This window comes from Tachypleus tridentatus, chromosome 6 (assembly GCF_004210375.1).
Source record: "Tachypleus tridentatus isolate NWPU-2018 chromosome 6, ASM421037v1, whole genome shotgun sequence".
In the NCBI taxonomy this organism is placed as follows: Eukaryota; Metazoa; Arthropoda; class Merostomata; order Xiphosura; family Limulidae; genus Tachypleus; species Tachypleus tridentatus.
The window spans coordinates 165,948,629-166,092,807 of NC_134830.1; the positions used below are offsets into that span (position 1 = coordinate 165,948,629).

Below are 144,179 nucleotides of genomic sequence, written 5' to 3' on the forward strand. Positions count from 1 at the left end.
TCCCACGGACAAGCGTAGCGCGTGTGCGCAGTTGCTGCATGCTGTGAAAATAGATTTTTCTCTGCACCAGATGAAGCAGACATTGTGCGGAGTTCGTGGAATAAAAGTAAGCAGTTAAACAACAGCCAAGGAAAAAAAGTAGAAGTCCAGTGTGTATCTGATCCTCCCAAGACTTCTGGTCAAACAACGATCAGAGAGAAATATTGTGTAGAACTTATTTTATTAACAAAAATCCGTTTAGTTCAATGTCCGACGTGGTCAAGTGGTTAAGACGCTCGATTACTACTCTGAAGGGTGCAGGTTCAAATTCCTGTTCTACCAAACATGCTCGCCCTTTCAGCCACACGGGCGTTATAATGTGACTGTCAATCCCACTATTCGTTGGTAAAAGAGTAACCCAAGAGTTGTCGGTGGGTGGTGATGACTAGCTGCCTTCCCTTTAGTCTTACACTGCTAAATTAGGGACGGCTAGCACAGATAGCCCTCGAGTAGCTTTGTGCGAAGTTACAAAAAAACAAAACAAAACAAAAATAATCTTTAACAATAACTTACGAACTGTTCTGAAGAGAGATATGTTAAGAAATCTCAGAGTTATCGTAAGCATTCTTTTACTGTTTATCACCCATTTACCATAAGTTACCATAAGGTTAACAACTCTAATATCACAGAACTAATTTTTAAGTCACATTTTGTTTCTTTAATTTTCTTATTTTCTGTGAAATAACGAGTTTACACCAGAGAACATAAATAGGCAACGGCATAGAATACAAAATTCACAGAATCATCGATAATTCTATTTAATGAAACAAAGGACCTTCAGATAATTGACGTCTATTAAATCCTATGCTTATGTACTTCATAGTGTATATACATATATATCTGACAGGCTTTAGTGCCATTTTTTATTATTCATTGAAAAACAGTGGATGGTACTTCCAGTTACACCTTATTAACGTAAGAACAATATTTTCCCAATACACTACATGGCTGACCCCGAAAGAAATTTATAAACATATGTAAGCATTATATAACCAACCTACATTCTTAATTCTACAGTCTTGACCAAATTGTTTCCGTAGTGTTCTATATTGATGCTATTGTCTACATGCATGAAATAGTTATTGACTAAATGTCCGAATAATAACAGAGAAGGCAGCGTACGAGAAACATGTACAAGTTTTTATTCTGGTCTGTATTAGTTGTTTTGAGCATTTCTTGTCAAAACACACACATGTTTTTGTTATAATATTTTAAGAAACAGATCAAAGCTTTGTTCAGACAACTTGTCTGTACTGTATGTAGAATAATGCTTCGTGAAGTATCAGAGGTTATTGGATGTCAAAATTTTTGACTGTTTAGAAATGGTATGAAGCAAACGGATATTGCCAGTATACCAAATTTAGAATTCTTAAGCGTTATCTTACTGCAGAAAACGTTGTTTTAGGAAAGTATACTAAAAAATTCTGTTTGAGATTATTGTCTTTTGATCAGATTAACACTTCAAGGTCAAAAGACGCCTTGAAACATCTTATGATGGGAGAGACATGAACAAATTCTTTCCAGAAAAATAGTAGATTGGATACTTACCAAACAAAGTTACTTTGAAATAAGGGCTATCTGACAACACATATGACAGTTAGAACAGCGGTGATATGTCAGATTTTCAGATGAGTCCTGTTTATTTGGAAAACAGATTGGAAAGACTGTCTTTCTTACGGTATGTGATGCAATGCATGTTTGGGCAGCCATTCATGATGTCGGAAAAACTGCTCTCAATGGCATTTCCTACAAGCATTACACGGTAGCTATATTTCTGTCATATGGTACGGCAAAGTTGGGCAATAACTTAGTGTTTCAGGGTGACAACTCCATTTTCCACAGTGTGCCTATTGTAAGGATTATCTCGATCAAGGGGACGTTACAAGATTATTACGGCAGCGAAGTTTTCATATTGTAATTCCATTCAGGACTGTTCGGAACAATTATTAACCACAAAACTAAAACAGCCACTGTAAGTGATCGTAGTTTGAGATGCAATGACGTAGCTAGTTGATTGTTCAATTTAGCTTATAGTTTACAAATTAGGACTGATTATTTTTCTTAACGTCCATTTTCTTTCAGTGAAGTATATTATTCTGAAGTGTTCATTTTTCAGTTTTTCACTACAGTCTTTACTGTGGTGGGCGCTGAGAAAAAAAAAAAAAGCACTCCTAATTATAATCTACAACTTAAGCTCAACAATAAATCAGCTACGTTACTGTGATCTACTTAGGGTGCTGGAGATGGCCAAAATGCAAAAACTCAATCCAAGAAACAAATGTTAATATCTACCAAAATGAAAAAACAAACAAACAAAACTTGAACATGATTCAATGTAACTTATTCGCACCGCCATCTAGTGACAATCTGGGATAAAATCACATGGATTACCTCAGTAATCTCATCCACAGCATGCCACGCCTCCTTGTGGAAGTTATTGGAGTACGAGACGAACCAACCCATTACTGATTGTTTAATATGAACTGATATAAGATCACAGACACTATTTGTAATAATCTGATATTAAACATATCATTATAAATTTTGTTGTGATAGGAATAAGGCCAAATTACACACCTTTTTACAGGTATGTGATAAAATTATTTGCTGTTTTAATAAATCGTTCATGATGTCCATAAAACTTATCTCAGTATACAAATTGCATATGTAGATGTTTAATACAACAATCATTTCTCAGTTTGATAACACAAGATGTATTTGTATTCTATCTTAATACAAATAATCTCATTTGCTATAAAATACGCAAACGTTTTGGCTAAAACTGTACAAATGTCTATGAATCACCTATTTAATGATTTTTTTTTGTTTGACGTTTAATTTGACAAGTTCATAACTCTAGAATACTTTACGATAATTTGATCTCAAATGCACTTAAATTGTAAAAACAACAGATTGTAACGATGTTGGAGTACAGTGTTTTATCTTTAGAGCAAAAACACATTTCTCCAAATTTTTCTCATGTCTGTTATGGCAAGAAATTTGTAAAACTAATACAGTAATTTTTAAAGAAAAACTCCAGTAGACCATTTTTTTTAGCTACGCTATATCTATCAATTCGCCTTCAATTATGCACAACAGTTATTGCTGTAGACAATGACAGTGAAAAACTTAATAACATTAGTTCCGTAGCACGTTTATTCACAACTATTCATAACAGTACTGAATTATTAATAATGTTGCTACATCTCGTGATTATAAAATATACTTTAGATTAGTAGCCTTAAAACTAACAATCACATTTTAGCATGTCCTAGAAAGTGAAGTGTTCGTATTAAAATTAACAAAACGAAAGTCAAATATTTGTTTGTTTTGAATTTCGCGTGAAGCTACTCAAGGGCTATCTGCACTGGCCGTCCCTAGTTTAGCAGTGTAAGGCCAGAGGGAAGGCAACTAGTCATCACCACTTACCGCCAACTCTTAGGCTACTTTTTTACCAACGAATAGTGAGATTGACCGTCACATTATAACGCCCCATGGCTGAAAGGGCGAGCATGTTTGGTGTGACGGAGATACGAACCCCCGACCTTCAGATTACGAGTCGAACGCCTAACCCACCTGGTCATGCCTGGCTGCACAAGTCAAATTATGCGAGAAGTTTCTTGATAAAGCCGAGTAAAGATAACCTTAAAACTCCAACAGAGTAATAATTGACATTTAAAGTAGATGTTGGCGCTAGGTTCCTTGCTAGAATATGCTTCGCAGTAATAATGTTCAGAGCTAGACATGGTCTAGAGCAGTGGTTCCAAACCAGGGGTGCGAGATAGCGTTCCAGGGGGTGCGAGATAACTTTTTAGTTTTTTTTTTGTTTATATTAAGGGTACTGTCCTATATATTCAAAAATTACGTTCGATTTTTTTCTTATTTTTCTTGTTACAGACGTAGCGTTTTACCTTGTTACGATAAACTATCGTTTCTACCGTCACCGGCGCAGACCGAAATCTTAATATACAACTGAAAACAAACAACACACGAAACGTAAACGTGACCTAAATACTCGGCACAACTAATTAGGTTACGTTCGTGAACGCCGTCTTAAAGTGTCTATTATTTATTTATGTCATGTATTCCCCTGATCGTGACTCGAGAAACTTCCATAAGTATCCAAAATTAATCAATAACGTCATGTGACGTATATTCGAGAATGTTCTAGAAAGTTTCGCTGGTATATAAACCCATGCGTGATGCTATGGTACTCAGTGCATTGTTGATTCTGTGTTCGTAAAAAAACTTCATTATGTCAAAGAAAAGGAAATGGAATGATGATTATGTGAAGTTTGGTTTTACTTGCATCGGAACATCTGAAAATCGACAAAAATCCCAGTGCATGCTTTGTGACGCTGTTCTTTCAAACGCAAATTTGAAGCCATCTAAACTGCAGGAACACTTCAACAACCGGCATGGGGGAGCAGCTGTTGCAGGCCATAATGTTGAATCGTTGAAAGGTAGAAGGGCCCGCTTTGATTCTCGAGCAATCCTTCCAACCCTTCTTCAAGTCGCTTTGTGAAGACTTTGGAAGTGAGAATTCAGTTTTGCTTTTCCACAAAGCTGTCAAGTGAGAGAGCTTTAAGGCGCTTTTTTGAACTGCGAGAAGAAGTCAAAACTTTTCTGAAAGAACGTGACTATGATCTGCTTGGAGAAAAAGAATCACAATAATTCAACCAAATGCTAGCCTATCTGAGTGATATTTTCACTCGTATGAATGACCTGAGTGTATATCTTCAAGGTAAAAACATAAACATATTGAAATGCTGCGAAAAGTTAAATGGTTTCAAAGAAAAGTTACATCTTTGGTGTCGACGAGTTAAAAGAGGGAATCTTTCAAATTTTCCATCACTCGAAGAAATGGTAGGTAAGGATGAGTCCCTAAAGGATGAATCCCTAATTCCATGTGTGTGTGAAGAAATTGTGGTTCATTTGGAAATACTATCAAAGTCATTTGATGGATATTTTGGAGGAGAACTGGAAACGTCTGAAGAATGGATTATTAATCCATATTCCTTTAATTTGGATAATATGTCGGATGATGAAGAACTGAAGGAAGATCTTATTGAACTGCGCACAAACTGAGTTCTTGAAATGCAGTTTAAAAGCAAAACTTTGGAACAATATTGGTATTCTGCAATGGATATGTTTCCAAGACTTTGCGAAAAAGCACTAAATGTGCTCATCCCATTCAGGATGACATACTTATGCGAGTTTAGATTTAGTGTCCTTTTGTCAATCAAGACAAAATCTAGAAATCGCTTTGATGCACAGGCAGACTTGTGGATTGCTCACAGCAACAAAGCGCCACGCTTTGAAAAACTCGTAAGAAATAAACAGGAACAAAAGAGTCATTAAGTTTAAATTGGCTTATGAACATTTGAACATTTCAAATTCAAAGAAATTTCGTTTCATGCGTGGAAGAAATTTTATTTTTTGTTAGCCATGTAGAGTTTATGCAACGTTTAGTTTGTTGTAATATTTTTTTCTTTTCCATAGGGCCTGGCATGGCCAAGCGCGTAAGGCGTGCGACTCGTAATCCGAGGGTCGCGGGTTCGCGCCCGCGTCGCGCTAAACATGCTCGCCCTCCCAGCCGTAGGGGCATTATAATGTGACGGTCAATCCCACTATTCGTTGGTAAAAGAGTAGCCCAAGAGTTGGCGGTGGGTGGTGATGACTAGCTGCCTTCACTCTAGTCTTACACTGCTAAATTAGGGACGGCTAGCACAGATAGCCCTCGAGTAGCTTTGTGCGAAATTCCAAAAAACAAACAAACAAAACAAATCTTTTCCAAATGTTTCGTTTTTGTTTATATATCATTAAAAACTAACTTTAAAAATTTGTTTTGTTCACCTTCACCTTTATTTTTAAATAAATACTTATTGTGAGGGGTGCGAGAACATATTAACAATTTTTAGGGGTGCGGGGCATAAAAAAGGTTGGGAACCACTGATCTAGAGTTTAGCGTGCCGGGTTGTGGATCGAAAGAATCAAGGTTTGTGTAACAATGCGCTGAATACATTTTGTATTTTTAGTTGGGAAGTGACAGTTAATCTTGTTAATGGATTTAAAAAATGAACAGATTTTTAGTAGCCGCAACTCTGAGTAATTTGCTTGCTTTCTCTGGGAAAAGTAATTGAAAATTATAGAAGGCTATATCTTCTATACCTACAGATTTCTTATCTGACCGCTTGACCAACGTAAGCTAAAGGTGCTATTTAGGTCTAAAATATAAATGCTTGTAATATTCAATGCTTCGTATATTATAGCATGGCTAGTTTTCTTAAAAATAATTAATAATTTCAGTTCTTTCAGAATATCTTCGTCAGGATTGCTATAAATTATTCGCGTGATTATTGTTAACAATTTATCATGTAAATTAAGATTAATTAGCTATGTGCTTTTGAGAAGCTTTGTGTTATTAAATATAGCAAATGTAATTAATCCAATCCTTAAATTACAATAAAGCGAGCAGAACAAATATGTTTCACCTTGTTGTTGATACCGGGTTGTAATTAGTCTATTGCTAACATTCTCGTGTTCGGAGAAAGTTGATACAGATTTGGAAACTTGCCATTTGGTTATAACGTAATTTCTTCCAAGAAATGTTCTCTCTGGAACATAAAACCCATCAGGCCTTATATATATATAGAAAATAATAACTCTTCTACAAAATAGGTTAATGTAGTCTTGGTTACACAAATCATCTCTGAGTAATTAAATATAAAGTTTCAGTGAAGAGGTGTGATAACTACATGTTAACAGACATCTGACTAACTTACTAATAGAATAGTTTGAAAACAATGTGTATTTAAGTCTGTTGGAAATGGTTAAAAAGGCGTTAACGTTTCAGCGTGAAATACTATTTAAAAGTAGACTAAACAGTAGATTTAACTACAGGAATATTTTCTGTTTACTAGCACGTAAAATCTATATATACATATCAGTTTGCACCTCTTCAAGTAGCTTCAGACTCGAACAAAAACGAGACTTTTAAACTAACTTTTTTGGAAGGGTAGTAACTTGAAGAACAAATTAATGGTTGTTTGTTTCCAATGGAACAGGGATAAGTCTAGGGGCATAAAACGATGAAAAACAAGGATTCAGTTCCTGGAGGTGAACATAGAAGATAGCCTGCTGTGACTTTGAGTTAAAAGTAAAACTTATACACGGCTCATTATAGATCAGATCTTTCTCTGTTTTTACTTTAAAGTAAAATGTAATATGCGTTACCATTTTCTCGCTAATTTATCTTGAATACACAAATATACATGCTTTATCAGATAATAGTAGAGTGTTACTTGATTACACAATCATAATTGCTTTGTCAGATAATACAGACTGTTAACCGATTACACAATAATACATGGTTTATCAGATAATTCAGATTGTATCTTGATTACACAATAATACATACTTTATCAGATAATAGTAGACTGTTACTTGATTTACAATTATATATGCTTTATAAGATAATATAGATTGTTACTTGATTTACAATAATACATGCTTTATAGTAGACTGTTACTTGATTTACAATACTACATGCTTTATCATGTAATAGTAGACAGTAACTTGATTACATGTAATAAGATCGATAATATGTCTACGACTAATAAACCACTGTTTTTTTTTTTAATTTATAAGTTTTCTTAACTGCTGTGAGATTCCATACATTAAATAACAATTAAGTAGACTGTTAATATATTCAGATAATATGTGGAGCACCCACCCCCTAGACGGAAAGTGTGTAAATTAATGGTTAGGGAAAGGTTAACGTGAAAAATGTTGTTTCCTTTATATGTAATGGTAAAAAATGGCCATAGAACCTGCAAAATGGAAAACTGAATTTTTTATACACCCAAGCATAAACATAATGAACCGTCACACCTATTTTGAGAAAGCTACATCTACACCCTGGGAAGTAGTTACAATGAACATAAAACAAACAGAACTGTTATATATATATATTAAATAAACATTACAAGAGTCTAGTATTATAATATTAGATTCACAGAAATAAATATTTAATTTGAACATTTATGTAAAATATTAAATTCGTGATGACGAGAAACTCATTTGAAGTAAAAATTATCTCTGGACGGCTGGTATGGGTATTAACTCTTTTACCAAAATAAAGCAAAGAACGACGTGTCGACTTTATTAGATCATAACGAATTGTGTATCAGTTCTAATGATCTTGAGGTTCAGAGATGCTACTTGGTTATTTTTTTCCATGTTCACAGGTGAACTTAATGTTGGGGTGTTTCGAGTTAACGTGGTTGAAAAAAACTAAGTGTGTGTTCTCTAGATGTGAATCCAGCGATTGTATCATCAACGTACATGCACCAGTATAATGATAGATGTAAGGCTGAATAGATCGCTTGAGATTCATTGTGTCATAAAAATGTTGGCTAGAACTGGTGACACGACATTCCTTATACTTACACCCTTTATTTGTAAGTAGCTTTGGTCATTAAACACAAAGAACATACGATACATTTAAAATGTTAAATGTTTAGTCTTATATAGTTTAGCCCGTAATTTTAATTACTGAAACACTGCTTATTAATTGCTACATAGTTCATCTGTTTAAGTATATGTACATCAGTAGTTGAAATTTGTAATACTTAGCACATTATTCTGTCTTCTTAATTAGAATAACAGACCATTTATTATAAATAAATCTGTGTTTGTACATATAGTACTTTTATTATACTGACACATATTACACTGTTAGTTAGAACAATAGACCATTTATTGTAAATGAGTCTATGTTTGTACATACAGTACTTTTATTACACTGACCCATATTATCATTTTATTCAGAATTGTTTGTTTGTTTGTTTTGAATTTCGCGCCAAGCTACACGAGGGCTATCTGCGCTAGCCGTCCCTAATTCAGCAGTGTTAGACTAGAGGGAAGGCAGCTAGTTTTACTCAGAATAAGAGACCATTTATTATAAATAAATCTGTATATGCACAAAGCGAATTTTATTATACTGACCCATATTACCCTGTTAATCAGAATAAGAAACCATTTATTATAAATAAATCTATATTTGTACATACATAATTTTATTATACTGACCCATATTACTCTGTTAATTAAAGTAACAGACCATTTATTATAAATAAATCCATATTTATACGTACACTACTGTTTTTATAATGATCCATATTACTCCCTTAATTAGAGTAACAGACCATTTATTATAAATAAATCAATACTTGTACATACATAATTTTATTATACTAACCCATATTACTCTGTTAATTAAAGTAACAGACCATTTATTATAAATAAATCTATATTTGTACGTACAGTACTGTTTTTATAATGATCCATATTACTCCCTTAATTAGAATAACAGACCATTTATTATAAATAAATCAATATTTGTACATACATAATTTTATTATACTAACCCATATTACTCTGTTAATTAAAGTAACAGACCATTTATTATAAATAAATCTATATTTGTACGTACAGTACTGTTTTTATACTGACCCATATTACTCCCTTAATTAGAATAACAGACCATTTATTATAAATAAATCTATATTTGTACATACATAATTTTATTATACTGACCCATATTACTCTGTTAATTAGAGTAACAGACCATTTATTATAAATAAATCTATATTTGTACGTACAGTACTGTTTTTATACTGACCCACATTACCCTGTTCTTACTGTTAACTTGTATTTTCTTTGCATCAGGATATGATTAACTTTCAAGACGTGGTATAATTGTTGATATGAAGAAGGAAACCGACACTGTTACGTTAACTTGTTTTTCTTCACTTTGCTTATGTGTTACTTAATGATAATACGTTTCTTTATGTAATCTGTGAATAGACGTGACCTTCAAATATTATGTTTTAATGTTATATAAATATATGTAAAAATAGAAAAAAACAAAAAAACATTGCAGAACAAATATGGGAAAGATTAGACCGTGACAGGAAACCTAAGCTACGAGTTCAAGGATAAAACAAAAGTCTGCCTGTTTAGCATGGTCTGTAAAATACATTGTTATATTTATATAACAATGAACAACGGGGTTATCTGAAAAACAATACTATGGAGCACGAGTTGAAACGTTTCGTTACTTTTCAATTTTCTTCGTGACAAAAGAAAATGTAAAAAAAATTTTAAGAGCTAAACGAACTTCGGCAGGGTCCCCGCAAGTGTTCTGTTTTAAGACTAAATAAAACCAAAATCAAGAAGAACAAACATTTCGATGTCTTGCTTCTTGAGCTTATATCTCATGTTGTGTTGTAGCCTGCAGAGAACATATTTCTTTCTGTGATTTATGACATTCGTACGTTTCACCGACGTCACGACAGTACAAATTGCGTCTCTAATGTGAGGTCATTTTAGTGTCTACTGACTGACTTTCAGAAAACTCAGAACTGTATACCGACAAGACTGGGTAAAACAGATGACATAGCTCAAAAGTTGCTCTACGAAGAAATGAATTGAACTTCATAATGCAAGTTTTTACATCTGTTAAAAATTATGCTGTTAGAAAGAGTTTAAGAAACTTTAACATTCTTGGTATCTTTTGCAAGCGATGAAACTTGTTGGATCATTCATAAACAGGTGTGAAACTGTTCACACTCAACTACTAAACAGCTAATAATAAGTTTCCATAGTTTCCACGTTTAGTGTATTAAATTATTTGGCAAAACCTAAGTTAATAAATTCAGTTAGTTAACTATACGAAGGCAGAAAATTTCTAACATTCGTATTACATTTGATAACATGATGTACAACACCATTGTTAAGTAGCGGATGTTCACTTAACTAGACATCAAGTGTTTAGTTTTCAATATCAGCTTATATATAACCCACTGTTCATAAACATCAAGTACTGAATTATCATTACACGATAGGCGTTACGTTATAACACAAAATACCAGCAAATATCTGGAAAATATTATTCTCCAGATAATATGTATTTCCTTATGAATCTTGTTCATGTTTGCTACATCCATGTTTTGCTTTTATGTTGGTTGTATATTACTGCAAATGTATTGACATTTAAAAGTATTTTCAAGTTTTTGAGTATTGATAAACTGTGTGGATGAATGTTACAACAAATGACCGGTTTATTTATGGTTTTGTAAGGAATACTTTTTCCATTTTTCTCTACGGTTAGTGTTATTATTATTTGTAATGTTTCAAGTTAACTGTTCTAACTAAAACTCTGCTTATGAAGTTTATTTTTTTACTGTTTTCTTTAGGTGTAGACTATTCAAATTGCCTAAAGTAGTTCAACCAGTTGAGATACACAAGGTTAAATATTCTATATTAAAATGAACAAATCAGCAAGCTACGAAGCATAAAGTCCCTATAGAATGGAAAGTCTCAGAACTACATTTTGACACTATTTGGCATCCGTAAGTGTGATATGACCTAATCTTAAACATCATTTAGAAGAACATGTAAAAGGTATCTCTGATGTAAATTATTTGTAAACAGATCACAAATATGTGTTCGGATCAGAAATTTAGAATTTCCAAAACAAGAAAATGTATACCCTTTCTACTTAGTGATATTGAAAAACAAAATATGAATCAAGTTGGGGTAACACGAATGTCCAGAAAGAGACTTGCAAAAGTCCTTGATAAGCAAAGTGCAATTTCTTGTAATTTTCTTTTAATGTACTCGATATAATCACACTGACAGCAAAGACAATTAAATTTGTAAGTAACATTTGATCCTTTTATCGCCCCCCCCGCTAGTACAGCGGTACGTCTACGGATTTACAACGCTAAAATCAGAGGTTCGATTTCCAAAGGTAGACTCGGTGTAAAAAGAGATATCACTCAAAGAGGTATATTGGCCAGACATTAACCATTTGAGTTCAATGTTTAAATTTGTCTTCTTATTATAATAACACAGTCAGTTAAACGTCGTAATTTAGGCATTTATATTATTTCTTATGAATACATATCAATGAAGTTGTCCAAGGATTTCTATGTCATTCACACTAAACTGTTGAAATTGGTACTGAAAAACTGTCTTTCTTGTACTCTTGATAAATTATGTAAAAATAACAACAACAATGAGGAGCGGTGTGCTTTGGACATTACTTCTTTGCGACCAAGTCTTTTGCAACGAAAATATGCTGAAAGGTTATTTGTAGATGCACGGTCGTCAGATGGAATACGACTAGTCGTGACTGTAATTACGTGGTGACACCTCCAAATCATTTTAATCTAATGTTTTAAGCCTTTGTATTATTGGAATTACATCTAAAAATACAACTGACAGTGAGAGTTTCAACTAATATTTTAAAACAATCTGATCATTATAGTATAGTTTCCATTTTTATAACATCGTCAGCTTAACATACAAGTTTGTCAGTTAACTCATTTTTTACAAGACGTTATTAACAAGCAGGGCATTCATTGTTAAAATAATTGATACTTCATTGTTGATGAACAGTTAAAACTACAAAATAATTGGTAATCCGTTGTTAATGAACAGTTTGGCCCCTAATGGCTTAGCGATATGTCTGCGGACTTACAACACTAAAATCTGAATTTTGACACCCGTGGTGGGTAGAGCACAGATAACTCATTGTGTACCTTTTCTGCTTAATTCAGAAACATACAAACAATGAACAGTTTATACTACGAAACAATTGATACTCCATTGTGGATGAACAGTTAATACGACATCACAGATAAATTGTTGGTGGGCCACTGTTTCTGAATACCTGGTACTACCGTACAATATCAGTAAACAGCTGTTGCTCCATTTTTTAACAAGCAGTTTGTATTTCATTATGAGACGAAGATCGATCTGGATTATTACATATATATATATATACTTAATATTGTTAACAAGCTTAGAGCGGATTAGTTTTTTAAATCATTAAAACCCCCATAGGAACGGGACATCTTCATCCCATCTATGAATTAACAAATAATGCAATCAGATGTAGTGTAAATATGCTATGAAATGTTGTGATTTTGATTATTTGAACGAAATACCACTGTAAGTATTCTCTTTTGCTATGAGAAGCCCCTCCCAATGACACAACGGTATGCCTACGGACCTACAACATCAGTTTCAATACTCCTGGTGGGCAGAGCACAGATAGCCCATTGTGAAGTTTTTTGTTTAACTTGAAACAACAACAGTATTATAGTTGTGATAAATAATATATGTTACTCCTTCTATTTGGTTTCCGCTCTAAATATCTATATCTGATTTTTCTCAAAACTACAATTAATAAACAAATAAACAACTGATGTCCGTGTTTATTCAGGTGATTATTTTCCACATGTAATAACATGTTTTTCGTTACCAATACAATGCTATTGCTACTTCTTTAATAAACATCTGTTATTCTACCTTTAAAAGCAGCTACTGTCGTAATTTTCATAAACAGATGATGCTGTAGTTATAATTAAAAGTTGCTCTTTTATAAATTATTCCTATTTTTGTCTTTATTACTTCTATTATTCTGGCCCGACATGACCAGATGGGTTAAGGTGTTCGACTCGTAATACGAGGGTCTTGTGTTTGAATCCCCGTCGCACCAAACATGCTCGCCCTTTCAGCTGAGAGGGCGTTATAATGTGACAGTCAATTCCACTATTCGTTGGTAAAAGAATAGCCCAAGAGTTGGTGGTGGGTGGTGATGACTAGCTGCCTTCCCTCTAGTCTTTCACTGCTAAACTATGGACGACTATTGTAGATAGCCATCGTGTATATTGCGTAAAATTCAAACATACACGAAGAGAAAGGGTAGAATACATTAAAATTACTTCCTATACTAATAGTAACTTCGTTCTTTGCTTTATGTTTTTTTCTGGAATTAAAATTAAAGGAGTTTAAACAACTTTTCATTGAGTTTTTTGGTTGTGAGGACAACTGGCCGAGTTTTTGTTACGTGTTGGAGCTTAATAAGCAATGATTATTTCTGTTTAAATCTAGCATTTTATTTTTAAGGTGAAACCACAGAATTTATTTATTTTAAATAAAACCGCTAAAATAAAAAAATATAAAATTAAAATATATACTTCGTACTTTCCATCCTAAGCGTTACGTTATGCAACATGCGAGTTAAACGGTCAGGTTATAAGTCTCTAAGTACGGGTATCTGAAGTAACAAATGTGGATTTGTTCAAAATCAAACCACGACTTGAACCTTGAACCTTCTGATCTTTCACATCAAGCCATTTCAAATATGCATCAAGATTAAAAAAGAAAAAAAATCAAAACATACATCTCAGAGAAACAGATCAGGGTAAATAGTTCCCAAAACATGTTAGAGATGTTTCAGTTCGAAAAAAAAATGTTTGTTTGTTGTTGGAATTTTGCGCAGCTACACGAGGACTATCAGCGCTAGCCGTTTCTGATTTAGCAGTGTAAGATTAGAGGGAAGGCAGATAATTATCATTATACACCGCCAACTCTTGGGCTACTCTTTTACCAACGAATAGTGAGATTGACCATCACATTATAACGCCCTCACGACTGAAAGGGCGAGCATGTTTGGTGTGACGGGGATTCAAACACGCAACTATCAGATTACGAGTCGAACGCCTTAACCCACCTGGCCATGCCGAATCTGAATGAGAAATAAGAATAATAATGGATGTGGTTAATTTACAACCGAAATTTCTATTTAAATAAAGTCTGGAACTTTAAATATCAGGAATAATAATCATATACAACCCTAGTTGTCCCCCGCTAGTACAGCGGTATATTTCCGGATTTACAACGCTAAAATTAGGGGTTCGATCCCCTTCGGTAGGCTCAGCAGATAGCCCGATGTGGCTTTGCTATAAGAAAACACACACACACAACCCTAGTTATAATAAAGTATGACATTAAATAATCCACTCTAATTCATTTATTAACGAGCGTAGCGTTAGTTTTTTCTTTCTCATGAATCATACAGTTACATCATTGTTTTCAATTTCTGTTTCGAATTTTAATATGAAAGGCAGGGCAGGGGAAGACAGCTATTGCTTCCTACAGCTCCTATCTTATTCTAAATGTTCACAGCTGTGAAGTATGTGTGTGAAGGTTTACTCGCTGGTGGTGAACCATGGTGAAGTTTAAACAGGCAAGGTTTACTCACTGGTGATGAACCATGGTGAAGTTTAAACAGGCAAGGTTTACTCACTGATGATGAACCATGCTGAAGTTCAAACAGACAAGGTTTACTCACTGGTGATGAACCATGCTGAAGTTTAAACAGGCAAGGTTTACTCACACGTGATGAACCATGATGAAGTTTAAACAGGCAAGGTTTACTCACTGGTGATGAATCATGATGAAGTTTAAACAGGCAAGGTTTACTCACTCGTGATGAACCATGATGAAGTTTAAACAGACAAGGTTTACTCACTGGTGATGAATCATACTGAAGTTTAAACAGGCAAGGCTCACTCGTTGCTGGTGAACCATGGTGCAGTTTAAATGTGCAAGATTCACTCACTGTTTGAAACTAGTATTTTACCGAACAAGGAAATATTAAAAAAAGGTAACTGTTGATTAAATTAGAAGAGAAAACTTACCTTCCTGGATATACAATATTTATACTTGGAGCTATTGTAGTTATATCAGGCCGATTATACGTAGGCAGATTGGCCTGTTGTTCAATATCTTCTACTATTCAATTAAAATACCTTTTGTTTGCCTTTGTTTTCTTACCTCTATGTTTGTTATTCAAAATCGCATTTCATATATTTTTGAATCAAAGTAATATTCAATAGAATGTTTAGTCATTCGAAGAGGGATTATTTGTATGGCATTAGCTGCTATAGGAATTCTCTCCAGCTGCATCTACACTATATATATAATATGCTCAGTTACATATTCTCTGTTCTACTATTATATTTGGCTGTATCCATGGTTACAATGTGTTTCGTTTTCCGTCAGAGAAAATATTGAAGGGATTCACTTTAAAAACTAAGATTTGAAAGAAGATAAAAATCATAAAAAAATCAGTTATTACCAGTAAACCAATAACTTTTTCTTTATCTCCACATCAAAACGAGAAAAAAAAATTAAATAACAAAATTCAGTTTTATAAATGGACTTTTATGCTATAAAATCTCAGATATCGATAAAGATAGAATAAAAACCAGCAACATGTATATATATATTGGCCTTTTTTTCTTTGATTTGTCCAATATTTCCATTATATCCCAGCTAGTCTTTACAGCTAACAAAACACCCCAAAGATTTTACACCATTCGTTTCAGATTTGAAAAAGTAAAATAACTGTAAGCAACACATCAGTATATCTTTGGCTAGCGAATAAAACATATTTTATGTAAGTTTTAAACGCTTTCATATAATCAGATAGATTAATTCAACTTTTGTTAGCATTGCTTGTGCTTCATAGTAAGAATGTATAGATTTTTTGTCGTGTATTGTTTTTTTCTTTTTCTATTGATTCCTTTTAATATAAATAGAAAACCATCAAATATATTGTAACTTCTACTGTAAAAGTTACTTGAATAAGGTAGTATGAAAAGGCTGTAGGAACAGTGATAAAGTAATAACGTGAGAATATGTGAAAATTTCAAAAGATATTATTCATCAGTCACGTGGTGAATACCTCGAAATTCTAACTCAAAATATTAGTGTCATACGAAGTAAGTGTGTATTGGAGAAATGAAGGATAACACATAATGAGATTGATAAATGTCATATACGAGTGAAAAGTTCATACTGTGTTCAAAGAAACGGTCAAAAAGCACGAAATAACTTGTGTTTCAACGAAACGCTTTGCGGTAGCATTTGTTAATTTTCACTGGCATGTTACATTCATGTGGAACATGATAAGTGTGAAATTTTTTTTTTTTAGCTATACGTGTCACGTGATATAATTTATTTCTACATGTCAACGATTTGTTGAGCTCTGTTATAAGTTGTTAACGTTGGTGATGTGAATCTTATGATTCTTGGGCTATAAGTTGATAGTGTTGATTATGTGAACGTCTTGTTTATTAAACTGAGTTTTAGTGTTGGTGATGTGAATCCTTTCATTCTTGAACTAGAAGTTGACAGCGTTAATTCTGTGAACCTTACGATACTTGAATTATAAAGTGTTCGTGTATAAGATGGAAACCTTATGTTGTTTTTTGAAGTTAACGCAAAGTTACACAATGGGCTATCTGTGCTCTGCCAACTACGGGTATCGAAACAGGATTCTAGCGTTGTAAGTCCACAGACATATCAATGTGCCATTGGAGAGGGGTAGAAAACCTTATGATTCTTCAGCTATAAGCCTTTAGCGTTGATGGTGTGAACATTATGATTATTGAACCATGTTATAAGTTGTTAATGGTGTAAAACTTATAATTCGTGAACTAATATCTTTGTTTTGAATTTCGCGCAAAGCTACACGAGGGCTATCTACGCTAGTCATCCTTAATTTAGCAGTGTAAGACTATAAGGAAGGCATCCAACTAGTCATCATCACCATCCACTCTCAGCTCTTGGTCTACTCTTTTACCAACAAATAGTGGGATTAACCGTCACGTTATAACTCCTCATAACTGAAAGAGGGAGCACGTTTGATGTGATGGGGATTCGAACCCGCGACCCTCAGATTAAGAGTCGAGTGCCTTAACCATCTGGCCATGCCAAAACGTTTAGTTTTAATGTAACTCTATTATACCCATCGATACCAATTGAAGAAGCAACAATAGTTATCATCAAATTCTTAAAAGAAAATTCTAATAACTTAGACATTATAAGATTATCGACTGATTCAATGGAAGCAGCCTTTTGTTATATTCTACGCCAACATTTTCTTGTTTTAGAATTGATGTTTACCACAAATACAAAATAGTTCAATGAGTAATAACATTCCAGAAGTTGTTTTTGTAACCGATCCAGTACAAAAAAAAAAACGAGGCCCGGTGATGACTAGCTGCATTCACCCTCGTCTTACACTGCTGAATTAGGGATGGTTCGCGCAGATAGCCCTCATGTCGCTTTTCACGAAATTAAAAAAACAAACAAACTTATATATATCAGTAAATTATTTATCTCCTCGAAATCCAAAATGTGTGTGCCATTGACTAGAAAATAAAGTTGAAAAATCAAAACTAAAATAAATCAACTTCAAAGTTCACTTAAGTTCTGTAGAAATCTTAACTTCGAAGTCTAACAGAGTTGAATGTGATACAGCTGAAGTAAACATGTTAGCCACTTTTGTAACTACAATTCTCAGTCTCCAAAGGCTTTCACAATTCATGTGCAATTCTAAAGAAATGTGTTAAATGTCTTCTTTCCTTGTGGTTTTTCCTGAATGTTTTCGTACATTCGATACCTATTTTTTATTTAAATCACACAATACACAAGGATCGCAGAAAGGTACAATTACAAAAGGCACAGCTGATAGAAAAAGTCAGATATTGATAAAGATGTGGTGATTTTATCCCTCTTTAGAAGATGCAGCAAGCCCTTTCATGTCAGATCATCATTTTTATTTAATATTTCACGAACTGATCAGAATGTTTGTTAAAGTCTATTACTGGTGTGTCACAGATAACAAACTATGAGTCCATAGTTGAAAACGAAGATTTAGATAACACAACACTTACTGGCGACACCAATAATCAAGATCCACATGAAGATCTGGATGAAGATGCTGGTTTTAACAATGTTGCCCGCAACAATGTTTTAACAATTTATTGTTGTCTTACTTGAAATCACAATCAATTATATTGCTACTTGTTTCAATATACAAAATACTATGGAGTAATTTAAGTGAGTTCAAAATATTGGACAGACGCATTTGTTTTCAAAACTTAAGAAAAGATGGTACAGTTCATTACTGATGATGGTTTAATAAGTTAATTAATATTAGAGGCCTATTCCATCTACAATAATATTTGATTATTCAAGAAAGTTATTTGTCAAAGAGAAATTTAAATATATTGTTGAACCAGAATTGATAATAACATCACAAGTAATGAGCGATTCTATCAGTACATACCAGTAAAGAAGACTCTGAAGGCTTTTCTGAGACAAAAATCTGTAATGAGCTGTAAATAGAATGTAACCTCATCAAGATATGTTCAATGAAATCTTCACAGAGGATGTCAATTGTTTGGATTATACATTTACCAATATAACTGTATGTGATACTGTCGCCTAGAAAGGTACTGTTACCAATATAACTGTATGTGATACTGTCGCCTAGAAAGGTACTGTTACCAATATAATTGTATGTGATACTGTCGCCTAGAAAGGTACTGTACGCTGAAAGGTTATGCTTGTCCTTATTACAATTATTGATGATGTTTTTGGAAAGAATGACTTTCCACTAGCGTTTTTCAGATTCATGTGTTTAATTTATTTTGAGGAATTTACAGTCGGTGTGTTCGTTAGACCTGGGCCTATGTCATGTGAAACACCAATTAAAAAAATTCAGCGTATAAATGTGGACTGTTTGACTACTTGCTAAATTACTGTCCGCTGTCAGATTATCAAACAAACAGCATATAACTGTTTTCACCTCACAGTTATGCCTGTTTGGAAACATCTGACGTGACCAGCGAAACGATGTGGCAAGCTATGCGTGTAGTCTTGCAGAGTCTTTATAAGAATGTATTTGAGCAGTTGTGTCAGAAACTGGAGGAGACAGGACTAGGAGTGAGTTACAATATGTATGAGAAAGTGACCTCCTATTAATCCTAAAGCCCATCCAAACAATAAAATTGATGACAGCTTGGAAGTAAGGTAGAAAGTTCATTGTTAAGCTTAAAATTGTAATATATATTTAGCTAGACACGTTTTTCTGAAACAGTTTTGCAAATTCTGCAAACTACAAAATTTGTTTTCCACACATAGGACAAACAAATAATTATCTGTCCTGTTGAACCAACAGATGAAGGATTTGTAATCCTCCTATGTCTGCTGCGTAGTCTGACCACATAAAGGTGTAGAACTTTTATGACGAACTGTTACACGTACATCGATGTACTGGTTTGTATTGTTTGAGTTCTTTCTAACATCAAGCCAAGCTTTCAGAAAAAAAACTTTGACACATGGGCCAAGATGATCGCTACAATGTCTGCACCATCACAACGAACAACAACACTCCAAGTTTTTTGAGAGACTGAAATGAATTTCAAGTGTCACATAAGCCGTATGTCAGCTCCAAAGTGGTCACACACTAGATGAGTTATTTGTGTTCCTACTACTGCTATATTATAGACAGCTTGATAAAGCCAGGCCTTGTCCTCAAAACCAACACAAATATGGCGACCAATGAAAGCAGCACTGTATAAGAACCTCTACCATTCTTATAATAATAATAATAATAAAACCAAAAATGTCGTGGCAGAAATTTAGTTTTTAAAGGAAGGTCTACTTTCCTTCGCTGGTGTGGTCAGGGGTTTTAATATACCCTTTGTCCCCTCGCAGTAGAATTTTAATTTTCATAGTCGTGGTTTTTTAAAAATTATATTGGGGACTAGTTTTCCATTAATCTGTTGGTATTTCAATTGTAAATGTTTGTTTATTTTTGAATTTCGCGCAAAGCTACTCAAGGGCTATCTGCGCTAGCCGTCCTTAATTTAGCAGTGTAAGACTAGAAGGAAGACAACTAGTCATAATTACCCATCGCCAAACCTTGGGATGTTCTTTTACCAACGAATAGTGGGATTGACGGTCACATTATAACGCCCACACGGCTGAAAGAATGAGCATGTTTGGTGTGACGGGGATTCAAACCTGCAACCCTCGGACTAGGGGTACAGTGCCTTAACGAACTGGCCCTGTCGGGCCTGGAAACAAAGGGAAAAAAAACGATATTATATTGTATCTTGAAATACAGGTAGCATAAATTTTAGTCTTACAACTGTTGCCAAAAATATAAGTAACATTGTAACCAGATATCATACAATAATGAAATTCTTGTTTATTTGTATAATACTGGAAAATCTTTTTTATTACGCAATATGCAACCTCCAATTTCACGAAATGTTTATCCTGAGCGCATGTAAATTTTCAATAGGGATCACGATCTTTCCGTTTCGCCTCGGCTTCCCGTCACGGAGAATTTTATTTTTCTCCATTCGAATGTACAGAAAAAAAAAATAAGAAACTGAATTTGCGGCATGTAGTGGAGCAAAACAAAGGTGAAAAGTTCTCACACAGCTTCGACATTTACGGAGTATTTGACATGTTTTTGTCTTTTGGAAAAAAAAATCAACAGATATTACTATACTAGGCTGCTTATCGCTCATGGCCACCATAAATTGTCATCCTTATCAATTTCTGGCGCACCAAGTGAAAACAAATGCCACGAATGATTGGCTGGTATAGGTAATATAAAAACACAGTTCTACAACGCCCTCTCCCCCAGTCTAGTGGCACAGTGGTATGTCTGAGAACTTACAACGCTAGATAAACGGGGTTCGATACCCGTGGCGAGCAGAGCGCAAATAGCCCATAGTGTAGCTTTGTGCTTAATTCAAAAGATACAAGCAAACAGTTCTACAATGTATATAGAAATATAGTTAACACGAAAGTATGGTCCTGCGTTGAGAACAAAGATATAGGTAGCGAAAAACAACAAAGAAACTTGTTAATATGTTGTAATGAGAAACGTGTAATAAAATGACGGTTCTGCATTGTAACAAGAAAAACTCTGTGATGGAAAATCTGAGGAACATCATCCTTGACGTGTGTCTTAACTAGACTAGACTTTTTCATCAGTTGGGACCGGATATTCAGATTCGTTTTGAGTTCACCTACTGATAAAATATATTTTATTACAATTTACAGCTTTTTATAGAAAGTAAGATTAATTTTTAGAACAGGTGTAACGTTTAGATTACAAAACTTACAATCTCGATAATGATCGTACCAGTGATCGAAATGTTATATCTGTTATGAAAACTAATCTCACTTTTGTAAACAAAAAAAACAAAAAAACTACAAATTTTGATAAGTTTGTTTTGGAATTTCGCACAAAGCTACTCGAGGGCTATCTGTGCTAGCCGTCCCTAATTTAGCAGTGTAAGACTAGAGGGAAGGCAGCTAGTCATCACCACCCACCGCCAACTCTTGGGCTACTCTTTTACCAACGAATAGTGGGATTGACCGTCACATTATAACGCCCCCACGGCTGAGAGGGCGAGCATGTTTTGGCGCGACTCCGTCACATTATAACGCCCCCACGGCTGAGAGGGCGAGCATGTTTTGGCGCGACTCGAGCGCGAACCCGCGACCCTCAGATTACGAAGTGCACGCCTTAACGCGCTTGGCCATGCCAGGCCAATTTTGATAAGAGATATTCAGATTGTTTGTCTTAGAACAAAGTCACGTTGGGTTATTTGTTGGATATACAGCCGGGAATCAAATCCCGGATTTTAGCGGGGAACAGATAAAGCAAAAATAAGTATGATTTATTCTCCATTATGTATTAGATTTTATACTGTTACACATAGATTGAAACACTTGTACAAATGTGAAACGTTTAAAACACGAAAAATGATTTAAGGGGAAAAAAATGATCCACTTTGATATTTAACACAATTATTTTAAAATCATTTCTGAATATGTTTTGAGATATTTTGTAGTTAACTTGTTGTTACTGTGTTCGAGTCTAAATAATATTTCTAGGAAATTAAAATACACTAACTTTCGTTTTGCAGTATTATTCGTAGTATTGTAACGCAGAGAGAACGTTCGTATAACTTCATTCCGTAAAATGTATCGTTGTAAGGCAGAAGTCGTCAGTTATGTGGCAGAAATGTCGGTTTAATTCGCACCGAAAACAACGTCCTGACAGTTAGGTGTTTAGCCTGCGCGCGCAGCATGAACAAATCTACGACAATATTATTGCAGGGTAGCTTGAAAGTTGGGGACCGCTTAGTTGTTGGCGAGAATGAAGATCAACTATCTAGTGTACCACAGGAAACAGAACAGTTAGGGTGAAGCGAAATGTCATATTTATGAGACGAAGAGACACATCAGTAATGTGTTGTTTCTGATCGTCCTACAGGCAGTAGTGACTTCCAAAATCTGTTTTAATGACTTTCTGAACATTCTTCTGAAAACGTTCGAAATGGATCCCAGTAACTATGTAAATGCTACAAACATTTCCAATGTTATTCGGGAACTTGAAGCTTTGGGACCTGATTTACAGTTATTTCTTATCATTCTATACTCCTTAACGGCAGTGCTGGCGTTAAGCGGAAACTTAACGGTTATTCTCGTCTTGATCTTCGGCAAAAAATCTTCTCGAGATCTCCGGGTGTTTCTCATCAACTTAGCTGCTTCTGACATTACTATGGCAACTTTTTCTATCCCGTTCACTTACACGGACTTCATGCTCGGGCGCTGGATCTTCGAGCCTTTCTTTTGTCCAATCGTGATGTTCATGCAACATTGTTCAGTCATTGTCAGCGTTTATACGTTAACAGTCATCGGTTTAGACAGGTTAGTACACTTCTGCCTTGTTTTGTTTTCTCATTAGCATAAAATACTTGTGTTTTAACATTAAAAAATCATTAAATGATGGCTGTTGATATTTACAGATGTTTCAAAATAAACCACGAGTCCCTTTTTTGAATTTCGCGCAAAGCTACACGAGGGCTATCTTCATTAGATGTCCCTAATTTAGCAGTGTAAGACTAGAGGGAAGGCAGCTAGTCATCACCACCCACCGCCAACTCTTGGGCTACTCTTTTACCAACGAATAAGGGGATTGACCGTCATGTTATAACGCTCCCACGGCTGAGAGTGCGAGCATGTTTGGTGCGACGGGGATTCGAACCCGTGACCCTCAGGTTACGAGTCGAGTGCCTTAACCACCTGGCTATGCCGGGCCTAAATCGCATGTCACTTTCATTACTTTTTTATTACTAAATTTGCAATTTATAAAAATGGTTTTGAACTAAAATAAATTGAACTGACTCTAAATTCAGAGGATTACTAGACCATTGTAACATTTACTAAGTTAGACATTTGTCTGTCTAGAATAGACTGATATTTATAATTCTCTTTTTTTCTTTCTTTCTATAACAGTAATAAATTTTTGCGAAATTATAACATAGATAGCTTAATGGCCTAATTGGACTTGGAAAAGCTTTGATCATCTACATTTTCTAGTTGTCCTTAAGGCAGGTATAACATATTCTACCGTATTCCTTGTAATTAGAGTATGGTAACCAATAAGCAATGTCGTTACTAAAGATTGTTTCAATAATACTTCAAACTCACAATAATGTGCCTTTTGTTAAACAAAGTATTTCAGTGTTGTTGGTTTGGAAGAAATTTTGGCAACTTTTTACATTAATTCCTCCTACACAAAATATATCTCCAAAGTTCGTGTCCAGAATGAATAAAATTCTTGCGTGTTTAAGGAAAACTTCCTGGAAATTATTGATCTAAAGTAGTCTGAATTAAAAACCATAAACCAATAAAAATAGAACGTTGCTAAGATTCGTCGCTTACGTTTTAACATGCTTTTCTTCACAACGCCTCGTTTTAAATATTTTTAAGACTTTAGTTGTACACATTAGTAAGATTGTGGTTAATAATATCAAATTACTTATTCTCTAGCGGTCGATTATTAAAAGAATTATACTTTAAATTTAAATGTGAAAAATACCAAGAAAGTTTTAGACACATTTATTTTGCCTCAATTTCTTGTTATTTAAAAGCAATCAGCGAGGACACTACTGGAAAAGCTATTAAGTCATATCACGGTTGTACCTATTCATGTGTGAAATAAAAAGTGTCGAACAAAGTTCAAATTAAGTGTTATCTGTTGACTCTAATAGTTTCATATCACACTTGTCAGAATCGGCTTGGAACATTTTAGTAAAATTACAACACATTAGTCAGAAATTGCTGGAAGACATTAATAAAATTGTTACATATTAGTCAGGAACTGTTGGAAGATTTTAATAAAATTACAACACGTTGATCATAAACTGTTGGAAGACAAAATTACAACATATTGGTCAGAAAGAGCTGGTAAACAAAATTACAACGCACTGTTGGAAGACATTAATAAAATTACAATATATTGATCAGAAACTGTTGGAAGACGTTAATAAAATTACAACACATTGTTCAGAATCTGCTGGAATAAATTAATAAACGTAGAACACATTAATCAGAAACTGTTGAATTACATCAATCAAATTACAACACATTGATCAGAAACTGCTGGAAGACATTAATAAAATTGTTACATATTAGTCAGGAACTGTTGGAAGATTTTAATAAAATTACAACACGTTGATCATAAACTGTTGGAAGACAAAATTACAACATACTGGTCAGAAAGAGCTGGTAAACAAAATTACAACGCACTGTTGGAAGACATTAATAAAATTACAATATATTGATCAGAAACTGTTGGAAGACGTTAATAAAATTACAACACATTGTTCAGAATCTGCTGGAATAAATTAATAAACGTAGAACACATTAATCAGAAACTGTTGAATTACATCAATCAAATTACAACATATTGATCAGAAACTGCTGGAATACATGGATAAATCTACAAGATATTGATCCGAAACGGTTTTGGTGATCAATAGATATACAATGTATGGATCAGAAATGTGAAGACGAGTTTGATGAAAACTTGATATAGTGGAAGAAAATTATAAGTTTCGACAACTATTTGTTCTAATTTGTAACAAAGTACCTTTCACTACCAATTCGAGTGGCTCCCAACTTTGTTTTCAACACAAAAAAATCACAACTGGACTTGTTTAAAGCACGTTTAGATTTAACTTGGAGATATTAATCTGTTTGGTCAGAACTACAAGAAGCGATGGTCATGGTGATTTCTTCGTTATTAGCATAGGTTCTTTACCGAAAAACAATTGAACGAAATGACCGTCCTACGCTGCGTTTACATTGATGCCATAATTGCTTCACTGTCGTGACGATTCGGTGCAAAATACGTTCAGTTAGGGTAAACAAAAAGTATCTTGTAAATGTGATATTTAACTTTGTGTGTGTGTTTGTGAAACGTTGTCAAGCATGTCACTAATCTACAAAGGCCACAAATAGAAGTAGAAATTGACTTGCTGACTGATTACATATTTCAACTTCTATTTCAAATGTCGACCGTGAAGTGTTTGCTTAGGATGTTAAGCCTTAACATCACTAACCGCTGTCTTTAATCTTTCAAACTGGATTATAGAAAGTGCTTGCAGATGTGCAACAAGTTCAGTTCGTTAGATTTCAGACGTGATCTTTTACGAAGGCTTTTCTATAGAAGGGACAAACAAAATCGTATATCACGTTATGGGGTTGAAGTATAGGAATGCAAGATGCGCATTTAAAAATTACGTTATTACAGAAAAGTTTTGACGATCATTGTCATGGTTAGTGACCTGTACAATCAACAACGTCTCGTAATTCACTAGTGACATTTTCGTATAACTAACTTCTAAGAGTTAATTAATCGTATTCTACCCTAATTTAGAACAATACCTTAAAGTGATGATATATAAAGCTCACAGGAAAAATGAAAGCTAAATGAAGCACCCGCCTAACTAATAAAACACCCAGTTAGTCAATAATAAAAGTTAATAAAACCAGAAAATACCTCTTTAAAACACTGACGTATGTGAGTTAAAGTCTAACAGAGACAGTCAAATTGAGAGAAAAACTCTCTTAACTTGCATATAAAAATCCCAGGATTCAATCTTGGTCTCGTGTCTGGGGACAGCAGCAGATTTATTACTCGAGACAGAGAATAAAAACAAGCCAAATAGCATCTAATTACAAGGCAAATGTTTATTCAAGTTTCGTGATTGTATAATCATCTAACTATTTCTTAGATCTGTTAGGAAGTAACTATTAACCAACTTGAGGCCTGGTGGTTAGGGAACTCGATACGTAATCTGATGGTCCTGGGTTCGAATCACAGTGACATCGAACATGTCCGCCCTTTAAGTCGTAAGGGCGTTATAATGTGAATGTGACGATTAGTCACACTATTCGTTAACAAAAGAGTAGCCCAAAAGTTGGTGGCGAGTGGTAATGACTAGCTGTCTTCCCGCTAATCTTACACTGATAAATTAGAGAAGGCTAGCACAGATAGCCCTCGTGTAGCTTTGCGCAAAATTCAAAAACAAAAAATTAATCGAACTGAAGACCAATAAACAACGAAGTGATAAAAACAGAGGCAAGCTAGGAACCTGTTACATTTTAGTGTTTAAGTACGACAGGTTTTATAAACATCTTGCAAGCTAGACGAAATCTACACGTGGTTTTATAAGTGCAATATGTTTTATAAACTTCTTGTGAGTGGGACAAACCTACACATGATTTTCTAAGGATGATAAGCTTTATAAACTTCTTGTGAGTGAGACAAACCTACACATGATTTTCTAAGGATGATAAGCTTTATAAACTTCTTGTGAGTGGGACAAACCTACACATGATTTTCTAAGGATGATAAGCTTTATAAACTTCTTGTGAGTGAGACAAACCTACACATGATTTTCTAAGGATGATAAGCTTTATAAACTTCTTGTGAGTGGGACAAACCTACACATGATTTTCTAAGGATGATAAGCTTTATAAACTTCTTGTGAGTGGGGTAAAACCTACACATGATTTTCTAAGGATGATAAGCTTTATAAACTTCTTGTGAGTGGGGTAAAACCTACACATGATTTTCTAAGGATGATAAGCTTTATAAACTTCTTGTGAGTGGGACAAACCTACACATGATTTTCTAAGGATGATAAGCTTTATAAACTTCTTGTGAGTGAGACAAACCTACACATGATTTTCTAAGGATGATAAGCTTTATAAACTTCTTGTGAGTGGGACAAACCTACACATGATTTTCTAAGGATGATAAGCTTTATAAACTTCTTGTGAGTGGGGTAAAACCTACACATGATTTTCTAAGGATGATAAGCTTTATAAACTTCTTGTGAGTGGGGTAAAACCTACACATGATTTTCTAAGGATGATAAGCTTTATAAACTTCTTGTGAGTGGGGTAAAACCTACACATGATTTTCTAAGGATGATAAGCTTTATAAACTTCTTGTGAGTGGGGTAAAACCTACACATGATTTTCTAAGGATGATAAGCTTTATAAACTTCTTGTGAGTGGGACAAACCTACACATGATTTTCTAAGGATGATAAGCTTTATAAACTTCTTGTGAGTGAGACAAACCTACACATGATTTTCTAAGGATGATAAGCTTTATAAACTTCTTGTGAGTGGGACAAACCTACACATGATTTTCTAAGGATGATAAGCTTTATAAACTTCTTGTGAGTGGGGTAAAACCTACACATGATTTTCTAAGGATGATAAGCTTTATAAACTTCTTGTGAGTGGGACAAACCTACACATGATTTTCTAAGGATGATAAGCTTTATAAACTTCTTGTGAGTGGGGTAAAACCTACACATGATTTTCTAAGGATGATAAGCTTTATAAACTTCTTGTGAGTGGGACAAACCTACACATGATTTTCTAAGGATGATAAGCTTTATAAACTTCTTGTGAGTGGGACAAACCTACACATGATTTTCTAAGGATGATAAGCTTTATAAACTTCTTGTGAGTGGGACAAACCTACACATGATTTTCTAAGGATGATAAGCTTTATAAACTTCTTGTGAGTGGGACAAACCTACACATGATTTTCTAAGGATGATAAGCTTTATAAACTTCTTGTGAGTGGGACAAACCTACACATGATTTTCTAAGGATGATAAGCTTTATAAACTTCTTGTGAGTGAGACAAACCTACACATGATTTTCTAAGGATGATAAGCTTTATAAACTTCTTGTGAGTGGGACAAACCTACACATGATTTTCTAAGGATGATAAGCTTTATAAACTTCTTGTGAGTGAGACAAACCTACACATGATTTTCTAAGGATGATAAGCTTTATAAACTTCTTGTGAGTGGGACAAACCTACACATGATTTTCTAAGGATGATAAGCTTTATAAACTTCTTGTGAGTGGGACAAACCTACACATGATTTTCTAAGGATGATAAGCTTTATAAACTTCTTGTGAGTGGGGTAAAACCTACACATGATTTTCTTAGTACAATAGTTTTTCTAAACTTTTTGTGAGTGGGAAAACTCCTATACATTATTTTTTAAGGATGACTGGTTTTATAAACTTCTTGTGAGTCGGACAAAATCTATACGTGTTTCTCTAAATACGATAGGCTTTAAAATTACACTTTTTTTATTTTGAGACTAAATTAATTAATCAGAAATTGTATTATCTAAATACGCCTACAACTTGCAACTGGTTTGAAAATCTAGGTTTTTGGAATTGTTTGAGAATATAGAAAAACAACAACATAAAAACTCCCGCCATAAGTTCACTCAGAGCTCTCACTAACCACACAATTTGTTCATATACGACTTTCGTCTGTAAGCGTATAATAAACTATAATAACAGCAGTATCAGAAAGTATAAAGTAATGCAATTTATATTGCTATGTATGCTAACGTGAGAACACTGGTTTCATTTGCTAAATGAATAAGGAATATTGTAAACATATAATACAGCATCCACTGGCTCAGCGGTAAGTCAAAGAGCTAATAACGCATAAAATCTGGTTTCGATACTCTTCGCGAGCAGAACACAGATACCCCATTGTACAGTTTGTTTTGGGTTTTTTTGCTTACAAATAAGGAAACAAATAACCGAAACAGCGTGTTTTCGTTATAAAGACACCATATTGCGAATAATCAATTATTTCTTCATTTTTAGGAACGAGACACGAACACCTGATCTACAGAGAATCATATCCAACACTCTCAGTTCGGTCACCATTTTGTTCTTAAATATAGTTGTTTTTTTTCAGTTGAAAAATTAAAAGTGAGAAAGGAGTGATGAACTGACAATGATAAAGAGTGGAACATACTAGAAAAAAAAACACAAGCAAACAGCAAAAATTGAGAAACCTGAATTACTACACTTTTAAACAATACATATCAATTTCGTGTTTGCATTATAAATAATTAATCTTGTGTGGTTTTCTGGTGTAACTTCCTACGGCTATGTAGACGAATAATTAAAGAACTCTCCCGACAAGATTAATTAATTAAAGTCAGGAACGTCTTTGGGATATATATCTATCTATATACTTAGAACTAATATGTTTGCTTAAAATACGTCATTTGTATGGAATAAGGAACGTTTGACACTACGCGAAAATAGCTGACTTGAAGAGTGTATGCTTATCTTTATTAGCCAAGCTTGTTAGATACGTAGATACAAAAGTAGCGTCTTAGTGAGATTCCACGTTGAAACATATTGGCATTGCTAGATGGTTAAGGTGCTCGACTCGTAATCCGAGGGTCACGGTCTCGAATTCCCATCACACCAAACATGTTAGTCCTTGCAGCCGTGGGGGCGTTATAATGTGACCGTTAATCCCACTATTTGTTGGTAAAATAATAGCCCAAGAGTTGGCAGTGGGTGGTGAGGGTTAGATGCCTTCTTCCTATTATTTCACTGCTAAAATAGGGACAGATAGCACAGATAACCCTCATAAATTCATAACAAAACAAACCTATATATGGTTGAGTCTTATTACAAATGATGAAATAGTTGATTGGTGGATTTGTTGCTTATGTAAATTATTGCAATTACATTTCCTGTCATAAGGATTGATGTAGCCTGCAGACCTTCAAAACGGTCAAAATTACCTAAAGTATAGAGTTAGATAGGTTTTGTGCCTTTATTTTAGATTTGTTTGGTTTGTTTTGAATTTCGCTCAAAACTACCATATATTTCCTTAGAAACTTTCGCACCTAAATATACAAAAGACACGTTAACCGGTGAGATATATGAAAGTTCACAGGCTTACAACGTTAAAATCAGGGTTCGATCCCATGCGGTGGACACAAAAGACAGCTCAATATGGCGTCTTTCTAAATCAATGATCCGGCATAGCTAGGTAGTTAAGGCACTCGACTCGTAATCCTAATCGCAGGTTCGAATCCTTGTCACACAAAACATGCTCGCCATTTCAGCTTTGGGGGCTTTATAATGTGACGGTCAATACCACTATTCGTTGGTAAAAGAGTAGCCCAAGAGTTGGCGATGGGTGGTGATGACTAGCTGCCTTCCCTCTTGTCTTACACTACTAAATTAGGGAAGGCTAGCGCAGATAGCCCTCGAGTAGCTTTGCGCGAAATTCCAAAAACAAACAATCATTTTCAGTAATACAACAAACAACACATTTATTGTTAATGAGTTTCCTCACAAAAATAACGACAACATCACTGTTTCTCGTCTTTTTTATAATTCTTTTACGAAGTTTTTAATTAATTTTCCAAAATCATCTACAAAGAATTCTTGTAGTTGATGTAAAAAAAACAACTCAGGAATAATTTATAATTTTAATTAAACGGTCAATTAAAAAAAAAGACAAACACTTTTAAATCTTAAACTGGTATTTTTGAAACTTTTAAACCATTTTCTGAATTCAGACTAATTTCCTCAATGTGTCTTGAAGGTTTTGATCGTTTGAAAGAAACATTTATTTTTTTTTTACATTTCTAATTAATGACAACACTATGTAACCTTTAGTCATTAAGCGAGCCATATTTGCCATTTATATTTCAAAAAATTGACAAAATGTTATAAGAGTTTAATACCACGAGAAAAATATTTATTGTTATGCTTGTTTTTACTTTGAAAATTTCAAAGACCTTACTACCAATGAAATGTTTAGTACTTTTCTTCTATTTCGTAAACAATTTGGAAGATTTTCTTTATAAGAGAGAGATATTTAACGAATTAATTTTTCTGCCAAAATTTATAACATTATTTCAAGTTTTAATATTTATTATTTAACCTACTTCTTCTTTAAAAAATCATACTTTGAAAAGATTAGGCATTGTTTCTAATATTTATTCATTTATCATTTCATTTCTTTGGCTCATTTTGCAAAATATTTTGGAAGACTTTGACAATACGAAAAAAACTTAGATATTCACTGCTTGGTTTCTTGTTGTTTTTCGTAATTTTAGATTATTGTTGAAGGATTTCACTATATCTAAAAAATGTTATTGTTTTGAATTAAGCACAAATCTACACAATGAGCTACCTGTGCTCTGCCCACCACGGGTATCGAAACCCGGTTTTTAGCGATGGAAGTCCGCAGACATACCGCTGAGCCACTGGGGGACGATAGACGAACTACCGAACATATTTTCAATACTGACAGAATTGTTTTTTACTATATGAGAAGGATATTTACCGTTTCACTTATTTTATCTTATGACAGCATTATGAGATCTTTTCGTCATACAAGAGAACGTTATTAGATTATTTACTTTTTATGTTCAGGAAAGTATGGAACATTTTTATAGTTTTTAGGGATGGATACATTTATTTTCCTTTTTGACTCTATGAGAGAGGTAAATTACTGCTCATAATCTAGAAAATGCTCTATGAACGACACGAAATTGAACTGAAAACATGTAAAGTTCATTTTAGCGTACGTATTCTAGAACGTTTGAACGCAAAATGAAGTCACATAAAGAAAATTTGGAGTTTCGTTCCTTGGTATTTTATGCGACAGCTCTGAGCTAAAGTCAGTGCCTGAAGTCGTTGAGGAATGCTTTCTTCGGGGTTTTTAAGCTGCTCAGTAGGTCTTGACCTACCGTCGTCTTTCATTTCGGCTGCCCCCATTTTTTCTCCATTAATATCCTCCCCTTCCGACCAACAGTATCGATGTCTGTAGTGGAAGAGAACGCACGAAAAATATAAAAGAATTATTTATGTTTTCATTGCATTAAGATACCGTTTTACTGCGGTTAAATGTTTATTCGAAGTTAGCGCAATGCTAAAAAATACGTTTTTGGTACTAAACGAAGTCCAAGAGGGACAGCATTGTAGAACGGATGTTTGCCGATATCGACCAAAACCCAGGACTCTGTCAGTAAAATTACATTTCATCAGTTAATTCACTCTTAATCGAAAACCTCAGACAATTTTCATTTAATCTCTCACAACACCAGCTACAATCTTACTGGTGTCTGTTGGTTTCAAGAACGTCAAACCTCGAATCATCAGACACAAATATACTCTACTCTACATATAGATAAGATGTCCAGTTTTTCAGCACTTTGCAAGCTTAAGCTCTGTTTGCTATCTTTACGGAACAAAAGTTTACTTTCTGCGCCATTTCAGCTCGTCTTGATCCAGTTTTTATCACACAGTGGAAGGAATAATTTAACACTACTTGTTTCCAAGTCATGTCTCTCTCTAAGTAAGCTCAAGATTCTTAATAACTGACCTTTTATCCTAGGTATTCTTCCTGGCTTGCTCTTGTGATCAGTGATGCCTGTCGAATCATATCTTTTGGTTTTATGTACTTTTTGTTTTCCCTAATAATATCTTCCCGGACGTAGGGAGTTTTTAAAAATATTTGTTGCAACAGGAAATTAATAAGTGAGCGGAATGCCATTTGATGTTAGACCATTAAACCATCTTAAAGCTACGTCAGCATCATAGCCACAATGCTAAAACATGTTAAAGTTACCCCAGTATTACAGCCACGACATTAAAACATGTTAAAGTTACCCCAGTATTACAGCCACGACATTAAAACATGTTAAAGTTACCCCAGTATTACAGCCACGACATTAAAACATGTTAAAGTTACCACAGTATTACAGCTACGTCATTAAAACGTGTTAAAGTTACCCCAGTATTACAGCCACGACATTAAAACATGTTAAAGTTACCCCAGTATTACAGCCACGACATTAAAACGTGTTAAAGTTACCCCAGTATTACAACCACGACATCAAAACATGTTAGAGTTATCCCAGTATTACAGCCACGACATTAAAACATGTTAAAGTTACCCCAGTATTACAGCCACGGCGCTAAAACATGTTAAAGTTACCCCAGCATTACAGCCACGACATTAAAACATGTTAAAGTTACCCCAGGATTACAGCCACGACATTAAAACATCTCAAAGTTATCTCAGTATTACAGCCACGACATTAAAACATGTTAAAGTTACCCCAGTATTACAGCCACGACATTAAAACATGATAAAGTTACCGCAGTATTACAGCTACGTCATTAAAACATGATAAAGTTACCCCAGTATTACAGCCACGACATTAAAACATCTCAAAGTTATCCCAGTATTACAGCCACGACATTAAAAATTACGTTATTACAGAAAAGTTTTGACGATCATTGTCATGGTTAGTGACCTGTACAATCAACAACGTCTCGTAATTCACTAGTGACATTTTCGTATAACTAACTTCTAAGAGTTAATTAATCGTATTCTACCCTAATTTAGAACAATACCTTAAAGTGATGATATATAAAGCTCACAGGAAAAATGAAAGCTAAATGAAGCACCCGCCTAACTAATAAAACACCCAGTTAGTCAATAATAAAAGTTAATAAAACCAGAAAATACCTCTTTAAAACACTGACGTATGTGAGTTAAAGTCTAACAGAGACAGTCAAATTGAGAGAAAAACTCTCTTAACTTGCATATAAAAATCCCAGGATTCAATCTTGGTCTCGTGTCTGGGGACAGCAGCAGATTTATTACTCGAGACAGAGAATAAAAACAAGCCAAATAGCATCTAATTACAAGGCAAATGTTTATTCAAGTTTCGTGATTGTATAATCATCTAACTATTTCTTAGATCTGTTAGGAAGTAACTATTAACCAACTTGAGGCCTGGTGGTTAGGGAACTCGATACGTAATCTGATGGTCCTGGGTTCGAATCACAGTGACATCGAACATGTCCGCCCTTAAGTCGTAAGGGCGTTATAATGTGAATGTGACGATTAGTCACACTATTCGTTAACAAAAGAGTAGCCCAAAAGTTGGTGGCGAGTGGTAATGACTAGCTGTCTTCCCGCTAATCTTACACTGATAAATTAGAGAAGGCTAGCACAGATAGCCCTCGTGTAGCTTTGCGCAAAATTCAAAAACAAAAAATTAATCGAACTGAAGACCAATAAACAACGAAGTGATAAAACAGAGGCAAGCTAGGAACCTGTTACATTTTAGTGTTTAAGTACGACAGGTTTTATAAACATCTTGCAAGCTAGACGAAATCTACACGTGGTTTTATAAGTGCAATATGTTTTATAAACTTCTTGTGAGTGGGACAAACCTACACATGATTTTCTAAGGATGATAAGCTTTATAAACTTCTTGTGAGTGAGACAAACCTACACATGATTTTCTAAGGATGATAAGCTTTATAAACTTCTTGTGAGTGGGACAAACCTACACATGATTTTCTAAGGATGATAAGCTTTATAAACTTCTTGTGAGTGAGACAAACCTACACATGATTTTCTAAGGATGATAAGCTTTATAAACTTCTTGTGAGTGGGACAAACCTACACATGATTTTCTAAGGATGATAAGCTTTATAAACTTCTTGTGAGTGGGGTAAAACCTACACATGATTTTCTAAGGATGATAAGCTTTATAAACTTCTTGTGAGTGGGGTAAAACCTACACATGATTTTCTAAGGATGATAAGCTTTATAAACTTCTTGTGAGTGGGACAAACCTACACATGATTTTCTAAGGATGATAAGCTTTATAAACTTCTTGTGAGTGAGACAAACCTACACATGATTTTCTAAGGATGATAAGCTTTATAAACTTCTTGTGAGTGGGACAAACCTACACATGATTTTCTAAGGATGATAAGCTTTATAAACTTTACGGAACTTTGCTATCTTTACGGAACAAAAGTTTACTTTCTGCGCCATTTCAGCTCGTCTTGATCCAGTTTTTATCACACAGTGGAAGGAATAATTTAACACTACTTGTTTCCAAGTCATGTCTCTCTCTAAGTAAGCTCAAGATTCTTAATAACTGACCTTTTTATCCTAGGTATTCTTCCTGGCTTGCTCTTGTGATCAGTGATGCCTGTCGAATCATATCTTTTGGTTTTATGTACTTTTTGTTTTCCCTAATAATATCTTCCCGGACGTAGGGAGTTTTTAAAAATATTTGTTGCAACAGGAAATTAATAAGTGAGCGGAATGCCATTTGATGTTAGACCATTAAACCATCTTAAAGCTACGTCAGCATCATAGCCACAATGCTAAAACATGTTAAAGTTACCCCAGTATTACAGCCACGACATTAAAACATGTTAAAGTTACCCCAGTATTACAGCCACGACATTAAAACATGTTAAAGTTACCCCAGTATTACAGCCACGACATTAAAACATGTTAAAGTTACCACAGTATTACAGCTACGTCATTAAAACGTGTTAAAGTTACCCCAGTATTACAGCCACGACATTAAAACATGTTAAAGTTACCCCAGTATTACAGCCACGACATTAAAACGTGTTAAAGTTACCCCAGTATTACAACCACGACATCAAAACATGTTAGAGTTATCCCAGTATTACAGCCACGACATTAAAACATGTTAAAGTTACCCCAGTATTACAGCCACGGCGCTAAAACATGTTAAAGTTACCCCAGCATTACAGCCACGACATTAAAACATGTTAAAGTTACCCCAGGATTACAGCCACGACATTAAAACATCTCAAAGTTATCTCAGTATTACAGCCACGACATTAAAACATGTTAAAGTTACCCCAGTATTACAGCCACGACATTAAAACATGATAAAGTTACCGCAGTATTACAGCTACGTCATTAAAACATGATAAAGTTACCCCAGTATTACAGCCACGACATTAAAACATCTCAAAGTTATCCCAGTATTACAGCCACGACATTAAAACATGTTAAAGTTATCCCAGTATTACAGCCACGACATTAAAACATGTTAAAGTTATCCCAGTATTACAGCCTCAACATTAAAACATCTTCAACATCATTGGTATCATTATATCCACAGCATTAAAATATCGTAAAGTTACGTCTGTTTCATTTAGATAAAACACGTGATTTTAAAAGTATTAAGAATAAATAAGTTTTAGATTTTCCGTAGATTACGTTCTGAACATATTTTCACTATGTATGTGATAGAATTTGATTTTCTTTTGTTATTTGTAATTCGTTATCATTATGAAACGTTTAGATTATGTGAGAGACTTACATTTATCACATCACTTCTTTTCTGTTTTGACAGAATCACGGAAAGATTTGACTACATAACAGGGATAACTATTCCGTATAATCTTTTTAACAGCTTTGTGATGGACTTAAACAGCATGATATATATGTTATTTTGACAACATTTTGTAGGTTTTGGCTAAATAAGAAAGAAGTATTTACCTTTTTTATTCCTTGATGATTTCATTAAGTGTTTTGTCTATGCATGTGATATACTATTAACTACTTTTTTACGGAAAGTCTTTGTTATACAATAGAGAAACATGTTTTATACGTTTTTCTCAGAAAGTTGTTGAGTGTTTGATAGAGAAATTTATTACCTGTTTTTCATCACAATCATCAGTTGACTGTCTGTTTGAAGTTAAGGACAAAGCAACATAAGAGGCTATCTGTGCTCTGTCTACCACGAGTATCGAAACCCGGTTTCTAGCATTGTAAGTCCACATACATATCGCTATGTCACTGAACGTTTTCAGACATCTAAATAATCTATAAATCTATAGCTTCCGAACTGTCCAGTCGACGTGAAAACAATGTATATTATATATAGGTTAAGACTATAATATGTTTTTTTTTATTTTAAGAACTATTGTCCCTACCCTCATTATAAAAGAACAAAATACTGCACACGTCTATCCATTTACTATTCCTAATGTGTGTTTCGTCCAAATTTTCTTTTCATTTAACATTTGCATCAGTTCATAAAAGGTAAAATTAAGCAATTAATTAACCCAGGTTTAATTGATTGTGTTGTACGATCTCACATTCATTACTTGTTTTCAGTAACAAAGTTTGTTTCTTGAATTTCGCGCAAAACTACACGAGGGCTATCTGCGCTAGCCGTCCCTAATTTAGCAGTGTAAGACTAGAGGGAAGGCAGCTAGTCATCACCACCCACCGCCAACTCTTGGGCTACTCTTTTACTAAAGAATAGTGGGATTGACTGTAACATTATAACGCCCTCATGGCTGAAAGGGTGGGCATGTTTGGTGCGAAGATTCGAACTCGTGACCCTCGGAGTACGAGTCAAACGCCGTAACACGCTTGGCCATGCCGGGCCTACTAACGAACTAGGCACAGCCAATTTTTTACGTTGGCCACTGTTCGTTTTAACAGAATGCTACAAAGATCGCTTGCGCTCTGTTCGCCGTAGGAAATCTAACCGAGGAATGGATTTTGTAAGCTTACTGCTGGCTTTCAGGAAGGCATTGCTGAAATAAGATGACTTAACATGGTCTAGTCGCTACCACATTTATCAATTGATAAGGATTAGCACGTGCCCAGTTATCGGAGCACTGTAGATCTGAATATCCATAATTCACGTCCCGTTGCCAACAAAGAAAGAGAATAAAAACACAAACACAAATGAACTTCGAATTTCAGACTAGTGAGCGTGTTACTTAAGTAACAATCAAATCGCAGTAGATGTCAATAGGTGCGGTGTAGCATTAGCCTTTCCTATAGTTTATCAATTTAGAATTTTGTACATTAACGAAGATAGCCCTCGTTTAACTCTGCTCAAAATTCATCAAAGCAAACAAAGGAACAATCATTTTTACGATTAGTTTTTGTTTTATCAAAATACCCAAAACAGTATTTTTAAATGCTTTATTTTTCTAAATCGGAAACGAGCTGAGCGTGCTTGGATTGTGAATCCGATGGTTCAAGGTTCGTAGCTTGTAGCAGTAGAAATGTGCTTCACTCCTTAGGACCGTGAGCGTATTATAACGGATACTGTAAATCCTTATTGTTTGTTAAGAGTATCCGGCATGGTCAGATGGTTTGGGCATTCCACTCAACTCCTCATCTGAATGTTCCGTTTTCGAATCTCCGTCATACCAAACATGCTCGCCCTTTCAGCCGTGGGGTGTTAAAAAGTATCAATCTATCCTACTATACTCTGGTAAAAGAAGTATCCCAAGAGTTAAAGATGGGTAGTGGTGACTAGCTGCCTTCCTTCTACTCTTACACTGCTAAATTAGAAATGACTAGCGCAGACAGACCTTCTGCAGCTTTGCAGAAATTCAAAACAAACAAACAGTTATGAGCAGCCCTACTGTCGGAGGTGGTTACTCTTGGTACCGTTAATAATATACTAACTTAAACGTCACGAATGTCTACAAACCATGGTCACAGTTAAAAAACAACAACTATTTTCGTTAAAAAAGATGACAGAAACCACAACAACATCATTTAACGACCAACCTGTTAGGTCCTACAATGCATTGAACACTTTTTATTTCATCAAAATGGCTACAGCAGAAGCCAGTTGTGTGTTTATTGCTGTGATCTCTTACCATCCAACCAATGAGACAATACCTACAAAAGAATAAACCGTCATACTCTTCCCTATAGACATGTGACGTATGCAAGTATGATTCTAGGGGAGCAAAGCCATATGCAAAATGTTTAGAAATTAAAATATATGCTGGTAAGGGCGACAGATTTAGGTGAAATTTCATGCTCCAATCAGCGCTTTGCGGTTTGTTTGCCATAGATATCCGCAGAAACAACTCAAAGGCTACTTGAATTTGTCGTCCCTAAGTTGACACATTAGAGGGAAGAGATCTGGGCTACTCTAACTGAATGCCTACATTAATTTCATACAATATACAGTTTTTATCTATGAAATTTAAATGCATCTCATTTCACTCAGTGAGCTAAAGGTTACTATGAAAGTTCCGCCATTTTGATTCTTTATTTGTCTCCGATGTTAGTGTGTTGTTTTATTTAAACACAATTTGACTCTCTTCGTTTATTAACGTTTCGATTATCTTATTTGCCACGTCTACTCGACGGTCAATACCGCAGACATTGTTAAAGTAAAGAATAATAACTTGTATTTATATTCTATCTTCAATTTAAATTATACTTCTGCACATTATTTCCACTAATTTCTTGTCTTTGTGGAGACCGAGTGACTGCAAATCGGGTTTATCTCTGAACTACGAATCTCCTATAACACACCCACAGCTCTGTACTACACAGAGCAGTTTTATTGCAAAGGAACAAGAACCATGGATTTTCTTATTCAGATTCTGACACATTGAGCGCTAGGCCACGCCTGGTCCAGAGTACATTTGAATTATGAAGAAGGTAGATGAATTTAGTACTGTTGTTAATTTAAGAGTTTGCAGTAGAAAGATGAGTGTCTTTTGTGTGTGTGTGTTTTTTTTCAATTCCAGAAGATATTTTACCCATAATCCAACTGCAGGTACACGAGTGTATATCCCTTTCAGAAGAGTAAAACATACAGATTAGTCCGGACTAGTCTCATTAAATGTGTAGTTACTTAAAAGTCACTGCTTATTAACATCACAGAAAACAAAATAAGTGTCAGACTCATAACAATCGGTCGAGAGAAGTTGGAGAAGGTGCCCTTTACAGTTGAATCCAAATTCAGATTGGTCAAAAACAAGTTATTCGTGGTCACAGAGAAGAACATACTTGAAGTCAACTAATCTTGTTTGAGAATATTTGAAAGGTAAAGAGGTCGATAGAATACTTGCAAACAAATTCAGATATGAATATTATTGAAGCTATGTGCTCTTATATGGAAACTGTGAAGGCTTTACAGATACCAGATAAACTGGCTGAATTATGGTTAATAATACACAGTATTTCGAACAAAATATTATAACCATGTATTGATAAACTGATTATATTATAAAAGAAACGTCTGTTAAATCACCCCCTCTCCAGTGACATGAAGATATCTCTAAGGACTTAGAACAATAAAAACCTGGTTTCAATATCTGTGGTGTGCACAGCACAGTTAGCCCATTTTGAAGTTTTGTACTTAACCTTCAACAACCAACCAAAATTTCCTATGAAGATGTTTTAAAGACGCTCTGTTCAGCACCAACATCTAGCAAGTATTCATGTCAACAGAAACACGACACAGAACACTTTTGTGAATAAGTACATTTATATGTTCACATGCATATTTGTGTTTCGTTTCCTGTCATGTTTTATGACGCTACTTGTTTTATGACGGATAGTGAAAACGACCAACACCAATCACGCGTATCCTCAGTCCAAAGGTGTTCTTGCGGACTTACAACACTAGAAAGCGGATTTCGATATCCGTTGTATGAAAATCACAAATAATCCATTGTGTATCTTTGTACTTAACTTCAAACAAAGTGTTTAAGTCAAATACAATATACTAATGCTTTATATAAGTTGTTCACTTTTCTTTTGTATATAATGCATCGTGCTAATGAAGTATTTATTATTCAGTTACAAGTACTCATGTCCGTGACTTCTGTATTGGTAAAAAGTGTGCATTTAAATATCCAGTACTGTAGCTAATACAGACGTTTGGGCGTTTATATGTTTAAAAGTTGAAAGCCGACTTCCGTGTTCAGTTGAAGTCCGTAGAAAATTAGGCAAGTTTCAGCGAAACACTTAAGTTATATCTAATCTTTATATTTAGTGTTTTCCTAAACATGTATAGTTTTATATTAGTTGTGATTGTAATATTGGTATAAGATTTGTATTCTTAATTAATCTAATGTATGTTCAGCAATATGTAGTTTTGCAGCCCTTAATGTGTTTCAGTGTCTGCTATAAAAGCTGACCATTACCAGTTTTTCTGAGCCTGAAGCAACCATAAGAGCCACATATTGACTCATAGAGCAAATTAACTGGTTCATTACACTTGAATTTCGCTTACAGCTACTTAATAGCTATCTTCGCTAGCCATCCCTAATTTAGCAAAGGGAATGCAGCTAGTTAATGTCCCTCATGCCAACTTGTGGGCTACTCTTTAACCAATAAATAGTGAGATTTACCATTGCGTTATAACACCACTACAGTCAACTACAGTGACAAGAATTAGAACTCCCAATGCGGAGGATGAGAATCAACCTGACCATCAGGCTTAAAGCAAATAAATCATTTCGCCTTATTTGAGAGAAATGGCAAATTAAACACATTAAGTAATAACTTACAAATATACACAAATTTGCATTCTAAATCAAAATGCATTTTAGTTTACAAGAATTACTATAACAGGATTAATTGGAAGCAGCTAATGGTGCCTGGCATGGCTTGGTGGTTGGGATGCTAGACTCATAATCTGAGTCTACCAGAAACGTCTACGGCAGAACATGCCGGGTCGCGGATTAGAATCCCCATCATACTAAACGTGAGGGCGTTATAATGTGACGGTCAATCCCACTATTCGTTGGTAAAAGAGTAGCCCAAGAATTGTCGGTGGGTAGTAACTACTAGCTGCCTTCCCTCTAGTCTTACACTGCTAAATTAGGGATGCTATCGCAGATAGCCCTCGAGTAGCTTTGCGCGAAATTCAAAAACAAATAAACAAACGCTGCTTTCGTTTTCTTATTATTTGCGCTACATTCAACACGGAGATTCTTACCGCTGACCTATCAAAAAAGCTTATCTTTTCAGTGTCAATAATTTACTACTGCATTGCTCCCAACGCAATTATATGTAACTGAAACACTTTAAAATACAATTCGCGTTGCTCCCAACACAATTATATACGTGCACACTAGATACTTCGAACTGGAACATTTATTGCTTTTCACCCAGTGGTACATTCGTACACTAGGCACTTTTAAGTTTAATCTGTATATCTGTATTTCTAGATTTTCAGATACTGTGTTTAATTAATGTAATGTATCATATGCGTTAATTTTCACGAACCGTAAGTTTCCTGTTAAATAATCACGTAATAACGCTATTTTATACACACAGCGTGGTTTTTACGTAAACACTTCTTAAAGTCTTCAAAGTTTCAGTTCTAATTTAGGAGAATAACCTTAGTTCTTGAATATAAGTATTGATGGGAAATGATTAAACTTGCTCGGTTTGAAGGGTAAGTGCACTCTATTCATTAGGAGGTGTTTGTCCTTTAAAAGAAAGTTCTGTTTATATCACGTCACGTGTTTCATTCTTCTAACCTCTTACAAGATGACCTGAACACAAAAAACAGAATTCCTCCAAAACGTTGCTCTTTTTACATACACTGCTTTTGTACATTAGCACTCTAAGAGTTTTCTTTTTTTCTACACTGTCACTTAGAATTGAAAATAGATTATATATTTATATATACACACGCGCGCAAAAAAAAAGTAGCTTAACACTTAGCATCCAAAGCGACATAGTTTACTATTGTAGATCTTAACTTCAAATTAATTACCTCTTTAAAAAAATCCCACACAATTCACAAATAATTATTTGTTAATTTCTAACAAAATTATCATAATAAAATTTCTGTACTTATTCTAAAATATACCGTACAAATTAACATTACGCTAGAGATACACTTCAGAATTTAATTAGTCCGTTTGGTTCAGTTTGTGTTGAATTTTGCGCAAAGCTACACGAGGGCTATCTCTACTAGCCGTCCCTAATTCAGGAGTGTAAATCTGGAGGGAAGAAAGTTAGACATCGCCACTCACCGCCAACTCTTGAGTTACTCTCTTATCGACGAATAGTGGGATTGACCGTACCATTATAACGCCTCCATGGCTGAAAGGAGGAGCATGGTTGGTGTGACAGGGGATTCGAACCTGCGACCATCGGATTACGAGTTTAGTGCCTTAATCACCTGGACATGCCGGGCCTAAAGTTATGAGACACAAAAGATGTATCTGAAATGCTATTTCAAAGCATTTGTTTTCGAATCCACGTTTGATAAATTTGGATGAAGAGAGTAAAGTGTATCCGCAGTTTATTTTTATTATACATTTCAGAAAAATTTTGTTCACAATAAAATACTTGTATCATTTGTACATTTATAAGTGCCCAAAATTACAGAGCAGAACAAAATCACGTGTCGAAACTTAAGACTAGTGAATTTAAAAAAGAATGGATTTTAATGCCAAGATTGAATTAAATACAATTTATTTAAGTTAAAATATGGAAATGTGACATTGGAAGTTAAAAGAATTTAAACCTACTTGTAACCTCTTTATTTGAAATAGGCTGTTGTTACCAGCGTAAATTCATACTAGTTTCAAAGAAAATGATTAGGTAAAAGTTTGAGAATTCAACATTTATTTTTTTATTCATACCGCACGAAACTACTACTAATAACGTAAAACAAATACTATGCGGCTCTAAACTGTAATTTTAAAGGATAAATAAACATTTTTTTTAATGACGGGATAATTTTGATACATATAGTCCCCCAATGGCACAGTGGTATGTCTGCGGGCTCACACCGCTAGAAAACGGGTTTCGATACCCGTGTTGAACAGACCAAAGATAGCCCTTTGTGTAGCTTTGTTTACAAACGAACAAACAATTATTCATGTAGGGAGAGACATTGTGTTTTTTCAAGCGTAGTTTAAACATACATTGTCATTTTAGTTATCCAAAACTCAAACGGATTATATAATTCATGTGTTTGCCTATATCTCAGTTTCTGTACCCGTTACAAATTTTGATCAAAAGTTACACGGACCTGAAACCACTTTCCCTGTTAAATAAGAGAAGAAACCTCACGCTTTCCATTTCATTTCATGAGCAACATAATTAATAACCACTTCTAGCAAATTAGCAAGCTATTCTTCATATTTTCCAAACTTGTATAATATCAAAACGGAAATTGAGAAATAAAGGTTTGCTGGGTTGCGTACACACGCGAATACTAAGTCGTAAATTCCTATTTAAATAACTTCAAACTAAATGCTGTTGTGAAACAAGTCAGTTGAAAATATATCTGGTAATTAAAATTCTTTATAAAAACCAAAAGTCATATAGGTAACGTATTACATTTAGAAAAGTGGTTAGAAAACAGTCATTACGTGCGTTATAAACTGTAAACGTAGCTCAGTCCAGTGTACACGTAAATGATCTGAGTACTTGTCCACTTTATATTTTAATTATATCATTGTGATATAGTATTTAGAATATTTCTTTTACTTCCCCTCTGATGTTATCCGTCCAATGGGAGTTGTGTATGTTTCAAATGAAAAAAAAAAAATCATTTACAATGTTAAGAGATTTTTATGAATTCAAGCACAAAACGAAACAAAAATATAGATGTGTTTTTCAACCAAAGGTGTCGAAACCCACTTTCTAGCGTTGCAAGTCCGCAGACATACTGCTGAGCCACTGGTAGGCATGTGAGAGACCCCTGTCGGATTTCTGTTCAAATAGTTTACGACAGTGTTTTTATGTTTAGTTTCAGCAAACATTTGTACAATACTATTAGATCAAATAGATTGGTCATAAAAGGTATGTTCTTAAGAGATGACATGACCTGGTGATTAAGGTGAGAATCGCAGGTCACCAGACATGCTTCTCTTTTCAGCTGTGAGGGCAATATATTGTGACGGTCAATGTCACTTTTCGATGTTAAAAGGGTAGGTCAAGAGTGTGTGTGTTTCTTGTAGCAAAGCCACATTGGGCTATCTGCTGAGCCCACCGAGGGGAATCGAACCCCTGATTTTAGTGTTGTAAATCCGTGGACTTACTGCTGTACAAGCGGGGGGCAGGTAGCCCAAGAGCTGGAAGAGGTAGGTGTTGACTAGCTGCCTTCCCCTTGTTTATTCCTGCTAAATTAGAGACGAATAGCGCAAATGACTCTCGTGTAGCCTAACGCGAAATTTAAAATAAACCAGCGAGGCTGAGTATTCACAGAAAATATTCAAAATCGTAAAACTGCATTTATCGGTTAAATTATTACATATATAAATAATTCAAAATTGTTGGATTTTATTTAGTTTTTCATACCATCGTTCTAATTCATTTTTTTTTTTTTCGTGGACAGATTATAAAGATAATTTGAGTCAGTAGGTGTATAGCAGAAATGTAAATATTAAGTATCGTTTTTTTCGAGCAACTTTTCCAAAGACACTTTTTATCAGAAAGAGGCCCCGGCATGGCGAGGTGGTTAAGGTACTCAACTCGTTATCTGAGGGTCGCGGGTTTCAATCCCTGTTGCACCAAACATAATCGCTCTTTCAATCGTGGGGGCGTTATAATGTTACGGTCAATCCCACTATTCGTTGGTAAAAGAATAGCCCAAGAGTTGGCAGTTGGTTTGATGACTAGCTGCCTTCCCCCTAGTCTTACAGTGCTATATTACGGACGGCTAGGACAGATAGCCCTCGTGTAGCTTTGCGCGAAATTCTAAACAAAGCAAACCAATCGCAAAGAGCGAATAGATTGTATTATATTTGCTGCCACAAGACACAATTGTGTCTGTCAACTACCGGTGACTGAGCGAAGAAAAATCAACTCGCTATGTCTATAAAATGTAAAAAATATGCAAATGTGTCCAAATTAATGAATTTCTTAAACTTGTCAGCGTTTGGCTGTGTCCAATGTACAAAGCAAAAAATAGTAAGAAGCTGTTATAACGCAGATGACAACTAATTAAAAAAAGAAAGTTTGTTTGTTTGTATTTAAGAATAAAGATATATGATGGGCTACCTGTAGTGCTACCCACTTTATAATCCCACAAAGTTACCGTTGTGTAATTGGAGGACAAAATATTTTTATTTTGCAATTAAACCCAATGCCACCTAGTGTGCTATCTGTGCTTTTCCCAACACAAGTATCGAAACACAGTTTTTTAGAATTATACGTCTTTTGCCCGACCGCATGCATTTGAAACAAAAAATTGGTTTATTAAAAAATTATAACTTGAACAGAACAATGCTCAAAAATGTAACTATAAACAATGAACTATTAAGAGCATTACAATACAAAACTTGTAACAATCCTCTATGGAGCTCGTTGAACTATCTTTTTTTACACCAAGAACGATACAATAATCCTATATGAAGTTAAGTCTTTTTTGTTACAATACAAAACTTCCAACAATCCTCTATGAAGTTCGTTGAACTATCTTTCTTAACACTAATAAGTTTTCAACAATTGTAAATGAGGCTTCAGTTTATCTCATAGAAACAATGAACTTATAACGTTTATACATTAAACTTAGTTTCTTTTTGTACACAAAACTTACAAACGAGTCATATTGAACGTCATATAAAATCTCTTAATTCAATCTTTTTACCTTTCTCGTCGTGTGATAACAGATGTACTTCATGTTCTTGGTTATAATAAACAATCACTATTCATCTTCTCTCCACTGTTATTGCTTCATATAAATAGTGTAAACGTCTTACAACACAGTTCAATTGCCCTGAATCAAAATCAAATGTCTATATAAAAACACAATAATATTTGTTATTTTATTTTAGCATGTTTTATAGATATATATAATGAGAATTTCTGTTCAATACATATAGTTTATTAAAAAGCAAATCATAAAAGAAGAGTTAATTACGATAATCAGTATCTTGCAAGGAAGAGTACCAGAGACCAGAAAGTATCTCTAACTTAATCCTGATTAGAAGCTAAATGTAACGTTTCGTTTGTAACTAAGAACATTGAGACCTTTTTCAGAGTATGTCAGGAACAGCGGTAGGTCAAATAATAAACCGATTATGAATGAGACAGATTAATAAAATTTTAATTTATAATACTTGAGTTTTGAATGGACGAAAAAAAGTCGAATGAGTGCACGTGTTTACTTAAATTCCAAGACAGCCTCACAAATTAGAGCATATTGCTGACCTTTCTATACATTCTCAAATTTAAAACTACGCAGAACGTGTGAGAGCAAACGTGGAAGGTTTTGATAGTGATTAGAATATTGTTTTCCAAGCACTAATAACTTGACTTTAATGTAACGAGATTGTAAAACTTAAGCTTCATAGCCTACTTTTACGGTAATGACGTAATAAATTCCTAAAAATCTCCTACATCAGCGTTTTACGAGTTATAATCAGGGTTTCACACGACAGTAAAACAGCGTAAAATTTGAATTATCTTTTTGCTTGCAAGTGAAATGAAAATTTCTCTTAAATAAATGTCGCATGGAACGCTTGAAATCCGTTATAAAAGATTACTTGTAACTAAACTGAATTAAATACAAACATCTTTGTAAAGGTGCACCTGTTTCCTGAAGTTATGAATTGTTATAGACGAGGAAGTGTGCGATCAGAAAGCCCATTTCACTCTGTTTTCCTGGAAATAAATAGTTAAATCATTTCAAGGAGGACAGACCACCACGGTAATCGATAGCTCTTCCTGATTAGTTGTGAAAGGGCGTGTAAAGGTGTTATTTTTATTCACGTGTATGTTAGTGAAAACGATCCCCATACGTAAGGGGCTGGGCATGGTTTTCTGAGGTTACACGTGGCTTCTGATTGGAAGGATCTAGATTAAAAACCGCCATGTGCAACAGAACACACACTCTGCACTTGAAGCAGTTAGAACATTATAAAAATAACATTCGTTCTCCTTTTTCTATTAAAGGTAGCTTTGTAAGCGGAACGTGCGGTTGACCAGTTAACACTTATAAATTTAAATGAACACACTTGAATATCAGAGACTCTGACTTGGCAGTTTAGCCATGTTACGTGAATCTCCGATCAGGCTTAAAATACAAACACTCATTCACGAAATATTCGACTTATTCCAGACGTCATGTTTTAGTATTACTGAAATATCAGTAAATGAAACTATTAAGCCTTGCAGCCAACAATCAAATGTTTCTAATACAAAAAAGTAATTTCTTCTGTCTTCTTGTGTAGTGTTATATTTGTTGCTTCAAAACCAGTTACCAAAATAAGTTAAATCGTAAACATCGCGAGTGAAAAAAAAACGTTTCCTTTTTCATTATGATAACTAAAAATTAAAAAAAAAAAATTTAAAATATACGAAACTAATTCTAAATTATAATGCCGTTTGTTTGTAATCACTAAAATAAAAGATTTGTCAGCTAATTCGTCATTCATTTGCTTAAATGCTGTTATTTTTACTATATAAGGATGGCTTGTACATATATCAGACGGGCGGTAGCATAACCTATGTAGAGATGGCCCGGATTGTTCATTGAACAATCTTAAACATACCCTCAACAGGTCATCAGAACTTTACAATACTCTACAGGGATTCCTCTTATAACAGAGTTTATTTAATAACTGAGTCACAAGTTCTGGTAATGTCTGTAAATATCATAGCAAAAACATTCAACTACTTGTTCTTCTAATATATTTTATTTCATGGTAACTGAGAACCCATAACAATTATGTCAACCAATTCCACTGAAGTAACATAGTTTTAAACGAAGTATCTGCTTTTATAAGTATTCTAGATATCTTATAGTAATTCTAGAGTAAACTATGTTATCATTACCCCTTGAAGTTAGTTTTTTTACAAATATTTATGTTCTTTTAAAAAAAAACTTAAGTACAGGGTGAAACAGGAATTGACAGCACATAGACAATAAATATTACAGTTGGAACCTTATTGTATTTATAACTTGGTTATAAGTTCAACCTTCTTATGTCGAAACACTATTAAAAAAAGTCAAGAAAAACTTTTCCAAAATGGAAGTAATTCTACAATTGGCTGATATGAATACTTAAGAAACAACAGAAACCAATTAGAAGGGATGGCATTTGTATCATTCCCACATAATAACACAGACAAGATTTAACATATAGTATATATAAAACTATTCAATCACAACTGACTTTAATTTGCCCTATTTATGTCTAACATTTTATTACAATGTGTGCTCGTGCCATTGTGCAGATATACAAATGAATGGATGTCGTGAGAATTAAAAATAAATAAAAGACAGTAAATTGACACGTCCAAATGAAACGTTTTAATGGTCTAACTTCGTGCAACGTTTCTGACAAACCCTCTTCGTCATATGCCAGAAACGATGCAATAATTAAAGTTATTAATGCATTTCATTTAGACGTGTATATTTTTTTTTACATGTGTCAATTATGACCCTTTGTAGTGTTATTAGTCACAAATATGTTATATGTTGGCTTTTGATTTATTAACACGAATAAATAGATTTCAACAGAACTGCCTCATTTAACCTGGAGCTTAGAGACAGTCTTCATTGATTTCTTATGTTTCATTTTCTAAAATCTAAATTTTGATATATACCTGTTATCAACAACTACAAAGCAAATGACAATTTTGTTTAGATTTATTAAGGCCTCGCCTTCACTTTCAGATTTACATGAAAGATTATCTTATACAAAACTAATTAGGCTTTTTTCTGAAGAGTTGAAATTCCATTGTTTTTAACAACCTTGTGAGGGAGCACAGGGCCACTGGTTCGAACCTTTGTGCATTACACCTCTGACCACATTATACTTTTAATCGTGTACATCAGAGCAGTATTTTTAAGGCCCTATTACCAGAACTCACGTGAAAGAGATAATACGTAACATGCATTCACAATTTTCTTCCTTTTATTAAAACTTTTAGTTTTATAAATACCGATATATATAAGAAATCGTTTGCTGAATATGTGTACAAAGAGAGTAATCATCTTACACTGAAGCCAGTTTTGTTGCAAATATTACGAAAAACCATGTGAGTGCTACAACTTTCTACAGTTAAGAACTTATTTCTATGATATGATTTTGTTATGGCTAATTAGAATAATACCTACGACGCTCATACGAAAAAATTCAGGTCTAATTTTCTAGTTAAAATTTTGTAGAATATGGCATTGGGATGAAGGCTTAGTGGTAATTATCCTTAAAAGGTCGGATATTCCATTTTCTTAGCACACGCTGATCTGATTTCGATGAAGGAAGACCTTAGTTCGAAAGAGATTCCCATAACAAGAAACGTTATATGATTAGGGATCTATAAGTCCACAAGATACATTCGTAAAAGGTAATATGCATGCAAGATTGAAAATAATCTATTGTTGAAATGTTCTCCCATGGAATAAATGGGAGAAAGAACTTACAAAGAAAGAAATGAAAAAAATTTAATCTTGATACAACACTGAACTATGATAATTATTTTATTAAGTTATAGAATGTTGTTTTGGAGAGCACTTTTTTTTCAAAATTTAGGGCAAAATAATATGTTTATAAATGTATTGATTTTTTTTTTTTTTGAGTGGCGAGCATGGCCTAGCATTTAGCGTGCTGGACCATAAATCTAAGAACTTACAGTTCGCGTCCTACTGTCTTATCATTACGCTTATATTTTCGGACTGTGGATGCGTTATAAGAGTGACTTTTTAATTTTCGGGCAAAATTTCTCGAGTGCTGTTTGTACTTGTCACCCCTAATTTATAAGTGAAACACCAATGGTAATACAGCTTGTCAATCACGCCCTCCAACCTGAGGGACAGCTATCAAAGATAGCGTTTGTGTTGCGTTGCATGAACATACGTATGTACGTTTCTTTAATTAAAGTAGTTATAAATTTTAATTACTGCTATAAAAATACTAAAAATTAATAGATATATGTGCTTTAATTAGAAAGTAACAATTAAAATTATTGCTTTTAGATTAATTTAGAGATAAGTGTAGTGCACACTCACGTCACAACTTTCCCATATGTGAAGCATATATTAAAGAATAATTTATGATCTATATAAGTATAGTTCGCTTTAAGCATATCGTTTGAATAACTACAAGGCAATAAGAAACTTCTGAAGTTGACTTTAAAAATATAATGTTTAAAACAAGTAAAAATGAAAGTGGTAAGACTGTATAAGTTACGACTTTAAAAAAAATCTTTAAAACAAGTAACCTGTTATAGTGCTATAGTGTTCTTTCTAGCTATGAGTTAAAACAAGTAACCAGTTATAGTGCTATAGTGTTCTTTCTTGCTATGAGTTAAAACAAGTAACCTGTTATAGTGCTATAGTGTTCTTTCTAACTATGAGTTAATTCTAATTTAAAATTGTATTGTTAGTTTTAGTTTCTGTTATTTTTTATTTTCATGTGAATCACGTTATTAGAAATAAAGTTTGTTTTAACACAAAGCTAAACAATGGATTTTAGAATTGTAAGTCCGTAACTTACCGATGGACCAAAAATGAAGATATAAGCTTTGAAATTTCTTAAGTAACTAATTATTTACAGGATGTATTAACCATGTTTTGAAATTTGTTTGACACATATAGGTTACTTTATGACTAGAAGCGAGAAAGTAAAGACTGCCTATATCTCGTAAGGCTCGTTACTTCAATTTTAACTTATCTCCTAATAACATTTTATTACTAGTAAAAGAAATAACATTATTAGCAGTAAATATTCTACTTAAAACAGAGAAATAGGAAGTAGTGAAGAATGAAATGTGTGAAGCAATCTATTGTCGTAAGAGAACTGTCCATTTTCCAATCAAACTTAGGTTATCAAAGTCCTTGGATTATTGTGCACAAAATAAAACTAGCACCTATTTCCCAAATGTATTATTACTCTTTTAATACTTGGAAGATCCATTTGAACTAAAAAAAACAAGTTACACGCAGATACTATGCCGTTATGTATCCCCCTCGGATTTCAATGGACAAAGTCCAGGGGATTGGTTATCATCGCAATCATCTGGACAGTAGCCTCAGGAATATCCAGTGTCCAGTTGGTCCATGGGCGAGCTGAAGTTTTCTATATTCAAGATCAGATGTTCTACGACTGTAAAGAGGTTATGAATGACTTTGATAGCAAGGTAAATACTTTTTTTTAATAAGAAAGTAGGTCCAGACATTACTTTAAACCTAATCACATGCATGATTAAAACATAAGATAATACATAACTGAGCATGGAGAATTAAGGTAAAACTATTATTTTATAACATGTAAATGTATAGAATAGAGGGCATATATATTTTTAAATAACTTAAAATAATACAAAAAAGGGTTATTTAAAACACATATGAAGTTCTAGAATACACGTTAAGGAATTGTTTCGAAGTACGTAAAATTATAAATAATAAAAGTTAAATATTCTGATTTTAAACAAAAGCTTAAATCTGAAGAACAAAATTAGATTCCTTATTTACATCGCAAGTTTTTATTTAACAGTACTTTGACCACAATCACTATAAATATGTTATCTTACGTTTCTTTCATAGCTGTGATTTTACTTAACGTTTTTAACACATCATTTTCGACTTCAGTCAACTACATAAGAAATTAATGTAATGTTTTCTTTACGTTCTTCCCTTTTGTTTGGACTAAACTTTTCCCACTTACCCTCGAATTAACTCGAAACCGTTAGGATGTAGCTGAAAGCTAAACCTTGTTCTTGTTTATAGTATGTCTTAAAATAAGCCCCCAATATTTTCTGCTACAAGAACCTTATTTGAAACTGACATAACTTCATCTTGCAAAATCAACAATAGCATGTAAAATATGTTTACATTATTTTTTTACAGGAAAAAATCACGTTAAAGACCTTTATTTCAGAAAAATTGGTGGTTGTATGGAGTGTAGTGGAAATTAATAGGATTGAATTTGAATAATACCTTAAGTGAAAAGTTTAATTTTAAGTGAAAGATAAACATAAGTGACAGAGAAAATTAATATAAACTTTCGTTATGGAGATTATCTTTCACGATATATTAATAAAATATGTGCAAAAAAAAGGTGTTTTCACTTTCAAGAAAAATCACTGAGCATATTAAGCGGTATGTTTGTTTGTGTTGAATTTCGCTCGAAGCTACACGAGGGCTATCTGCGCTAGCCGTCCCTAATTTTGCATGGTAATACTAAAGGGATAGCTGCGAGTCATCACCACCCACTTCCAACTCTTGGGCTACTTTTTTACTCTTTTACCAACGACATAGTGGGATTGACTGTCCCATTATAACGCCCCCACGGCTGAAAGAGCAAGCATGTTTGGTGTGATAGGAATTCGAACCCGCAACCTCGGATTACGATTCGAGTGCCTTAACCACCTGGCCATGCCGGTTTTTTTTTATAATGATACTTTTACGTCTTGGAATATGGTACTGATATTATTCTGTCGTTAGACAAATATGCTTTGGCCATATAGAGATGATAAGTGATGTAAAATGCATATTTTGATTAAGTATATGTCACTGTAAGGGGCTGACGAAAACATAAAATAGCTTTATTATATTCACAATAATGAATTTCAAAACTGTGAATTTAGTCATATACATTTCTCGGAGGCCCGGCATGGCCAGGTGGTTAAGGCACTCGACTCGTAATCCGAGGGTCGTGGGTTTGAATCCAATCACACCAAAAATGCTCGTCCTTTCAGCCGTGGAAGGATTACTGCAAAATTAGGGACGGCTAGCGCAGATAGCCCTCGTGTAGCTTCGCGCGAAATTCAAAAAGAAACAAACAAACATTTCTCGGAAATACACGAGTTTTCTCTCTCAGGTGTACACAATCGCCGTATTCGCCCTGACGTTCCTCCTACCAATGCTGGTTTTAACTTACACATATGCTACCATAGGCATGAAGATGTGGAAACACAGTGTTCCTGGTAATGCTCACGTCGTCCGAGACCATCAGCAACTTCAGTCTAAACAAAAGGTAACACTTCTGTAGTTAATAGTTTTCAGTTCATTAGAACGTAATTTCAAAAATTCGCATAATTTGATACTTTTCGTAAGGCTGTTAAAATGCACTTTTCGCAGTTTTACAAACAATTCATTTGAAACCGATGTAAATTTCCTAATATAATCCTCAGACTTATAAAACTACTTTGAAAATAGCTTTGATCCTCATCCTGACAAAACTATATTTTTACGCCCTTTCATAAATATCTGTTTCCTAATCCTCAGGCTATTAAGATGTTAGTCGTCGTGGTTTTACTTTTTGCTGTTTGCTGGCTTCCAGTTCACGTCTTCAACCTGTTGATATACTTCAAAGAAGATTTTACGACTGTTTACAGCGAAGAAGAGTATTTCGCGTTTATTGCAGCTTTCTTCTGTTGTCATTGGCTTTCCATGGCTAATAGTTTCGTCAATCCTTTCGTCTACTGCTTCATGAGCGAGAATTTCCGGGTAATATGTTTTTACATTTCACGGAGTCTATGATGTACCTGAAATCATATCTATATGTACGTATATATGTATATATATATATAGTGATAAATTAAACCATTAGAGTTGGTTGGATTCCTTTACAAACGACCCGGCATGGCCAGATGGTTAAGGTACTCGATTCGTAATATAAAGGTCACGGGTTCGAATCCCCGTCACACCAAACATGCTCGTCGTTTCAGCCTTAGGGGTGCTATAATGTGACGGTTAATCCCATTATTCGGTGGGTGGTGATGACTAGCTGTCTTCCCTCTAGTCTTACACTGCTAAATTAGGGACGGCTAGCGCAGATAGTCCTCATGTACCTTTGCGCGAAATCCAAAACAAATCAGTTCTCTATAAACGTAGATGAGAGTATTTGACAAAATACCTGAAAATACGATAAAAATTGGACTATAAACAGAAAGGAACTTTCATTTATTTTACAAAATGATGTCTGACAGAAATTTATTTTGACGTTTTGAATTGGCATGTTTTTAGACCAAAACAACTTTTCTTCATTTTGCATACCAAATACAACTACCCATCATTCACTATTAACACTTACAACACTTTTGATAGAACGGATATTTTGGAAATGGATATTACCAATGTTATTGTCTGTTTAATTGACGAACTAATACTGATTAACTAAGTTTCGACTTACCGACCACTGATTGTCCAAATTTCACAAATTCTCTTCGATATGTTATGATCGTCTAAGAACCAACTGAGTTGAATCTGGTAGCATTAGGGAAGAACCAGGCTTTACCTTAACCGAATGAAAGACATTATGAAAATATAAAGAAATGAGACACCACATAAACTGAAGCGAAGGTTTGTTTCTCTCTTAAAATTATCGATCAAAAAAACAGGAAAATATAATTTTTATTCTTCCAATGTTCCTAGCGTGCTATTATTTAAGAAAAAATAATTCGTAGAGTATGATAACAGCTAGAGTACAATGTACTTTATCATATATTTATTCACACCGTGAATAATAAACATTCATATATCATTACTTTATTATACTCTACAAGAAGATACTTCAAGAAATTTTGTAAGTTATATTAAATTATGGCCCTTATTCTTGATTTAAATAAACAGCTTATTTCTGACAAAGTTACGTGTTTTAATATAAGCATCAGTTTTATAACGGTTAAATTTCCTTAAATTGTATTTTGTCACCCAACTTCAACGACAATATTTCACTTGTACGAGTCATGTTTCATTGATATAAAACTGTTTGGAGAATTCTAGATTTTTGTTTTTTTAGTACTAATCTATAACTATCTAGTAGAGGAGCACACTTATCCCCCCCCATACAAAAGAGGAATTATAATCTCTGGATTAGTGTTTTTTGTGTTCCTTGGTATCTCATCCATACAATGAAAGAAGATATATTATTTTTGTAGTACATTTGAATGTGCATTGAATTTACATCAGTGGATAAATCTTTGTTTGTTTCTAGATTTCGCGCAAAGTTACAAGAGCACTAGCCGTCTATAATTTAGCAGTGTAAGGCCACAGGGAAGGCATCTAGTCATCACCACCCATCGCCTACTCTTGGGTTCCTCTTTAACCAACAAATAGTAGAATTGACCGTAACATTATAACATCCCCACGGCTGAAAGAGCGAGCATGTTTGGTGCGATGGGGATTCGAACCAGCGATCCTCAGGTTAGGAGTCGAGCGTCATACACACCTGGCCTTGCTGAGCCTGTGGATAAATCAAACCAAGATTAAAATCAGTTTATTTCCTATATAATACAGCTGTATCCTAAATTTTGCAATGCTGTTATTACTGTATTATTTCATCAATTAGTGTTTTCATCTTCTATAGAGATGCCAACTATTTCAAATGACTGAGCGTAATGATTGTAGATAGAGCCTTTTACACTGCTAAATTAGGGACGGCTAGCGCAGATAGCCCTGGTGTAGCTTTGCGCAAAATAAAAAAAAAACAAACAATCCATATCCACTGGTTATAATTTAAAGTACAAGCAAACTGTTGAAATATCTAATGGTTATAATTTAAAGAGTGTACGTTTTATTATAGCAAAACCACATCGGGCTATCTGCTGAGTTTACCGAGGTGAATCGAACCCCTAATTTTAGCTTTGTAAATCCGTAGACTTATCGCTGTACCAGCGGAGGACTAATTTAAGGGAATAACTTACTTTTAGGAAAACTAAGGCATAACAAAAGTTTTACAACATATAAGATCCAAGAACATGCACTCGTAATTTAAATTAAGTGAAAACGTTAAAATCTTATTTAAAATACGCCAGTTTTCAATGTTTTCCTTACACTAAATACATGTTAACTTTAAACAGAAAGACAGGTAAACTAAATTATTTTTCATTCTACCTGTCGAGTTACAAAATAAAACTAATTAGAAGGAATATTTAATGCAACTTTATATTTCATATTAAGTACCAGCTATATTATCCTTCAAATTTCAAACTTAAAAATAATTTCCTTACGCATATAAAAGATTCTTAATTATAATTTGCGTAAACCAAAATGAGATTAAATTAAACACACATTGTAATGTAAAACCTTCATTTAACATGCTACACTTCTTTGCAGCCACATCAATGTGTAAATAAATTAAAAACACACCATAATACAAAATGTACGTTTTACAACGTTAACATTAAATTAAAATAACCTCTATTTTTGTGAAAATAAGTAAGTCCATAAGCTACAAAAAATAACTTAAAGTTTATTATGTACCAATAAGTGTACCAAGAATAAATAAATAAATTAAATGTGTTGTATGATAAGTCCAGAAATGTGTACAATATACAATAGAATATACAACATTAAAATACTGAACGTGTCAATTTCATTCTTCTATTCTTATACCCAGGCAAGAACCAAGTAAATATTAAATGTAAACATGGACATAAGAAGACATGTAAACGAACAGGTTACATATTGAGGTGAAGTGGTGTTGGCGAAATTCGGAAATTTAATGGTGTATAAACTTTTAATTATTTTCAATTCATTAACTTAACCATCAGCTACGTGTTTGTTAATAGCGATGGTTTGTGAGGAATATCTGAGCTGTACCACTCGATTACTGTCGACTCGTAAGGAAGAAGTAGTGGTATTATCAGATGAACTGACTATTTAGAGAACGTCCCCCGCCAAAATCAGGGGTTCGATTCCCATCGGTGGACTCAGCAGATAACCTGATGTGGCTTTGCTACAAGAAAACACACATTTACAGGACAGCATAAAACGTATCACAATGTTGAACTGAATTTCTAACCCCAAATGTTTGTTTTTGAATTTCGCGCAAAGCTACACGAGGGGCTATCTGCGCTAGCCGTCTCTAATTTAGCAGTGTAAGAACAGAGGGAAGGAAGCTAGTCAGCACCAGACATCGCCATCTCTTAGGCTACTCTTTCACCAACAAATAGTGGAATTGACTGAACATTATAACGTCCCCACAGCTAAAAGGGCGCGTATGTTTGGAATGACTTGGATTCGAAACCGCGACCCTTAGATTACGAAGCGACAGCTTTTAACATCTGGCCGTGCCGGGCCTCTAACCACGACCGAGATGAAGAAAGAATAAGCGCTGCATCCATGTTATTTTTAACTCCATAAGTAAAAATACGTAATTTTAGGTGTCACTAAACATTCGGTACTATTAAGCTCTTGTTGGATTCGGTACGGAAAATACGTGGCGTATGAGCTATATACAGCTTATGATAGTTCGATATTTATCTTAGGATAACTTAAGTGGAATCAAGTGGGATGATTTGTGACAATATTACCATCAGGTAATTCAAGGCCCTTGACGAGTTTCCTAGTATTAAAACATGTAGGCGCGACAGAAAGCACGCACGTGGAAAATTTGAAGTGAACGTGACATACCCGTCTTTTAAGAAACTAAGCACGTGTTGTATTTAACATGTGTTAACGAAGGATAACGTTGCTATTGGAAGTGAAAACTTTGTGGTAATTAATAGAAATGAGGGTAAGCAGAAATTGAAAATTAGGATATTAAACAACGAGATTTCACCGACACCACTTTTCAAACTGTAATCTGTTTATTTAAATTTTTCCTATGTTAATAATTAATTCAAATTGTGTTCCCAATAATTTGTTTGTTCGTTTTTTAATTTAGTGCAAAGCTACTCGAGAGCTATCTGCGCTACTCATCCCTAACTTAGCAGTGCAAGACTAGAGAGAAAACAGCTAGTTATCATCACCCACCGCCAACTCTTGGGCTACTCTTTTACCAATGAATAGTGGGATTGACTGTAACATTATAACGCCCCCACCACTGAAAAGGCGAGCATGTTTGGTGTGACGGAGATTCGAACCTACAACCCTCAGATTACGAGTGCCTTAACCACCTGGCCATACTGGGCCTAGTGCCAATAGTCAAAACACGTAGGATAAAAGACAATAATGACATTAAAAATAACACTGGATAGAACCCGAACACTATCACTAGATGGTGTTATATTGTCTCTTCACACCTAATACCATTTTAGTGTTCTTATGTCTCTTATTTGATACACAGTCCTGGTTGTTATTCCTGGAAAAATGAATATTAACAAACGTACGTGTTAGGTTGCCAGTTCACCCGTACGTAGAACAGCAAGACTTCCGATATCAGCTAAATCTTATACGTTTTGTCTAGCGATCAATAGAATGCTGAATTAATTTCTGCGAACTTATTTAACTGTTTCGATGGCTTTTTGTCATTGGTAAATAATATTATCTAATTATATTTTATATTATGTTGTGTTTTCAGCTATAACTAGAAATGTATGTGCTTACCTTCTTGGCATATTTGAATCATTCATATATATAACTTATATTTGGCATTTAAACTTGATACTTTTATTTGATCCCCAGATGGGTCAACAGTAAATGTTCGGGTGAACAACGCTAAACTCCGAGTTTCGATACCGAGCTATGACCAGACTTCCGAAACTCCATCGTGTAGTTCTGAGCTAAAACATCTCCAGTCTTACAAAACTACCTATATCCAACTCAACTCGTAATCAAAGAATCGCGAGTTCGAATCCCCGTTGCACCAAACATGCTTGCCCCTTCAGCCGAGGGGGCGTCGTAATATCACGCTCAATCTCACTGTTTACTGCTGAAAAGAGTCGCCCAAGAGTTGGGTGGTGGTGAGCAGTTGCCTTCCCTCTAGTCTTCCACTACTAATTTAGGGACGACAAGCGCAGATAGCCCTGGTGTAGCTTTGCAAGAAATTAATCAACAAACAAACAATTTCTCTTTGGTACATTATTTAATGTCGTATGTGCGTGTCTTTTCTCGCTGCATTAGAGCATTATTTAATATTTTTATGTGTATGTATTCTCTTGTTATTCTACAGTACTTTTAATATCTCATACGAATGTCTTCTCGTTGTTTACGATATCAGTTGATATCGATGTTTTCTTTTTCTGTTCCGTAATACTCACTTGAATTTAAACCCTTAATGTTAAACCCTCAATGTCTGTTGACTCCATTTACGTCATCAACTTTTACCAAGAGTTTCTCCATGTGATGTAGTTCAACTTTTTGTCGGCTTCTTTATTTCTATCTGATTTAAACTATCACTTCTTGCATATTTGCCTTCTTCGTATTAATTAACATCTGTTTCTTTCACATTTTAGAAATTATTTCAATAAATAAATCATTTTTATAGTATATCATAAAATAATTCAAGCTGTTTTTTTTTACTGCAAAGCATTTTCATCGAAAGATTAAAAAAATCAACCTTTGTCTTTAATTAGCCGAGAAGAAAGACTTCTGACCCTGTTTGTGGTTTAGTTGTTAGGATGTATTAAATAAAAGTATTCACAATAAATATTCAAAAGACAAAGTCTATTTATAAACACATGTTAAGATATTCCGACCACTCGCACACTATTATTCTAAATTCATCTCGGGATTTGGTGAAAAGAGTGAAGTAGGGATTCGAATGAGTTTTTTTTTTTTTTTAATTTAAGATGCTGGACTTAGAACGAATTAAGATGCAATAACAATGTTGGCATAACATGTTAGTTATTAGTTTGTGTTTACTAATAGTAAAGATTTAAACCCAAGTTATTAAATTACAAACAATAATTTTAATGTTCGTTACAGTTTAGTCAAGCCATACACGAAACATCGAATTTTGTATTCGTTGCTATCGTGCAAACAACAAGAACCTGCTAAACCCAAATAAGACGTACAGAACTATCGGAACTCATTACAAAGAAGCTTGTTCACAACTAAACAAATTATATAAACAATCTGGAGTTCTTAGAGCTACGTAAAAGTATTCAGAACAATAGAACGACTGTTAAGCTAAACAAAACTGTAGAAAACAGTTAAGGAGTTACAAGAACTATACAATATTGTATAAAACGATTTGAAACTTCTTAGAGTTAAGAAAGATTATAAGAAAAAGTATGAGGAGCTATTCGCGTTTAAGCAAAAATGTACAGAACAATTAGGAACTTTTCACGTCTAACAACAATATGAACAACAATTACGAACTTTTAATAACTAAACAACAATGTACAGAACAATCAGGAACTTTTCACGTCTAACAACAATGTGAACAACAATTACGAACTTTTAATAACTAAACAACAATGTACAGAACAATCAGGAACTTTTCACGTCTAACAACAATGTGAACAACAATTACGAACTTTTAATAACTAAACAACAATGTACAGAACAATCAGGAACTTTTCACGTCTAACAACAATGTGAACAACAATTACGAACTTTTAATAACTAAACAACAATGTACAGAACAATCAGGAACTTTTCACGTCTAACAACAATGTGAACAACAATTACGAACTTTTAATAACTAAACAACAATGTACAGAACAATCAGGAACTTTTCACGTCTAACAACAATGTGAACAACAATTACGAACTTTTAATAACTAAACAACAATGTACAGAACAATCAGGAACTTTTCACATCTAACAACAATGTTCAAAACGTTCAAAAACTTTTCACATCTAACAACAACGTAAAAAACGATAAGGAATTTTTAACAACTAAACAACAATTTACAAAACGATCAGGAACTTTTCACAGCTAAACAACAATGTACAAAACGATTAGGAAGTTTTCAAATTTAAGCAACATTGTAAAAATGATCAGGAACTTTTCACGTGTAACTAATAATGTACAAAATGACCAAGAAAAAGTGTTCCGCTTTCCAAAGTAATTTGTGCTTTTTTTTTAGAAAGAAATATTGTTGCTTTTATCGTACAAGAATAAAATGCACTTTAACTCCAGAACGTTTCTTTTCCTTTTGGGTATTGTTTCAGAAGAAGATTTCTAATAACTGCACACTATTTTTTTACTTTCTAATGCTGGGCCACCAGAGATTTCAATTAACTGTATATTGTCTCGTTTTCTCTCTCTTCTTTTGTTTAGAATAAAGATTTTAGTATTAGGTAAACGGGTTAACATCTGTAAACTTATAGAAAGTGAAAAAGTACTCATAAAAAATAACGTGCTACCCAAAATGTAGATTGCTAAAAATCAAAAACTATAATTCAAAGCTCATCTATTTTATATGTTACTCGAAAAAGAAAACTAAACAAGAAAAACTAAGTGTTTAAGTGACAAAACTAGTGACGTTTACGTCAGTGAGCGAAACTATTTCATTCGTTTAAAAACTAATCAAAAGTAAAGGCTAGACTCATCTGCGGTATAGATTAGCACAAAGGTAAAAACTAAGTGATTCTGAATAATTAATAAATAATCACAATTAAATAAATATACCCTTTCAAACGTTGTTTTGAATTAAGCAGAAAGCTACATAATGGGCTATCTGTGTTCTGCCCATCACAGGTATCGAAATCCGGTTATTAGCGTTGTAACTCCGCAGACATACCGCTGAGCCACTGGGGGGCCCTTTCAACTGTAGTCACTGCATTATTATTCAAGGCAAACCTAGTTCCCAATAATACTTATCAACTGCAATATAGAAACCTTAATATATATCTGAAGAAAAGATCGTTTTTAAGTGTTAACGGTTTCTCTAAAGTAAGCCCGGCATGGCCAGGTGGGTTAAGGCGTTCGACTCGTAATCCGAGAGTCGCGGGTTCGAATCCCCGTCGCACCAAACGTGCTCGCCCTTTCAGCCGTGGGTGCGTTATAATGTGACGGTCAATCCCACTATTCGTTGGTAAAAGAGTAGCCCAAGAGTTGGCGGTGGGTGGTGATGATGACTATCTGTCTTTCCTCTAGTGAGTCTAGTCTTACATTGCTAAATTTGGGACGGCTCGCGCAGATAGCCCTCATGGAGCTTTGTGCGAAATTAAAAAAACAACAACAAAAACAAACAACATGTTTAAAGTACAAACTGGATACGCGATATTCAGGAGCAAATATTTAACTTAGAGAAACAGCTGTTGTTCTCTAAAAATAACTGAAAGAAGCATAGTTTTCAGCAATAAAGAACAGAGGAATGTAACTACTGATAAAATTCAATCAGTTCATTAGAGGGTGTTAGCGCTATTTGTAGTAAAGCTTATATAAAAATCAGCTTGTTCCTTTGATTAGGAACGATAACATTAATCGCAACTAAACAACTGCTAAGATAAACCTAATAACGAAGATTTTTTTTTACTTCCACAGATCAGTGGAAGAAACTCAGTATCCATTCCTGCAGAAGCGTAAAACAAATAAACATTAGTTCGAGTTCGAGCTAGTCATAAGAAAATAAAAATGATTTCATTTATGATATATCAGTTTCATATGAACAGCCTAGTACTCAACCTGAAATATATCGAATTCAATTCACAGGCAAAACAAAGCTCTAACATTTCCTATCTGTCTTTTTAGACAAAATATTGTACAATTGTCTGTAAACTTTAGCTACAATCTAGTATTGGTGAGTTTTATTCTTATACGCGTGTTCCTAACGTGAAAAATTTTTACTAGAACCTGCGTGTTATACCTATATAGTTCTCTCCTTAATTTTTCCTTCCAGTTTGTAAAATAAAAAAAAAATGAAAGCTATTTGTTGCTTCGTTTTTTTATTAAAGACAAAAGCTCAACAATGGACTCTGTTCTCTGCCCACCAAGAGAATCAAAATTCGGTTTCTAGCAGTATAAGTCTGCTGACATACCGCTGTGTCACTGGGGGTTATTTGTTAGAGGTTAAGAATTAATAAGTCTACATTCTGGGTGTCTGTGGAAATAAAACAAATAGGATTGTGCATAGGTAAAATTTTGTTTTGTCTAATAACAAATAAATATAGATAGTGTTAATATGATCTTCAAAAACTATACCTGAGGATGATAGGCTATTAAGTAATTTAGTTTTAAAGAATGAGAAGTATGCTCATAAAACATATTTGTTTTGTCATAAAGTGTATCATATTCGTCATGTGGCTCATGCACACACACATATCTGTATGTCTGTGTAAGTCAGTGTTAATGTCTTAAGCAAATAGCACGTACTAATGTGTATTTGTTATCATAGGCTGACTTGAAACAGCTGTGGTTTTTCTTCTATTCTCGGAGAACAAAAAAATCGACAAGGCTAAACTTCCCTTTGGCTTTTAGTCGTTACTCCAGTTCCTTTCGCACCACGACTGACGTCATTGCATCAACTAGCCAATGTAAGACGAACGATCCTCCTCCTCAAATTGGAATGAAGTCGTTCTCTGGCCCTTTGCCGCCAAAATAACTACCGTACCTGGAAAACAACAGCTGGCTTCAGAATACATATATTTACACCAATATGTACACCAGTGTTAAGTGACCGTGTTTATTTTGGTTGTGTTAATGGATACATATTAATGTATACAGTATACAATTATTATATGAGCCATCTGTGGTAAAAATGCTGTATTTAAATATAACATCTTCATTGTGTCGTACAATATTATTTGCTTTATATTTTTATTTCGCGGTGACAAGATTGGTTTCTCATACCAAATTCTTTGTTCCTAACAATACATTTTTAAACGTCACACAAAGCAAGGAAAAATTAAAATATATAGTGTTGTGTACTCGGCTTAATTATCTAATCACTTACGTCGTATATATACCAATTATCTTCCACTCTCTTTGAAAACCTCCAATTTAAGAGGATGGCTGAGGTTTAACATATTAACTTTGCTTGTGAATGTATAATTATTTGTATATTTCAGTAATGTTTCCAACATTAAAGAGTCAGTTGCTTGTAGGTATTTTTCTATTTCTCTATCGCAGAGGATAAACCTTGTATAATGCTTGGTTTACCTCAATATTATTTTAAATTTTAAATTTATGTGTTAATGGTTTTTAACATTAAATCTCAAGAGCACTACAACGTACAATAAAATGCTTAACGCTAACTACATTTTCTGTGTTATTTTGTGTATCAGTGTTTAACTGTTTTTGATGGTAACGTAATTGTTGTCGTATAGTAGAGTATGTTTTTGATTCCGAAAATAAAATAGGGGTAACAAATGCCAAAAAAATTAAATTTTTATAAATTTCAAAGATAGAGCTATTTCTAAACAGTTTTGTAAGAGCTTTGGTTGCGAAAGAAATTTGAATTAATACTTGTATCCTAAATATTTTAAATATTATTAATACTTGTATCCTAGATATTTTAAGTTGTATTAATACTTGTATCCTAGATATTTAAAGCAATCGCTTTAGAAATTATACAAGTATTTCTATGGACATTAACATGACAGTATACATATTTTCACTTTTATATTATGAATACGTATTGCGTTGAAAAATTTATCAAGTACGTTAAACGAAAGTGTGGTGAAACAGTTTTATGTTGGTGGTTAAGGCACTCGACTCATAATCCGAGAGCCGCGGTCAGAATACCCGTTACATCAAACATGGTCGCCATTTCAGCAATGGGAGCGTTATAATGTTTCGGTCAGTCTCACTATTTGTTGGTAAAAGAGTAGCTCAAGAGTTGGCGGTGGGTGGTGATGGCTAGTTGCCTTCCATCTACTCTTACACTGATGAATTAGCTAACAAATTATTTTATATTACTTACAATAATAAAAATATAGCAAATATGTAAATATTATAATACGAAAAGAAATCGGTTCAAACCTTGTTACTGAGACAGTCTAACATCTTAGATATAAATATGAAACGAAACCTATCAACCAATTCACCACTTACCCCTGAGTTATACCGATGAATCAAATGATAAAAATGAATTAATATTCAATACTATAATTGTATTGAAAAGATTGTTCTTTTCGTATTTACGGTCCCTTAACTGTTTATTTCAACATATATTTAAAAACAAGCTAATTTGTCGGTAAAATCATGACATTCAATATAAGACATTAACTAGTATAACTCCGTAATCACACAGGATTTATTCATATCAATAACGAACCTAATTGAATAGATTTAATAATCGCATCGGATAATTTTTACCAGTCCTAGAGTCATTTGATATTTATCGTTTAAAGGATTTTCATCTACAATTGCCTTGGGCCAAGAGCAGTGATTCGACACGTTAACCTTTGGTTTTTTTTTTAACTTTATTAACTCAAACACAAACGCAGTGCATGAACGTTGTTCTTAAAGTAAAACAAAACCAACTGCTTCGTAGTAAAGCTCTCGAAATAATAACTTAATTATATAAAAACTCGAGTCTGGTTATATCTTCACAGGCAGCTTGTGTAACGGTTTATAAAAACTTCACCCAATATGTTTACATTGGTAAGTGATAGCATAACTGATTCTTACAAATCGTCTACGATTATATTTCAGTGGCGTTTGGAAATTGACGTAAAACTTCAAGTATGATTGTTTTTCAAGTGATTTTGAAATGAAGTTGAGATCATTTACGTCATGATTTTGAAATACAAGCCGCTCTACGAATATTATGTGTTGAATCCAATTAAGCATGCTGGATAATATTTAAGCAATTTTTTTTCGAATCCTTAACAAAGAACGTGGTGTATTATTGATCTTATAATATGTCCTAATCTCATCTGAAAAGAACTGAGAACTGATCAGGACATAGCTTCTGATTATGGAAAAACAAATGAGATTTTTTGTCTTATGAAATTAAAACAGACAGATAAAAAGGCTTAAATCTAACATTATTTTGTTAAAATTAAACTAAACCCAAGTTAATATATTTAACGTATAAACGAAAAGCTAGTACAAAGTTTTTATGTAAGGCACAAAAAATCTGTTGTTTTTTTACGTTACTGGTATAATTTATTTATTCATTAATGCCTGAATAACAATGTGATTTTCATTATTTATTAATAAATTCTAAAAATAAGCTATAACTTCTATTTTTTAACTTTTGTCATTTTCATCGTTTTTCTTTTTAAATATGGCTCATGAGATAACAATTATTTTAAAAAACTTGTGTATATAATTAGTCTTTTGAGGGATCTGTTAACATCATACTAACTGAAATGTTATTGTAAGCTGACTCTTTTCATATCGTGTATTCTTGTTTAACTAAATATTTGTTTCAGTTTAATAATCAACATTGAAAAATGTCGTTGTATGCTGATGGATTTCGTATTGTGTCTTTTTGTTTAATTAAATGCTTTTACACAGTTCATAAAATATGTATGATATCACGAGAAAAATCAGTTTTAAGTTAGTTTATCACGTTATTATAAATAATTTTCAAATATACTCGATGGCTTAAAAAATTCTTCAACCAACCTTTGGTTGCTGTGCGATGAGATTGATGGAAATTTTATTCAAAAACTAACTTGTATGTTGTATGTTACTTCTACTAACCGTACTAAGGTTGTTGTACTTTAACGTTAAAATCATACTGTTATCAGTGCGAGAGTCATAAGGCACGTTATAAGTTTTTGAATGTTGTTTTGACGTGTAATTCACTATTCACGCTACAAGCTATTTTGGAGATCACATTGTTAGTCCGTGTGAACGTCACTCTGTGTAAAAAAAAAAAAAATGTTTACATATATATATAATCGTTTAAATAAAAGGCTTATTCTAAAAGTACTTTGTCAAGGTTCTTCAGTTACTGATCTCTTATTTATATTCGTCTGATATTAAGTCTGATATATTTTACAGTCAATATTAAAGTTAGTTTTATCAGTTTTGACAGAAAAAACAGCTTCTACATCAAACTATACCTTATGGTGTCTCTTGATGAAATTATCTAATTATATAAATTCCCTATAATTCTTCCTTTATGAAGACATGGTATAAAGATATGTTGGATTCTTGTCCTTTATCCCTGTTATTGGTAAAATTCAACCTAGATAAATGGTTGAGTGAATCCATCGGCGGCTTTATCCTTGATGACCCTCAGACTTGGTTCTGTTACTCCTCATTCTTTCATAGCTTCTATTTATTTTAAAGCTTCAGTCCGTTTTATAAGGAAAGTTGTCTGAATGAAAGATGTATTGTAGTTGCATCTCTAATATAAGTTTTATGAAAAATCTTCTATATTGGGTCTAAGTCCAGGGGTCCTCCATGGAAGGCCTCTTGATATTCAATGAAGAAGTTAAAATAATCTATAATAATGATAAAATCTAAGACTTTCTCAGTTTGTAAGTGAGATTCTAGACTGTCCTTAGTTGAAGAGTTGACACCAGATCTTGCTTCAAATATGACAACTTCTCATGTTCTTTGGTGTAAAAGCAATACTTGTACACGTTAACATCTTACAATGACCAATCTAAACTTGATTCAAAGTTCATGGTTCGTTGCGTTCGTGGTCTAAACAATATCGTATTAGTTTTAAATATATTTTCCAACCATTAATCTTCCAGTGCATCCTGGAGTTTTTACTATGCTCCGTTCATGAGAGGTAAATTTATTCACTTCTTGGTAATCCAATAATAGCTTTTATTCTTATCAGTTGAAGTACAATATCTGGTTTAATATTATGACGTAATGTACATATATTTTCTGGTTACATACTATGAAGTTATTTGAAGTTAGCCTCAGCTCATATTCATGCCACTGCATAAGGACATTTCCCAGTGTCAACTCTTGTGCAATGTCAATTTTCCACACATTATGAGGGAAGAAGAAGCTTCCTATAGTAAAGGTAACTTATCTTCCTGGAACTTTATGTCAATTTGCTGCTTGCATCAATCTGTCTTTTAAATTCATCTCTGGAGACAGTCTATCGTCAACCATCACCAAGTTATTTCAAACTACTGTAGCTACAAAACTAGTTTCAATTAACATGTTACAAAACTTCCCATCAACATTCTCATTGACTCCTGAACTAGTTTCTTTAAACAATAAATTTCTCTTCTCATTTGTGGCAGATGAAGTACCTAAGTTTAGCTCCATTCCAATAAATCAAGCTAATTTTTATTTTATCATGTTTCGTTAGCTTTTTTGTTGGTTACCTTGATATGAATGAGTTAGAAGATACATCATGATGATATTTTCTCTTTAGTGTATTAAGAGCTGCTGGTTCACACAGTCTTAGCTGTAATGAGAATAATTTCAAAATTCCTAACAGTTCCCTTTCTCTGATATCCTTTGAGAAGAGTTTCGTTTCATATAGACAAGTGTACACAGCTTATCGCAATATATTTTTCAGGTGTTGCTTCAGCTTACTTCTTGTATTACTACGTGTCAGTTCTAACGAATCCATCATATCACGAGAAGCACCCAGGTAAGATAATTAAGGCTAATGTTGTCTTCTCTCCTTCATGACCTGTTCCAAAATTTTACTTTGTACACTTCCTTGTAATGAACCAATCCAAATCTCTTTGGATAAAGCAAGCATTTATCAAGGCTTGATAGTTGTTACAGCTCTCAGCTAGAAGGTTTGTTAATGTCTTTATATACGGTTCTTTTAAATGGATGTTAAGATTAATCTTACGTTGTTCATTTTCCCCCTATTTATTCTGTAAGTACTTTCTAAGTGATCACAATATGTTTGTTATGACATCTTTCCATCACGGATGATTGGTTTCTGACCTGGTATTATTGTTCAATTAACCAACTAAATTTTGACAGTGGATTCGGTGTTGATATAGCTGTAGTAATCCAGGAAGATCATGCAGTCACAAATGGCACAGCAGCTGTAGTAGCAGGTGTAGGACAATAAGTTTCCTTATGCAATATTTTACTGTAAATGGTGTTTGAGATTAAAATGCTTGAGTAGATATAGAAAGAGATGTGATTAGTATACCCTTTGAATTCATCACCGCATTTTCCATTAAATGCTGTCATTACAGCCTTTCTATAGTTCTTCAATCTTGTTCCTGCAATCTCTCCATACATTTCCATCAGCTCCATGGATTTTGTCTGTAATCGTACATATTTCTGCTCGTACTTCCTTAAATACCACGTTTATTTCTTTCAACTCTTCCCTTAATTCCTCTCTTTTTCTTTCTAATCTTTTATTAGTTTTCTGATTAATTATTTTACAACATGCTCTTCTTATTCTTCTTTTTATAATTTTCTGTCTCGTTCTTAAGGTATTATTTCTTTCTTTTTTGACCTTTTTAACTGGTTTTAATGTTCTTGGGACAGCGGTAAGTCTTCGGATTTACAACGCTAAAATCAGGGGTTCGATTCCTCTCTGTGGATTCAGTAGATAGCCCGATGTTAGCACGCTCTTTTTAATTTGGAAAATTTTTGAACTCGCTTCGGGATTGTGTTGTCGTTTGGAGGTTTAAGTTTAGTCAAAGTTCTACTTTATTTTCACTAGTAGTCCCACTCCTGACATCACTGATGCGTTTAATCGTTGTGTGTGTTATTTCGAATTATTTGGCAGATATGATAATTCCAGGTCACAAAAAAATAACAAATTCATTTATTATTTTCTTAACTTTATTTTCTTTACTTTAATAACGTTTGAGTATAATTCTTTGACCAAAGTTATACGTAACTTAACTCACAATCTGTTTGTCGCGGGCTCAAATCCCTTTACCAAACAAGTTTGTCCGTTTAAGCATGGAGGTGTCAATTTCCCCTTTCGTTGATAAAAGACTAGCCCAAGAACTGGCTATTGGCGTTGTCGACTACATACCTTGTCTATCACTACTAAAATAATAGAAGACAGTTATTGAGCAAAATTCAGCAAACAAGAAAACCTAACTCACAAATAAACTTACTTGTGAAATTTACTTTTGTTAATTGACATATAGCAAAAGCACTGCTATCTTACTAACTAAATTACAGACTGAAAAACTCATTGACTGGAATTGAATTGATCCACTCATTGACTCATTGAATGGAGTATTTAATGTCGTTCTAGTTTTCGATTTAATACACTAAATATCTAGATCATTACATCATCGTTATCACGGAATGATATGTTCTTCTAGGAAACAAACATCATAGCTGAAATATTAAAAATGTAGTTATATCAGTATTGACTGAATCTAGTCTTATCTCAATCAGAAATAGAATATTAATAACATTATTCCAAGTCTCACCTGCTTATTAAACAGCGATAGCTGTCCCTAATTTAGCAGTGTAAGACTAGAGGAAAGGCAGTTAGTCATCACCACCCGCTGCCAAATCTTGGGCTACTCTTTTACCAACTAATAGTGGGATTCACCGTCACATTATAAAGCCCCAACAGTTGAAAGGGCGAGCATGTTTGGTGTGACGGGGATTCGAACCCCCAACCCTCGGATTAAGATTCGAGTGCCTTTACCACCTGGCCATACCGGGCCTATCCAATAATTAACCAAAACTTAATGTTATTTGTTCAGATAAATTGTATGTATGAAACTACACAATTAAAAATAACGCTATTGTACACCAATCCTGTAAGGTATAAAGATAATACGTGAATAGAATATAAAGTTAGCCTTTATATAATATAGTCCATTTACTATCATGATTATCATCGGGTGAGGAACATTGTTGGACGACTAGTTAGAGACACGCTATAAAGTCAATTACACCCTAATAACAATATTGATGTGGACTTAATATAATCATTTTTATATCCAGATCACGTTGAGAAGAAGAAAATTGTTTGATTACTAGCAAGAAAAAAATGTCTTAAAACCAGATTATTCATTTGAGGTTAACTGTACTTATATGTTGTTAAAATTACAATAATATCTTATAGTATTTAATCACTTAAAAACTACTTGAAAATTGAGTTACTTAAAAATCTACTTATGTTCGATATTGCTTGTTGTTTGCATATAAGTACCGAAGGCAAACGATATGTCAACTTCTTCGATCCAATCAATTATGCCCCTAATCTAGGTGTTTTTTTATTCCTGAAGAAAGTAAAGGGATTTGCATAGATAATAGGCACGCGCAAGAAAAGATATTCTTTAAGTTCTAGACGTTATTTACTTGTCTTAACTTCTTGACATTATCACACACCATTATCCAAATAAATTCTCTCTTTTTTTCAGTCAAACATTTCGACGCGCTTTATTTGAGTTCTAGCATAAAGGGAATTTTGTCTTCATTACATTACTCAGATGTGTTAATGTTTCACAGGCGAGACAGAAACTAAAGAATGCCTAAAGAAAACATATTTCTTAATTTTCTCTAGTACTGAATTAAAACTATTATTAAAATCTTTCAGTGAACGTGTACATTTTCAGAGACTTGTGAAAATAAAAACGTTTGAAATAATTTTTACTTGCAGAAGGTTTTGTTTTAATAATCTATTTAAAGGAGTGTGTTTTCTTATAGCAAAGATACGTCAGGCTATGTGCTAAGCCTACCAAGGAGAATCGTACCGCTGATTTTAAGGTTGTAAATCCAGAGACATACTGCTGTACTAGAGGGAGTTTGAAGTTAAAGGAAAAAACAAAACTAAGAATTGTTTAACCTGAAGTGAATAAACAGGAAAAAAATTGCAGTGGAGAAGCTACGAGTTGACAAAATGAACGAAAAATTGAACTCTGCATTTCGTAAGGACCAGACTTCTTGTGTTGTCCTGTAGTAGGAACTACAGTACTTCATACGAATTACTGTCATTGTAATTCTTCACTGTTTTTGAGCTACCTGCAACCAGAATAGAGTTTATCTTATGGTTGTATATGAGTCAGGAAACGTATAATGGAGTTTCTGATAACGTCAAAAATTGACATTCACAACATGTTTCGATATATTTTATAAACAAGAAGACTAACAATAATTAGGCTGCAAATTAAACTTTTGAATTTTGAATTTTCGGTTTCTTTTTATTTATATAATGTTACTGTCGAGTCGCACAATATTGATTCTCATAGAAGTCGAAGAAAAACACAGACAATGGGAAGTAATTTTTTCCAGATTTATATAATGTGTTTTCTTGTGTACCTTTTTTGTGATAGTTGGTCGCAATCAACGCACGTGTTACCAAGAATTGTTTGTTTTACGAAAACATTCTATCATGCCAGTGTTTTCGTTTCCTGTGTCGCATATTTCTAATTTGTTCTTAGCCAATGTTGCGAATTGAAGAAAATGCTCTTCAATCAAAAGCAGTCATACAGTATAAACTCAGTCTTTCACCTAGAACCTAAAAACTAATGTTAAACCAGGAAAGATGGCTCTTAAACAAGGATCGTTCTTTTATCTCTGGGTATAATCAACAGGTTAAAAAACGTCTTCCTTAGGCACAAGGCTCGGCATAGCCAGGTGGGTTAAGGCGTTTGACTCGTAATCTGAGAATCGCGGGTTCTAATCCCAGTCGCACCAAACATGCTTACATTTTCAGCCGTTGGGCGTTATAATGTGACGGTCAACCTCACTATTCGTTGGTAAAAGAGTCGCCCAAGAGGTGGTTGGTGGGTGGTGATGAACAGCTGTCTTCCCTCTAGTCTTACACTGCTAAATTAGGGACGGCTAGCGCAGATAGCCCTCGTGTGGCTTTGTGCGAAATTCAAACCAAAGAAACAATCCTTAGGAACAAATCTAAAAACCATTAAACTCAAAACAATTATTTATTGGACCACTGTAATCAAAGGTAAAATTAAATACATAAGTAATATAGGTAATATTTCTCATGATTGACGTAATAAATGTCGTGATACAGAAGACGGGTCTGTCATTATGCTAAACGTGTGTGACAGTCATCTCAAGTTCAAGTAAGATATTAATCAACTAAGTAACAGTGACTTCTAACTATCTGTTCTCATTCTTGTCAGTGGTTTTAACTAAATACAGTTTAACCTACAAATCATACAAGGGTCTCAGTGACCAAGGTGCTTGACTGTGAGTCTGAGGGACGATGGCTCACATCCTGTTATCGTGATAAAAATATTACTTTGAGCCCAAGGACATGCCACAAGAGTGAAAGTCAAATCCTGCTATTCGATTAGAGTAACCCAAGAGTTAATAATAGGTGATATTTGCTCGCTAAAAATCCTTCTATTGTTACTTCAAAATCACTGACGATTAGCGCAGACTGTTTTTGTGTATTTATAGATAGATATACGAAACAAAGGAACAATCCTTGAAAATGTTTATTAACGCAATTAAAAATGACAACATTAATGTTTACATAATAAGCAAAATAGCATAACTGTTAAAAAATATTCATTAGCCACAACATAAGGTGTGAATGTAAGTGAATCAGAACTACTTTCTGTGCGCCAGTTTGATATGCATATGTATATAGTAGAAATTTACAGGAAACCCTTTAATGTCAAAAACAAGTCTCGCATCTTGTCTTCTTTTTACTTTTTCCAGTATAAACAAACAAACAAATATTACAAACAATGGACTTATGCCTCTTGTACGGATATTAACCTGTCGAAGCTAACATATTGGATCTTGAAACGTTAACATCCAGTTAAAGAAAGAGAGTCTACCAGAATTGCCAGAGAAAAGGTCAGCTAACTCTCTATGTATAATAAACATCCAAGTCGCAACTTCTATAAAGAACGCTACATATAAAAACAATACGTTAACGTTACAATGAAATGTAACCTCAGTTGAAAACCAATATACGTCTCAAAAAGTAATTATCAAAAACAATTAATGATAAGAACTCAAATACGTCTGTACGATAGAGAAATTCACTTGACGTCGTTCAAAATAAGTGTCATTGTATTGTTAATAATTAAAAAAAGAATGTAAATAGAATTGCTGTCTTTTAATGAAATGAAAATGTAATAAAGTATACAAGAAAGTAAACACGCACTGCGAATACAAAATAAAAGTCGTAGAAATTAATAAAATGCACATCCAAAGAATTGAATACGTTCTATTAAAACTGTTTTAAACAAGTAATACACCAAGTCATGTGACAATTACAGCTGATATAAAGTTGCGATGAAACGCATACATCAGACATATATTTTGGTAGGCCCGTTATAGCTAGGTGGGGTAAGGCGTTCGACTTGCAATCTGAAAGTCACAGGTTCGAATACCCGTCACACCAAACATGCTCGCTTTTTCAGCCGTGGGGCTTTATAATGTGTCGGTCAATCCCACTATTGGTTGGATATATACAGAATGTTTCCAAAATATTCTGAATTGATGTTATTGCCTGGATGCATGAAATAGTTCTGGAGTAAATTCACGAGTAAAAACATACAGAGTAGTGTTTGATCGGACAAACATGTACGTGTATATAGGGTAGAGTATGATCGGACAAACATGAAAATGTATAGACGGTAGGGAATGACAGGACAAACATGTATGTGTATAGAGGGTAATATATGATCGGACAAACATGTATGTAAATAGAGGGTAGTGTATGATCGGACAAACATGTATATGTATAGACGGTAGTGAATGACACGACAAACATGTATGTGTATAGAGGGTAGTATATTATTGAACAAACGTATGTGTATAGAGGCTAGTGTATGATTGGACAAACATGTATGTATTGTTACTCTTGTCTGTATAAGCTGTTTTTAGCACTTGTTCATCAAAAACTCACATAACAACCTGTTTAGTATAAAAGACTGTGTTTCTGGTATAATCTTTTTAGAAACAGATCAAATCTTTGAAAAAAGTCTTGCAACATCTTGTGAGAGGAATGACATGGACACATTCACTATAGAGAATAAATTATTAGACAATAAAATCCCACCAGTTAAAAATATAGATACACATAATTTAAATAAACGTATACATGAAAAATTCATTATTTTAAGTTAACAATAATGTCTATAAACAAAATTAAGGGTTAGCCATAGGATCTCCAATTTCATTGTTGTTGTGTGACATGTATTTGAAACTAAAGCCACAAACGATGCAAATTGTAAACCTGATACTCAGATAAGATATGTAGGTGACACATTTTTGGTGTGGAGATATGGTAATAAGGCATTAACTATGTTTGCATACTATTTAAATAGTATAGAACCATCCATACAATTTATTTATTAAATTGAAAAAAATAATAGTTTGAGTTTCTTAGATGTATTATGGCCCAGCATGGCCAGGTCGGTTTAGGTACTCGGCTCGTAATCCGAGGGTCATGGGGTTGAATTCCCGTCACACTAAACATGTTCGTCCTTTCAGCCGTGGGGAAATTATAATGTTACGGTCAATCCAACTATTCGGTGGTAAAAGAGTAGTCCAAGAGTTGGTGGTGGGTGGTGATGACTAACTGCCTTCCTTCTAGTCTTACAGCACTAAATTAAGGACGGTTATCGCAGATAGCTCTCAAGTAGCTTTGTGCGAAATTCAAACCAAACCAAATTCTAAAACGCTCACGCGGGAAATGTAACATGTACTTAGGTCATATGACCAGCTGAGCAAAAAACAAAAATAAATGAGACACGATTATGTCTTGCAACTGTGACGGATTTACTATTATATATTTATTTATCGTTAAGTATGTATATATAAATGTTGTAGTTTTGTTATTATGCACAAAGCTACACAAAGGGTTATCTGTGCTCTGCCACCACGTTTCTAGCAACATAACTCCACAAACTTTCCACTACGCCACTAGGTGGCGTTTCGAAATGTATCTAATTTACACTGTTAAACGTGTATTTCTAAATTTCTGCCTATTCACTGAATTTGTAGACGTTTCTCTAGTGTAAAAATCAACAATGTAGTGTGTGTAAGTACTAGTGATTGTCGTTATTGTTGTTACAGCAAGAAATTTCTGGAATATTGCCTAATGATTATTAAAGGTAACCATCGCAACACACGGAAAGTTTGTTTGTTTTGAATTTCGCGCAAAGCTACTCGAGGGCTAGCTGCGCTAGTCGTCCCTAATTTAGCAGTGTAAGACTAGAGGGAAGGCAGCTAGTCATCACCACCTACCGCCAACTCTTGAGCTACTCTTTTACCAACGAATAGTGGGATTGACCGTCACATTATAAGGCCCCCACGGCTGAAAGGGCGAGCATGTTTGTTGCGACCGGGATTCAAACCCGCGACCCTCGGATTATGAGTCGAACGCCTTAACACACTTGGTCATGCCGGGCCCACACGGAAAGACAGTATATATTATTGGTTTGCTATAGTTGGTGTACTATAAACCTCTGAAGCTATAACTGTGATTAACGCTTATTAATCAATAAACTACACACATTTGATCAGAAATATTTATAGATTTAGAACATTATAAACCGTTTAAGTTAGCTGTAAAAATTTAATGTGTGATCACCGAAGTGAACTGTAACGATAAGAACTAGCAATTAATTCAATCATCGTGAACCTTAGATAAACAAAACACCTTCATTAAGCATAAATAAAAGTTACTTCACGATGAAACAGACACCAGGCTTTAGTGTGAGTGTGTGTTTTCTTATAGCAAAGCCACACCAGGATATCTTCTGAGTCTACCGAGGGGAAGCAAACTCCTGATTTTAGCGTTGTAAATCCGTAGTATTGCCATTGTGACAGCAGAGAATCTAGGTTTTAGTTAGAAAGTCATCAAACAGGTTCATTATCAGCACCAAACCTGCATGTCTCAGCTATAAGAACAAGGTTCATAATATCTTTTGGACTTTTGATGGTAATTACATTCTCTCCTTATACGTACCATTTTTCCCTTTCAAAACCGAATGTTTTTGTTAGTTTTCACATGTTAACATTTTTGGTGTTTTAAATACAGAGTTTAGTTCTCTTCTTCCTTGTTGATCTGAACGACAGATACGTGCTACAGTATAGTTTGTTAATTTCCTTGATATCAGGGTAACATTTTTCAGCTGAATCATCAGTGTCAGAGTGAGTAATCCATTCTGGGATTTCGAAACTCACATGCCATCGAAATGACACACGAGCGACAAGGCAACAGGGAATTTTGGCTGCACAGATAGTGGGTAAATGTGCTCCGAGGGATTAAGATAAGCTTATATGTGAATCTCAAGAAGCGCAATCTTTTCTATTTCTCTATAGACTCTGGTCAGCAATTAAGCTAGTATCGGTGGCGTCTGTGCCAAGAGTAAATTAACAACCATGGTGAAGCTATTTCAATAACGGAGTTATATTGAGTATTCACTCTCCGTGATATGACTCTTTCAATCATATCAATCTTAGTTATAAAATAAAAACGTTTGTATATAAAACAAAACTAATTTAAAATGTGAGATAGCAAATTCTGTGTTTTTTTTAACCATTATGGTTATATTCATTTATTATTTCTTTTTATTGTTTAGTTTATCTGTGAATTTGTTGTTCCACATAATAATTTATATTTTGAAGACGTGTGTGTGGTGAAACTGACACCAGATCCCCTAGCGATGACGTAAGATACTATTAATGCAGTAGACGAGTATGCAAATTTATTATCACTTAAGGTTATATTCTCGTGACTTACTTAGTGAATAAATATTCTACCAGAAGCCTCTTCCAAGAGAAAAAGTTATTGAAGGGTACAGTTATTTCTCTTTGTCACTCGATATTGATATTAAAAACTAGTTTCTAAATATTATATTTATTGTATTTTGGAGGAAGGAGGATTAGATTGTTTTTCTTTCTACTTTTTTTGTGATTACGCTATTACTGATTTATTAATATTTATAACAAATTGTTTATTGAAATTGATGCGAAGTCTTGGCCAGACATTGGACTGTTTACTATGTTTTGCTAAATTTTGAATTTATTTACACGTGTTTTTATTGTGAATAAATTGTGTTTTCGTTGTTGAATCCTGATTGTTGCGGTGTGCTCATTTTATATTGTTGCAATATTACAATATAATGGACAGAAAACTCTTAGATGTAAATCTGTTACACTAAAATAAAAACTCTCAGATTCTGATTCGTTATCTCGCCGGTTCTTCACAGATTTCACAAAAAGTTTGAAAATAGTGAGTGTTTATATATACTGAACTGCAACAGTACGATAACCACAGGTTGAATTAGGGTTAAAATATCACCAAACTTTACTAAGAAAAATCAACCATCACTTATTTTGGTATTATCCAATTACAGATTGATGTAGACTGTTGAATCCTTTTAAAATAATGCATATTCTTGTATATTTTCAGAAAGAAATGACCAGATACTACTGTTGAATCAAAAATTACTTGTTAATTACTGGTTAAATGAAATTGTTCTTTTACTTACTTCAAAATGAAAAATAATTAACAATTCTAGGAATATCTTAAATAATTCTTCATTTTATTTTCTTGTGTTTTTTAATTATAAAAATAATTATTTTGAAAGGGGAAGGGGACAGTTGTAACGCCCCAACGGCTGAAAAAGCGAGCATGTTTGGTGCGACCGGGATTCGAAAAACAGAACTAATAAATCAGGCAACACGTCACAATGTCCACGATATTTGTCGACATTGTTTTTTTCATCCATCGTAAACTACTTTTATCGTTTGACTAGTGTTACTTCTCTGACCCTGTATAATTGTACAAACAATATGACAAGATCAAAACACTGTTTATCTTTTCCACATGTTTATTCATCTGGTTTAGAGTAATTCAACCTCGCAGCATTTGAATACACAGTCTTCTATAATAAACATCAGCTACAGGTTAGAAGTATTATTTATTTTCCTATCTTAATGCAGTCACATCTATGTAATCACACCAAACACATTCGAAGACACGTGACAACACAGTTTCGAATCTTTATCCATTTTCTCGTGTCTAATATCAACATTGAATAGTTTATACTAATGCTAAATTAAGTAATATGGAAATGCCAAAGAAAGGATGGGAAAAAATACCAGTTTTGATTCAACAGAAGGAACAGGTTTTGCTGCATTCTTTTTTCATGAAATTGACAAAACGGAAGCAATGTCCTTTATCTGCCCATATCTTGCATCTCAGTTCTTTGTCTTTACACATAATTGGTGGGTCTCCTATTATAAGAAATATATCCAAAACCATCATTACCCTGCAACAGAAGTATGTAAGGATTTTGAGTCTAAATTATTTAAAAGCCGAACTAAACAGTTAAGAAATCTCATCCAAAATGTTTCCAAAATCAGCTAACACAATCACATCGTCATGTTTACCAATATTTAAACAAATTTCATACTAAATATTTATGTCAACGTGTAAACGTATCTGCGGCCACATTGCTTCATTCTTATATTTAAAGTACCATTTATAATTATAAACCATAGAGATTATTTATTATGACCACATGATGCGACAAATACGATGACATGGACTTTGACCCGTGACCCGTCGCAAAAGGGTTAATCCTATCTTCTTTGCAATATGTATGTGAACCAGTTAAACCAGCTTTATCACCCATCACGTTAAAACCAGGACCAACTGCATTAGCATATCGCTGTATACGTTGTCGTAAGAAGTGGTTTCTATGGTGTATAATTTTAATGATACTTTTAATATAGGAATGATGTGGCGTCACCAAACTTTCGTTTACGGAACAGTTTGTTTTTTTTTAATTTCGCACAAAGCTATTCGAGGGCTATCTGTGCTAGCCGTCCCTACTTTAGCAGTGTAAGACTAGAGGGAAGGCAACTAGTCATCAGCACCAACTCTTGGGCTACTCTTTTACCAACGAATAGTGAGATTGACCGTCACATTATAACGCGCCCACGGCTGAAAGGGCGAACATGTTTGATACGACCGGGATTCGAACCCGCGACCCTCAGATTACGAGTCGCACGCCTTAACCCACCTGGCCATTCCGGGCCTTTACCGAGCAGAGTGATCTAATTATGCAATCATTGAATTTTAATTCTGTAAAGCGTGTGTGGAAAGTCTTAGGAAAGCACGTTATACACTGCCAACTCAGTCCAGACAGTAACCATGATGTTGAAATAAGTCTGCTAGAGAACGTTGTACTAGGCACAACCTTATCAAAACTTTGAATTTGAGTATAAAGTGTGTTTGTATACAACAGAGCCACACCAGGCTATTTGATGAGTCCACCGAGGGGAAGCGAACCTCTGATCTTAGCATTGTAAATTCGTAGACTTACCACTGTACCAGCGGGTGACAAGTACGCAAGGTCTATGCAGTTATCCTTGTGGTTTGTCTGTTTGTTTTTTAATTTCGCACAAACCTACACGAGGTATATCTGTGCTAGCCATTTTTATTCGCTATTTTAAGACAAGAGGGAATACAGATAGTCATTATCGCCCACCGCCAACTCTTGGGCTACTCTTTTACCAACTAATAGTGGACTGACCGACGCATTATAACGCTCCCACTGTTGAAAGGGCGATCATGTTTGGTGCGATCGGGATTAGAATTCCCGTTCCTCAGATTATGAGTCGAGCGTCTTAACCACCTGGCTCTGCCGGGCCTGTTGTTCGTACTAAATCTTCATTTATCAGTGTTGGTTGAACAATGAATAATTTGCTTATAAAAGTAGTCGTGGAGGTAGGCCAAACGTTTATTTATAATTTTTGTTTTTTACTAGCTGGAACGCTATGAATTACAGTTTCTGTTTTTTTTAATATTTTGGCAATATAATATGCCTCACAAAATTTTGGTTAAAGAAACTGTAATTTTAACACAACATGAATAAAAAAAATATTTTACGTGTTTGACACACAGAGAAAAAAAAACATGAACCAGTAAAACATCCTGTGTTTGAGTCTTACCCTGACAAATGTTGCAGGATTTCTTGCAATGCTGACGCATGAAACTGGGGTTTCGTTGACACTGGTTGTTTCTTTTCCAGAAATCACAGTAAGTACTTTCATCTCGACACAACGTATGTTCTGTGGAGAAATTTGTACAATAATGAAAAGAGATATGTACAATTTGGGTGAAAATTTGTTTTGTTTGTTAGTTTGTAATTAATTAACCACAAAGCTACACAATAGGCTATCAGTAATCTGCCACGAGTATCGAAACCCGGTTTCTACCATTGTAAGTCCCTCAGCAGACATATCGCTGTACAATTGGCTAGGGTAGAGTTGGGGTTCACTGATAATAATTACGTTAAAGCTCTGAGGACAAATATCTTTTGCATAAACCACATTATGTGTAGTTAAAGAAATATAAGGTTTATCGTTAATTTAGTGGATGACTCGAGTAATCTTTGATTTTTTAAAGCTTAAAGTATTTTCAAAATTTAACATTAGCATCTAAAAGTTAAATATGTGACTAAAGAACACTAACAAATAGAAAAGAACAGATATATAACCAGTTTTGGAAGCTCAGAAACATTTTTGTAATTTTGGCAATACTTATCACCGTATTCCATTTAATTATTTGATAACTGACAAACATTATGCAATACTTACCACCGTATTCCATTTAATTATTTGATAACTGACAAACATTATGCAATACTTATCACCGTATTCCGTTTAATTATTTGATAACTCACAAACATTATGCAATACTTATCACCGTATTCCATTTAATTATTTGATAACTCACAAACATTATGCAATACTTATCACCGTATTCCGTTTAATTATTTGATAACTGACAAACATTATGCAATACTTATCGCCGTATTCCATTTAATTAGTTGATAACTGACAAACATTATGCAATACTTATCACCGTATTCCGTTTAATTATTTGATAACTGACAAACATTATGCAATACTTATCACCGTATTCCATTTAATTATTTGATAACTGACAAACATTATGCAATACTTATCACCGTATTCCATTAATTATTTGATAACTCACAAACATTATGCAATACTTATCACCGTATTCCGTTTAATTATTTGATAACTGACAAACATTATGCAATACTTATCACCGTATTCCATTTAATTATTTGATAACTCACAAACATTATGCAATACTTATCACCGTATTCCGTTTAATTATTTGATAACTGACAAACATTATGCAATACTTATCACCGTATTCCGTTTAATTATTTGATAACTCACAAACATTATTCAATACTTATCACCGTATTCCGTTTAATTATTTGATAACTGACAAACATTATGCAATACTTATCACCGTATTCCGTTTAATTATTTGATAACTCACAAACATTATTCAATACTTATCACCGTATTCCATTTAATTATTTGATAACTAACAAACATTATCAAAAACACCTGTATCACATGTATCTCAGGACAGCTGGTATGGGTATTAAAACTTTTATCAAAATAAAACAGAGAACAACATGTCGACCTTCTTAGGTCATCTTCAGGTTAACAAAGGTGTTGTTACCCATACCGGACGCCCTGAGATACATTTTCACTTAAAACGGATTGCTCGTCATCACCTGTACGATATGTTTCCATAAAATAAATTAGAATATTGCCACTTTAATAAGCTGTATAAATACCAATACAGAGTTTTTATTGTAACCTAATTAAAGTGTCATTTCTTATAGCATGCGATTAGAGGAAGCTGTTAATATTGTTTTCACAAATATCATCTTTGGATGGTTATACAGGATAAATAAATATTTATTAATAACGAGATATTTCTTGATTTAGATTACAATATTTTGTACATACGTGTCGTCAAGCTAAAACAAAAATTCATTTCGACGTATTGCGGCAAATACATACTCCATGGATTATTAATACAATAAAATATACTTTGTTTGTTTGAAATTAAGCACAAAGCTACACAATGGGTTATGTGTGCTTGGTTCACCACGGGTATCGAAATCCAGTTTTATACTTCACTACCTTAAAAGTATCATTAACTAAAGATTAAATGCGTCAGAATCTTTTTTTCTTTAAGGTGATACAAACAGTCTCTATCAATACTAATAACAACAAAGACGCTATAAAGGTGTTATAACATGTGATCAACAGATTAATAAGAATGGTGTTGTTAATTAGGTGATCTACACAGTCGTATCAATATTAAAGACAATTTTGGTGTTAACAAGGTATTCGAACGTCTGATCAACATTTTAGCAGGATGGTTGTCCACGTGGGATGTATGAATACTAGTGAGAACAGATATTAAAAATAGTCCTAATGAAAAGTTACACGGTACTTGTTAAAAGGATATTATTTGGGCTAATTTACAAAATTAGAAAGAAGGTGTGTGTTAACAAGGTACTATTAAAGAGATGATCAATATAACTATGGTGCAATATAAGTTTAATTATAATTCACTGTGATAAGAGCATGTGCCAAATCACGTGCCTTGATACAAACAAGATGGTTGTTGAAGTGTTTTATGTCAAGCATCAACATTGCTGTTTCTTATTTTACATGGTGTCGTTTGTTAAGAGGTTAAAGAATATATTGGGAATTTTAACACTTACTACATTGTTTACACGACTTCTGGCAGTTTTCCAACATCCAAAGTGGGTTTCTGTGACACTCTCCTTGTCTCGCCCATACCTCACAACTGGGGTGTTTGTCCTCACAACCAACCACTGAGAGATAGTATAATAAGTATAGTGATTGATATAGTTTATATCATACACATCTTTTAATTACTGCAATTAAATTGGTTACTCTCGACAGCAGAGCAACGGTAACAGTTGTAAACATTTTATATCAATGTTTCTGAATTCAACAACTAGCAGTTATATGAATACGACAAACTGAAAAGCCTTTAGAGGAATTTCTAACATAAAAATGCAATGAAAAGCGTTAGAGAAATAATAAAACATTCAACACAAAAAGGAGAGTTTGTTTCTTTGTTCTGGATTTCGCGAAAAGGTACACGAGAGCTATCTGCGCTGCTACCTATTTCTAATTTAGCAGTGTAAGTCTAAAGGGAAGGCAACTAGTCGTCACTACCCACCGCCAACTCTTGGGCTACTCTTTTACCAACGAATAGTGGGATTGACCGTCATATTATAACGTCTCCACGGCTGAAAGTGCGAGCATATTTGGTGTGACGGGGATTCGAACCTGCGACCCTCGGATAGAGAATTTGAATAAAGTAAATGGGAACGATATGTATTTATATCATGCCTTAGTTATTGTTCACAATATGTACATTTCGTTTTATCAGTAATTCGTGATCATTACATAGAGAAGCTAGAAGTATTCTAAAGAAATGAGTGCGATGAGGGGGAGCAGAATAAGTGGAATTAGGGGGAGTTTGTAGTTTAAGTCCAATTTTGTGATAAACCCCCACGAATTCCAAGGTACAAGGTGTCTTGTTTATGTAGTGGCTTTACAGCTACCACGTGTATATTTATATATACACGACCTTCGAACGAAAGAGTGAAGTCTTTAGTTCTAAACAAAGTTACTGATATGAAGTGAAGATTGCAAAACAATATGAAGTTTGATCTGAGGGTATAAGTTTGTTCGTTTTTTTTAATTTCGTGCAAAGCTACACGAGGGCTATCTACGCTAGCCGTCCCTAATTTAGCAGTGTAAGACTAGAGGGAAGGCAGCTAGTCATCACCACTCACCACCAACTCTTGGGCTACTCTTTTATTAAAATATAGTGGAATTGACCGTCACATTATAACGCCCCACGGCTGAAAGGGTGAGCATGTTTGATGCGACGAGGATACGGACCCGTGACCCTCAGATAACGAGTTGAGTGCCTTAACCACCTGGCCATGCCGGGTCCTTTGCTTGAGGACACTCACTCATGAAAACGTAATAATGCTTAAAAATATGTCACATTGCGTGTATTGATGAGTTGTGTAAATCTTAAGCAAAGGTCTACTTTTTTTTTGTAAACAATGACTAATTTTTCTTTATATTCAGTTTCCATAAATCTTATTACACATAAAAAGTTTATAATAATTTTGAATTTTTTACAAAAATAAAATTTATTTTACATAATAGCTTGGTAAATGGATTATCACTAACCTAAGCCTAATCTAGCCGATCCTCTTGAGATAATATTGGAAATACGGAGGAAAACATTTTAACAATAAAGATAAACAACTGATAATTTACTATATTCCAATTCCAATCAATGCATATTTTAATTTTTTAGTGAATTAATTTATGCCGTCGTGTACTTCTAGTTAGAAGCCTCTAAAATTTACAGGTTGCTTTCGGGTTTGGTTTTCTGACTTATGATCAGACATTATGAATAATAATTGTAATTTCCATGGCCACTGAATAGCGTATTCCCATCACAGAACAAAGATATCATTAGATTTAAAAAATACAGGATCTTTCATATATACGAAAATCATCAAAATATAATTGAGTGACGTCAAAACTTTGAAAGTAAAAATAAATCACGAAAAACAAATCTTACCTGGTGGAACTGTTGTAGGAAATATCTTGGTTGTTGTTGTTACTCCTGTTACTCCACATTGATAAAGCTTATTGATTTTCCGGATGTCTGTGCTACTGAAACCATTTCTTTGACCAATTGTTACTCCAGCTCTTAAAGGTTTAATGGTTGGTTGATTTCGACTTTTTGAGAAAGCGTATTCACCATAATGCATTATAGAAGCATAGTCGTATGGTTCACCTAGGTGTTGAATTTTTTGCAACGTGTACTTGGCGAAATTGTACGCCATGCCTAGCAAGAGTAATTATATGGTAAATCCTGTGAATCTAAGAAAACTTAAAGGTAATCACTGTTGAAGTGAATGTAATCAACATGAATTATGTTTAACATAAGTGACGTCATGGATTGCTTTCAACAGCTAGCATGGACTAAAATGCTAAACGAAAAACAAACAACAATTTCTGAAAAAGTTAAATGTGTTTGTAATATTCAACATAAAAATATTCTATAGATGCTACGTCATAATAGGTTATGGTTTATTTTTTTTATCATAGCTTTTGTTCACTGATTCAAGAAATATTACTCACAGCAATAGAAACAGATTGTGGTGTTGATGTAGACTAAGATATTTTTCACCTAAACGTACTTTAAGAAACATTTAAACAAAGAAACTGTATATTCAGTTTTCGTCTCTCTGATAGAGATAAATAATTTATTCATCTAAAGACGTTTCAAAAATCTTACCTTCTGGGATATAAAATAATTAAATATTCGACTCTGTATATTTCCTACTTGGACATTGTTCCACAAGATGATCACGTATTCATCTCTGTTCCTTACCTTCTTTGGTGTTGTTCCACAAGTTGATCACGTACTCATTACTATATCTTACCTGCTTGTATGTTATTCCACAATATTGTCACGTATTCATCTCTGTCTGCTCTACTTTGTTCATGCCAAAACCCCACAGCATGCATCAGTTCATGGACAATAACTCCAACATAGACACAACCGTATCCCAAAGTAAGAACTTGAGGACCTCCGTTCCGACCCACTGCCGAGCTACAACTATGTAAAGTACAACATGAAAAGCATGCCAACACATAAGTAACTAACAAATAATGGGTACATTATAAAATAAGTATATAATTTTTTGTAACCAAATTTATCGAAATCATTTCTTGGAACATATAAACAAAATTTACTGAAGTTGGACAGATAAGGTTAGTTCACTTTGACACAACTTACCCATCACCACAAATGACCTGGTTAATCAACTTTAGCCTAAATTACATATCACCACAAACGATCTGATTAAACCACTTTAGGGACCGGCATGCCCAGGTGGTTAATACACTCTACTCGTAATCGAGAGTTGCGGGTTCGAATCCCTGTCACATCAAACAGGCTTGCTCTTTCAGCCGGGGATTGTTATAATGTGACGGTCAATCCTACTATTTATTGCTAAAAGAGTAGCCCAAGAGTTGGTGGTGGGTGATGGTAACTAGCTGTCTTCCCTCTAGTCTTACACTGCTAAATTAGGGACGGCTAGCACAGATAACCCTCGTGTAACTTTGCGCGAAATTAAAAAATTTCTAATAAAACTACAACTATTAAGGTGCCTTAACCACCTGGCCATGCCGGGCCACGATTTTAGTTATGCTTATCCAGTATCATCATTGATTTTTTTAACTAATCTCAGTATAATCTAGCACTATTAGCGTCAGGATTAATCAACCTCAGCCAAACTTACGAAGCAACGCAAGTGATCTTATTAATTAATTTTGGTTTAACTTACCCAGAACCACCTGTGATTTGAACGTAATCTTGTTCGTTACTTCTAGGAACGAATCTAATACAAGTTTTCTTTTCGTATTCTTGAAATGCAGCAGAAATCACAGTTCTATCTCTTGAAGCTGTGAAAATAAATAGACCTATATTGTAACGTCAAGGTAAAACTTCAAGGGAATCTATCACGAAAGAGACATATAATATAACGAGTATTGATATAAGAATTAATTGAGTACGTCCGTTTAATTTCACGACTGTGGATTATCTTCCACGAACCTTCATAAATCACCTTTAATATTTTCACAGTTATATTTTTACAATACATTTTTGAATAACTGAATTTTTCTTTAGGAGAATATATTCCGTAAAGAAGTAAGATAGAAGTACAATTTGAAAATAAAGTTGGAATAACCTTCATTAAATTTAAAGTTGTAACAGAAACTGGTAAGCTACTTTTCAAACGTACAAGTACACCCGTTAATCTTTCATTTACGTAATTAACATCATTTCTATTAATATTAACCTCTGATGAAAGGCAGCAAGCTGGTATCGTATTTATAAAAATTATAAAGCAATGTTTCGTCAGTTGGGTACTGTGGCTGTTAATATTTTCGGCCACAATATCAACAATATCTCACGAGGTTAGGCCAGTTAGGTAGTATAGGCTATTCGTAAGTACCTATACTAAGCTAACAACGCGAAACAATATTTATAATGTAAGTATAGTAATGAAAATAAAAGTAATGAAAGTAGATATATTAAATATTCCAACCAATATTGTTCATGAAAAATAATTACGAAGCAACAATAGAGTATATCTAACCCACAGAGAACAAAAATTACTATTTACATCTATGCTATTATGACTACATCAATAATTATCACCTGGGAATACCGGGTGATGATGACATATATACGCCCCACAATGGCTCAGCGGTATGTCTGCGGAATTACATCGCTAAAAACCGGGTTTCGATACCCGTGATGGGCAGAGAATATATAGTCCATGGAGGAGCTTTGTGCTTAATTCAACAAACAACATCAATAATTATTTATATTATTTCTGTCCATGATCTTGGAAACACTTCAGCGAACATACAGTCATTTCCAACATTCAAAAAGTTTTCAATATCTCAAAACATTGAAGATAAGATATATATCCTGCTCATTACTCCTATGCTACATTAATAATGACAAGACTTTCGGGTAAATATTTTTTACCTTTTTGTTCAAATATACTCAACAGTTTATATATATTTTCTCACTTACAAAATTCGGAAGAAATAACGTAAGGAATCTTGCCTCCTGGCCACTTAGACTGAGGGTCTCTGATCGCATTCCTGACCTGAAATAAAGATTGGAGTAGGCAGTTGCTACCAAGAAAAAGAGTTTTTAAAATAGGACTCGTAATTAACTTTTACATTTTTAAACCAATGAGCTTTGAATACGATGCACAGATAGATTATTACCAATAAAACAACTATTTTAATAGCTGAGTCTTTTATGCTTCAAATAAAAATGAAATTTTCTATCTTACAACTAAATATTCGACGATGTCCCCTTCGAAGTGACCACTCCTTGAAATTGGATCAGCTCCATCTGGGGGTGCGTAGTCAGTAGCTGCAGACAGAAGTATCCAACATTAATACACATTATATATTTCGTAGTTTTATTGTTTTCTCCAGTACTTGGGGCTCACATTATTCTTTTTTCCTTTTTAACTAAGTAATTATTCCACTTTTAGGGTTTTTGAAAGATATCATTGGGGAGCCAGTAATAAATATAAACGAACTTTTTAGAGTCTTCAGTTTTTGTAAAACACACACACACATATATTTATATATACCTGTTAGATGCTCAATTCCTGCCAAATCCTCTGGTCCTATTGGTGGGCCTTCACGTCATAAAAAGAAAAGGTAATAAAATTAATTATTAAACTAAGAGTAGAGAACAGCGTTAATTCGGCGAATTCGGATAAATCTTACATAAACAGTTTTAATTTACATGTGTTTAACTTGTTTTGTAAAACACGAGTCTGATTAACGTTAATTTTCTAACACTGTTCGAACGGTGTCACTGTTATGTTTGTTAAAATAATTGAAAAGTAGCAGTTGTTTTAATGAGCACGCACATATTTACTATAATTTACGATCGCTTTCAATCACCATTATGGGGTGTTATAATTTCGTATAAGCTTGTGAAAAGTGTTTCTTTTCTCTCCAAAATTCTTTGCTGAACTGAAATTCCCAACTTGAGCGCAATACGCTATAGGACTAAGCAGCCAGGTAAGACACCTCTAGGAATTAATAAATAACCTTAATTTTAATTTACTGACAAGAAGGAAAGCATTTAATCAACATCACCCGCTACTACAAAGGTTCTTTAATTGTTTCTTTGTTTTGAATTTTTCGCAAAGCTACACGAGGGCTATCTGCGCTAGTTGTCCCTAATTTAGCAGTGTAAGACTAGAGGGAAGACAGCTAGTCATCACCACCCACCGCTAACTCTTGGGCTACTCTTTTACCATCGAATAGTGGGATTGACCGTCACATTATAATGCCCCCATGGCTGAAATGGCGTAAATATTAAATGAACACTTGTATTTAGTTTAACATTCCAGTGGTTCTAGACAAAATTGAAAATATAATTTTGTCTATACCTAACCATTATATTTGTGGTTATACAAGTGCTTATTAAATACGAATTTTGAGAACGTTTAATTTATTTTTCTTTTTACTTTAAGTTTGATTTCATTTCGAAAAGTGCTTTTATATTTGATAAAAATCTCTCTCTAAATAGTGAGCTTAAGAGACAGTTATTGGAAGACGTTTTTTAAGTAAGATGTTAACTTACCAAGCAGCGTATCTGACGTTAGAACCTGAAACATAAAACAGATTTCTGGTTAACTTTAATGAAGAATTTTCACCGACTAGTGATAAACTAAACACTTAAAAAATATTAAAATTCACAATTTTTCTAACGGTTATGATAAGTATGAACTTATGCTATTTAAGACATTAATTTTTCTAAAGTCAATAAAGAAGTTATCACGTGAAAGATAAAGTGTTATATTTGCCTTGATAGAGCAGATAGCCCTCGATCAACTTTGGACAAAATTTCAAACGAACTGAACCAACACTCGAACCGTAAATCATGAAATACATTGTTTTATTTGGTCATGTGACCTGCGATGATCAGGTACAATGTGGGTTGGGTTTGTTTTGAATATCCCGAAAACTGCACTAGCCTTCTCTAATTTAGCAGTGTAAGACTAGAGGGAAGACAGCTAGTCATTACCTTCAATCGCCAACTCTTGGGCTACTATTTTACCAAAGAACTTTCTCTGATACGAGATTTCGAACCCTCCACCCGTAGGTAACGAGTCGAGCACTTTAGCCGCCTGGCAACAGTGTGGGTGTACTAGCCGCAGGCCACACTAAACCCGGTAATATAACTTAATTTGTTAGCACTCAAACAACCCCTTTGAGGATGTTGAAAATCAATTCTAGATGACTAGAAACACATTTGAAATAAAAATTTAACACAGAATGGCCGCTTAGCAAAAAGTTTTAATACCTATACATGTTCTGATACACATTTAAAAAAAAAATTAGAATTAGTAATAGGTGAATAGTATTAAATAACATATTTTCTGATAGAGGAAAGACTTAAGGCAGTTAACATTAAAGAGTTATTAATGCTACACAAATAACCAACAATGTGGTGTTAAAACAACCCGTCATGGCCTGGTTGGTTAAGGCGTTCGACTCGTAATCCGAGGGTCGTGGGATCGAATCCCCGCTCCACCAAACTTACTCGACCTTTCAGCCATGGGGGCGTTATAATGTGATGGTTAATCTTACTATTCGTTGGTTAAAAAAGAGTAGCCCAAAAGTTGGCGGTGGGTGGTGATGACTAGCTGCCTTCCCTCTAGTCTTACACTGCTAAATTAGGGACGGCCAGCGCAGATAGCCCTCGAGTCGCTTTGCGCGAAATTCAAAACAAAGAAACAATTAAAAACCTTTATAGTAGCGGGTGATGTTGATTAAATGCTTTCCTTCTTGTCAGTAAATTAAAATTAGGGCTAGGTATTAATTCCTAGAGGTGTCTGACCTGGCTGCTTCGTCCTATAGCGTATTGCGCTCAAGTTGGGAATTTCAGTTCATCATAGAATTCAAAAACAAACAATACTGTTAAAACTGGCAAGCTATCGTTGTTGTTTTGAATTAGGCACAAAGCTACATAATTGGTTATCTGTGCTCTGCCCACCACGGGTATCGAAATCCGGTTTTTAGCGTTGTACGTCCGCAGACATATCGCTGAGCCACTGGAGAGTGCCAGTTGTTGTATTATTTTTACTTTAAATAAACATGCACTTCCACGTTACGACCAAAACATCGGAGATATAAGGTTGGTTCCTTTGTTACTGCGTCTCATGTTTAAAATAAAAATTACATAACAAACTTTTTTTTTCCGAGGCCAATCATCTAAATGAGTTGTGTGTGTGCATTTTCTTATAGCTAAGCCACATCGGGATATGTGTTGAGTCTATCGACGGGAATCAACTAAATGAACTGGACTCTAATAAATGTTTATCGCTTTACCACCTTAGTTTAGTGTGAATAAAAGTGATTTTTACATTAATGTAGGTCAGGTGTGCTCTAAAGATTTGGGTGCTTGACTCGCAATTTGAGGGTTGCGGGACGCCGAACATGCTTGCTCTTTCAGCTGGGTGTGAGTTATAAGTTACGGTCAATTCCACTATTCGTTGGTAAAAGAGCAGCCCAAAAGTTGGCAAAGGATGGTTTTGAGTAACTGTCATCCCTCTAGTCTATAATTGTTACATTAGAGACGGCTAGCGCAGATAATAGCCTACGTGTTGGTTTGCGCGAAATTTAAAACAAGCCATATTATTGTGGCCTAATTTGTTCTTGATTGAAATTATTCTCACGTGTGCGAGAGTAGTCCTTAGTTGTTGACAGATAATTTTAATATAGGTTTCTCAGCAATACAAGTAAGATCGATGTTATTTTTTCACTTTTTGTTAAGCCTTTCTCTATACCAAAAATAGTTTCTTTCTCTTACAATGTTTTAAGTCACTAACCCACTGACTGTATATTAACAAAAGCGAAACAAATTATACTCACCACATTACTTATTGGTGTCTTATTACTGACAAAATGTGGTAGTTCTAAGTCCAATAGCATACCATTCGTGTTTTTTTGAGGCTGCGACAACGTATTGCTTTCGTTACAGCTGTTACTTAATGGATATGCATTCGTATTGAAGTTGTTGAAATAAACCAAAAGTGTAGGAAATAACCTCGTATACCATAACATCTGTTTCATGTTGTACAGTCTCAAATAGTCGAGGAAGCTGGACACTTTTGGTTAAGATAGTAATGAAGGTGTTTATATACTATTTTAAACTTTGCATTCCAGTTTGAGTTTCCGGGGGAAAAAAAACAAGCAAAATGTTGGTGGTAAAAATGTTGTCAAAAATGTGGTTGGTTTATCAAAGAGAAAGCTTTGATTGGCAAACCAAAAGACACCCAAAAATTGTTCTTAGGATAAGTCACGTGGCCGTTAGCAAAGAAACGACTTGATAAGAATAAAGGGTGACGACCGCGTGAAATGTAGTTGCCTTAGCTACCACAGATTTTCTAAGAAATGGCTGACCTGTTGTTAATTTATTGTTGATAAGTTCCTTCCCTATATAACAATGACTGATGCTTGTTATTCATTTTTTGTTAAGCCTTTTTCTTGAAATGTATATGCTGTATAAAGCAAAGAATAGTTTTACAAGCGATATTAACAAAAAATATTTTCTAAAGATTACACTTTTATAACAAAAACAGGTATTAAATGATATTTTAAATCTTATTTATTCTAACCAAACTTGTGGAAATATGGGTGGTCGGCCATAAGTGAAAAATGGTTGTTGTCATTTACCAAGATTTGTAACGTGTCAGATTTTGCTCTTAAGTCTGTAACAGCATATCAGTGTTTACCACTTACTTCTTATATAATTTAACAAATCTGATTTTACGAGAGGAAGTCTGATCGTTATATGATTAGAATTTCCTTATGTTCTAAGACCGTTCAGGCATGATCTAGTGGCTAGTATTCATGGCTGTAGATTCAAAGGGTCTATAGGACACATCTCACTGCAGTAAGGTGTCGTTGTGAATTTTAAAGCTATTTGTGCGTTATGAGCGTAACAGTCAAATCGTACTATTTTTTTAGAGTAGCACAACAGATGCGTTCTCTCTAGTCTACCAATTCAAAATTAAGGATAATTAGCGTAGTTAAGTAGGTTTGTTCAAAAATACGAAAAGCCACAGCATAACTTTTGGTTTAAAACATTAATTTATAAATAATACGAAATGACATCTGGTGTTGTAATGCAAAAATCAACTTCACTTCTTGGTCACTGATAAAACATTTTATCCACGTAAACGAGGTAATAGCTGACAAGACGTTTTTCCAGTGTTTTACTTTAGTTTATATCCTTGGCCCAGCATGACCAGGAGGTTAAAGCACTCGACTCGTAATCTGAGGGTTGCGGGTTCGATTCCCCGCCCCACCAAACATGTTCGCCCTTTTTAGCCGTGGGGGCGTTATAATGTTACGGTCAATCCCACTATTCGTTGGTAAAAGAGTAGCCCAAGAGTTAGCGGTGGGTGATGACTAGCTGCCTTCCCTGTAGTCTTATATTGATAAATTATGGATGGCTAGCGCAAACAGCCCTTGCTATTTTTGCGCTATTGCGCAAAATTAAAAAAAAAACAACAGACAAACTTTGTATGCCTCATAGCTAATTTCATTAGCTCCTAGTGATTGTTTTGGAAACACGTTAAAAGGTACAAATACAAAAGTAAAATAAAGTATGAAACCTCCTATTGTCTTTATTCCTTAGAAAAACACGAGAAGGAAACGTTGTCAGTTCAATAAAACATAATACATCGCTTCCAACTTAAAACGAAAAATGGACTAAATCTCTAAAGAGACCATAATATTAATAACTCAGTATTATGTCGTTTTTTTCTGGTCAGAACACGTCCTAAAAGGTATTTCTGATTAAGTACTGTTTTCGTTTTTCCTTTGTTTCTGCACCCTATCGTTAGGTGTTTGCTCATAACATCTAATAGTACGATTCTGTAAATGTTTTAGGCTTAGCCTTGAATGCTGGACAAGTTAGGTCAACTTGTGCTTTTCCTTTATTTATCACCGCTTTCATCTTTACTATAAATTCACTATTTTGTCTAATCCTCACCATTGTTTTTTTATTTATTTCGTAAAACCAGTTTAAGATTATGGTTGCAAGAACCGAAATAAAGCTTACAAAACGCGTGCCGGTTATTTCCCTTTCACGTGCGAGTTAAACTTCTAAGAAAACAACGAAAATATTTCTGAAATATTTAGAACCTCTTAATTCGATTTCCTTCTTCGTCAGAAGTAAATCATTTCCGAGGCATCAGTATAGATCTGTTAATCATCTGTATAAACTACCTTTAATGATAATGTGCTGGTAATTCGTTAAGAAATCGCTTTAATGCCAGCGGCAATAACGTAATTCCGTTTCTCTCTTTCAGTTTCTGGGAAAATGAAAGCAGCAGGCATTAAGTGACTTCTGAGAAGAGTGACAAAAAGAAACATAGAGATGGAAAAAAAAGAGTTGTATCAACCACGTGACAAGGAAATTCCTCCACATTATTTTTCTGCCGAATATCTCTTTGTTGAGTATGACTGTTTGGATTTCGCACACAAAAGTAAACGAGGTCTATCTTCGTCAGTTATCCCTAATTTAGCAGTGTAAGACTAGAGGGAAGGCAGTTAGTCATCACCACCCACCGCCAACTCTTCTACCAACAAATAGTGGGATTGATCGTTACATCGTAACATTTCCCACGGCTAAAAGAGGGAGTATTTTTGTGGCACGGGGATTTGAATATGCAGAAATTCAGAGTGAGAGTGAAGCACACCCTAACCTCGTGACCATGGAGGGCTTAACTCTTCCAAGGCCTTATCAAGTACATTCCAAATGTTATTTGTTCTCATTATTTTTTACTCATATATATATATATTTCTGATCTTTTCATTAACTTAAATAATATAAAATTTCGCGCAAAGTTACACAAGTGCTATCTGCGCTAGCCGTCCCTAATTTAGCAATGTACGACTAGAGGGAAGACAACTAGTCATCATTACTACCGTCAACTCTTGAGCTACTCTTTCACCAACAAATAGTGGGATTGACCGTCACATTATAAGCCCACACGACTGAAAGGGCGGGCATGTTTGGTGTGATGGTGATTTGAACGCCTTAGCGCCATGCTGGACCTCATATGAAATAAATCTATATAAATCAGGTATAAAAGGCATTTTCATTGCCCATAGAAATAAACGTAAATAACTGACCAATGACAAAAAATGAGCTAAATAAATTAAAACAATAGGTTAATACAAAGGTAGTAACAAAGTAATCTTTTTTGGGTTGTTAATTCTGTTAACAAAGAGCCAGTTTGAGGTATTCGCGTTATCTATTGTAGGGAATTGAACACAGGATTTGAAAATGGCAAGTCAATGTATATCTCATATCATGTTCACAGAATTATAAAAGGTTCTTGGCATTTCTACTCTATCTTAGTCTTTCGTCAAATTATATTCTGATGTGTTGAAATAGTGCCAAAGAAACACTAAAAACTAGACTGCAACACCCATGGTGGGCAGATAGCCCATTGTATAACTTTGTACTTAACTTCAAACAAACAAACTGTCGAAGATGTATTTCTTCTAACAACTGGACAGTATATTTAAAACTCTGAGCTTGGACTCATGGAAGTGACCACAAAAACTCCGACACTTTTCTTTTTCTTTATTCTATAGTAGAATATTTCATTTCGTTTGCTTTGCCCACCACAGGTATCGAAACCCGATTTCTAGCGGATATCTATATCGCATTTTCTGTACTATAAGTTTTTAATTTTTTTTCGATAATTCCAGCATTGGTTAATCGTGTGTGTGAAGTTGAGCACAAAGCCATACAATTGGCTATCTGTACCCTGCTCACCACGGGTATCAAAACCCGGTTTTTAGCGATGTAAGTTCATAGACATTCCGCTGTGCTACTGGGGGGGGGGCTTTTCTAGTAGAATATTCAGTTTCGTTTCCAGGACTAATAATTTATAAAAGTGAAAATATTTAAATATAACAATATTTTGTATATCTTTTTAAAGTTGGGGTGATAAAATATGCCAAAAACCACTTCATATCCGTGCAATTTGCATAAACATAAATCATTTTTCCACATGGCGGCGCTATACCCACGGCTGGAAGAGCACCTTGTTATCCATCGGGTAGCTTTGATCCTAATATCAAACAAATAATGATTATACTTAAACATTAACTCTGAAATCTTTAGTCAGCCTGACTGTCCTTCTTCCATGATTCAAGCAGAAATTTATTTACGACCACATCTCGAGAATAATATTCAAATAAATTTAATAAATTTGGTTAAGTTCAAACATTTTCATTTTCTATGATAATCGTCTGTTAATGCTAGAATCTATCAACATAATTTCAAAATTAATTTAATTTGTTTGTTTCTTTTTAAATTTCTTTCAAAGCTACACGAGGGCTATCTGCGCTAGCCATCTCTAATTTTGCAGTCTAAGACTAGAGAAAAGGCAGCTAGTCATCACCACCCATCGCCAATTTTGGTTTACCAACAAATAGTGGGATTGATCGTCGCATTATAACGCCCCCACGGCTGAAAGAGCGAGCACGTTTGGTGCGACAGGGATTCGAACCCGCGACCCTCGGATTACGAGTCGAACGCCTTAACCCATCCCTTTAATATTTTTGTTCAACTCTACATTTAAAGTACAAACAATTACTAACATAAAAAGTATCATCGAACAAGTTAAAAAGTGTGTTAATTTTCAGAAGAGTTTATTTCTTGTGCTTTAAAAATCACGAAGTTTTTCTTTTGAAATTAAACCCAAAGCTACATAATAGGCTCTTTGTGCTCCCTTCATGACGATGTAAGTCCGCAGACATATCACTCTCTCACTGGGAGACTAGTTTCTATCCTCTGATTGACTTTTTGACTTTAGCGCAACATCTTATACATTATTTACTCGTTTGTTGATTCAGTAATTGTTGTTCTTGTTACTTGATATTAAGAGCAAAGTTACACAAAATGCTCATTTCTGCTATTCACCTAAGTTCTAGTGGTTTAAATCCACATATATAAGCCCAAGACTTAACACTATACTTCTAATTTGACCTAGCCAGTGACCTATAACTCATTTATCATTTCTGTAGATACAACGAAAATTCTTATTTGCTTTACCACTAGAAACTGTTTTGTTTTGTTTTTTTTAATTTAGCGCAAAGCTTCTCGAGGGCTATCTGCACTAACCATTCCTAATTTAGCAGTGTAAGACTAGAGGAAAGGCAGCCAATTACCATATATTTATTATAATAAAGATGAATCATCAATTATTCGCCTAACTCACAAAATAATACAAATACTTTTGTAAATTAATAGCATCCTCTTCACAGCCACAAACACCCAAAACGTTAATGTCGTCAGCGAATTTAAATAACACATTACACAACGTTCCCTTCATTTAATGTAAATCAAAAAAGGCAAAGGTCCTAACACTGACCCTTAAGGTCCCCCATTCATGAAATTGATCCAGTTTGACTAAATTTCATTCATGATAAACCTCTGTTTTTTATTTTTAGTATAGCTAGTTTTCTAACATGAGTTCGACTACTCCCACACCTACGGAGATCATTTCAACAAGACTTTTATGTGATTTTTTCTCCCAAATGTTTTCTCAAAATCAAAATATACCATCTCCAACCCCGTAACCCTATCTACGTAAGTTGTAACTTCTAAAAGTGTTAAAATATTAGTAACGAATAGTGACAAACATTATCGCAACGTAACTAATATATTTTTAAAATTGTATTTTTATCTGATGTCTTCAAAGTGCCCCCCGCTAGTACAGCGATATGTCTACGGATTTACAACACTAAAATTAGGGGTTCGATGTGGCTTTGCTATAAGAAAAAACACACACGTTTTCAAGATTGGAAAAAAATTAAAAAACGCGAATTTTTGTGGTTGCCACGTGTGTAATCACTTTTAAAAGAACACGTGGCGTCCTCTGCAATAATTAATAAACACTAATTTAATTCTTATGTCGGAAGTGCTATGAACAGCTTTTGTTACTGATGTATTAAAAAAGATTTTATAAAAAAAACATTTAAAAGGAAATTATAGAATATTTGGAACCTCTTCTTTTATAGCCCGTATGCATCAACAAAAAAAAAGTAAAAATCACCGGCCCATGTTTGATAATGTGACAGACACACGCTTTTGTTTGTTTGTTTGTTTTCGAATTTCGCACAAAGCTACTCGAGGGCTATCTATCTGTGCTAGCCATCCCTAATTTAGCAGTGCAACACTAGAGGGAAGGCAGCTAGTCATCACCACCCACCGCCAACTCTTGGGCTACTCTTTTATCAACGAATAGTGGGATTGACTGCCACATTATAACGTCCCCACAGCTGAAAGGGCGAGCATGTTTGACGCGACAGGGATGCGCACCTGCGACCCTCAGATTACGAGTCGCACGCCTTAACCCACCTGGCCATGCTGGGCCGCGCACAAGTTAATCAGTAAAACCCCCAGTTTTATTCTGGATATGATCCCAGTGTTCTTTTTTCCTTATGTAAATTCTAGTCAAATATGACACTTTTTATTCCGTTTTTATGTAATTTGTTGTTTTGAATCAAGTAAGCATAAGGCCATAAGAGGTGCTACCTGTGCTCTGCCCACCACGGCTATCGAAACCCTGTTTCTAGCTTTGTCAGTCAGTAGACGTACCTCTGTGCCACTGGGGGGAGTCGTTCTTATGTAAATTCGAATCAAATATGACACTTTGTATTTCGCTGTTATGTAAATCTTTGTCCAGTTTGACACTCTGTTTCTTTCTTATGTAAATTCTAATCAAATATGACATTCTATATTTCGTCTTAATGTAAATCCTAGTCAAGTATTGCACTCTTTATTTCGTCTTAATGTAAATCCTAGTCAAGTATGACACTCTTTATTTCATTTTTTAATGCTTTATTGACCGTGAGATTTATTGATTTCGCACGAATATCAAATGAAATTTTCTGGTGTGAATACTAAAATAAAAAGAAAAAATTCGTTATATTTAAAGTTAATTTTCTTTTACTAAAATTTATTGAAAGTACGATTTTTATTTTATTGTTCCACTGTGTGCATAATAAACACAAATTATCCTAATTATGTTCAACTATAAACATCATGAAAACATTTAAACTCAATTACAATTTTTCAGGCTTTATATTATGTTGTAGCTCATTTATATTTCATTGAATAATTCATAAAAAAAGAAACACCAAGAAACTATACATGATATCAAGTTTCACCAAATGTACGGATTTACAACGTAAACATTCCAACTTTGATTCCCTACGTTGATAAAAGTTTTGACTTTACCTTGAAACAAAGGATGTTTTATTATAAAACGATTTTTGGATGCAAAAAATCTTCTACGAAACGTAAATACGTTAAATAGTTTAGAAATTTGCCTCCTGGTAATAAAAAATATAATTCGCGATTTCTATTTTTAAACGATTTCAAATCAAGCAGTCTGTATCTGATGTGTATTATTGTGTTTCGGAGAAATAAGTTACAAATTATACGAAAATTTTCTAGTGTTTGTTTGTTTTTGCATTTCGCACAAAACTACTCGAGGGCTGTCTGTGCTAGCCGTCGCTAATTTAGCATTGTAAGACTAGAGGGAAGGCAACTAGTCATCACCACCCACCGACAACTCTTGGACTACTCTTTTACCAACGAATAGTGGGATTGACCGTCACATTATAACGCCCCCACGGCTGAAAGGGCGAGCATGTTTGGCGCCACCGAGATGCGAACCCGCGACCCTCAGATTACGAGTCGCACGTCTTAACACGCTTGGCCATGCCGGGCCTTCTAGTGTTCGAAAAAAGAATAATCCACATAAAACCTATTATTTTGAATGTTTATTTGTAGTTCATTCTGTGAAAAAAGAATAATTCACAAAAAGCCTGTTATTTTCAATGATTATCTATATTATTCTCTATGAAAAAGGTTAATCTGAATAAAACCTGTTATTTTGAATGTTTATCTATAGTTAATTCAGTAAAATAGGATAATATGCATAAAACCTGTTATTTTGACTGTACATCTGTAATTCATTCTGTGAAAAAAGGTTAATCCGCATAGAACATGTTAAAAATAACATAATTAAAACATTTTAAATTATCATGTATGTTTTGAAACTTTGGTAATCCTTGAGCTTTAGATCTTAGTAAAGGTTCATATTCTATTCACGTGTTATCTTTAAACTTTACAGGATTTATATATAAAATTGTTATTTTTAATTGAGTCGTTTTACGCCTGCAATCTGAACAAATAGCATTAATGTAGGGGGAATGTGATAGAGGTCCAGCATAGCGAGGTGGATAAAGCACTCGACTTATAATCTGAGGGTAGCGCATTCGAGGCCCCGGTATATCAAACATACTATATCTTTCAAACTAAAACCACAGCAGAAATGTAAATTTGTAATCTTAAATATAACAGTAATAAATTCCATTGCTATGTTATAGAACGAGAATTATATTGTCTCAGTATAATTCTTTGAGAAGAGAAATGTAAATTTGGTTCTGGATCTTTACGTTTTCCGACTTAGTTAGATACGGACTGCTTTTATGTCCGCCATATTAAAAATTACTTTGAAATCGTGATTTCGAAAATAGCTTTTTTAACTTCCTTTACTATCAAAAATTATAACTTGATACCAGAACAAAGACCCTAGAACCTCAAGTTTTCGAGCTGCACAGGTCTGTTCTACAGTGATTGCTGTCATCTGAATCCAAAAATGATTTTTTTCTCATCACGTACAGATTTTTTACAAAGCGTCATAACTCGATACATAAAGGAGAGACTACAACTCTTATTTCTGACACTAAATGATGCCCGGCATGGCCAGGTGGGTTAAGGCGTTCGACTCGTAACCTGAGGATCGCGGGTTTGAATCACCGTCGCACCAAACATGCTCGCTATTTCACCGGTGGAGACGTTATAATGTAATGGTTAATCCCACTATTCGTTGACAAAACAGTAGCCCAAGAGTTGGCGGTTGGTGATGATGACTAGTTGTCTTCCCTCTAGTCTTACACTGCCAAATTAGGAAGGGCTAGCGCAGATAGCTCTCGTGTAGTTTTGCACGGAATTCAAAACAAACAAATCAAACCATAACACCCCAAACGTCCTCCCCCTCTATTATGCTTGGCGACAGGTCTGAAAGCTATTGACACTCATGGGGGTCACAACACCGATAGCCCAAGGTGCAAATAAACAAATATATCAACATTTTCACATCTTAATCCTGTAATGACGTGAGTAATATCTGTGAAATGTTCCCTTGTGGATAATTGCCCTAATCTCGTGTATCGTTATCAGTCAGTGAGAAATTACTATTGCTTTGAAAAGATGATAACTAGGTTTACGAGAGATGGTTGGTAGATTAGTTTAGGTAACTGACTTGTCTTCCTTTCTGTCCAAAGTTCAGTAAGCAGCTCGTGGTTTATAAACCGCCACGTTATCGGTGACAGATTTTTCTAGCTTCTTGTTTGTTTACTGATATTTCAAACCATTGAGAAGACGACATCATCTCTAAAGCATAAAGTAGCAAAAGCATTACAAATCACACTGAATGTATACAGCTGTACTTTTTTTTTAATTATTGTAAATCGCCTCCATTGGTTTTGCGTAACGTACTGAATCACAAAAGAATTACAATAAAAGAAATTGTGTATATGTGTTTTAACGACTTATGTTTCATAAATAATATCATTTTTAGGACTAAACGTACTCACCTAATTTGATGGAACCTCTAGATTAACTTTATTAAGCTTAAATTTGGTCGAAAGTTTTTTAACAATAAAACACATCTCTCCCCATATAATATTCCAGTACTCTTCTGGTTTGCAAGATTTAAAGCAACATAGTGGTACATCTGCGGATTTACAATGCTAGAAATCGGGTTTCAACACCCGTGATGGGCAGAACAAAGATAACCCGTTCTTAACAACAAACGAATATTGATCTATTACTAGAATTAATGAAATGCGGCGATCGATAAAACGATGCATTTGCCACCAGGAAAAACAATACTCATCAACAGCTTGTTATTGACCAGGCTAAAGAAGAGAAAAGGGAATTGGACAAGCTTAGGTAACGTGTAATAAACGTCGTTTTTGACCAGTTGAATGGTTCCTCCAACAGTGGTCTGGCTACAACAATTTACCATGTGTAAAACATTTAAAAAACTAGCATCTAGAAGCCAATATCCACGCCAAAAACTTCCTGTATTGGATGCAAATAATAAAGACGTATGTGATATTCAGAGAAGTGTTTCTCAAACAGTGGGGCGCGAAGTTTGGAAAATAATTATTAAGAATTACGAGAAAAGGCCATTGCTTCACTTTTTTTTTTGTGCCTGTCAATTATTTTAAATTAAGATACTAACAGTTTATATGTATATATGTACTACTCAGTTGTCCCTCGGGGATAGTAGGGATGTTTCGGACAGTAACTTTTCTGAGAGGCATGGTATGGCCAGGTGGTTAAGGCACTCAACTCATAATCCGAAAGTCGCTGGTTCGAATCCCTGTCACACCAAACATGTTCGCCCTTTCAGCTGTGGAAACTTTATAATGTGACTGTCAATCCCACTATTCGTTGGTAAAAGAGTAGCCCAAGAGTTGGCGGTGGGTGGTGATGACTAGCTGCCTTTCCTCTAGTCTTACACTGCTAAATTAGGGACGGCTAGCACAGATAGATCTCGAGTATCTTTGTGCGAAATTCAAAAAAAAAAAAATAATAATTTGCAGATGACTTGTTCATAACAAATGTGTATATTTATTGTTTGTGATATATTGGTATTGTGAAGTTGTTAGTTCTTCTTGTTTCTGCTGTTTTACCCTCAGAATAAGAAGGAGCAAACAAGCAATCATATACAGTGGTACTTCGGTTCTCGAACTTAATCCGTTCCAGAAAGCTGTTCGAAAACCGAATCAATTTTTCCCATAAGAAATATTGTAAATTAAATTAATCCGTTACAGACCTCCAAAAATTACGCATTATGAAGCATTTTAAATAAAATGCAATAAAAATATTGCTTATTTATACCTGTATAATAATACTTACATGTCAACCACAAAAACAATAAATACAATAAAAAACAATAAATGAAAATTTAACTTCACTTTACCTGTGCTGAAAAGAGCTGATGGTGTAAGTGAAAGGTGGTGAGGAACGTGGAGAATAGGATGGTTATTATTGTTTGGAAGGGCAGTCACCTTCCATGAAAACGTCAGGTAACTCTCCTTCTGGGGATCTTTCTCTTTTCTGTCTCTTTGCACCGCTACAATCTGCTTGAGACTGACTGAACCTATTTCTCACTAAAAACTTGTCTAATGAGGTTTGTTTCTGCCTGCATTTTAAAATGTTTCTGAGGTAAGATATGGCATTGTCATTGAAAAGGTTTATGCTGCGGTTTGCTACAGCTTTGTCAGGGTGAAAATTTTCCACAAAATTTGTAACTCTCCCCATTTTCCACACATTTAGTGAACTAGGAACATCCTCCCTTCCCTCCTCATCTGAAGACACTTCCTCAGTTGCCTTCTGTTGCTGCTCCTTGGAGTTCATCCGTGGTAAGCTCAGTGTAGTGGTCTTCCACCAACTCCTCCACATCATCACTACTCACATTCAAGCCCATACACTTGCATAGTGAGACAATATCCTCGACAACAGGCTCAGCCTCAAAGCCTTCAAAGTCTTCATCTACTACTGAGTCTGGCCACAATTTCTTCCAGGCTGAGTTCATGGTCCTCAAAGACACTTCCCTCCAGGCTTTGTCTATGATCCTCAAGCAATGGAGGATATTAAAGTGATTTTTCCAGAACTCTCTGAGGGTTAACTCTGTGTCAGAAGTCACTTCAAAGCACCTTTGAAACAGTGCTTTGCTGTAGAGTTTTTTAAAGATCGATATCAACTGCTGGTCCATGGACTGAATAAGAGGAGTCATATTAGGGTGCAAGAGCTTCACTGTAATGAAACTGTACCCCTCTACCAACCCGTCCTCCTAGCCTGATGGGTGAGCAGGTGCATTGTCCAACACAAGAAGGGCCTTGAGTGGCAACTGTTTTTTCCGTGAGGTAATTCTTTACACTTGGGGCAAACACTTCAAGGACCCACTCCATAAAACATTGCCTGGTTACCCATGCTTTACTATTAGCTATTTACTATTACTATTAGCCCTCCACATCACATTTAATTTACTTTTCAGGACATTATTTTTCTTAAACACCCTCGGGTTCTCAGAATGGTACACAAGTAAAGGCTTAAGTTTTAAGTCCCCACTTGCATTACTACATAACAATAGAGTTAGCCTGTCCTTCATTGGCTTGTGTCCTAGCAGTGACTTCTCCTCTTTGGTGATGTAGGTTCTCTTTGGCATTTTCTTCCAAAAGAGGCCTGTCTCATCACAGTTAAACACTTGTTGGGGAATAAAACCCAATAAATAATATCACCAGCGTCTTTGTTAGAACTGGCACCCTCCCCATGTCTTACCACACTATGTATGCCACTTCTCTTCCTAAATTTTTCAAACCACCCCCGACTACCCTTAAAGGCATCACTTGTACCAGCACTCGTTTCACGGGTGTTTTTCAGGAGGTCAGCATGCAACTGCTTTGCCTTTTTACAAATGACGGTCTCAGAAATGCTATCACCAACTAGCTGTTTTTCGTTTACCCAAATCAACAACAGTTCCTTTTACCTCTTTCATTGTTTGTGATCTTTGTTTCGTAAGCACTGTTACTCCTTTTGCAACATCAGCTCCTTTGATGACCTCTTTATTTTTCAGTATGGTGCAGACTGTAGACTTCGCCATACCAAACTGTGTAGCAAAGTTACACATGCTAACACCACTCTCATACTTCGCTATGAGATCTTTATCACATCTATTGTGGCTCTAACAACTTTTCTTTTTGGTTTGTTGCTTTCATTATTCTTCTTTGACCCCGTGGTGTCTTATTTAATCAGAATATTTAGAAAACAAAAAGAAAAACGAGAACGTTCAGAACAGATTTTAGTGGGGGTGTGGACTGAGCGACAGATGCGGGTAAAATGTTTTGGGCAAGCTTGGCGTGGGCCGAAAATGGTGGAAGGGTCGTTCGGATCATCAGTCGGGTTATTTCGGGGGTTCGGGTGACGACAGCTTGGTTTGGGAACCGAGTTTATGTTCGACAACCGAGACATTTTTTTTCTCAAACAATATGTTCGAAAACCGAATTGTTCGAGAAGGCAGTCGTTAGAGAACCGAGGTACCATTGTAATTTGTTTGGCGCGACTCGGGCGCGAACCCGCGACCCTCAGATTACGAAGCGCACGCCCCTCATGCCAGGCCCCAATATGTTCGAAAACCGAATTGTTGGAAATATCAAGAAAATATGACTGAAGTATGGAATATTTTCGGCTAAGAAGAGACAAGAACACCACTGACAGAAAGTATAGCGACACATTCAGTATGGATTCTCAAAGAATGGAAATTATAAAGGAACTCTTCCATTATGTGTCGTAGCTAGAGAAGCGTTAACCAGTTATGGAGTGAAGCATACGTCAGGAATGAAACCCAACAAAGAAAGACACGTGTTTGCTTTGACAAATACTGACACCGCCACCTTTCAGGCATCTTATTTTAGTCTCCTTGCTTATCATTAAATGTCAAAAGGACAGACATAATAGGACAGACATTGCTAATAAAAAGCACTATCACGTAACCTCTTGGTGATGGAGTAGAAATTAGGATATTACTCTTTCAAATGATATGGTTATGTGTTGCATTGAAAGTTTGTTTTGTGATATCAAAACTCATCTCGTTATCCGATTGAAAAAAATCAAAGATATTTGCATTTTTAATAGATGAATCTACATGAATTAAAAAGCCAATGCACTCAACAGCCGGATCTTGAGAGTACTTTGTGTGTAGATGAATGCTCTACAATTACACCTTTTGCTGCATACTGAAGTGATATGAATGTCACGTGACAAGGTGTTGTTCCAGGTGTTTAAACTGGGAGAGGAAACTAAATGTTTCTAGTTTCAATTGAAATCTAAGCTAGTAGAGTTGTTCGACACTACCGATTGGATTTTCCAAGTGGACATACGTGACAGACATACTTTAGTTCCTAAACGAACTGAACTTTGAGATGGAAGGTCCATTGATTTTATCTTTCCGCCTCGCAAAAATGGTAGAATCATTCATAAACATACTGGTTGTTTAGAGAAACAAAAATATTGGTAATGGAATGCTTCATATCTTTCATCTTTTGCACACGTAGCACAGAACGTCAGATGTGACATCTGTGATATTACTAAGTTTGTTTCAGCACATTTGGATAAGCTTGAGACCAAATTTAATGAATATTTTCCATCTGAACATGATCCTCGGTTTGGATTTTTGTAGGTTAATTTATTCGTTTATTCATTATGACAGTGAAACAAAATAGATATAACTTTCAGTCTTAAAGAAGGATAATCTCATTGAATTCGCCAGCGATCAGACAATGAAAAAAGATTCAAGAGTCTGCATTTGGATACTATTTGGCTTAACGTGAAAAGAACTTACTGAAAGACTTATTAAGAAACTACAAACCTTTCTTTTTTTCACATATCTGTGTAAGCAAGCCTTCCAAGGAACTTTTCGTGTTCCTACTTCAAACATTATCTCATTGAAACATAACCTCAGTCGTCTTACTTATAATTAAATTATTCCCATTTCTACTAACTGAATTAGTTTTTTTTTTTCATTTATTACAATTATAGTATGTGTGTGTGTTTTCTTATAGCAAAGCCACATTGGACTATCTGCTGAGCCAACCGAGGGGAATCGAACCCCTGATTTTAGCGTTGTAAATCCGTAGACTTATCGCTTTACTAGCGGGGGGAAAATTATAGTAATAAATCTTATTATCAGGGGACAATTATAGTAATAAATCTCATTATCAGGGTCAATTATAGTAATAAACCTTATTATCAACAAAATTATTGCAATTTTAACGTCTTTAAAATTTCCATTAATGATTAATACAATGAACGTAAACGTAAAACTGGTTTTTCATTGTTTTGTTTTTAACTTGGTGCGGCCAGAGTATTTTGACGAAATGGTTGGTGGGACGAAAGATGCAAAAGGTTCAGAACTGCTAGATTAAAACACAAAGTGCCGACAATGAATGACTAGAAATTGTATCCTATAAACAAGACCCCTAGCTGGAAAATAAGGCAACAGTTCACTGAGATATTATTATTATACCCAAAATTGACTTGAAGACCATCTTTCTTGGTTTGGTTCATTTTATGCTTTGCTAGGCATCCCTAATTTAGCAGTGGTAAATTAAAAGGGGAATGCTTCTAGTCAATCATTCCAAATCTTCGGCTTCTCTCTCTTAATAACGAGTTTTTGGATTGGTGGTAAGATTATAAGGGAGAACGCATTCGGTGGGTAACGGGGAATCGAAACCGTGGTCTTATTAGTGAGAGCAGAGAGCCCTAACCATAACAAACATAATCAATTGTTTCAGTCCATTTCATCATCACGAAGATGTAATTCAATAACCTATTGTATTTGACACGTCCTACTCATGCTAACATTTATAACTCAAAATACAGATTAAAATCATGATAAATTAGCTACGGTCGACAGACCAAAATGAATCTCAAGACGGCTCGTAAAGATATTAAAACTTTTGTTAAAATAAAGTAGAGAACATCTTCTTAGATCATCTTCAGTTTAACAAAAGTTTTGTTAAAAATGACCTTAGAAGGTCGAAACGTTGTTCTCTACTTCATTTTAATAAATAGTTTTAATACCGATATCAGCCGTGGGTTTCTCGTCATCACAATCTTTTGGAATCTCGTCGGGTCCAAGTGATTATTAAAAAGAAAGATTACCGACCCTAGATTGGGCGGAGGGCTCCTAAAATGTTCAAGCTTTGGTAAAATACTTCAACGTCTTTCAGGTAATTGTAAAAGAGTAATAAACAAAGATACTTTAATTCTTCAGCGAGAATTCTTCTCATTTTATAAAAAGTGTACTTTTTTATAAAGCTACTCTTTTACCAACGAATAGTGGGATTGACCGTCACATTATAACGCCCCCACGGCTGAAAGGGCGAACATATTTGGCGCGACGGAGATGCGGGCCCGCGACCCTCAGATTACGAGTCTCACGCCTTAACCCACCTGACCATGCCGGGCCTGAATTTGTTTGTTTGTTTTAGAGCAAAGTCACATTGGGCGATATGCTGCATCAACCTCAAAGACTCGAATCCTGGATTTGAACATTGTGAGTTCAGAGATTTACCACTGCCCAGTCGGGGGACAAGTACGATAAAACGTATTAAGCAAAGGTAAAGAAGACATTTGTTAAATCTTTTTAATATCGTAACTCTAAATATTCCACTATTCGTTGATAAAAAAAAAAGAGTCGCTCAAAAGTTGGTAGTGGGTGGTGATGACTAGCTGCCTTCCCTCTAGTCTTACACTGCCAAATTAGGGACGGCCAGCGTGGATAGCCCTCGAATAGCTTTACGCAAATTTCAAAAACAAACAATGGTCTTATCTAATTTTTTTTTTTTGAATTTAAGAATTATATATATATATGTAAAAACGGCTAGTTTGAGTAGAGAAAGGTCTATGTAGAGGAGCGAACAACGTTTCGACCTTCTTCTGTCTTTGTGAACCTGACGATGGCGAAACGTTGTTCGCCCCTCTACATAGAGCTTTCTCTATCCATACCAGCCGTTTTTACATATATATTTTTATCTACAAGTGGGTTTCTCGTCATCACGAATTTATGGATTTATATATAATTTAATTCGCCATCTATCGAGTTCAAGAGAAAACATTCTTTTTACTGTAATTAAAAGGAAGAAAATTACCTTTTTTATTTTCTCACGTCCATGAAACTACTCTTATTCTCACAATATCTAGAAATAAAAGTTCGCAAAATGAAATAAGAATATTAAATAGATAACTTTCGAAAGTTTATGTTTGTAATACCGTTGGAAATATTATAAGTTGTTAAGAAGATATGCAATATCTATCCTTTTCGATACAATAAAAATTATATGTATCACACTTAGGACATACAAAACACAATAGGTATTTCAACGAACCTCTACAAAACAATATTAGGAGTGAAACTTACATAAACCCAAATTTATTTATTTTATAAATACCATTGTTTTGGAGTAATTATAGAGATTTTTACATTCTTTAGCTGTTACATAATATTACTATTTTTTCCATGTTAATAAATAATAAAGGATTGATTTTCATGTTGGCCAGTTTTAAACAGATCTCGAAATTTTCAAAACACCAATTTGTAACGTTTAAACCTTATCAATTTTACAAAATAAAAAAACAAACTTCGAAAACCAATAAGGATAATTTTCAACTGAAACCCAATTTTGAAACACTTTTGGAATAATATATTTTGTTCAGAAATAGGTTGATATTAGAAAGCCATGATGTTTGTAAATAAAATGCACACGAGAGAGCGAGAAAATCATTGAATGTTGAATTAATTTATGAACACCAGATGAGAGTGTTTTATATTTAAGCGAAGTGTTTTGAACTGTAGACATAATAAAAACTTAGAAGTTAGACGTCGTATGATACGACGCCGAGTTTTCGGTTGCTCATTGTTACGAATAGAGGGTACAATAGATTTTCTGCTTCGTGCGTGGGGTATGGTTTATGTCCAAAATTTGGCGTTGTAATCCATTCAACTTACCTCTGAACCGCCAGGAACTACAATGTTACTAAATTAATTTCCAGTTTATCATAACAAGTTGTTATTAAACTAATAAATTTTGCTTCTTTTCAGAAAGTTCTGGGTTTATTTACTTATAATATATATATATTTTTCACCCTACATGCTCGGAATATTATGATCAAAAGTTGTAAATTCATTGTTACTAGATGGCATTACCAGCTACATTTTTTTTAATAAAGAAAATATCAATGTTATGAAAAAAAATCAAACTAAACTTTAGATAAATAAAAATGTTTAATATTGGAAAATTCCAGTGTAGAAAGAAAATATTTAAGAAAACTTCGCTTCAACGATACGTGCAGTTTTAGTACCATATTAAATTTGATGTTTTATTCGACACCTGGATTAAAGACATGTCAAAGATTCCTAACATTGGGTACGTAATTTAGTATTTCTAGTGAGATGAAGGACAACCAGTCAGCAGGAAGCAGTAATGAGATTTATTTCACCAAATAGCTAGTCTGTTTGTTGCTTTGATAATGCAACCACAGTTACTTGAATGTTTAGCAGTACACCATGAACATGAGCCATGGATGTTATGAACCACTAGATCAAAGCACATACTTATTCTTGAATATTTTTCACTATAATGATGATTCATACTGAAAGTTCCTGGAGTGTGTGTTTTCGTCCATCACCCAGAGGGTAGGGTTATCTTGTTTTCTATTTAATATAATTATTGGAAACTGCCTGAGGGTGTACATAGTCTATTCTGATTTTTAATTTTGCCTTAGGATGAGAAACACCATAAAATAATGCACATTTTAAACTTTTATAAACTTTGAGCTAAACTCACACACAGTTGGTTTGTTTGATTAACAGTTACGAGTTTACTTACAATAGATGAAAGCACAAAGGTGTCATATTTGAAATCAAACTAAAAAATGTTTTGTATCCGTACTGTAGGGAGCTTTTTTAGCTATTTTGGTTGTGCTATATTTTCTTTACAACCAAGTTGCTTATGACAATGTACATCTTATTGAACAGTAAAGTTTGTAAATTTAACTTGAGTATATTTTTGATGTTAGACTAAAATATGCGGTATTAAATCTTTACCTGCTACACTGACTACTCAAAAATATTAACTAATTTATTCTTTAGCTGTTAAATGCTTTGTGAAAAACCCTAGGAAACCAAGCTGGGCAAAGTGATGTTCCATGTGGTAAATGATGCGCATATTAACAGTGTCTGTAATGGTGACCACCATTCTTTACAAAACATGATAAGCATAAAAATAACAACGACTTCGCAAGGGACATGATGCAAGGTTAACTAACCTTCAAAGAAATGGAAACAAGAACAAGTGTGTCTGCCAAGACTCTAGATGTACGTATGAAGAAAAACGTCTACAGGGCACAAATACAGCATCAATGACGGAAATCGAACGAACGTAAATCACTTTTGAAAATCATGTCGCACATGTCAGAAATATATCCAATAACTGACAGAACGTCAGGAAGTGGTCTCGGTAGACAAATACATGTCGATATGATCCTGGTCTTAAACAAGAACCAGGCAATCTACATGAACTGATGCTGTTATTAGCAAGATTGGACTATGGACACACGTATGAAAGACATGATCTAACGAATCCTGTTCCACGCTGTTTCGAGCAATAAGAGGGCGTTTATATAGTGGAAATCATGTGCATTATAAATCTCACAAGGAAGTGAAGTTAGTAGGATTTAGAATTCTCCATCCTCTTAAAGTGCTAAATAAGTTACAGGTATTATTTAAAAATCTAGAGTCTAGACCGAACTGGTTATCAAGCTGATGGGCTGTCTCAAAACGAATAATCATCTCTAATTACGTCCGGGTGGTGCGAGAATGGTGTGGAAACCATGAACTTTATGCGGTTTTCATGACCACCGAAGTCTCTGAATTTCAACCCAACTGACTCTGCTCGTGACGGTTTAAAATGCCACATTAGGAACTTTCCATGTCTTCCATCACCCTAATGTAACTATAAATAATATCCGTTTAGAGGAACAGCAAGAAATATCATCGTGCGTTTATCGAAATTTTGTGAAATGACTGCCAATGAAATTATTTCTGTGATCGAGTCCAAAAGTGGTTTAGTTTCTATTCCTAATTTTTGAGCCAGTAAGTGTACGAACCAAGCATGACTACTTATGCAAAGTTATAATCTACTAAACACTTGTACTTTAAACTTTTATATATAATTTCTATATATAGTTTTATTCAAATGCATTACATGGTGTGTTAATGCTTTAGTTTTAGGAAATAAAGTGGTTTAATCATGGTACTGTCTTTTATTTTACACCACTTTATGTGTTTTCCTAGTTCATAAAGCCCGATATAGTGTTTCGTTTAAAAACAAATACAGGTTTCATTATTCTGTTTACCTTCAAGCTCTTATGGTATTTGCTATATTTTACTTGTTTCAACCGTAACATCGTTTCTGTATTTCTCCACAGACGATCAAGATTGTTTCTACAATGCTAGGGTTAATTGCTTTTCACTTAAGTTATATGAGGTATATTTTGCGTATGAGTTAATACAATTATACTATTTCGTCTTTATTTAGACAAAAATATTACTTTCTACATTTTATATTATTATTGTCCTATCTTAATTTAATTATGTAGCATTCTTCTGTTAAAGTTTTGTATCCATATTTTCTTTAGTGAAAACTGTTGTTTTTTCCCCCTTAAATCAGTCGTGTTGAGAATTTTAGTAATTTACTTGACCCTACGTTAATATTCTTTCTACACCACTTGAAACATTGTCTTTTTTGTGTTTTATTTTAGGTAACAAAAATATTTTTATACTGTTTTAATTAAATGTATGTATATATTTATTTAGTTCAATCAAGCATGTTCTATATTCTACAGTTTACACAGGACCTGTAACGAATCTTTTATTTTTGGTGAAATTCATTTATTTGTAAAGCATAGAGCTGTTCAATGGGCTTTTCTGGCTTTCAATTTCGAATATCGGAACCCTATAAGCCTATTTATTTATCGTTGAGTCTTGTTAGTGTTTGTTTTTTTTTATTTCTTGCAAAGCTACTCGAGGGCTATCTGTACTAGCCATTCCTAATTTAGTAGTGTAAGATTAGAGAAATGCAGCTAGTCATCACCACCAACCGCCAACTCTTGGTCTAATCTTTTACCAACGAATAGTGGGATTGACCATCACTTTATAACGTCTCCACAGATGAAATGGCGAGCATGTTTCTTGCGAAGGGATTCGTAGCTCGCGATCCTCAGCTTACGAGTCGAGTGCCTTAAGACATCTGGCCATGCCGGGCCAATATCGTTGATTCACTGGTAGACTTTGGGTAAAAACTAAAGCGTTAAAACGGTAGAAATAATGTTCTTAGTGAAACAAATTTATTAAAACCGTCATAAAAAGAATGTTCTCATAATCTGAAAATAATCTCAAATCTTGACTTTACAAACTAAATGTTTGATACACGAAAAACACTTAACTCCGCAAAAGACCCTTTAGAAAACAAGCCAGAAAAAGAATGAGAAATAAAAATAACTTCAAAAGTTATCACAAAAATATGTTTGACAATGTTTAAATTGTCTGCTTATAGTTCACAATAATATAATAGAGTAATTAAGGTAATATCTAGCCTTCTGACGTCTCGACGTTTCTTGTTTTATTATTTCATTCCAGTTCTAGAGACCAGCATGCAACCAGGAGGTTAAGGTTTCTCTTCTATTGCGAGTCAAAGTAAAAGTAGAGCAAGAATGATATAAGTGATGGTTAAGAAGATATGAAAAACTTATATGGCTTTTACTGATGTAAAAGTTTACTGTGTGGAAGGGCACGTTACCTGTAAAATGAGAATGGGACATACTGTCTAATTAACAATGAGTGGAGTACGTTGAAGAGAGTCATTATGACTGTGATCATCAGGTGAAAACAACAAGAGACAGAGGTTCAGCATGATCAACTGATGGTAAGGCTATGTGAGGTAGTAAGATCAACTGGTGGTAAGGTTATCTGAGGTATTAAGATCAAGTGATGATAAGGCTATCTGATGTAGTAAGATTAACTGGTGGTAAGGTTATCTGAGGTAGCAAGATCAACTGATGGTAAGGCTATCTGAAGTATTAAGATCAACTGGTGGTAAGGTTATCTGAGGTAGCAAGATCAACTGATGGTAAGGCTATCTGAAGTAGTAAGATCAACTGGTGGTAAGGGTATCTGAGGTAGTAAGATCAACTGGTGGTAAGGCTATGTTAAGTAGTTAGATCAAGTGGTGGCAAGGCTATCTGAAGTAGTCAATTAAGCTGGTAGTAAGGCTATCTGAGGTAGTCAGGCAGGCATGGAAAGTAGATGGGAAATGCCAAAGTTTAGTTGAGAAAATATTGGTGAGTATACTGGTTGTTAAAATCTCTGAGGGGACTGAGAATCACTGAGAGGGTGTTAAATTTATAGAGTTATTTTTAAACATGAGGTTTCAGGATTTGTAGTAGGTGACAAAAGCTAGAATTAAAAAACAATCCGACAGATTGAGAATAAGTGGAACGAAAGTCCTGTATGTGTGTAGATGAAGAATTGGATTTACTACCAGGATCATCCTGATAACTGGTAGAGGGAATGGTGTGAGTAACGTTTAGGTTGAAAGCTGTTATCTGAGCCTTCCACGTTTGCCTAAAACTATATCAAGATATGTGATAGTATCCAAGAAATAAGTGACTGTCAATTCGGAAATTTCATAGGAACGAATTACAGCAAGGACAATATTCATGATATGTAAAAACAAAAGGTATGGCTCTGGTGTCTTGGAAGTATTATCGAAAAAACAACAGCAATTGCTTCAAGCTATTAAACTTTCCTTATTAGCATACTGAACAAGGTCAACTAATAATCCAAGATTAGCAATATATAAGATATGGGAGATATTAATCTTTGAAACACATGAGAGCATAAGAAGAAAGGACACGAGAGAACTTCTTCAGTGAAAATTATCGCATGTGTACCATTAGGAAAACAGTTGACAAAAAATAATTGAACACTTCATATTTTGAAGATTAATCCCTTATTCCATAACGAATAAAAAGCACGCCCAAAGCCAAAATGAACTGTACATAACTGCGTGGAAACGCTAAAATCATTGGTGGAGTGTAACGAAAAATCTGAAGAGTTAGTGCGTAGCAGAGAAGTGAGATCGAAGTCCAGCGTGTAAAGTACGTAGTTCATCATAATAATTTGCCTTCAACTCTTTTTTTTCTTTTGTATTTCTGTTTTCTACCAGACGATGAGATTCCAATTGTAAACATGGCTACTATTAAATGTTGACAGAGTATATGATCAATGCGTTTACATATATTGCAACAAACGAAGTTATATATGGTGATGTACCATGTGCACTATACCTATCGCGACACCAATCTCAGCGCTATCTATTGTCAGTAATTTAGTTTCACTACAAAAATTAATGCTAAAGTTTACAAAGCAACAGAAGTAAGCTGTTGTTTCATAAATAAATCTAAAAAGCGTATTAGTCAAAATATAATGAATACAAATCTTTGTAAAATAGAAACATAATAACAAAAAAAAAACAATCGAGAAACTCACACTCAAAACACATATGATGTATATATGTTCTATATAGTTTGAAAATAGATCCCTTTCCCGGTTCATTGGATTTAGAGATTTGGAAGTCCAATCATTAACATTCACTTGCTTTACGAAAAATCCACCTTACCAGAACACCAAATTTGCTTACAATTATTGTTTTGTTATTCCATTATTCTAATATTTTTTATTATCTGTAAATAATGTTTAATTCTAAATGTTACAATTTTCAGAATTTCAATTTTGTTTAACCCCAGAAGACAGAACTTATTCAATTTTTAAATCATCATTAACCCAAGTGTGTTTATAAATATTTGTAACTACTTTAGCAGTTCATAATTGAGTACAACGTTTCTTTATGCTAAGAGTAAAAATGTTAAAGTATGTGATGAAGTTTGTTTGTTTGTTCTTAAGCACAATTAGGATATCCGTTCTGTGCTTACTTCGGATATTGAATATTTTTAGCGTTATACGTTCTCATAATTGCCACCAGAGTACATATTTATGAAAATGTTTCAAAATACATATAGCTATTTTGAGTTAAGATATTTCATTAATTGATTTGGAAACTTGGGACTTGAATGATAATAATGTTTTAATGGATATTATTAACTTTCCTACATTTTTAATTAATAATAAAATAACAAAGACTTGCCGCAATAATAGAAATAGTACGTGTTTCAAAAAACACAAAAATACTTCCAAATAATCAATCCTAGGACTATTCATTTCAGTATTCACTGCAGCTTGGAAAGACTCATTTTTTATCAATGGTGAATTCAAAAATACTTGCTATTTCTAAAACCTTTAAGGAAAGCTTACTTATTGAAAATGTCATATCCTTTTGGTGTTCTTTGAGCCTAGCATGGCCAGGTGGTTGAGGGGGCTTGACTCATAATATGAAAATCGCCGTGGGGGCGTTATAATGTAACGATCACTTCCACTATTCGTTGGTAAAAGAGTAACCCAAGAGTTGGCGGTGGATAGTGATGACTAGCTGCCTTCTCTTTAGTCTTGCACTGCTAAATTAGGGATGGCTAGCACAGGTGGTCCTCGTGTAGTTTTGTACGAAGATTCAGAACCAGAACCAAACCAAAAGTGGTGTTCCTCATTTTATAACGGTACTTCAAAGAGGAGCTTTTGACTATACACTGAAACTAACAATTATACCACCCCCAGTGTCTCAGCGGTAAGGTTGTGATGGGTACAGTGAACACTGTAAAATTTTGTGCTTAAAAGAAACTGACAATTATAACGCACAAATAAAATGATAAAACAATTGGACGATAATTCCTTTTCGGCACTGCTTAACTTATTATTATAATTAACAGTATAATGATAATTATTATTATTGTTAGAGCACTTAAAAATGCTCTTATATGTATATACATATAAAACAGATTGCAATTCCACCCATTCCTAGTTGCGAGTTAACACTACTATGTGACCGTTATAGTTGTAACTTTAGCATCCGGGCACCGAGCTGGTTTTGAAAACAATTAATGAAGAAATACCTGACAATGTCGTGGCTATTCCTGGGCACGTGAAATCTAGAACATGTTCAAGCTTAGTGCTAATAAGAACAAAAATTAAATCTATCTCGACATTGTACGTAAAGCGTATTGATCACTACACTCGTAACTTGCTTTTAGAAACCAAAATCAATAGTTATATTAATCATAGTTGAGAAATTCCATCTGATGCCAAGGTATTTTGTAGCATAATCTCTTGAAATACGTAATAGTGGCTATAGAAACCTATTTCGTGGCTCTTATTACAAATTACTTGACTTCTTGTGACAACTGTTGTAAGACTTATTCCCTCGCACATGGTCTTCACTGACATGGTCTTGTGTCGAGCAATAATAGAGAATTTTGGCCACTGGAAATCACTGCAGCAAATTCAATTTCAATCAACACCAAGCTGGATCTATGATAGGTATGAGAAAGCAGTACATGAGAATTATTAAAGTCTAATAGTTGGCTAGAGACAGAGAAGAAAAAATGTTTCACCAGATTTCTCGAAGGATCTTATTAGACATTAGCTTTGTACTCCCTAGTGTAACGCTGTTCGCAATCTGAGGGTCGCGGGTTCGAATCCCCGTCGCACCAAATATGCTCGCCCTTTCAGCCATGTAAGCGTTATAATGTGATGGTCAATTCCACTATTCGTTGATAAAAAAAGAAAAATAGTCACCCAAGAGTTGGTAGTGGGTGGTGATGACTAGCTGCCTTCCCTCTAGTCTTACACTGCCAAATTAGGGACGGCTAGCGTGGATAACCCTCGAATAGCTTTGCGCGAAATTCAAAAACAAACAATGGTCTTATCTAGAAGTTTTTTGAATTTAAGAATTATATATATATACGTGTAAAAACGGCTAGTGTGAGTAGAGAAAGGTCTATGTAGAGGAGCGAACAACGTTTCGACCTTCTTCTGTCTTTGTGAACCTGACGATGGCGAAACGTTGTTCGCCCCTCTACATAGAGCTTTCTCTATCCATACCAGCCGTTTTTACATAAATATTTTTATCTACAAGTGGGTTTTCTCGTCATCACGAATTTATGGATTTATATATAATTTAACTCGCCATCTATCGAGTTCAAGAGAAAACATTCTTTTTTACTGTAATTAAAGGAAGAAAATTACCTTTTTTATTTTCTCACGTACATGAAACTACTCTTATTCTCACAATATCTAGAAATAAAAGTTCGCAAAATGAAATAAGAATATTAAATAGATAACTTTCGAAAGTTTATGTTTGTAATACCGTTGGAAATATTATAAGTTGTTAAGAAGATATGCAATATCTATCCTTTTCGATACAATAAAAATTATATGTATCACACTTAGGACATACAAAACACAATAGGTATTTCAACGAACCTCTACAAAACAATATTAGGAGTGAAAGTTACATAAACCCAAATTTATTTGTTTTATAAATACCATTGTATTGGAGTAATTATAGAGATTTTTACATTCTTTAGCTGTTAGATAATATTACTATTTTTTCCATGTTAATAAATAATAAAGGATTGATTTTCATGTTGGCCAGTTTTAAACAGATCTCGAAATTTTCAAAACACCAATTTGTAACGTTTAAACCTTATCAATTTTACAAAATAAAAAAACAAACTTCGAAAACCAATAACGATAATTTTCAACTGAAACCCAATTTTGAAACACTTTTGGAATAATATATTTTGTTCAGAAATAGGTTGATATTAGAAAGCCATGATGTTTGTAAATAAAATGCACACGAGAGAGCGAGAAAATCATTGAATGTTGAATTAATTTATGAACACCAGATGAGAGTGTTTCATATTTAAGCGAAGTGTTTTGAACTGTAGACATAATAAAAACTTAGAAGTTAGACGTCGTATGATACGACGCCGAGTTTTCGGTTGCTCATTGTTACGAATAGAGGGTACAATAGATTTTCTGCTCCGTGCGTGGGGTAGGGATTATGTCCAAAATTTGGCTTTGTAATCCATTCAACTTACCTCTGAACCGCCGGGAACTACAATGTTACTAACTTAATTTCCAGTTTATCATAACAAGTTGTTATTAAACTAATATATTTTGCTTCTTTTCAGAAAGTTCTGGGTTTATTTACTTATAATATATATATTTTTTTCACCCTTTCATGTTCGGAATATTATGATCAAAAGTTGTAAATTCATTGTTACTAGATGGCATTACCAGCTACATTTTTTTTAATAAAGAAAATATCAATGTTTTCCATCAAATTTTTGGGTATTTTGTTCCAAATGTGTTAAATTTGTTTATTCTGTTTATGGATATTGACAAGCATACGAGACCCGAGTCTTGCTTCTGGTAGCGCCAGGTGGCAACAAACAAGTTCCTGGTTGCCGGTGCAAGAAGTGTCAATTTGTTCTGAGAAGAGAGAGAATTGTTTGTAACTTGGTATGTACTAACTAAATTTTTTTAAGTTGTTCATTTCTTTAGAAAATTTCTCTTCAATATGGATAGATGGGTGAAGAAACATACATCACACAAGAAAACCTCAAGTTTTAGTGAAACTGAGGTTAGTGAAAATAATATGTCTGATTATAAATGTTCAAGCAATGTGCATTTTGGTAGCAAATAAAAAAACAAAGATCAATGCGACTCAACAATATTGTGATGAATATTTGAAGTATGGTTTTATAAGTGGTGTTAGCAATGATGACTTGCCACTATGTGTTCTTTGTTGTTTAAAATTATCAAATGAGAGCATGAAACCATCGAAACTTAAAAACCTCTTGGATACCAGACATCCAAAATACTCAAATAAGCCAATTGTTTTTTCATAAATAAAAAAATGAAATTTTTTCACAAACGTTCTCCACGAGATCTTCCAAGACTTGGTTATGGCTTCACATGAATCTTCAAAACTAATAACCAAGACAGGTTATCCACATACTATTAGTGAAACATTAATACTTCCTGCAGTAAAAATAATTGCATCTCGTGCTTATAAAAAACAACAAGAAAAGCAGTTGAATTTACTGTCTCTATCTAATAATACAGTAAAGGCAGAATAGCGGATATAGTGAAAAATATTGAGGAAAATCTTATAAGTCGAGTTCATTGTAGTCAGTTTTTTTCATTACAGGTGGATGAAAGCAGAGTAGTAGCAGATAATGCCAATTTAAGGTGCTTTGTAAGACATGATTATAAGGACGCATTTCATGAAGATATATTGTTTTGTAAACCACTTCCAACAAGAGCAGTGAGATTTCTTATGCCTTTTGTCTCGACTTGTAAATGCGGATTAGGTTTCTCAACGTTGGATTTCTTAAAAAAACAAGTACAGGAACAGATCAGATGTCGAGCCAGATTTGAGACCAAACCGACTTTTTTTCCTCTTGGTTTGAAGTTGCTGTATGATAAAAGGAGCATCATCCTACTCATTGGGTAAGTTATTTCTTAAAAGAGCATTAATTAATATACAGTTAATATAAAGATTAAATAATAATGAAATACAATTATCTAGTCGAGACTTACCACGTACGTAAGTTTATAGGTGTTTATGTAAGTCACAGAAACCTACAATATTAAATTTCATTAATTGCATATGTATTTTAGTTAGTTATAAGGTTAATTAGATTTAATACAAAACATTATTTTTTAAAGAGTAATAAGTGTATGATCTATTATATTTTACTTTCCTCGAGTGTTAATATATATACGTGTTTACCTAATCGTTAGTAATTTGCAGTATTTTGCAAATTTAATAGATTCAATATGTAACTATCTTATTTTGTTTATAGTAATGCTAGTAAGGTTACTTGTTACAGCTCCTAGATTTAAGCTGCCAGCCCCTTGGAATGCTATCAGCCTGATTTTGACACAGTTGTACCACAGAGGTCGCTGTGCGACTGACTACCAATTTTATAAAGGAATAGTAAACGCATGCTGCCATCTAGTGATAGTTGTAAACTACACCACAATAATGTTACCACCGTATTAGCATTAATACTCTTGTGCTAGTATCGATTGAAGAACCACGAACTTCCTTCAGAAAAAACTTACCGTTTATATACTCGAACTTATACGTTAAGTCCTGATTATTTTGTCTCACAGTAATCCTCTTCGGATCAAACTGGAATGTAAAGACAATTGGACGTTACATGCAAGTACAGTGAAGGTACCTAAGACAGGGGTTCTCTATTTTGTTTATAAACTTTTTTCTCTTATTTCGTCCTCTATTGATTAAACTAGTGTAAGATTTCAAAACATTCATTTCATATGAAAATACACATTAACGAAAGACTCACTTTTGTTCATTCCCATATCAGTGTTTACTGACTCATATTTTTGAATACTTTAAGCGAATTAACAGTGTAGGCACACCATTTTTACAATGACTGTTATTAGAATCAATTACAATGTTTATTGTGATGTACGTCTCACACTGACCTTCTTTATGAATTCTATCAGTTAGCCATGAACTTCATAATCTCCTTCTAATATGAAGTTTGATTTGGTTTGTTTTGAATTTTGCACAAAACTACACAAGGGCTATCTGCGCTAGCCGTCACTAATTTATCAGTGTAAGACCAGAGGGAAGGCAGCTAGTCATCACCACCCACCGCCAACTGTTGGGCTACTCTTTTACCAACGAATAGCGGGATTGAGCGTCACATTATAACGCTCCCACTGATGAAAGGGCGAGCATGTTTGATGTGATTGGGATTCGAACTCGCGACCCTCGGATTACGAGTGAGTACCTTAACCACCTGACCATGCCAGGCCTTTTTGGTAATAAATCTTTGGGATAAATTACAGTAAAGCGTATCTTTTGATTAACAGGTTCTACCCATCGTGGATACCTAAACCGTATTTTTAGCTCTATAAGTTACAAGATGTCCTACGTCTGTAAACTCTCACTTTATACTAAACATTTTGACAAAAAGAAATTAAATTTATTTATATTTGCTATTTTTAAAACTAAACAATTTCAAGTCTTATAGCGATTCGCTGGAAGTGTTTTATTCATTTAATGACTATAGAAAGAGCAGAGAAGTTTATCAAGTATTGAAGATTCTTTGTAGCGATAGACATTATTGAACTGTGGGCATTTGAAATATGACATGCATGCACTCATTTTTGTAATATAGTCAAGATAATTTTCTTTTTTTAGAAAAGCCACATTGGGCTATCTGCCGACCCTACCGAGGGTAATTGAACCCCTGATTTTAACGTTGTAAATCCATAGACTTACCGCTGTATTAGCGGAGGGCTATTCAAGATGAAGTCACAGCCCAAATCGAACGTTTTATTGGGTTCTGTTACATAAAATACTGAATAACGAGAAAAAGTAAATATTACATTATTGCCGAAAAAAAAAAAGCATTGAAATGACTCTCATTTTTTGGAGTATCTGTTTGTTTATAACAAAGGATAGGAAACTGGGCTTGTATTATTTTTTTTAAACAATAAACATAAGAAGTGCAATAAAAATGCGTAAAAGTCCAATAATAACTAACATGTCCTGTATTCCATGTTAACTCAGAACTGGTGTTTGGACGTCTTAGGATGATTCGAACCTTCAAGAATGGGACTAAAACAACTAGCTATTTCTCTTTCTTCGGCTTAGTTTTTCAAGATTTTGTTGTAAGGCAAATTCCTTGTTGTTTATTTTTCTATCTGGAAACGTTTAGCACAGAAACAAATTCAATACAATGGAATGTATTCTTTTCAGAATACACTTTTTTCCAGATCTTACCTCATAAGACAAAAAGCTTGACGTCAGAGATTAACTTAACATTACAGTTTATGGATTAGATATATTCTAAAAAAAACTGTAGTGTTATTTTTTGAAATTCCACGAACCTTCATAAATATTTCGTCATTTTAAATGCAGAAGCTCGTGTAAGTAATGTTGTTAAATACATTTCTATAATATATGTTTCATACATATATATATATATATATATATATATACACACACGAAGGTCGAAAATTTTTGTTCCATCGCCAGATTTAAGTTTTGTCTTCCCAACAGCTTCTTTTGTCCTAGACCTAGCCATTACATCCATGAGCTTGCAAAGGAAAATACGCTTCCAACTACGCTCATTAATGGCATAATCTTGAGGAAAGGTATGGTGATAGTTGCAAAAACAACCTTTCTCTAAGCTCCACCAAGAAACGTTTTCTCAATTGCTGTCACAAAGCGACTGTACAGCTTATTTCCCCGCCAGTGGGCAGCACTATTGATAATTTGGTTTGTTTTGAATTCCATGAAGGCAAATAGTCCCTAATTTAGCAGTGTAAGACTAGAGGGAAGGCAGCTAGCGAGCCATTACTACCCATCGCCAACTCTTGAACTACTCTTTTACCAAAGAATAGCGGGATTTACTGTCACATTATAACGTCCCCATGACTAAAAGAGCGACCATGTTTGACGTAACGGGGATTTGAACCCCCGACCCTCGGATTACGAGTGGAGCATCTAAACCACCTAATCATGCCAGGCACTGTTGATAAGCTACGTTGGATGAAGTGTTATGACAAAGCGAAGAATATCGTTGGTTATCAAGGCAAACCATACCCTTTCATTCCAGATTGGTACATAATATTAGTGTATACAGAACGACCAATGGAACGTAGAACCTGGTAGCAAAATAATAATAATAAAAGTATATAAAACATCAGTCAACGCCATCTACATCAAATTGTTTGTTGTGCTTGGAATCGAAACCCAGTTTTAAATTTTACAGTCCTTTAAAATTGAGGGTGTACAAATAACACTACTAATTTATGTTAGTTATACGGATCCACCAATCCATAAGAATTAAAACAAGCACTTTGTTATCATTGTTATCGTAAAAACACAAAATAGTTATAACAATGTATTCTTTAGATATTGAATAACCTTAGAATTCTGCTTAATATTTTGTATTTTCAAAATAATTTATAATTTCTTTTTTCACATCTGTTCATTATCTGAATTATTATACCAGTTATGAATTCCTTAAACCAAAAGTTGTTGTGAAAATGGTATTTAAGAATTCGAACATTTATGCAGCAATCTTTATAATTCTATTTCTAGTGAGCCAGTGCCACAACGGTAAGCTTGTAAGCTTATAACACTAAAATCCGGTGATAATAAAACAGACAATCATTTATGTACCAAGCAAGCAAACTGAAAGAAGTTCTACTTATCAGAAATATATTTAAGTATTGGGCACGTTTACATGCCCAAAGATTACATTTAATGATCTAAGACTTTCTACAGAATATAGAAATGCGTGTATGAAATTCCATAATACATAATGAGTTTTGTCAGAAGAGATATGCTTAAACATTTATATTTAGTTATAACAACAATATCAAGAAATATATTAAAATCAAAGAAACAGAGGCAGCTAAACAGCAATACCAGGCGTAAGGATGTTTGTAAATTAAAAAAACCGGTATGGGCAAGCTTCCTTCAGTGTGACATTCAATGCCTGAATATCTTGTAGTTACAACGATGTAGTTCTTATATGAAACTATGTAACCTGTAGTTTTGGTGAGAAAGTTTTCTTCAGTGTAACCTTTAAAGTCTAAAGATCCTGTAGTGACGACGGTGTGGTTGTTCTGAAAAAATTATGTGACCTGTGATTTGTGTATGTGAGTAATAGTTGAATGGCTGGGTTTGAGTAAAAGCTGACCAGTTCAACTGGATATTCCTAAATTTCCACAGGGTACATTTGTACTTATAACCCAGCCATGAACCTGAGATTGTCGGTATTTGTGACTAATCTTAAAAGAAGTGTTTAAATACGAAGACTAGGTCTCATTAATAGCTCGAGCTTAATTATAGCGTTTCTTTTGTTTGTTAGTTTTTTATCAAGGAAGAAAGCAGTTTTATTAATAAAGTCTAGGAGCCCATTAATGACATACCAAAGTTTGTGGAAAGTGTGTAACGTAGCGAGGGCTGGAATCTGTTAAAAAATATTGGCGTTAGGTTGAGTAAGATCGTTGGGCAGCCATTTTGAAATTGAAGCGTAATATGTTCTTGTCAAGAAGCGTAATCAAAGAAGAGATTAACATTTTTGTTTAAGAATAATCGGATTTCTCTCCAAGAGCAGGCTTAAAAATTTAAACGTAAAAGTTTGTAAAACTACTTAAATAAACACTCTTAAACAGAAGAATTTATAATTGCTTTAGTAGTCGAGATAACATAAAAACAATTTTTCACCGTAGTTTAATGTGAACGCTGTATTAATGAGTCCACTTCGAAGACATTTGAGATTTAACTAAGGTCATTATAGCCTTTTATGATCATGTGATCAGCAGACCGTATATGGTATTACCGAGAACAAATATACCACACAGTTACAGTTTGTAACAACAATATATGTTCTTATCGAATGTTTTTGACGCTAGTTTTGACTTATAAAAAATTCCACTGCAGATAAATTTTACTTCACCATAGAATGCTCAGTAAGGTTTAGTTGAAACGGATTAATACAGGCATGTGCGTATATGAATCACGCATGTCAACATACCTCTATCTCAGAAGAAGAAGACCAAAGACGGTTTCAGGCTACTTGTATAATTCTGCAAAACCGCCTTTAGTTCATCCATGAAAATTGTTTCAGGGATCTACCCACTATCTAGAAAAGTTTTGAAATAAAGTACTTATTGTTATTTTTTTCTCACACTATGATGTATACCTTAAATGCACTGAAGACATATCACTGAATCCTCAAACAAGTTGCTACGGTCAGCCATCTTTTTCCTTTCGTGATCACGTAGAAATGTTTTTTTTTTTTTCGTTAGCCAGCCTACGTGAGCGAAATAAATTCCTCGACGGATATCATGGGGATTGCCAATGGTTTCAGAAAACCATTGGTTGACTCGATGATCACGTGACTATTCGTAAATGTCATTCTAAAGAAATAAAACCAGACTTACTAAACATATATTGAAAACAAATTCACATTATATATAATACACACTCGTACGTATTTATTTATGTTGTAAGGAATAGCATGTTACACATCAATAGATGAAACACTTGAGAATAAAGCGTGTATCATCCAGCACATAATAACGAGACTGAAATACGAAAACAAGAACAAACTAGAATAGATATACCTTTGCCAATAATGCGTTGAAGAGGATAAACTGTTAACACCTCAATGAGATTATTCTTGCTGGATATTCGTAGTGCTTATATCATGTTCATTTATATACACAGTACTTATTTCATACTGATTTATTCCTATACATTCATAATTACTGTGGATATAAATGATAAATGAACATGATATAAGCACTGCGAATAACCAGCAAGAATAATCTCATTGAGGTATAAACAGTTTATCCTCTCCAACTTATTATATAAACTAATTATATTTTAACATCGCGCATATGAGATACTTTTTGGTTCTACCACCTTGTTTACTGTTGTAACTATATACATGGTAGACTTGCTGTCACCAGTGTTATTCAAAGAATGCATTTGTACAACATTCATTCTCTTTCTCTCTCTTGGGATTTGGGTGATTTTATGTACCCTAGACGGTCAGGTACGCTTTGACCTTTACCTCCTTCCTTCACGTTCATGAACCTGCAGTGTGAGTTGATATGGCTACTGCTTTAGGGTCAGAATGGTCTGAGTTTACTCCGACGCTTTTCAGGGCAATGTCCATGTACTAGCTTCATACATTTATCGATATTATTTGCCCTAGGAACATTCATTGATAATTCAAATAAATTATTGTTTGAATTTTGCGCAAATCTACTAGTTATCTGCGTTAGCCGTCCCTAATATGGTAATGTAAGACTAGAGGGAAGGCAGCTAGTCCTCACCACCCACTGCCAACTCTTAGGCTATTCTTTTACTAACGAATACTAGGATTGACGGAACATTATGGTGCCCCAACGGCTGAAAGGATGAGCATGTTCGGTGGGACGGGAGATCGAGCCCGCCACCCTCCGTTTGCGAGTCAAATTCAGAGATGCCGACCATTACGATTTGAGCGTAATTATTACGATTTTGGTGTATTCATTACGACTATAAGCTCATACAGACAAATATCACGACTTGTTGCAGCTCCCAAATTCCAAAATCTCTTAGAACTCTACGTTCCAATCCCTTTAGATGAAATGTTTACAACTAGCAACTGAATTAATTTATTCTGGTGGAATAATGGAACTGGACAAACTAAGTTTGTGTTTCAAACAGCTATTGAAATTTGCTGCTAAAGTGGAATTACATTTAACACACCATATGGTAATTTGTAGAGGAAGCTGAGTGTAAAACAACTTATCTATTATGTAATGAAAATAACCAGCGTCACTATTACAACTGTACGCAGGTAGACATCCTAATTTTGTTTGAAACATATGGGAATATGTAGATGACGTTGCAAGTGCCAAAAATCCAGCATTAGTGGGGCTACACTACTTGGATGGTCATGCAATGTCAATGAAAAAATAATTGCAATTTTCTTTTTTTAGATTTAAGGACAGAAAGTTGTCTTTAATAACATCACATGTGGTTTATAGACTTAACTCTTACTGATACATCTCTTGTTATATTGTATCTATCAAGAGATGGCCAAAAAACACACATGGACATGAGTAAGCAAATTTGTTAAGTGACAGCAAACCTCGTAAAAGATATGTTATTCTAAGTTGTGACATAGTAATGTATGCATCCTTTCTTAAGATCCAGTGAAAATATAAAAATATAATCAGATGGCTGGGTTATTAAATGTTACTTTTTTAAACAAAGATTTAGGTAATACTCTACATCTTAAACAGTTGATAGATTGAAATGAGATCAAACAAGATGACTGAGTTAATTCTGAGCCAGTTAAAAAGAAAACATAGAAGTTTAAAGAACATGAAGGATTCTGGGCCAGATATTTTCCCAAGGGTTTTAAATGAGGTTCAAGATTGGATATGTGATCCTCTTATGACTGTTTTTTGTCCACCTGTAAATACTGGGCAAGTACCAGAGGATTAAAAGTTAGCTGATGTAACTGTTCTTTTCAAGGGAGGGGATAAAAATTGTCCCAGAAATTATAGCCCCATTAATCTTACATCAGTTATGAAAAAAATTTTGGAAAATCTGATGAAAGATATTTTGTAGTCATAGTTTGGAATCATGCTGGATAATCAACATGATTTCACCAAGGGAAAATCTTGTCTTACAAATCCTTTGCGGCCCGGCATGGCCAAGCGCGTTAAGGCGTGCGACTCGTAATCTAAAGGTCGCGGGTTCGCATTCCCGTCGCGCCAAACATGCTCGCCCTTTCAGCCGTGAGGGCGTTATAATGTTACGGTCAATCCCACTATTCTTTGGTAAAAGAGTAGCCCAAGAGTTGGCGGCGGGTGGTGATGACTAGCTGCCTTCCCTCTAGTCTTACACTGCTAAATTAGGGACGGCCAGCACAGATAGCCCTCGAGTAGTTTTGTGCAAAATTCAAAAACAAACAAACAAACAAAAACAAATCCTTTGATATTCTTACAAAAGGTCACTACTTACAAAATTGAGGGTAAGTGTGGATCTGCTGGATGTGAATTTTCAGAAAGCACTTGACAAGGTGCCACATATCTGCCAGTACTTTTCTTCAAACAATAAACTTTACTACGTAATAGGTCAAAATAATGTAGTATAAATGCATATTGTAGATTCAAACTGAAGTTATTATTTAAAGCATTCAAAGCTCAGTACAACCAGTTTCGGTTTGTTTAAGTAAACGCTTCCGAAGAAGCTGTTAAGTGAAATATCGAGTCTCTAATTAAACAGAAACAACATTTTGGTCTTAAAAGGTTGTTTATTTCAAGTATTAGCATTTAAGCAATTTATTAATTTGTGGAAAATCTGTCACTGTGGAAATACATGAGCATATTCTCATACACTGATATGCTGCATGGTGTGAGATATGTGCATTCAGAAGCATAGCTAAATAGGTTTTTTTTTTTTAGTACATTGGTCAAACAAATGTTCATACACCTTTCAAATATGCAATTTATTATACAAAAAAGTACATTAGCCACAAAGATATAATACCCTAAAAACTACTGAAATTTACCTGGTTTACTAGCGTAGCTGATAACATGGTTAGAAAAATTATTTTACTGCTATGAATAACAAATTTGCTTGCACACACCTTAGCCACTTTACACCTACTCTTTACATGTATGGACTGGATTTCTACAGCAAACAAAGAATATTCAAATTTAAAAGACTGAAGCAAAACTGTGTTTTTGGATATATTATAATAATAACTTAGTGAAGAACAAAGTAAGTGTTTTGTTTATTCTTTTAAAGTAGTGTACCTGGGAAGTAACTATTCTGCTATCTAATTATGAATTTTCCTAGTACATACTTTTGAACAAATTTTAATTTTGTGGGTGGAAGTAGGGCTTATGTTTTCCAAGCCAACTGCTTTATTGTGTGCATGTCTTCAGTAATATAACACTTGTTATGCTTTTTGGCATTTAAGAAAAAACAATATACACCCTTGTTGGCATTGTCTGGTAGTTGTGGTGGTTGCCTTATGAATTACATATGGATCATGGATTGGTACCTAGTGCCACAAAACCTGTTCATTCTTTGAGGCGTAAGGTCGTTATAAGTGGACTACAGGCTTCTGTTGGCAGTTCAAAATTCAGAGATGCCAACCATTACGATTTGAGGGTAATCATTACGATTTTGGTGTATACATTACGCCTATACGCTCATACAGACAAATATTACGACTTGTTGCAAGTCCCAAATTATTATATATTATATAGGCCTATACAATAAAGTGATAAATTGTTCCCCCAGGGCTCGAAAGGGGTGAAAAGAAAATTTCTAGTGAGATGCATATAATTTTAATAATAAATAAAAGACATAGTCCAAATGGCTAATTGCGATAATCATGTTTGTGCTTGAAGTAATAAAAAAATATTTGTATCTCTAACGTCTCCCAATAGTTTAAGTGCGGTGCTTCTCCATACTGGGTACGTGGGGGAATCCATAGTTACATCATCAGGGCTTGTCAGCCAATCAGCGCTCGCGTAGATGGGTATTTCTCGTTTTCTAAGCGGCATAGAAACACCAACAAGTTGGAAAAAAAGAGGCCTTGTTCACCAGATTGTCTTGTTTCTGGCAAATCTAAAAGGACTAAAACTGTGAGTCAAAAATTTAGGAAAGAGTATAGTGAAAAATATCCGGTCATTGCATCAAAAGTCAGTGACAGTCATGCGTTTTGTACAGTTTGTCACATCGATTTTTCTATGGCGCATGGCAGGATAAACGATTGTTCCAGACATACAAAATCTCACCAACAAAAGGCTGAGGCGAAGACAAAAACGATGCAGATAACGACATTTATGAGTAAGAATTCAGAATATGAAACCATAAATGCAGAAGTGATGTTCACGCAATTCGTTATTGCTCATAATTTACCCCTAACTGTAGCCGATCATGTAGGACATCTCTTCAGAAAAATGTTCCCAGACTCTGATATAGCGAAAAAATATGGCTGTGCTAGAACCAAAACTACAGCCATTGTACAAATGTTGGGTTGTGAAGATGACAAAATGATTTCAAGCATACTTACTAACAGTGTTTACAGTTTAACCAAAACACAGTCATAAATGAGCAATCTATAGCAGTAATAAATAATAATAGTTATAATAATAAGAATATAATAATAAACAGCTCAGAGACGTTGGTCAGGCCTAGTAGCCGAAAATGATAACGGGCTCTGTCTACAATCATTACGCTCAGTCATTTGAAATAGTTGACATCTCTGCAAATTCTCTGACCACCAAGCCATGATGGGACTCCAGTTAACGTTATTTATAACCTATCTAAGTTCAGGCTTAGAGAACTGGAAAAGGACGTTTCATATAAGAGACTAATATTTTCAACATTACTAGAAAAGATTTATTATTATACTTATTTTTTCTTCTGTTTTAAAAACGTAAGGAAAGGAAAAACTATTATCATATTTGTGAAAATAGTAGAAAGTTTAACAGTATAGTAACGGAAGTGTTAACACTGGCCTTGACATGTTCCTACTCATATAAAAGAAAAATAACAAAACGAGAAACTGAAGCGATTAACTAGTTAAGTAAAATTAATTAGTTGTAGTTAAATTCGACAAAGAAAGTAACGTAGATATTTTAAATAGGGTTGAATGTGTAAATAAACAATTCACAGTAATAACTGACGAAAATAATAACTCGCGATCAGGATAAGCGATTTGCTAGCGAAACTAAAAATAAAACTGACAACCAGCATAGCTAACTGAATATATTTTTATTAAGTTTCTACTCATGAAGATTATAATGCACTATTTCGTCACTTGGGTACTGTCGTTATTATTGATATATTTTGTCGTAACCCTAACAGGTAGGTTATCGCTTATAAAGATAATAATTCTGTTAAACCAATAATTTCAAATATAGCTTGTTACCAGTATAATCAGAAACTGGCAGGTTCTGTGATACCTGAAGACTGAGCGAGCTTTGACATTAAGTCCTTGTAAGTTAATGCTTTTGGAAAAAACGATTCAATTAGCAGCAGCTTTAATCTTTCCACACGATACGAATGTGCAAGGCTTAACAAGACTAATTTAACTGAACTTTTACATTTTACCATTAAAATTCTTATATTATATTTAATAATAGAATTCATGCTCAAATAGACGGCGTTGCTGTGGACTTTATATTATCGTCCAGCAAATATGTTATTATAAAAATACAACATGTTCGAGTATTTTGTCCTCAGAGTTTTAAACGTCTAAGATACAGGTATGTTGACATAGATTATTTTTAAGCATAAAAACAAGTTAGTTCAATCTTATAACATCTAGACAAAGAGTATGATTTTATTAAACTTCCAGCTGAAGATTTTTGTCTGGTTTTGAAATTCTTCTCTGTCCACCATGGATGTGAAAACCCAGTTTTTAGTGGTATGAGTCAGCAGACGTACCACTGTGTCACTAGGGGACTTTAAATGAAGGAGAGAAAAATCCAAACATTTCTTTTTAATCTAGACATTAATGTACAGAGTTTTACGTAGGCATGTTAAGATACTTTAAATATTCATATAATTTATCTTACAGCCAGCAACCATATTTTTAAATAAAGGAATAGATTGTGTAGAAAATGTTTTGATAAAAAACCGTGTTTATCTTTTATTACTTGATATTAAAATGTTTTGTAAATGGAGTCTACACACCTCGAAACGTGAATTATGATGTACTTAATCTACCATTGTATGTCATCGTTCCACTTATACGTAAAGACAATTTCTACTGAGAAATAAAGTCATAAGTAATCTGTAATCAAACTATAATATCTATAATTTTCAGTGTATAAAGCCTTAAGATCGATAATGAGAAATGATCTTCTTTTTTCACGTTAAAGAACAAAAGTGTGGTAAACTTGAACGTTACTGCATTGTTTGTTATTACGTCTTTTCTCGATATAGGCGAGATTATACGGGATCAACCAAGCGTAACTGAAGACAAGTTTCGATAATTATTCACAAACTTAAAGATCAACTATGTGAAGGAAGAACTATAGACGAAAGTAACCGAATGTAGTTTCAACAATGAACTTGTTATCAGAAGAAAATAAAACTGTGATTAAAATATCTGAAGTTAGATTGAACTCAAACTTTAGCGTTAGAAATTAATCGAAAATGAGATAAGGAAAGAAAGTTGTAAGTCTGTTTCTTTGTAGTTAAGTACAAAGCTAAAGAATGAGTAATCTGTGCTCTATCCACCAATGGTATGTCTACAGATTTACAACGCTAGAAACCGTTGTAGCAAAGTAAAGACTCGTTGTCCGCCTACTCAATGATGAACTGAAAAAACATAATATCATTTCAATAAGAGAAAATAAAACAACCCTTATATTGGTTTGTTTTGAATTTCGCGCAAAGCTACACGAGCGCTATCTGCGCTAGCTGTCCCTAATTTAGCAGTGTAAGACTAGAAGGAAGGCAACCAGTCATCACTACCAAATCTTGGGCTACTCTTTTACCAACGAATAGTGGGATTGACCGTAACATTATAACGCCCCCACGGCTGAAAGGGCGAGAATGTTTGGTGAGACGGGGATTCGAGCCTGCGATTCTCGGATTGCGAGTCGAACGCCTTAACCAACCTGGCCATGCCGGGCCTGAAATTTAGTAAGAGATTTTCAAAATGTTACTGTGGCTACCCTAATAAGTATTTTATGTTTTTATGTTTCATAAAACTATATATTACCAGGTTGTCAAGTTTTAGAAATCTGACAGAGTGAGTGAAACTTTTGAAAAGTAAGATTTGGGCTAGCGGTAAAATATTTCGAGCAAAATGGTGTAACCTGGAACATTTTCTGGATCAACAGCATGATAAAATAGACCTGGATTCAGCCTGTAATCCAACCGCAATATGTTACAGAATACTGCTAATTTGGTCAAAACGTGATATTTTTGCTACTGATACAAGAATAGGCCTAGATGCGTGAGCACTGATAGCTTTGTACAAGTTGTAGTTTCACGAAACTTTTAAGGCACTCACGGAACTGAATTTTACAATAAATTTTAGAAACATAATTACTATTTCAATTTATCTAGCTCTAAATACCGTACGTTCATGTACCTTTTTACCTTTTTATTCAAAAGTAACACAAAAAATTGTTTGAATTTCTGTTCAATTGTTTTTACATGTTAATCAGCCATCTTTAACTCTTGAGGGAAGTTTGGTTATCTTCATGTAAGTGTTACTTTTATCTTTTTAATTTAATATTTAGATCACCACGGGAAACTATTTATATGTCTAGTTACATGTCATTTTTAGCTTATTTTACTATACACATTTTAAGAAAATGTTTATTTTGTTTTTGTTATTTTTGTAACTCACCCCAGTGGCACAGCAGCACTTCTATGAACTCACATTCGATACCCATGATGGGCAGAGCACAAGTAGCCCATTGTGTATCATTGTGCTTAATTCCAAACAAAGTTTTTATGACAAAATACAGTTCAATATATTTTATACTTACTGTTTTATCAAATAAAAATTTTCATCATGGCTACTATACTTACTTATATTATTAAAGTAATTATTACAAATGCCCTCAATTTCACCATGGTTTTCACACCAAAGAATACGCTACGATTACCATATTTTGTAATAATTACGATACAAAAGTAGATACGACACTTAACAATACTATTCTTATAAACTCCATAACAGACTATAACTATACCAGATTTAGCGTACCTGACAAGCCAAGCACTACAACAACATCAATAAGATTCGAAGTGGAAGTTTTGCTTTACGAAACCAGAGTCTGCGGACACCTGCTATTGTTCCAAACCCAGAACATGAAAAAACAAAATGATACAATCCCTACAACAGAGACAGAGAGAAAAAAATTGATGATGTAAAAATGTTTTTATTGATATGAGAACATTCATATAGTTTAATTTTTTTATTTAACACAAAATGGAATTTACTTTTCTATAGGTCGAGAATGGTATGTGCGCGCTCTGAATCCATTGGTTCATAGGTTGTGTCATGCTGGTACAAACATACTCCGGAACCATTAGATGTGCTACAACAGTGACAATCAAACACCTCCTTTTGGGCAGACGAGAGTAACCCAAGATTTAGGTTTCTTTCCAGACTAGTAACTCCAAAACTTTTCCAATATCTTTCACCTTTTGTAAGTTTTTCACAACAGCTCACTTACACCAGCTCGAAAAAACAACAACAAAAATTACTAAATTAAAATGCTAAATTATTTATTGCGGCCTAAATATACATCAAACAACAACTAAGAGAAATACAACATAAAATAAACAAAATTCTTAATAAATCACGCAATCAGTTGAGAATCATTGTTTTTGTGTATTGTTGGGTAGCTTTGACAAACATTCTATAAAAACGTCCGTTCAAACATATCTCAAAACAAACAGGTACCCTTATTTCAGTCCACCTCTGGTGCAGCGGTACGTCTACGTATTTACAATGCTAAAGTCAGGGGTTCGATTTTTCTCGGTGGACTCAGCAGATAGCCCAAGAAGTTATGTACATTATATTAAAACTATTTTGAGTATGCATATTAAGTGAAATGAACTACAACTCGACATTGCTTGGTGCTTTTAAGTGGTGTTGAGCTATTGAAAACTGATAACTTTGGAAAAGGCATGTGGAAAAAACCTTTTACGTTGCAGAATATGCTCAGATAATAAAAATTTGCTCAGGTCAGGAATTTATAATTATAGCGAATAAGTACGTCCCTGTATTTAATGACATTAGAACACAAAAAAATATGGATCAATTAAACCTTCGAAAGTAGCATTTGTTTCTTTTGTGCAATTTCCACTGTGAAACCGTTGTTATCAAACATATGACGGATTATTTAAAGTTTGCACGGAAGACTTGTGTGGTTTCAACATTAAATTATTATGACAGAGCTTTCATTGAGAAAAGCTTCTTCGCAGAGCTAGTATAAAGATGTGTGGTTGTTAAAAAGAACGTGATTGAATGTGGCTTGCGGGACATGTTAAGGTTCCGAAATATCTTTATCACATCGTCATTATATGTTCCGCAAGCCATATCCAATCACGTTCTTTCTAACAACCACTCATCTTTATAATAACTATGCGAGGAAGTTTTGAGTGTGTGATTGGATGTGTCTTGCGGGTCGTATAATGACGTGAAGAGGTTCCGAAATCACTTTGTCATAACGTCATTATAAGTCCCACAAGCCACATCCAATCACATTCTTTCTAACAGCCACACAAATTATCTACTGGAAAGACACAAACATGATCTTGTGCGTTGCAGAAAGAAAACACAAATCTTAACGTTATTTGAACATTCTGCTCTTGTTAAGATGCTTCTAATTAATTACAAAAAAATAATTCTGCAATAAAATTAATTAAATAAATGTATGAAAGTATTTCAAATTAATAATTATTATAAGATTAAAACAAACATGTTTAATGAAATAGTTTTCTCATTTAACTTTTGTATGTCATCAGTAAATGAATTGTGTCTGACAGTTTTATTTATGTAGTAATATCAGACTATTAGCTAGCTTTTCTTGGTTAGGCACTGCGAACATTGGCAATTAGGACATTTCTAAATATACGTATTAAAAGAGTTAATAATGAATATACACACTAAGCCTTAAAACGCAATCAATAATAAAATTACTCTGTCACGAATCATTTGTTCTACATGGTTGGTGGTTAAAAACAAAAAAGTAAAATTGAATATATCGTATTTGAATAACGTTAGCAGATATATACGATTTACAAATCACACTATGTAACAAAATTTTTAATTTTCTTTGTTCCTGGGCAGAAAGTGTTATTTCCCAATTGCTTATGCCTAAAGTAAATGGAAAAGACCTATTTTTCTCTTCAAACTTTGCTTTTGTGACCTGGAAGTACATAACGAAAACATGATGGGAGACTATATTTTGGGGGCTGATACGTGAAAGTGATTTATATTACAGTCGCAAATCTCGAAAAACTACTCACTTCTAAACATTTTTATAACTTTAGTTTAAATACATGTAAATCTTGATTTATATGTTGTTTTATTCAGACCTTATGTAAATGAAAATGTGCAAATTTGCCCATTTTAAACAGAAAATAGGTTAATTTCTAAATTTCATTATCCAGGTCACAAAAGCAAAGTTTGAAGAGAATAATGGCCATTTTCTGTACTTTTACAACATAAGCAATTAAGAAATAGCACATACTATCCAGGAACAAAATTTGTATTACATAGTGTAATCAATACAGATGACGTTCGCGTATTAAATGCATATTTAAAATAATTTTTCGAAATCTGGCAACGGTTAGTGCATTCAAATTGGGCATTAATTTTTTGATAAGTTGTTTTCAATTCTAATTATTGGGTTGAGGAATAATTCGTGAGCGTTTTTTCAACTTAAAAAAATATATTCATAAATGAAACGCTTTCGCAAAATATTTCATGTCATTTGGTAGATAATATTTTGCTCTAATAGATGGTGTGTTTGATTTTCATATGTCTTTAATTTTTGCTTTCATTTTCAGCTCATTAAACGGAATGTCAAGTGGACAAAATCGAGGATTTTCGACACCATCTGCTTTTCGCATTTAATTTCTTGCAATTTCGTTTAAAACAATGCATACTATATACCTAGGTATTACATGAAATAAAGTATCATAATAAATGTTTTGGGTGTAATGTGTTCATGCATTGAAATATTGTATAGTCTTGCATGTAATGCTTGAATGAAATTATTTAAAAACGCTCACGAATTATTCCTCAACCTAATACTAAGTATCCATTCTTGCCACGCGGGTTGAGTTTTTTTTGTTTGTTTTTGAATTTCGTGCACCACATGACTGGTAGGTCCTCCGGTTTTACATTTTCTTTACAGATATCTTTTATACTTTTCTCAGCTTTTGATATCATTTTTGAAAGGTATAAAAATTAAAATGGAATGAAAAAAGTTAAATATTGTTAATTTTTTCCATTTTTAGGTGTCGAATGTTTGTCTGACACAAACCCCTGACACGTAATTGTTTTAAACTTATTCAAATTCCACTCGTCAACCGAAATCTAAATCTCTCCAATTTATCAATAAGTTTAAGGCTAGTTTGTAATTAATACGAGTTTTCCTGAACTTCAGATATATCTAAATCAGAGTTGACTATGCAATACGTATTTAAAGATTAAAAACAAAATAACGCACTAATAAAGTTAGTTATCACTGACACAGAAAGCTGACACACCAGAAGCTGACGTGTCTCAGAACAGACACGTTCCATGATTATTTTTACGCATCTTGCAAGGAAATGAAATTTAACTACGAAGTTTCTGTTATGAAACGTGTTGGATAATAGAAGGTTCACATTCATGACATGCCACCTAACGTACTCATGGGAAAGGCCAGTCTTCAGTATTACGAATTATTCAAGAAATTCTCGTACTGCAAGAAGGTTGTGAAACCTAAAAATGGATTTTGTGTGAATGTGGTGTGAATTATATCAATATTTTAACTTTATATCTGTTTTGTTTTTTTTATTCTTGTAAAGTCTGTGTGGTCTGTAGCTTACAACATTAAAATCATATGAGTAGGTTTTGTATTCAGTAACAGTAGAGAGAGGTGATAAAGGATGACCGGTTCTATAGGAAACTGTAATGTGTTCGTGGCGTTTGTTTTAGTCAGCATAAATAGCTAGCCAGCTGTAAAACCACAATGTATTTTGAGGTGAAAGACCGCATTCAGACCACACTTCGTTCATATTCCTAACTCATTAAACAATGTTTTTTTTTTATATTTGAATGAAAGTGTAAACAACAAAACAAATTTAATTAATGACACTCATTATCAGATTACTCTTTTAGATTCCTTCTAATTAGGCAACCTACTCTGGTTGTATCAATTATTAATTTGAAAGCGTTTTCTTACAAAAACAGATGGAGAAATAGCATGAAATACATTCAATTTGTTACCCGTTACTTAAAGTATTTTCTTTAATTCATGTTTTTAATTTTTTTTTTTTTCTTCCCCATTTCTCGCTTCACGAAAGGCCCGACATGGCCAGGTGGTTAAAACACTCGATTCGTAATCCGAGTATTGCGGGTTCGCATCCCCGTCGCACTAAACATGCTCGTCCTTTCAGCCGTGAGGGCGTTATAATGTTACGATCAATCCACTATTCGTTGGTAAAAGAGTAGCCCAAGAATTGGTTGGTGGGTGGTGATGACTAGTTGCCTTTCCTCTTGCCTTACACTGCAAAATTAGGGACTGCTAGCGCAGATGGCTGTCGTGTAGCTGTACGAGAAATTAAAAAAAAAGACTCTTCGAAAAAACAACTTATTTTATTCATTTCATTTATGTGACAAATTTATGTCATAATTCCAAATATTAAAGTTATGATACCAGTCCTAATAAATGTAGACATCGTCCTTACAATTATGCAATTACCTATCCTCTCTAACAATCCAGAAAACATATGTGCATGGTTATAGCAAATCATGGCTTTTGAAAATACATAATAAAATGAAAATATATTTTGATGTATTTTAATTATTTGAAAGTTTTAGTTAATAAAAACGAGAGTCGAAGTTTAAGATAGCAACGTTAGTCCATTAATTAAAAAAACACAAGAATCCCAATCAATCTATGTTTAAATACTGGCGTGACATCTATTTCTTTGGTTGTTATTTGATAAGACTACTATGAAGGTAAAGTGTCTATTAGATAAAGTAACAAAAGGACATCAATTAATTTCATGTATTGGTGAATTTCAGTTAGGAAAAGCCAAACACGACTTACCTTCCACGACTATATAAGACTTTCTTTATTTACTTAACTCTGACAAACTCACTGACAAGACTGGATTTTGATGAAACTAGTTTGTTGCAACGAAAGTAGCGAATCAAAGAATGTATCACCCAAGTAAAATATAACGAAATAATTTGTCAGTCTGCTGAAAAATAACAAAAGAAAATTAACTGTGACAGTATTTCATTAATAGACGAATAACCAGTTTGTTCGCTGAATAATAATAGAAAATTAACTGTAACAGTATTTCATAAATAAACGAACAATCAGTTAGTTCATTGAATAATAATAGAAAATTAACTGTAACAGTGTTTCATTAATAGACGAATAACCAGTTAGTTCATTGAATAATAATAGAAAATTAACTGTAACAGTATTTCACAAATAAACGAATAACCAGTTTGTTCGCTGAATAATAATAGAAAATTAACTGTAACAGTGTTTCATTAAAAGACGAATAACCAGTTTGTTCATTGAATAATAATAAAAAATTAACTGTAACAGTATTTCATAAATAAACGAACAACCAGTTAGTTCGCTGAATAATAATAGAAAATTAACTGTAACAGTATTTCATAAATAAACAAATTACCAGTTTGTTCATTGAATAATAATAGAAAATTAACTGTAACAGTATTTCATAAATAAACGAACAACCAGTTTGTTCACTGAATAATAATAGAAAATTAACTGTAACAGTGTTTCATTAAAGACGAATAACCAATTAATTCACTGAATAATAATAGAAAATTAACTTAACAGTATTTTGTAAATAAACAAATAACCAGTTTGTTCGCTGAATAATAATAGAAAATTAACTGTAACAGTATTTCATAAATAAATTAACTAGTTAGTTTGCTGAAAAATAACAGAACATTAACTGTAACAGTATTTCATAAATAAACGAACAACCAGTTAGTTATGAATAATAATAGAAATTAAGTCTCGAACAGTATTTGTAAGTAATAAACAAATAACCTTTGTTCTCTCCCTAGAAAACAAATTCAGATTATAAAATCAACCAGAAGCAACTTATGGTTAGTTTAAAAACTGCTGTTATTATTCTATGTTTTGTATCCATTTAATAAATCCTCAAATTAAAAGTTTGTTTAAATGCGATAAGTCCATACTCACCGTATTTTTGGATGTTCTCGTTTTGTTTCGCGTTGTTATAGAAACTTACATATACAGTTGTATTGGTATGTGTTTGTAATTAACATCATATGTATAATCGTTAACAATTTTTAAAATGTCATAAAACTAACAATCATATGTGTGATAAGAATTACATAAACCGTATTTTTTCTCCATATTTCCTCTTAATTTGTCAAATTTCCATTCAGAATCAGATATATACAAAAATAGTGTTTCAGGTCTCTCTTTTTCTTCTGAAAATCATTGTCTAAAAGGCTTAAGTTCAGATGTTGAATTGAAATTTTAAAAGACAGGAATATGCTGTAGAGTTAATGGCACTGGAAAATAAGGAAATGTGGATCAACATGGATGAGTGGACCACCGCGAAAAATGACCTGCAAAAAATCGGACCCCATCTTGATGAGCAAAGTTCGGCGTCATGTAATAATTGAGAATTACCGAATACGAAATTTACTGAGAGAGCTATCAATATTCACGTAACCCAGGAAATAATACGGAAAAAAATCAAAATGGGTTCTCTAGAAATGTCGCCTCCAGACATATCATTCCAATCATGGCATACTTTGAATAGCTTTAAAAGTAAAAAGTATCTTTATACTAATCCGTAACAAGAAATAGTTCTCATGCTGCTAGATGGAGAGGCTGTGGCCTTCTGACAATTGAAAATTTTGTGCTTGGTAACCGCGATCCTCATACACTACATGGTAATATAAATATTGTAATTATAAGCCTTATTATATAGCCTTTTGTAGTGGAAATTACATTACAAGGTTAGTGCTAAAATACTTGGGCGTTAGATATAGAATGAACAAACGCAGCGACATGGACTGTAACGATTTTATGAAGCTCCAAAATTGTTGTATTATGATGTACTGAGCCTCTGGAATTGGCTCACGGCAAAACTGTAACAGCCAAGTTTGCTACTCTCATATTCTGTACAGATGATAATACTGAGAGAAATTGTAAGACAAAAAGCAACTTTTTATTCACAGAAGCAGTAAATTTCGAAATATAATGATGGATCATCTGATAGATAAGTAATGTGAGATAGGAAGGATAATATGAAGTTGAATATTTTGTTTTTTTAATTCTTCTTTTTGTCATATAATTCTTCTTCAGTAATACTGAAACAAAACATATTATGTTTTCAGCTACGTATAATTGTACTTAGAATTTAAGCTAAAATTTGAAAAGAAAAAGCAGTAATCAAATAATGGCAATTTCCGTGTATATAATTTTGGATTTAGTAATGTTACATTTTCGAATATAATAATGCAACGAAAGTGAAGAAAACTTAACCTACTTGTACTAAAAGTAATATTATCCAGTTCATTAAATAAAATGCAAATGATATAGTTTTAAAAATTGAATTTACCAAATTTGCGTTGTTTTTATTATTCCTTTAAGCTACATTTTAATATTTTAATATATATATACACACACACACATATATATATATATATATTAGCTGCATTAGAAGACTTTGATGAAACAGTTATACGTAGATTATATAACTTTATATGTTGTTATTAGATATAATAAATTTTTTGAAGATGCAAATTCTGGGTTTGTTTGTTTTGAATTTCGTGCAAAGCTACACGAGGGCGAGCTAAGCTAGGCGTCCTTAATTTAGCAGTGTAAGACCAGAAAGAAGGCAGCTAGTTATCAACACCCACCGCCAACTCTTGGGCTACTCTTTTACCAACGAATAGTGAGATTCGAACCAGCGACTCTCAGATTACGAGTCGAGTACCTTAACTACCTGGCCATGCCGGGCCTCAAAATCTGGTTAATGTTTTATAGTCCCTTCTTGCAAAGAAACTGAAAATAACCTACGAGGCATATGAATTAAAAACTATAAAAAAGAACAATGAAAACTCTTAACATATCTTAGCAACTGTATGCATTCACAAGCAATACCTTACTTTTATAAGGTAACAGAAAATGAGCTAGTTTCTTCATATTGGGTTTTTCAAAATTTATGTAGGAAAACTAAAACTTACAGAGAAATGACTGATGATTAAAACAGTCCATATCTGACAGTCATTCTTGCAGTCAACATTGTAATGAAACATGGCTATTCCAGTTGAAATTTAATATATTTGGACGTAAACTCACGAAATATTCTCACGAGAAATTGAATTTGAAGAACTACTATAATAAATTATATAGGTGTATGTAAAAACTTCCTACTGCTTCCAAAGGCGTGCCTTCACTAGTGTCAAGTAAAGCTGTTACATTTTGGGATTAGAAATGACTGTAAGTCATTCAAAGAGTTAAATACATTTTAAAGAACAGTGGATACTTTGAATTATGTGAAATTCGCATCAGTTTACATAAGCAAGAAGTTAGTAGTCAGAATAATAAACAAACTGTGTTTATAAAACAATACAATAAAAAAGAATTCCATTTTTAACATTGATAAACGTTTACTGGGGAGAGAATAAACAGATATATAAAAATAATGAATGATTTTGTTCACTACCAGTAA

At 34.1% G+C, this 144,179-nt stretch overlaps 1 protein-coding gene and 1 pseudogene across 2 annotated transcripts; one reads left to right on the forward strand and one right to left on the reverse strand.

Annotated features, from left to right (window-relative positions):
* Positions 1-22,767: 22,767 nt before the first annotated feature.
* On the forward strand, positions 22,768-67,961 carry LOC143254374 (G-protein coupled receptor 83-like; annotated as a pseudogene). The gene is made up of 5 exons (XR_013030167.1): positions 22,768-23,496; positions 52,463-52,656; positions 54,339-54,494; positions 54,746-54,967; positions 64,474-67,961. The product of XR_013030167.1 is annotated as a G-protein coupled receptor 83-like (transcript).
* An 11,570-nt stretch (positions 67,962-79,531) lies between these two features.
* On the reverse strand, positions 79,532-93,531 carry LOC143251529 (zinc metalloproteinase nas-15-like). The gene is made up of 11 exons (XM_076502801.1): positions 93,312-93,531; positions 91,018-91,042; positions 90,011-90,058; positions 89,702-89,784; positions 89,434-89,509; positions 88,172-88,289; positions 87,266-87,441; positions 86,395-86,664; positions 84,476-84,589; positions 81,858-81,977; positions 79,532-80,135 (listed from the first exon to the last, which is right to left on the reverse strand). The coding sequence occupies exons 1-11, from the start codon at positions 93,510-93,512 to the stop codon at positions 80,011-80,013; spliced, it is 1,356 nt and encodes a 451-aa protein (XP_076358916.1). The 5' UTR covers positions 93,513-93,531; the 3' UTR covers positions 79,532-80,010.
* Positions 93,532-144,179: the final 50,648 nt, after the last annotated feature.

Coding starts and splice junctions, on each gene's coding strand:
- LOC143251529 (XM_076502801.1), bottom strand. CDS start 93,512: ATGAAACAGATGTTATGGTATACGAGGTTATTTCCTACACTTTTGGTT. Junction 89,510..89,701: donor ACATCGTCGAATATTTAGTT/GTAAGATAGAAA, acceptor TCTTTATTTCAG/GTCAGGAATGCGATCAGAGA. Junction 86,665..87,265: donor GTGGAATAACATACAAGCAG/GTAAGATATAGT, acceptor TACTCTTGCTAG/GCATGGCGTACAATTTCGCC.